The sequence below is a fragment of the Podarcis cretensis genome (assembly GCF_951804945.1).
Source record: "Podarcis cretensis genome assembly, chromosome: 1".
NCBI classification, from domain to species: Eukaryota; Metazoa; Chordata; class Lepidosauria; order Squamata; family Lacertidae; genus Podarcis; species Podarcis cretensis.
Window position 1 is genome coordinate 83,826,638 of NC_137170.1, and position 128,976 is coordinate 83,955,613.

The following is a 128,976-nucleotide window of genomic DNA, read 5'->3' on the forward strand; positions in this document are numbered from 1 at the left end:
GGTACCATAAACAACAAGGTAGGGATCAGCATTTGTTCACAGTTCTGAGCCATTATATGGACACCTAAGATCCTTGCCAAATCCTTGTTTAACTTGACCTGTCAACAAAGTGCTACTGAATGGAGCTGAGCTACTGTCCAGTGGCAACATCTCTTTTGACTGCCTACTGCTGTCTTCTGTCTTCAACACATTCACAAATACCTGCACCGAGTTCCCAGTGTGTCTGTTTATTCAAGGTCTATTCATAAACAAGTCTGGCAGCAGCTGTTAGCAGAACTGGCTAGGCAATTCGTTCCCCGACCACTAACGATGAAATGCAATTGCACCAGGAGCAGGAGGACAAGCCAATTTCTGTGTGCCGAACAAGAGTGGACAGACTTGCATTTTGAAAATACTCCGGTGACTTAGGAAAGGGATTAGAACCACCTGCATCCAAGTCCCTTCGCAAACATAGAAAAGGGGAGCAGAGTCCCTTCGCAAACATAGAAAAGGGGAGCCAAGGTCAGCGTCTGCCCACCACATGAGTCCGCCTGCGGTATGCCCCTGGCACCAGCAATTCCAGAGTTAATTCGGTGAAGATGGCTGTGAGACCCCATACACGGTGAGGACCGTGCAGGAAGACAGGAAGTGTGTGGCTGTAGGTACCCTTGTGGCAGAAGTTAGTGTAGCCCTGGTTCTCTTCTTGCAGCAAGTGGCGAAAAGACAGTGTGAAAATGGCCTCAACCTGCAAATCAGAGGGAAAATAGGTGAGGTGGGGCAGCACAGATTTCTCAGATTAGCTGCAGAGCCAGTGGTTCCTTTTCCAACTCCCAGCTGCCCAGGAAATCACCACAATCCACTCCCTCATTCCCAGCAAGCCTTCCATCCAGATGCTTTGGGCCTAGCAAGACGTAACAGCAGGGGTAGCTCATAGGCCATATGCAGCCCGTTTTCTGTGCCCCTCAAAGCCACCCCCCCCTCTCAAAATGGCAGCTCCTTTTTTCTAATTTATTATTTTTGTAATTATTATTTTTGTAATATTGCCAATTTATTATTTTTATGAGGTTTACCCATACCTGTGTTGTCCAGCTATCCTGTTACCAGTTTCACATTATCCAGTGTTGTTTCTAGGAAGAAGTCCCCACAAATCAGCTTGCTTATAAGTAAAATGGCTATGCTAATAAAAAATGCTGTGTGTTTATTTCTGGATTCACAGAGCTCCTGGAGCAGCACCAGTCACTACTCTGCTGCTTCAGGAGCAGTCAGGTTTCCCCACTACTGCCACTACCACATGCTACCGTTATGCTTCGGTTGATGAGAAAAGCTACGATCTTTCACGGTTTATTTCAGGAGAAGCCAAAGGCATTGAAACTGTTGGAGCAGCAGAGGAGCGAGTCGGGAAGTGATGGTGGCTGTGGGGACAGCAGTTTTCATGGCTGAGGGCAAGTGGCAGTAAGGAGAAGGAATTAACAAGAAATAACATACTTGTGAGCATCCCAAGCTGTTTCAGTTGCTGCAACTTGGATAGTAAAGTACCAGAGGGACTCATGAGTAGAGGGAGAAAGTGGGGTGGTAGTTGATATGAGAAAGAAATGGAAGAATAGACAGACAGACAGACAGACATATATATATATATATATATATATGCAGTGTGTGTGTGTGTGTGGAATTTAAACGAGGACAGGGATGAAAGGCACTTATCCGCCAAAGGCAATGGAATTAATTTTGGGGGAAAGAGGATGAAATTGTATTACAATACCATAAATTAGTTATTGACCATGGAAGACAATGGAAGTAATGCGGGGTAGATGTAAGTGTGTGTTTTTACTGTTTCTTAATGAATTAGGGGGAAAATGAAATCGCAGATTCTTAATTACAGGGTAAGGATTCTGGGATTTTGTCAATGCCCATTTTCCTGCTTACGTCACGCCCACTTTGCTATGTGGCCCCTGAGGACATTTTCAACCCCTAAAAGGGCGAGCCACGCCTTCTGCGCTTTCTCCAAGCATCTCCCTGGCAACACAGCCAGTAAAAAGAACATGCAAGGAGGGGTCCTTGTGCTGCTTTTGCTCTTCCATTCACCTCTTGGGGATTAGGCTTCAGAGTCAGGCGCTCCAGAGGACCCAAGTTGCCTAGCACAGGCATAACCATCATTTTTGTCTGAAAGGAAACCAGAGTTTAAAACCAGTGAATTCCAGACATCCCCGTTGCTTTTTTTGCTGCAAGGCATGCTCCAAAGTGATAAATACTCATGCAAGCCAGATGTCTTCCCTTGCCAAACACCTTTCTGCCCCTCGGGTGAACATCCTGGCCCACAGCAATACTCAAGAAAGTCCTTCATCGCTCTCATCTGACACATCACTCCATGATCATCGCTTCTCCAGGTAACACGCCCCCCCCCCGAATTCTGAATATTAGTCCCAGCTCCTTAACAAAAAAACCTTCCAAGTGTAAGTTTATCCTTGGAGATTCTAGAACCCCCAAATAGAGACATTACCTTATCAGGTATAGGCATCATGATTCCCCAGACGCAGTCCTCTTCTACCCGCAGGCCCAACTCTTCCTGAGTCTCCCTGAGTGCTGTGGCAATGGGATCCCGGTCAGAGCTGTCGCGCTTACCACCTGGGAAACTGCAAGAACAAAACAGAATCCTTTTATAAAGGGAAATTCAGGACCAGAACAAAGGTTGTGCCAGCAGCCTTGAGGGGAAATAGCTACGCTGTGGCAACTGCCAGGACCTCAGGAGGGTTCTGAGGTCCAGGAAAGAGCAAACGGAAAGGATGATGGGAATTTTACTTTAAAAAGAGAGAGTATGGGGCTACCAAATACCTGACAGATCCTTTGTGCACACCAGTCAAGGTGCTGGACCTCAGCGTGTACAGGATGGCTGGGTCCCCTGCCACAGAGCACAGGGGCACCAAAACAGCTGCTGGCGCAGCTTCTTGTCTGTATCGGTTGGTAGACTTCTCAAGCTGCCCTCGGCAACGCTCCTCGTTTTCCCAGGATAAGTATCTACGAACTGGGCCCATGCTGGCTATGGGCGCAGGAGGCCTGCTGTGGCAGAAGTGGCGAAGCGTTGGAAGCATAATGCCCTGCAGGGAGGAAAGAGGAGGAGCTGACTTGGAAACAAGCAGCCAGCACTGAAGAAGGAAGGGGACCTTTCTGCCTCAATCCTGAACTTCACAGCGCCCAGGGAGGTTGGTTATTTAATATTCACATGGGTCCTCCCACACTATCAACTCGTCCCATCCTACTTTGTCCAGTAATGATTTTACTGTTAGGCTGTGATCCACAAGGGTCTGCTAAAGTACAAGGGGAAAGGGCAGGAGGGTGGAGGGAAATTAGTAAAATGTATTACTCAGAAAACAAGCACTGTCCTTAGACGTGGAAGCCATGTGTCTTCCTGTCAAATCTGTGCCAAGGCCAACTGCAATCATTTCAAAATCCAAGGTTGCAAAACAATAACAAAAAAACAATCTCTCCCACTTCAGCACAGATTTTTTATAGGTTTTTCAAGCAGCTACCCACAAATATAAGTAATACTGCAGCACCACCCTGGACGGCCACATATATTCACCTAATGATTAGGCTAGCCTTGCCTTAGGCAGTATTGACTGTGCCCAAAATCATTCAGATCTAGCAAAAATGATTACTGCAGATGATCTGTTATGACAAAAGATCTGTAGTCAAGGAGTCAAGAACAGGACAGAAATTTCTCTGAAGTGAAATGTCTCTGAATGAGGCATTCAATAGGGATCATTCTTGCAAAAAATGAAATAAAAATATATTTCCTGAGGTAGAACTAGATATTAGCACTGAATCTTTTTCACTCTGGAAAAAAAACTTCTCCCATATGCTAGAATTGAAATCAAGTGGCAAAGTCATTAGGTTTGCCTAGGTCTCCTATACTTTTAACAAGTGAATGGCATGCAGAAATTTAGCAGGGTAAACTGCAGCTTTCAATAAGTCCTGCTCATCATATCCAGGACAAGGTGGCAACTATGCCAAGCTGCTGTTTGAAATAATTTAGCACCAGGCACTCTTTCTTTTTAGAAACTCCTGATCCACTTGGAATTTGAAGACAACCCTGAAATGCCAGCTGCTCAGATGCTGGGTGCAGGACTGGAACCAGAAGTCAGCACAACTGGGCAGCTGTCAAGGCCCAGCATACACCAGGACAGCTTTTGCCAACCTTGTGCCCTTAGAATATTGTTGGACTACAACTCCCATCAGCCTCAGCCAGCACATTTTTGGATCACAACCCTCATAGTGGGAACTGTAGTCCAACATTTGGAGGGCATCAGAATGGCCAAGGCTGACTCTGGAGGTCCTACTCATGCTAACCAGCTGTTGCTCAGGTTTAGCACACTCTGCACGTTGCACAGAAACATCTCCTCCTACCCAGGTGCTGCTCACTTGCCTGTGAACGTGGAAAGGTGAGTGGCAGCTGAAAGGAAGTCACTGCTGTTTCCCATTAGTCACCTGGCTTCTCCCTCTGGGAAGTATGGCAATAGGGAATGGGTCTGCAGTGCTGCATGGGCAAACAAAACGAGGAGGCTCCTTTCTCTGCACTGTCACCTTTGCTATCTAGGTGGTCCCACTGGGGCTTGCCAACACTGCCATGCAAGGGGGTGAAAGGCAAGAGCTCTTACTCTCCCTCTCTCCCCAAGAGGCAATATGGGCAAGACTGGGCACTACAGCACAGCCTAGAGAAGCACGAACATCTCTCTGCCAACTCACTCACCCTCTTTATCAGGCAATGCAGCAGGACCCCACAGCATATGGTAGGAGCAACACCCAGCGAGCAAGTAGAAGTGGGCAGGGCAGCTGCAGGCAAGCAGGTAGGGCCTCCCAGAGGGGAAACACAAATACAGTAGGTGGTGACAGCAGCCTTGCACTGGAGGGGGGCAACTGAATGGAAGCAGCCTTACTAAGTGAGAGTGGCCTCCAGCTGCTGATCTGAGGTGTCAAATGGCAGCAAGATAGTAGTTACTTGATTTCGTATTGCATTTTTACTGCAAGGGCAAGAGGTACTTGTGAGATTTTCTGCCTCAGGTGCCAACCTGACTTGCCTGGCTTTAGGTTGAGGGGGAGGTGTTGTCACGCAATCTTTTAGGAAGCAAAAATGTCTTGGGAGATCCCCTTGGAAGGTGCTTTTTGCCTGCTTGTGACATCTCTCTGGGAGTCGAAGCAGGAAGGGTTGGGGTCACTGGGCCCAATCCCCAGGGCCATACTGCCTAGATGAGGACCCTCACCAAAGGCATGCTGCCAACACCAACATCCCCCCTGCCCACCGCTCCTCTGAAGGCAAAGCCTATGGGGAAGAGAGATGAAGAATCCTATTACTGTACTGCAGAGTCGGAAGGGACCCCAAGGGTCACGTAGTCCAATGAAGGAATCCCAACTACATCATACATGACTGATGGCCATCCAAGCTCTGCTTAGAGGCTGAGCACTTCTGCTCCACCGCCGCCTCAAGCGATGCGTTTACAGTGGTACCTCGGGTTAAGTACTTAATTCGTTCTGGAGGTCTGTTCTTAACCTGAAACTGTTCTTAACCTGAAGCAGCACTTTAGCTAATGGGGCCTCCTGCTGCTGCCACGCCGCTGAAGCACGATTTCTGTTCTCATCCTGAAGCAAAGTTCTTAACCTGAAGCACTATTTCTGGGTTAGCGGAATCTGTAACCTGACGCGTATGTAACCCGAGGTAGCGCTGTATTTTGGAAATACTAAAACCGCAGGGAAATGCACTGGGAGAGGCGCGTTGCAGCAGGTCGGGATTTGTTCGCGCCTGGTCTGGGAGGAAAAGGTCGGCTTTTAAGCCCTCGGCGGACCGCCTGCTTTGCTTTCAGCAGGGGAAGGCTGCAGCCCCGCTTCTCCCCCTGCCCCCAAACGACCCCGCGCCTGGAAGAGCCGCTCCCCATCTGCCCGTCCCCTCAACCAACATGGCGGCGCTCGGAAACGCTCCTCTCCGCGAAGGAGGAAGGGGGCGCACTTCCGCCAGGCAACAGCATGGAGGTCACCTTTCCCCGCGCCGACGAGCGTTCTTCGGTGAAAAGACGCGCTTCTTCCCTGCCGAAAATTCCGGCCGACGAGGGTGGACGGAGCCGCCCGCATCAGCCAATGGAAGTGGAGGGCCAAGGAAGCCACGCCCACGGCTGAGAGGCCGGCGGCCGCGACGACTGCCCGCCCTCACTCGTCCTCGGGAGGGAGGGAGGGAGGGAGGGAGGCGGGGGAAGCGCGCTCTTATATAACGGCGGATAAAAGGAATTATTACATGGGCGGCGGCACGCACGCCTCGCCTCTCTGCCTTCGTTTTTCGGTCCGGAGGAAGAAGCAACCGTTGCCTCCGAAGGATTCCCGACCCTCTTCCTTCAGCGATTTAGGATGCAAGCTCGAAAACTTGGCAAAAATCCAGACCTGGAACATTAGTCTGTGCTTGGAGACTTGTGAGGTCCGGACGGCTGACAAACACAGCCTAGCCAGACTACTCATCCTTGCTTCTGCTCCCATTTTCAGTGAAGCATAAATTTATTTTTTGAATTTATCTCTCACGCTGCCTTCTGTAGGCAGAGAGGAAAGCACCAAATCTTGAAAAGATTGTATCAAGATCAAAACTTTTTTTGTTTTTTGTTTTACTATACTTGAAAATATGTCTATATCCTTAAAAGCAGGATTATGATAAAAATGTGAAGATCAATGAACTGTTGAGCACAGATTGATTTATTACACTGTAACTCACAATAGATTCTATTTTTACCTTTTCAATTTTTTTGCTGTTAAAAATGAAAACTGACAGCATCCCACACATTAAAAACTTTGAAACCTGCTTAATTTGAGCAGCTGAAACTACAGCCAGCGCAGTGGAGTGAATCATGCTAGGTGAGCCAGGGAGAAATGGATCTAAATTCTCATTTTGCAATAAGCTTACCTGGGGAAAATTGGACAACTCTCCCTCTAACCTACCTTACAGGGCTGCTGTAAGGATGAGAAAAGGATGGCCACATACACTGCTAAACTCACTTTGGCATAATATAAAAAATGAAGTTATGACTTAGAACTGTGTTAGGCCATACTGAAAATTGCAAGCAGTGCCACCCCAAGGATTATATTTACACATTTTCTTTGCATAGCCCGTGCTTTCTCATCTCAGGATTGTGGGTCCTGACTTTTTGCTGCTACCCCCCTCCTTCTACGGAAATGAAACCAAATGAAGTCACCTATACTCTTCCCACTTCAATAGCTCAATGGAATATCTGCATGGAACAACAGGTGACCTGATCAAAAGCTAAGGCATACATAACAACTGAGAATATATGTTGTTTGAGTACATAGCCCTGGTGGTTATTTATTAGTCCAACATACTGGATAACTGGAGTTTTATTTCAGGAACATGCAGCTCTTAAGTGCTGCTGTCTAGAAATACAGCAGAATGAGGTATGCAGATGGGAGGTAAAACTTTTGAATTTTCTCTTCTATTTTTTTTTTAAGCCCTCTTACATCAAGGTGTGAGCTTGGCTGGAACATTTCTCACTTGTAGCAAACACTCTCAGGGCCATGGGTTTGAGTCCCACATTGGGTGAAAGATTCCTACATTGCAGGGCATTGGACTAGATGACCCTTATGGTCCCTCCCAATGGTGCAATTCAAAAATAGCACCCCACCTCTACAATCTGAGTGGTGCAATCCACTTTATGATCTCAGGATTCCACCACCTCTTTCTACTGCTTGATGCAAAGAGGAATTTAAGATGGTGTGGATGTGTTCAGCAGGAAGATGTGTGCACATAAATCCAAGTGCCTTGATTAAAGGATGCTTTTTTGACAAAGAAATACAGAAGCTCCCCCCCCCCTTTTTAACCCTTGAACAACTTTAAGAAATATAAAACAATTCAAAAAACATGCAACTATCCACTTTATTTTCCCTATGCTTGAAAAGTACCCAACAGACAAGAAATAAGTCACAACCATTTAATAGATAATGTGCGTTTTAAGAAAGCAAAGCAGAACAGTAACTGAAGTAGGTTGTCACCCATCTGACACAAATCAAGGAAGCACACTGCTTCCAATGCCAAAGTCAAAGCAGAGCTTGGCCTGTCTTCATGTGAATGTTTTTTATACAGTCAAATGTATAAAGGGGTGACTTCAGTTAGGTGTTTACCCAGATGCCTGCTGCACCTTAGATTCACTGTACTGTCTCATCCGTTCCTCCAGCTCTGGACGGAAGTGACGAATCAATCCCTGTAAGAAGAAAGTAGGAATTAGCAGAACACACACCTCCAAATATACATACATCCCTTTGCCAACTACACATCCAGATTCTAGCATGTACTCTCTCAAGCAAAACCACAAGATTCTTCAGAACATTCTTCACAAGCTAAAGAGAAGAAGGTTGAGAGAATTACCTGTACAGGCCAAGCAGCCCCATCTCCCAGGGCACAGATTGTATGTCCCTCAATTTGCTTGCTAATCTCCCAAAGCGCATCAATCTCTGCCACTTGTGCATTGCCTTTCACAAAACGCCACATCACCTTGTTCATCCAGTCAACACCTGTACAGAGGGAATCAGTTTCAAAAGACTCAGAGGCAACTCCCAATGTTTATGAAAAGATAGTCACAGAGAGGAGAAACAGACCATACATCAAGTCACAGTACAATGCTGGACCAAAAAAAAAGAAAGAGTAAATGAAGTTTGCATACTGAGCTACAGGCCTGTTGTCAATATCCTAGGAAAGCTTTTTGCTCTCCAGAGATCTTTAAGCATCAGTTTTCCTCCCCACACTTTAATCAGGGCTTGCATATGCCAAGAGGTCTGGATTTATAGACTAAATCCGTTCCTTGCCCTCTGTCCCAAATTCCTGATCTGGGGAGGAACTCCAGGGTGACCTTCTGCTTCAACACTCACCTTCTCGGCATGGTGTGCACTGCCCACAGCTCTCATGTTTGTAGAATTCAATGAGTCGGGCGATGGCTCGAACTATATCTGTCTAAGGTAAGAGAAGAAGGTGAAGACTCATGAAGCAGGATTACAGAACAGTAGGGGCCAAGGGACTAGCCTTACCGATTTGTCCATGACAATGACAGCTGCTGTCCCAAGCCCAGTCTGTGCCTGCACCAACCCATCAAAGTCCATCGGCACCGTCTCACACACTGACTTGGGGATGAGGGGGGTGGATGACCCTCCAGGAATTACAGCAAGCAGGTTATCCCAGCCACCTCTAACACCACCTGGTTAGAAGGCAAGAGACAATCAGGTGTGGCTCCATGGATGCCCACCTTAGCAACAGGGGACACAAGGCTTCCCCAATAATACAAGTTATTTGAAAGAAGCTGATAGCTTCTTCCTTAAGGCAAGTTAAGAAGTGTTGTTTTTCACCTGCGTGTCGTTCAATCAGATCACGTAGAGGTATTGACATCTCCTCTTCTACAGTACAGGGTGTGTTGACATGGCCTGAGATATTGAAGAGTTTGGTTCCAGAGTTGCGCTCACGTCCAAAGCCAGCAAACCAGGTACCTCCTCGACGGCAGATGGTGGGTGCCACAGCGACAGTTTCCACATTTGCCACTGTAGTAGGGCAACCAAACACTCCTAAAAACAGAATGGGGAAAACGGACTTTAAAAATCTTTTCAAACTAGCTACTGGGGAGAGAAAATGGGGAAGGTAAGTGATTGGTACTAGAGATTCAGATGAAAAGCCAGGTGGCAGGGGTGGCATTCATAAAATGTGGGAGGGGATGCTTATTTTGTTGTTTTTGTTTTAACTATTTTTGTGCTTTTACCTTGTATTTTTATCTTGTGAACCGCCCTGAGATCTTGTGATAAAGGGTGGTAGATAAATCTAATATATAAATAATGGTACTTAAAGGTGGGGGGGGGATCCAGTAAGATAAAGGTAACTTACTTATTTCAGCTGGAGCAGGGGTTCTTAACATGAGGTCCAAAGACCTCGAGGGGGTTCCATAAACCAGGCACAAAAGAACCACCCCCACTGCAATAAAATTAACTATATGAAAATTTTTATGTGCATGCGGGAGGGGGGCATAGCTTTCATCAGATTCTCAAAGGAGCCTCTAAGCCACAGAAGGTTAATAACCAGTGAGCTAAAGCACATAGTTTATGTCACACTTGGAATTGTTATGTGCAAAGGAGAGACACAGCAAAGGCCCCCAAAGGAGCTGGGGTGGCAGATATATGTTGACAGAGATAAGAATTTGACAGCAAGGTTGGGCACCAAATCTACACCATCCACCACAGAAAGAGCATTTAAGTTGTCATACCCACGTCAGCTGGGAAGGGAGGCTTGAGGCGTGGCTTGCCCTGCTTGCCCTCAATGGATTCGATAAGTGCTGTCTCCTCGCCACAGATGTAGGCACCTGCTCCTCTTACCACAAAGACATCGAAGTCATAGCCAGAGCCACAAGCATCCTTGCCCACCAATCCGGCTTCATAGGCCTCCCTGATTGCCACCTAATGAGACAGCAAGAGTAAGCTAAGACCCACCCCTAAAAAGTTGCCGCCTTGGTTTTCAACACAAAAAATACAAGCAGGCACACAAGATGCTAAAGGCTAATGGGGAAATCAACTCACTCACTTCTCATAGTAGTTCTCATAATGGAAAAAAAGAACCCTGCTCACAACTGCACAGTGGTAAGAGTAGCAGCTCACCTGCAAGTTTGAGGCCTCGTTATAGAATTCTCCGCGAATATAAATGTAGGCAGCTCGGGCTCCCATAGCTCTCCCTGCAACTAGGCAGCCCTCCACTAGTTTATGGGGGTCATGACGCATGATCTCTCTGTCCTTACAGGTTCCTGGCTCCCCCTCATCTGCATTCACCACCAAGTACTTGGGTCTGAAACACAGGGAGAATTTGCCTGTCGGCAAAAATTAAGAATCCCAGGAAAACACATTCATCAGGAAGTATCTTTTCTATTGCAATCAATACACCAGCCAATGGTTGATATTCAACTAAGTCTTACTCAGAAGCAGGCCGACTGAAAGTCATGATCATGACTTGAGTTTAGGTCCATTATTTTCAATGAGTACACTCTGCGTAAACCTTTGTTCAAGACTAAAAAATCTCTTTTGCTTCAAACTAAATACTACACAGACAGATAATTAATCAGACAAACTCTATATCCAGTTCCCAGTACTGACACAGACAGCGGGCAGAAGTTTAAGGTCTTAACCTCAAGTAATTCACCTGAGGAAAACAGGGAATATTCAGGTGCGTGCACTGAATATATTTTATTTATTGAGACATTTGTACCCTGCCCATCTGTCAGAAACCAAGAAAAATGTTTTAGCCTCACAACCATCCAGTGAGGAAGGTTAAGAAGGCAAATAGTGACTTTCTGAACAGGACCAGCTACTGAAGTGATGCTTAAAACTGAAATTCCTGTGTCCGTGTGCAGAATTCCACCCAATGTGCTAAACTGGGTCTGTACAAAATACAGTAGCTGTTCTTTAGTGGTCAAGAATTGGAAGTCCAGAGTTGATCTTTGTCATCTGCTGCTTTGCAGAGTCAGGCTCTCTAGATAAAGTAACTTTTGAAATCAAAGGCTCAAATGACTCTAAAGTGGGCATTCCCAGCAACTAAGACACACTATTTGGAAGGTGTGAGACAGAAGTGGAAACTAGGAGTCCCAACTTCTGATTCCCAACACCAGCATGGATTATAACCCTTGAAAGCCCAAAGCTGCTTTTGAGATAACCGTAGAAACAATTGCCACTGTTCCAGAGCAAGTTCCTCCAGCAGAAATGCATGGTACTGAGTACAAAATCAGCCTTTAGTTTGTAACACACCTGCCATCTGGGGGTTTATTCATGAAGCTCCACTTAAGACCAGTGGGGAAACCAGCCCCCCCACGGCCTCGCAGACCTGAAGTCTTTATCTCATTCAAGATCCAATCAACACCCTTCAGCAGGATTTCCTTGGTTTTATACCAGTCACCTCGGCTCAAAGCCCCTTTCAACCTAGAAACGACAAAAGCACTGGGTAACAACAGCTATCCAAAATAATTCCATTTTGCATACACATTAACATCAGAGGACTATATCATCAGCCTTGACCCTGTATACAGAACACATAAGTAGAGAAACCTGGAATTATAATATTAATTTGTACAGTACTTCAGCAAAGCATATCCTCTATAGCAGGCATGTCCAACTCCCAAGAGACTGCGATCTAAGATCGACCAGGAACATCCCGCAATAAACCAGTAGATCGTGATTGCCATGCCTGCTCTAGAGAAACACCTAGTCACAATGTGGCAGCTCTGTTGGAAAATCCTTTTGGTATCCAATCAAAAGTTAATTTACCTGCAAACTTTCCAACTTAATCACCACCCCTTTGTGCTGGCTTTCCTCCGCTATGTTAAAAACTGACGGCCCCACCTTAATTCTCTTTCATCATTATGCAACACACACCACCCAATTTCTCAGTTCTCACCTCCACTCATGGCGCCCATAAAGATTCGTGAAGATGCGATCCTCATCCTTGAGGGGCCCAAACTGTGTTTTTTTGGGAGGTGCCTGTGCAAGAAAGAGAGAAATGACTGGATACTGATAAATTTACCGTCCCGGAGCCCATCCTAAACCTTGGGGGGGGGGGGAATGGGAGTGGAGGGGAGAGACTAGCAGGAAAAAAGGAGAAACCGAAGCCCCGCTCCGAATCGAGGCACGGCAACTCTCAGCCTTTACAGCGAACAAGAAGCGGCAGCTGACCTGTCAAGACCTGTTCTTCGCGGCTCCTCCCCGCCCCTTCACCTGCAGTGTCTGCGCTTCTCTTTCTCCCCCGCAGCTCGTCGGAGGGAAGGGGAAAGAACTCACCGACTCCGGAGCTGCAGCGGCGGAAAGGAGACGCGCCTGAGCGCAGGCTCCGCGGAGCACCAGAGGCCGAGCCGCCAACATAGCGCCGACGGGAAGCCGGGGTCCCCCCTGAAGCGACACTAGCCGACCCCGTCACCTTCGTCTGCTTTGCGCGGGGATTCTACGTCACGGCCTCGGGCGGCGCGTGTTGACGTCAGCCGGCCCGAGACCGAAGAACTCGGTCTCCCATCAGAGCGCAGGGGATGATGGGAGTGGTAGTTCATCAGCGCCCCGCGACTGTCCGAGCAAGTGAAGTGCCCCGCGCCTCGGTTATAGGAACTTCTCAGTGACAGCCGGGAGACCCGATACCATGGAGGTTGCATGAAATAAAATAAAAAGATCCAGGCCGCGTTCAAGGTGCGACGGGCGCCGAATAAGCGACAACAGGGGGTCTCGGGAAGATGCGGTTTCCTTTGGCGTCGTTTGAGGCGACTCGGTCAGCCTTTTCAGCAGAAATGTAGAACTAAAAAAATGCTTCAAAAATAAATAAATAAAGGTATACAAAGATTCTGCCATAAGGAAAATTGCCAGCACTACATTTCTTTCTAAATTTAGTTCTGGTTTAGTATTATATTGCGCTTCCTGCATCTTTTGAAAAAGCCTGTTTACTAAGAAAAGTAGAATCACGAATTACAATGTTACAGCGGTTTTAGTGCTCTGAGTAGAGACATCGCACCACTTTTATTAAACTTGTTAGCAATCCTGTAGCATCCGGTACTAGACGAGGAACGTCTCTAACCACTGGCTGCTATGTCCCCTCTGCGGAAGTCGCGCGTTGGCCTCCAGAGTCACTTGCGGACTCACTGTTAAAACCGTGTTCATGGAAGACAATCTTCTAAGGTGCTACTGGACAAAAAAAAAAATTTACTCGGCTACGATGATCGCCAACGCAGCAGCAGCTACTTCCCTCGTCTTTCTAGTGGCGAATTCTGCCTCTCCAAGAGCTCCCCATAGTGTAATTTCTGGAATTTCAGGAATAGACTAAATATCTTTCTCTTCATTCCAGGATTTCCATCTGTGAAAGGTGCATTACACATTACATTTTAAAACACATTGGTTAAATGTTTTCAGCACACTGGTAAAAATAAATTTCTAAACATGACAAGCACAGGTATGGTTGTAGGGAGCTGGGATTGGACACACTTACTTGATATGTGGAAGAAAACCACACAATGTCTATGAAGCAGCTCTGGCTATGACCAACCACTGTTGCTATGCGTGTAAGCAACCATGGGGGAGGACATTGTCTTGTAAGGTGGCCTAGAAAACTCTTGAATAAATAAAACCAGACACCTCAAGAAGATTCACAAGCAACTGCACGCTAGAAGGTAAAAAAACTACAGAAAGACTACAGATGATTTTCAGATTATTTAGAATGATTTTGTTATATAATGATGGAAGAGCATGGCTATTGCCTTCAACATATTCAAGTCTATGGAGCAGTATTCTGGAGTGAACATCTTTTGGCAACTCTTTGCCTTTACATAATCAATGTTGTTCCAGGGAAGGGGGAGGGACTGCATTGGAAATATTATTTTCGGTATGTTTCCGTTCTTTTTCTTTTTGTACTTTTCCATTTTTTTATTTTTTTTAAAATATACAGTATACACACACACGGGACGCAGGTGGCGCTGTGGGTTAAAGCCTCAGCGCCTAGGACTTGCCGATCGAAAGGTCAGCGGTTCGAATCCCTGCGGCGGGGTGCGCTCCCGCTGCTCGGTCCCAGCGCCTGCCAACCTAGCAGTTCGAAATCACCTCCGGGTGCAAGTAGATAAATAGGGACCGCTTACCAGCGGGAAGGTAAACGGCGTTTCCGTGTGCGGCTCTGGCTCGCCAGAGCAGCGATGTCACGCTGGCCACGTGACCCGGAAGTGTCTCCGGACAGCGCTGGCCCTTGGCCTCTTAAGTGAGATGGGCGCACAACCCCAGAGTCTGTCAAGACTGGCCCGTACGGGCAGGGGTACCTTTACCTTTACCTTTTATACACACACACACACACACACACACACACACACACACACACCGTATTTATCGACCCATAGGACGCACCTAGTTTTTTTGGGGGGAAATAAAGGAAAAATTTTTTCCTTTATTTCCCCCCCAAAACCAGGTCAGGGAAACCAAACCAGGTCGGGGAACAGCGGTATGGCGGCGCTGCGCCTCCCTGCTGTCCCCCGAGCTTGTGGGGTTGGCCGATGTCTGCCCGGCGCACGGGGCGCTCTGCTTCAGGGTGCCCCGCGCACCAGGCGGCAGGCTGCTATCCGCAGCCTAGGGAGCCCTGCAGGAACTCCCGCAGGGCTCCCCAGGCTGCGGATGTCTGCCCAGCACGCGGGGCACTCTGCTTCAGGGCGCCCCGCGCGCTGGGCGGCAGGCTGCTATCCGCAGCCTAGGGAGCCTTGCGGGAACTCCCACGGGCTCCCCAGGCTTGCTGATAGCTTCCTGAAGCCTGGAGAGCGAGAGGGGTCAGTGTGCACCGACCCCTCTCGGTCTCCAAGCTTCAGCGAAAGCCTGTATTGCCCCATAGGACGCACACAGATTTCCCCTTCATTTTTTTGGGGGGGGGGGAATGTGCGTCATATAGGGTGAAAAATAAGGTATATATTAAAAGAAAAGGGGGGAGAAGGAAGTTCACAAGCAGGACACAAAAAGAGATAGGTAAATGATTAAGTATAGCCATCTCTTGATTTTTGCCATCAGTATCTGGTAATCAAAGGGGGACATCCTTTAAAACCTATAATAGCCTCCTGAACAAATTTAGTCTGTAATTTTTTGAGGCATCAAAACCCACTATAGCAATAAATCTGTTAAGAGCTCTTTATATGTCATTTGAAGAAGTATTTGCACATGTATTCCCAATGCAAATTTCATTGGATATCCCCAAGTTCATGTTTTGAGTGTTACAAATATTTTTTCTCAGTACTGTTCATAGTTTTGTATATATATTTATTTCATAAAATGTATACACCACTTGATTGTAAAAATAAAACCTCAAAGTTATTTACAAAGAGAAAAAATAGTAAAATTACTGGTAAAACAGTTAAAAACAACTACTTGAAACATTCAAAAAAATTGAAATCAGCAATAAACTAAAAACACACTAACATTCTGCATATCTGTGTGAATTTGTTCCCATTTCCCATCTCTAAGTTAGAAACTTTATAAAAAATCCTTCCAGTAGCACCTTAGAGACCAACTAAGTTTGTTATTGGTATGAGCTTTCGTGTGCATGCACACTTCTTCAGATACTTTAGAAACTTTAAAAAAAAAATTTCTCCATGGGAAAAATGTTCCACCAGCATCATTTTATTCACTCTTTTCTGTATCTTCTCATTCTTCATTAACTTCTACTTTCATAGGATGCACACAGAGCACGATTGCATGTACCAAATTTGGGGTACAACAAGCCAGTAATGCAGTACAGCGAGAAGCTTCTCCTTAGTGACAAGGGAATATCACAGAGCAACCTGGTTACCTCCAGATGTTTTGAGGCTACAGCACGCTGGCTGGGGCTGATAGGACACCAAATGGACACAGGCTAACAGGGAGAGAAGGAAGGGCTCCCAAGCTTTCTATTTCCTTCTATTCCCAAATGTCCTGGCTTTTGCCAGTTTACCTCATTTTCAAACAGCTGTTGCAGTTGTGCTGCCAGGAGGAAGATTACGCAGCTGATCTCTCTGATCCTGTTGATTCTTGGTCTGAGAAGAATGATCTCATTACACTGGAATGGGCTGCAGGGGGTCCCCTTGGTTAGCACAGAAGCAGGGAAAAGCTGCAAGATGCATTCCCAGCACTCATTTTAAAAAAGCAATGTAGACGTGCTCAATTAGGCAGTGTAAAGTGGTCATCTCAAGCAGCAGTTGTTAGGGGGAGACAACTGCAGCCCCCCCAGTTGATTCTCCAGAGTCCCCAACCACTCTCACCCTCTTTAGTCTAATCCTCCCCCCCCCCACCGTAACATTTGTTTATTACTGGGCAGGTGGTCCGCCTGTCTTATCTGCTTGCCCTCTTATGTTATAGACATGCTGTAGGCAAAGGCACCTGACCAAGACTACAGGCAGAGGGAGGCAGTTCACAACACCCTCCAGCAGACACTACATGTGCCCCTGCATTGCTCTGCTCACACAAGACATTGGTGCTACCGTTGCTGCACTGCAGTTATTCACTTGAGGATACAGTGGGCACAGCAGTTGCCAGGCAGCCCTGCAAGAAAATAGTGAAAAAGGGGTTGGAGGACTGAGCTGTGTGTATCATGGGGCCTGTCTTCACAAGTCAGCCTGTGGACTTCAGGTGGATAAAGCTGTCCCATTGCCAGAAACGAATTGAGATTCAACTGCCAAGTTCTATATGTGGAAGGTTGGGGGGAGGGGACACCATCTTGCCTTTCACCTCCAGCAGCAAAATGCATCGGGAAGAACAAGAGCATGTGACTCTGGATGACAGGTGTCACAGCAGCCTCTATGCAGCTTCAGAAGTTGAAAGGGAACTTTTCTGAGTTACAAATCTCTGCCTGGATGTCTCTACAGAAGGTTGAGAAACACACACAGCCATTGGGTGGATAACCATTTCAGAAGACTGGGAGAAAGCCTTCACATACCACGATAGCAATCATGACCCTGTGACTGTAATCCTGTACCTAACTCAACCTCTATCATTTATGGAAACAGAAAGTATTCCATGATCCAGAGATAAGAGTAGAAGAGCACCCTGAGCATTGGCAGACGTCTGGATCAAAGCAACCATCTTAACCCTCAATAAGTTAATGAGCTCACTTATCTTGCTTCAAGCCTCCTGGCTCAGCTTAGAGCAAATGGCAGCCTAGATGAGAAGATTACCCTAAGCACCCACCCCCTCCCTAAGCACAAGCCAGGGGGAAGTTTCCAGCAAAAGAGCACCATTTTGTATAACAGAATCTAATTTAATGCCATTTGTTTTATTCTTAAACTTCAGTGTACAAAATCATTACAATTCTCATTATAACTTATGCCATAGGCTAAGAAAGTGATGTGCTTAAGGCACTCCAGGGAGCTTCGTAATGGAACAGGGATTTGAATCACATTGGCCCAATGGGATCTTGCACCTGCTGTTTCCCCAGTATGATTCAGAGAACATCTAAACTGGTTGAGCAGTGAGCCATTTTACCAACTTGCTGTCACAAAATGCAGCGCAGGCTAAAATCTCTCAGCCTCAGGCATGGCAATATATGCACACACCTACAACTGAGGATCACATCCCATGCATCTGATGAAGTGAGATCTAGTTCACTAAAGCTTATGAGTCACTAAACTTTTTGCTGTAGAGGCCTATTATCGCTACCTGTCTGGAAACGACCAAGATCAAAAGGTGGGAAGTGGAGAGCTAGAGTGCATCAAAATGAGGTGGCAAATAATATATTATTATAACTTTTAAAGGGGTGAACAGAGCTATGGGACTCTGATTCTGATTCGGGGGAAAGCATGGGGGGGGGGAATAATCACACACAGCCTCCTTGATCTAAAAGCAGGAGCTCTTGCATTTACTTCTTTTTAACCACCTTGGCTATATTCACCCTTAGTTGTCTTGTGCTGCACTTCTGAAGCTTATGGCTTCACTATATATGCTACCCTGGGTTCATTCGGGAGGGGAAATGGGATATAAATTTAACAAATAACAATAGTAACTACAACAATTATAATAAGCCACTTGGCTCTAGCAAATTAATCACATCTCCTCTTGATTGCAGTGGGCTTCTGCTGAATTTAGTTACCATACTTTCCCTACCAAGCAAAGATGTGCAGAACTCTTTATTGAAACTCGCTTCATTAACATTAGTGTATACAAAACTACAAAGCACCCAGAGGTCACCAGAAAAGCTGCAACTTGGTGAAGGAATCCATTTCATTGCTTGCCATTCCCATTGATGGGGCGCTGCTTGTGGGCATCAGACTCCAAGAAAGCTTTGAGGAGCGGTCGGGCATTGAGCCGCTGCACATAGCTAGCCAGCAAGGGGAGAGAAGCCAGGCAGTCAGGGGCCAGGACCAAATGCACATTTAATAGATCAAGCAGATTGTAGTCAGCAAAGGAGATCTGGAGGAAGAAGAAAACAAAAGAGGCAGGTGTCCGTGGGTGAAAGAGAAAGGGCCAGTCAAATATAAAACACCATCATTCCTCAATACATTAGATGTAACTTAAGCAGGGGGAAGTTCACATGGTGTGGGTGTGTCACAGCATACTACAGTGGTATCTCGGGTTAAGTACTTAATTCATTCCGGAGGTCCGTTCTTAACCTGAAACTGTTCTTAACCTGAAGCACCACTTTAGCTAATGGGGCCTCCTGCTGCTGCCACGCTGCCGGAGCACGATTTCTGTTCTCATCCTGAAGCAAAGTTCTTAACCTGAAGCACTATTTCTGGGTTAGTGGAGTCTGTAACCTGAAGCATATGTAACCTGAAGCGTATGTAACCCAAGGTACCACTGTACAGTGGTTCCCCGCAAGACGAATGCCTCGCAAGACGGAAAACGAGCTAGACGAAAGGGTTTTCCATTTTGGAGGTGCTTCGCAAAACGAATTTCTTATGGGCTTGCTTCGCAAGACGAAAATGTCTTGCGAGTTCCTGCGGGTTTTTTCCCTTCCCCCCCCCTTTTCTAAGCCGCTAAGCCGCTTATCAGCTGATCTGCTAAGCTGCATAACAGCTGATCCGCTAAGCCGCTTATCAGCTGATCCGCTAAGCCGCTTATCAGCTGATCCGCTAAGCCGCTTATCAGCTGATCCGCTAAGCCGCTTATCAGCTGATCCGCTAAGCCGCTTATCAGCTGATCCGCTAAGCCGCTAATAGCGCTAATCTGCTAAGCCGCTAATGGGCTTGCTTCGCAAGACGAAAAAACCGCACGACGAAGAGGCTCACGGAACGGATTCTTTTCGTCTTGCGAGGCACCACTGTATAGTAAAACACACCAGAGCATGCATGTAAACTGAATACAAGACAAGCCACTGCAGGGATAATCTCTACCACATTTTTGGCTGCACACCTCCTAAAGCAGAGGCAGGATTTTGTGTGTGCAATAATTCTGTGGAATTGCAGGAAAGCACAGAAGTCAGAACTGGGTACAGAATCTCAGTTTTCTTTTAAACTGTTTTTAAAAGCAGTTCTGTCAAGTTTTGAACAGTGCGAATAGAGGTCCCAAACAACTGTTTTTCACTCCTATAATTTTGAAAATGTCCCATTTTTAATAGAAACATGAATTTTTTTTTTAAAAAAAGCCAATGTTCTAGTTCTTATGGCTATGGTGAGAGGCTTGGAAGCATAGAGGCAACAAGTAGCAAAATCTCAGTAGCCTGAGTGAGTGGTTACATAAGGTTCTGGTAACTAGGGATGTGGTTTCAGCGGCCTGAATTGATTTTTGCCCCTCCCTTGACACAACATGCATAATTTACATAGATCCCGGAATACATCATTTATTGGTCATAGAATGTGGATTTATGGGCTGAATCAGCATCAGCCCCTGGCACCTTTGGGCAACTACTAGGGCCCCAGTGCTCTTGCAGGGACCACTACAGAATATTGTTTTTCTCTGACCTGGCAAGAAAGCCCACTGGTCAAGGAGGTGGCCTAGTAGGGGGCACTTTACCCAGGGCTCTGGCAAACCTGCAGCCAGGCCTGCTGTTGAGTGACAAGACTTAATTTACAGCGCGGGGGGGGGGGTGAACTAGCCCATCCTTCACATGCCACATTGGACAGGTTGGGCAGGCTGGCCCATCTGTCAATCGCCTGATGTCACCTGAGTACACTCAAAATGTGCTCCCAATTCTTCCGTTGCACCCTTAGTTTTTATTTTTAAAAAATATATACCATGGACTAGGAACAGCTCTGGATGGAGGATTGAAAACAAAGTACAAGCTGATGAAGTAAAGAACTATAGCAAGCATAGGGATGCTTATCAGGATCATCCTCCTGACCAAATTGGCCATCTTGTCACTCACCTGTCATCACAATGATATCAGGTGCAATATGCTTTGAAGACCCGAAGACAGAACTACAAAGCACCTTGCAAGGTGCTAGTAAAACGAAGCCTCCCGCCCCTTCTTTCAGCAGGGGTTTCCATGAAAAATCTTTCCTGAGATGTGAAACACCCTATTGGACAAGACCAACCCACGACTGGATCTCCAGCAGGCAGATTGCCTTACCTGTTTGCCTACAATGAAGGTCTTCCCACCATCATTCTGAGCCAGAAGGTTCTCAAAAGGACGCAGCTCTCCCGGCAAGGCCTTAATATAGTCCGCTTTGCCCGCCTCCTGTCAAGGTACAATAATCAGATAGAGAAAAGCTTCGTTGCTTCTTCCATTCTGCTAGAAGAGAGCTCCGAGCCTGGCTGACACAACTCATTGCAGTGGAAGCAAGGAATCTGCATTTTCTTGGCTCCCAGCAGTGCTTTTTCCTTACAGCGGGAGTGGGGAATCTGTGGTCCTCCAGGGGTGTTTGACTCCAACTCCCCTCTGTCTCAGCTAGCACAGCCAATGATCAAGATGATGGGAGCTGAAACCCAACAACATGCATAGGGCTATGGGTTCCCCATCCTCCTCTTACAGGAAGCACATACAGCCATGCCCTCAGGCAAACCAGACACTACTCTCTCCCAACTTGTCCCTTTTATCAAGGACCATTTGCAACTTGGGAGTGATCTCATTTGAACTGAACACATTTGGATTATAGGCTTGGATGTTGGGGCTGCAAGCATCTAAGCCAAGGTGGGGAACCCCAGAAGTTGTCTGACTCCAATTCCCATCAACTAAACTGTTATGGCCAAAGGTCAGGGATTATGGGAGTTCTAGTCCAACAGGTTTTCCTCCCCTGATCAAGGACGTTCCGTCAATAAAACCCACATGTTTTAAGACATCTCTCAAAAAAAAATTTCCAAAAATGAAATTTTGAGGAGGAAAAAAAATAAAAGGAATTAAGTTAGGCAAAAAACATGTAAGGTAAGAGCATATGCGGATGACCTGATAATAACAACTGAAAACCCCAAAGAGAGTATCCCCACAGCAATAAAAATAATAAATGTATTTGGTAAGCAAGAAGGATTTAGATTAAATTACAAAAAACCTAATTTGTTGGCTAAGAACATGAGCCTAGAAGAGAAGAAAGATCTACAAGAAAGCACGGGTCTAGAGATTAAGAACAACATAAAATACTTAGGAGTTTGGTTATCTGCTAAATGCATAGACTTGTATCAAGAAAACTATATAAAAACATGGAATGAGATTAAGAAAAGCTTGGAAATCTGCAGCAAACTCCACCTCTCCCTTTGAGGTAGGAGATCGGCAGTTAAGATGAATGGTTTACCGAAAATCATTTTCTTATTTCAAACCATTCCCATTTAGAATATCTGCAAATGGCAAAAATGACAGGGAGAGTAAGAGGGTATTTGACGCAAAAAGTAAATCAAGAATGGATTATATTCAAGGAATATCTGAAAAATTAGTGACAGCAAAAACCTCCTGGCAGATCTTGAATGAGTCTTGCAATGTATAGATAATATATGTAAATTTAATGTTTCCATTTTATTTCTTTTTTCTTTTTCCAAAAGACTTAAGAAAATAATATAATAATATGATACTGTGTAAAATATTACAAGTGTAATTTAGTTTTTTTGAGAACAATTGTAAGTCTATTTTAGGTCTTTTTAAAATTTCTTGTATTTTTAATTTTTTTGCTGTATGGGATGGGATACAAATTGTAATATAGTTAGTATATTGTTGTATAATTTTGTGAAATATATTTAATAAAGACTGGGGTTTGCTTTTTTTAAAAAAAGACATCTCTCCATCACCCTACCTAGTTGACAGATATTTCAAGAGTCTATTAAGGGGACAGAGCTCTCAATTTCAGTGTATGGAAGCAAACTCAAACCCTCCCACACCCAACTCACATAGTTTTGATAGATGAGGCGGCCATATTTAAGACGCAGGTCCTCCACTCCATCATTCACCATGTCCAGCAGCGTCGCTTCACGGGCATCTTGACCATAGAGTCCTGAGCAGCAAAGAAAACGGGTCGGTGAGGGAATGTTCAAATTACTATCCAGACTCTCTCACAGGATAGTTGCACAGAGAGCAAGAGCTCTCATCTATCTGCTGCTTTCTTGAGGGGGGTATTTTAAAAAACAAAACTTAGTAACTACCAATTGTGCCCCATTCCCCCCCCCCCCAAATGCTGCCTTCAAGTAGTGAAGGATCTGGGCCCCAATGCAATTTTGACTTCCTGTTTTATATATTACCCATTGTCGATTGTCACTTAATATAGTTTTATGTTTTTGATTCTTGTTTCTTCCCTATTACTTTATGCTTTTATTTTTGTCAGAACTTATGGCTGGTATTACTCAGAAAAATACTTGTATCATTCAAATATTAAAGTGGTGTACAATTAATATACATCTAAATAAACACCCAAATCACAGGTGAACACAAATTAGTGCTATCTTCTGTTACCACCACTATCGCCATCTATTCACCTGCTGACCCACCCAAGAGGCAAATTTACAGACACGCATCTCCTCCATATGCATGCAGCTCTCCCTTGGAAAGGCAACCAGCACAGATTTGCCATAAACCCAGGTCCACACACTCCACTTCTACTTGCACCCCTGCCTATCACCAACCGCACCGTGATTCCTTGCCAAGTGGCGCAGGATCGCGTTGGACTGGTACAGAAGAAAGTCTCCATCCTGAAATCTAGGCAGCTGGCCAAAGACCTAGTGAGGAAGGGGAGGAAAGACAGAAAGGTTGGTGAGTGGATATCCCAAACCTATCTCTCGGTGAGAGAGGGGCCCGGTTGGCCTGTAGCTTCCAGTGTGTAGACAGAGGAGCAAAGGACCAGTGTGAAGGGCCTAGGAAAACCCATTTCTCACAAGAACAGGACTCACTGCCCACCCCCCAAAAAACCCCAAATCTTAGCTCCAGAGTTTACCACATATACTCACACAAGATTTCTTGAGGTCACCCTTGGTCCAAATCTCCATGGTTACCACATCCTCTTTCCACTCCTGCCCCTGATCTGCCAGCAACATCCTCATGGCCTCGCAGCGCCCTAGGAGAGGCAGAAACCCAAATCATCCGGTGTGAACACACAGGACACTGGTTCGTTAATTCTCACAAGGTGCCTGAGGTCTGCCCACTGTGCTTTAAGAAGCACCCGCCATCTTCTCTCTCATCCTGCCCCCTTCCAGAAAACCATTCCAAAGCGAAAAACCATGAGCTCCTCCATTGATTTCCTCGGGTCTGCAATCTTTCTCACCCCGTCTCAATCTAACAGAGAAAGCCCTCGCCTGCAAAACGTTTCTCTCCAGGTCAGAAGTGCAATCCCTTTCATTCCTGTGCAGTAAACCTCACGGAGGTCAAACAGGGCTGCTTTCGAGCAATCATAATAGGCGAAGATCCGGCTGTACTGTAAATGCATTATTCTGAGGTTGCCCCAACACTTTCTCTACTAAAGAGGGGTCCAAACCCATCATGATCATGGGTTGGGGGGGGGGCATGAATTCATCCAAGACTTTAGCTACGCGATTTTGCACTCACCGCGTACGGGGAAATAGGTGATCGTATATTTTCCAGGCACTAGAAAAAAGGATGAAGAAAAGACAAAGCAGATCAATTGGAGTGACACGCGCCCTTCCTTCTCTTCCCTCCGCCACCCACGCTAAACACGGCACTTTTATTCATTTTTTGCATGCTGGGGAGGGGGCTAACCGCGCGACCCTGACTACTGAAGCCCCACTTAAATCACTGGACTTACTCTCGGGTAAGTGGGAAGTAGGATCACGAAGCCTTAGCAGGTGTCGCCTTCTCGTGCCCCCAGCAGAAGCCCAGAGGAGGAGGAGGAGGATCCCGTCCCGCGTTGTACTCGCTGCCGGAAATTTCCGTGAGCCAAATACTGTACAGTAAAGCAGCTCGGCCTCCTCGGAAGAATGCTGAGTCATGCCGTAGCAGCAGCCCTTTCTTAAAGGGGCAGGAGCCACCCTCCAACGTGGCCAAGTCATCAAGCCAAGGCGGATCAAAACTTAGCCCCAGGGAATAAAGATTCTGGTGGTTTCAGTGCTACCAGGACTTCACCTGCCAAGTTCAAACAAACAAACAAACAAACAAACAGACCGCTTCTGTACATCTGCGGATGCTGAGCTCCATTGTCCTTATTGATGCTGGACCACAACCAGCTCTTATCAGGAGGATCCGGATTAGGAAGCAGGGTTTGGGGGCAGGGAGGGATATGTGTGAGGGGTGAATTGCAGGGCCCTGAATTCTTTGAATCTGCTTTGAATGCATGGCAGGGGGTTGGACTAGATGATCCTCAGTGTGCCTTCCAACTCTACAATTCTCTGATTCTATGTGCTTTCAGGGTATACTGTACACAGTCTAACTGAAAAAGCTGCAACCAGTTTGCTAGGAAGCAGCAAACAAGTTTGCTAGAATCCAGCTGTGCCTTGGGAGCAGAGCTTTGCCATGAAGGAAAGAGCCCAGCTGAGAGTTCTTGTGCAGAGGAGGAGGCAAAAGTTGAGGTCGAGAGCAAAGCCACTGAACCCTGAACACTCCTCTGCCAATCTGCAGAAGCCCTGCCCTGCATATACAGATCTCCTTTCCCTAGTCTACTGTCCTCATCTTTGGACTCAAACAATTAGTGGGGACCCAGTTTTGCATCCCTCATCCCACTAGCACCCTCCACAGGGTCTGACCACCCCCTGCGTGACATCTCTATGGGATTCAGGACATCAGGATCAATACAGATTGTGGCTAGCTGTGTGAATGTGGCTGCAAAACTAGCAGTGGGAGTGCACTGGATGCAGAGTAAGCAGTAACATGAACGCGCCCTCAGTCATGCTTAGATGAAACCCAGTGAAATCAGTGGGGATTCAGTTGATCCGTATCAGTACATTTATACGCCTCCCTTCCTCTAAGGCAGAGGTCGGCAAGGTTTACTCGCCTGGGCAGCGGAGATCCCTCTGTGCTGCACTAAACCTGCGCAACGTGGTGTGGGGACTTGCTTCCGCGGCACTGGAAATCGCGTCTGCACAGATGCTGAAAATCGTGTCTACGAAGATGCAGGAAATCGTGGGCGCATGCGCTCACACATGTTCGCAATCTGGCAGCACACGGGGACTCGCCGAGCAACGGCTCAGTTCAGGACTGGCTCGTGGGCCAGTTAAACGATCCCCATGGGCTGCTTGTGGCCCATGGGCCTTAGGTTGCTGACCGCTGCTCTAAGGGCTCTTCAAAACTTTGCTTGCCCCATGCCTAGAAAGCACAGGTTCAAGAGGTTTTCCGTCTGCCCCAGAGGAGCCCTAAGATGCTCAAGACAGTGCACACAATTCTCACCCCATTTAACCTTCACTCCAAGCCTGTGAGGTAGGTTAGGCTGAAGGGTAGTAACTGTCCCAAGGTTGCCCAGTGAGTTTCGTGACTGAGTGTGGATTTGAACCTGGATTTCCCTGGTCCTTATCTGATCTGAGCTACTATACTGCACTAACAATGTTTATTTAAAGCCTTTTTACCCCATTTTTTTTGTTAGATTAGTTTCCAAAGCAGCTTCAACAAAACACAAGTCAAACCCATCCCTCAGGCTCACAATATCTAAAAGATATAAAGGGAAAAGGACTTTGCACCTCTTTGTTTGCAATGCCTGCAGCCATCATTCATTCCCCTTCAAAGCCCACTACACACACACTCTCACTAAAAAGCTTCTCCTGGATCACTATAGCTTTACTTTACAACTCTGCCTGTGACTACTCAGTCTTCTGTTACAGTACCTGCCCTAACCTTGCCACTTTTTATTATTCACTTATCTATTTTATTTATTTATATCCTGCCTTTTCCCCAGACTCAAGCCTCTCCCTATTCCTTTACCTTTTCCACCCTACTCTGCATGTAAACCTGGGCAAAGACAGGACTTCTTCAGGAGAATGTATGGTGTCTGTACTTCCCAGCATACTCTGTTGGTGTAAAGGAAGCCTTCAACCACGCAAATGAGAGCAATGCTAGCAGCAACAGGAGTGAGGAGGAGGTGGCTGACTGCTGTAATATCAGCTGAGGACACGGATGGGAGACAGTTGCTATACACTGTTGCCTGGTCTGAGCCATGGCCATTGAGATGCGCTACCCCTTGTGAGCTCTCCATGGCTGCTGTCGCTTTCTCCAGGGCATTATGAATGCCTTTCACACCTGCGTCACTTGGCATTGTTTTCCGTGCTCTTCAATGAGGTGCAGATGGTACTTCCACTGGGGGTAAGAACAAGATTCGTTCATCTAATGAACTCTTTTCAGTGTATCTGAAGAAGTGTGCATGCACATGGAAGCTTATACCAAGGACAAACTTAGTTGGTCTCTAAAGGTGCTACTGGACAATTTTTTATTTTTATATATATATCTTTCCCCCCCATTTGACCAATAATAAAGGAGGATGATAGCAATGTTTCCTTGGGTGTTTAACTGGGGGTACTCACCTCCATCAGCTCTACCTCCTGCTTTCTCACCCTCTCTGAGTGCTTTAGCTTGAGTGGAATGTGTCATGGAATTGTGGTAATGCCTCTTGCTTGTCTCAATGGAAAGAGACATGAGCATGTGTGGAAACCTCTGACTGTTGTGTAGTTGAAATGCTGCCTACTGCACAAAGAGTCACATTCAGTGCTCTGCCCACTTTTGTCTCTGGCATCACCTCCCACTGGCACACACGACCCAATGGTCACCCACGAGGGAATGTGGCACTTAGGCTGAAAAGTGTACCCCACTCCTTGGGGACGGATAAAAGAAAGTGCTTCTTTTTGCAGCGCATAGTTAAACTATGGAACTCGCTCCCACAGGAGGCAGTGATGGCCACCAACTTGGACGGTTTAAAAAGAGGATTAGACAAATGCATGGAGGAGAGGGCTATTGATGGCTGGTAGCCATAATGGCTCTGCCCTGCCGTCATGGTTGCAGGCAGAAATGTTTCAGAATACCAGTTGCTGGAAACCGCAAGAGGGGAGAAGGATCTTGTGCTCAGGTCTTACTTGCTTCTTTCCCACAGGCTTCTGAGTGGCCACTGTGAGAACAGGATGCTTGACTAGATGGGCCATTGGCCTGATCCAGTCATCTCTTACTGTGTTCTTTAATTCCATGGGTCCCTTTGGGAGATGGGAGGTGAGACAGAAGCACTGATGGGGCGGTGAGAGAATTCACCCATCAAGTTATAATAATAATATAATAATAATTTATTATTTATACCCCGCCCATCTGGCTGGGCTTCCCCAGCCACTCTGGTGCGGCTTCCAACAAAATATTAAAATACAGTAATGCATCAAACATTAAAAGCTTCCCTAAAGTTCATCTCTGTTGGGTTGGCACTAGAGCCAACAGTAAAGGACCCCTGACCATTAGGTCCAGTCGTGACCGACTCTGGGGTTGCAGCGCTCATTTCATTTTATTGGCCAAGGGAGCCGGCGTACAGCTTCTGGGTCATGTGGCCAGCATGACTAAGCCGCTTCTGGTGAACCAGAGCAGCACACGGAAACACCGTTTTACCTTCCTGCTGGAGCGGTACCTATTTATCTACTTGCACTTTGACGTGCTTTTGAACTGCTAGGTGGGCAGGAGCAGGGACCGAGCAACACCCCGTCGCGGGGATTCGAACTGCTGACCTTCTGATCAGCAAGTCCTAGGCTCTGTGGTTTAACCCACAGCGCCACCCGCGTCCCTGTAGAGCCAACAGAGGCACCCATTAAACATCAGTTAACATATTTCATCCCAGGGCAACAAGGTTCTAATATGTTAAACTGTGTTATTCCTCTTCCCATACTGCCAGACATGCTGTGCAGATTTTGGGGGGATGTTTTGTACATGTGAAGAGGAGAGCTCATGGGACAGAGGTCTTGGTCCTTAGACCAGATAGAGAGATCTTTTTATGGGTCAAGCGTTGGGCGCAGCAACTCTGTGGCTTGTTTCCTCAATGAATAATTCTCCTTGCTTCCACTGATGTGAGCTGGGGAGTGTAAAGACTGAGCCCAGGAGCCTTGGCATTGTCTGCGCTAGCTAGGTGGGGTCTAGTTACCATTGCCACTGGAACCTCGCCAGCTTTGCATTGAATAAACCATGAGTTTGTCTGCGCAACAGCCCCAGTTGCAGCGCTGCCAGGAATCGCATCTCTGCCATCCGGAGGGTCGGCGAGGTGCCAAGGACCACAGGTGGGGTCCGACTTAATTGACTTAGCCACAGAGGCTCCTGCTTAGAAATGGGAGGGCTGTTGAGGATGTGTCAGGGAACAGGCCATCACGGAGTGGGAGGGCGAAAGGAAAACACCACAGGACTTGATGAGGAGAGAGCGGGGCACAGGGAAGGCACTTGTAAATGTCAAAATAAAACGAGATGCTATAGATGTCGGGCCACAGAAGAAGGAAGGCCATTTTTTTCTGAGGTGCGTTGTTTCAAAACAGGCCACTGGACAAAGGAGAGCCGGGAGATGTGGGACAGAAATATTTTTTACTCCTGCCTCATTTCCCCACAGCCCTCCTTTCTAGCCCAGGGGCACACACACAGGTGATGCCATAGAACCTGTGCTCAATCTGTGTTCTGCGGCCTTTGATGCCTCTTGAGTTTCCTGCTCTAGGGGGGTTGTTTTACCTTGTTTGCAACATTAGTGGAAAGCAGAACCGGGCCGGGTCGTGTGTCTGACCTGATAAGCTCAGATTCCCTCTGCATCCTCCTGCTTCAATCTCGCTCTCCCTGCAGTAATGAGAAGATGACTTGATTAGGTTTGGATGGAGAGTGGGGGAAAGAGCTGTGGCAGGAGCAGGTCCCCCCCTCCCTCCCTCCTATGCCAGCCCAGGGACCTGGGGAGCACAAGTGTTGATCCCTTAAGCGGATTTGCCCAGGGAAGATCTCTGAGGCGGAGAGCAAAGAGGAAAGGTGCCTCAAGGAGTGAGGAGATAAGGAAGGAGCAGGGGGTCAAGAGGAAGGAAAGAGGAAGGAGCTTCAGAGGGAGGAAGATGCTGGAGGGAGGAATGTAGAATGGGAGCCAGGCAGGTATTGAAAGTGGGGGGCAGGTGGGGTACTTGTTACTTCAGAGAAAGATCCCTAGAAATATGGCAGGCAGCTAAGAGAGGCAAGCACCCATGTGAAGGAGCACATGGCTAAGTGTGGCAGCAACACAGAATAGTGCGGCAACCAGCAAGAGAAAGCGAAACAGATGCATGGCTCCAGGGAGGAGAGTTTAGGCAGACCCAAGAGTGCAGTAGAGAAGGTATGTGAGGGTAGGAGCCAGAGAGACAGATCAAGGTAGTGTGGAGAGGAGCTAGGCCTTACCAGAGAGACCTCAGAGACTGTCTGCAGGAGGAAGGGATAGAGAAAGGGGCCCAGCTCTTCCCCGGCTCTCAACATGTTCTTTTTTCTCCGGGAGACCCAACGGCAGAGCAGCGAGACACCGGCACTGAGAGCATCCCGGGCTCTTTCGCAAAGCGGTTCCCACCGACGCTCCAAGAGTGCGCGGACCCGCAGGACAGGCAGTCAGGCCCGGGAAGGAGACAAGCGGCTCATGGAGCCGGTCAGATCCAGGAGCACCTCGGAGGCAACCACCACTGCTGCCGCCTCTGTGGCCCTCTATGGCACCCAAGACCACCGACTGGAGGATGGAGCAACCTTGATCAGAACGGTCGATCCCAAAGACCAGCTGTTGCCAGGGGTGACGGGAAGGGCCAGCTCAGCTCACGTGGAAGATGAATGCCCAAGCCTCTGGGCGATGGAGCCCATCCTCACCTCTGTCTTTGGGCAGGTAACTGGGCCAAGGGAGGCAGGGAGGGGACAGAGAGGGCAAATGGTGAGGGGACTGAAAATGGAGGGTTCTGTGAAGCTGAGGTTCCCCAGCAAGTCATGGGCTTTTGTCACATCCCAGGAGGATCTCACCTTCTCTTCCTGCAAAAAAAAACGCCTAATCCTCTGTCCCCCCCCCATCTCAAACATATGATGGGGGAATCAACGCTTTCACCTTAAAACATGGTATGTCCCAGACTGAAGAAAGAGCTAGTGAGAAGGGAGACCTCCAACATCTTGAGTCCCCAAACCGGGACATGCGTCTTTCTGCCCATACTCCCACACAAGTTACTTGACCCATGCAAAATTATGGAGCCCAAAATATATGGGGGGTTTTCAGGGCATTGATCACATGGTGCCCAAAAACTAATTTTTTAGGGTGCCACACAAAATCATGGCCCCGAATAAAGCACTTTTTCGGGACACAAAATTGCACAAGATCACAGCATTCAAAATGGCTGCCATGCTCTTACAGTGAGAAAACAGGATGTGGCTTTTTATCACAGTTATTGATATGCAAGGTTACAGAGATAAGGTGTGTAAATACTCTCCAAGGAGTTCACTTGCAGCTGACGAGAATACAGGAAATGGCACCATCACATCTCCAGGCCCTGCTGCCTTAATGGAGCCTCATGAGCTGGATCGAGCTGTGTTCTTGGACAACACAGTCCCGAAATGGTGGGTTGAGTTGCCCCCATTGACAAGTTGTGTAATTATCTTTTAAAGTGGCCAGCGCCCTAGTGAGGTGGTGCAGGAGGAAGTGGTACTTGGCTTTCAGTGCTGAGCAGAGACCAGGGAGGAGTGTCCAGTGGTGGTGCTGGAGGCAGAGGAAGGCTGGATCAGCACCGTCCATTTGTCCAGCTGGTAAGTGGTTGCCGGGCTGTATGCAGGCTCTTGCACAGCGTACCAATACTGGCAGGTCAGCAACAGTGCCCCAGGTGTTGATTCAGGCTGGTCCTGTCTCTGACACTGCCTCTTGATGTCCTCCTATAAGAATGTGGGGGCCCTTCCCTACTGGTGTTACTCAGGAGTAGTAGCAGCAGTACAGGAAACACCCTATTAGCGCATGTTCAGCACCATTTTCGGCCTCAGAGGGGGGCAGAACATGGATGGAGTGGGGCAGCAGCAGAAGGGAAGGCATGGCATGACGGTGTCGATGTGCATGGTGTGTTGGCACGCAACTCTCACACAAACAGGGAGTTGCCTATACTTGGCCACCCAAACGAGGGAGGCCAGTGTCCTTTTAAAAAGTATGTAAAGGAGTCCTCTCAAGGGCTGTCAGGTCTGAATTTTGGCTTCATGATACAGAATCATAAGAATGAAGAGTGTGCAGGAGCCCTGAAGCTGTCCATCAACAGTTCAGGAAACTTCCCTACTATGGTGAGATGTATTAATTGGTGCCTGGCTGTGTTTCACTCAGAGTAGATACTCAAGGACTCTTGAGGGGCATGGCCTGGGGAGATGGGGTTTGGTGCGCATTAAGTCCTGAGGGCCACATAGGCACTGTGAAATTATCACCTTGTATATTTGATGGGACAAAAGAAGAGTGCTAAGAATGTGAATTCAATACAGTTAAAGTGATAGTTTGCAGAAGTTGAGATTTGTTGTTTAAAACCTTGAAATTTGACCTTCGCCTTGGAAATGTGCGTCAGAATACTTGGCAGTCTCTTCACTTACATATAAAAAGTCATAAGACGATCTTCACTAACCTGGTGCTCTCCGGCTGTTCTGGACTATAACTCCCATCAGTCCCAGCCAGCAGTGTGACTCGTTTCTTTTATCCTATAAATCTGCAAAACCTGTTTGACTAGTAAAAAGGCAAGGCAGGAAAAAGTGATTGTAAATGCTTTGTACAATGACTTGCTTTATCACACCATCATTGCCAACTCTAAAATCTGTAGCCCATGAGCTGTGAAACACTTCAGATGGATCTAGACTTATTTTATATCCTGCAGTTGCTTAAGGAAGTTGCTATCTTTCTTTTAAGGGGGTGGACAGGGGGAGATTTTCAAGAAAAAAAGTAGTTAGGTCAATCTCACTTAATCCAGTTTTAACATGAACTGTTAAGATTCAGATACATTTTCACAAATGATATAAGGGTTGTGTTTTCACTTCCCAAATAAGAGTCCTGAAGATCAGAACTAGCCTCTGAACGAAAATTTCCAATTTCCCTTCTGCATGGGGGGGGTGGGGGAGCAACATCTGCAAGTAATGCATTAGGGACGAAGAGGAGTTCTTAACGTCACTCATGAAAATGCACTGTGAGTCTATAAATAATACAGTGGATTCTGCTAACTGGTTCACATCTTGTGGCCAACCAGTAAGTCTGACTGACAATTGGTAATGCACGCTTCCCCTAGCCCTAGCCCTATATCCCCGCCCCACCCTGCCCCCACCGCACCATCTCGCTCGCCCAATAATGTGGCTGGGTCTCTCAGCATCAGAGCTCAGTGGACGCAGCCACTCCCTGGAACAAAGATTTGAAAATCTCGTTGATTGTCACGGAAGATTATGGCCTCACTGCTCTGAGGGGAGGGGGCATGTTGATGGGCAGCCATCCTTTTCAACCGCTTATAGACAGCATCTGAGTGGGGCTTTTGGATGTGAGTCAGGAAGGACAAGGCAGGACTGGGCCTCTCCTTCCACTGTGGAGTTAAAATGCTTTGAAGAAGAGCTGCTTGCCTGCTCCCTGCTCTCTCTGCTTTAGCACCATCTATGATTGAGTTGCATATAATCCTGAGGATTATGGCTGTGGCCCACGCCCTCCCTCCCTCCCTCCCTCCACCCCCCTCTGTTCACTTTCCCTTAATATTCTGGATATATTCAACAATAAAAACCCTGAAAATCCCCAAAGCGTCTAAACCTCCCAGGAAGAGAATCACTTGTTACTATAAAAATATATATATCTGCCATCGGCGCCAGCTGCCTCCAGCCCCATACTGTGCTCTGTGGGATGGGGGGGACTTAGCAGCCATGGGCAACTGCACCAAAACACCGGGCAGGCGGCTCTCCAAGGTAGGGGGAGAGGACGGAGGGGAGGGTGCCCCTTTTCATCCTTACATCTTCATGCCTTTGTGTTGGAATCCCTGTGTGTGGCTGGTTCTCTGCATGTCTGTCTGTCTACTTTCCTCGCTTCCCAGAGTGTGTGCATGGATTCCTGTCAGTGGTTGAAGCCCCATGGCTGAGGTCAGTTATCCGAGGGAACATGGCGAGAATGCTAGGCCCCTGTGGTACCACTCCAGATGGGGGGCTGTGGCATCATCTCTGATTCCTACAAAGGCCAGGTTCCAATGCTCCAGGTTATTAGAATGAAGGCAGATGTGTTCTTCAGAATAGTGTCTGCAGAAGGCTTCAGTGACCCCCTTTTCTCCATCTACTTGGTCCCCTTTTCTCTCATCTACTTAGTCCTTCTTAGGCCAGTATCTAGATCCTCTTTGCTTTTCTTGCATCTAAGCAAACAATAACAACCTCAAACTCCTAGATTTCATTCAATTCTTCCTTCTTCTCTTGGTGTATCATACAAGGCCTGTTTGTGGATTGTGTCAATGAAGATTCAACCAGGTGAGCCTCAGTATGCTCCTGATATAATAGAAGTTTTATGGGTTTTGGGTGTCACATTGTATGGTATCTCTCATATTCTTGCATGTCATTGTATGGTATGTATTGCCACCAGTGCCTGAGCATAGAAGGCGCATGACCAGTGGCAGATTTATGGTCTGGGGGACCTTTGGGAGGGGCCCCAGTTCATTCACTTAAACAAATGGGATCATGTCGGAAAATATGAAGGAGCTAAATAATGAGTTAATTCATTACATGGATTATCCTCCCCCCCCCTTTTGCTATTGTTACAGATCTGGGGTAACAGAGTTTGAGGGTGCAAGGGCACCCATAACTGCTAGAGTTAGTGAATACTAGAATTCAATAAAGTGTTATAATTTAGATAATATTTAGCATATTGAAGGAAAGATGCCAGGTCAGTAGAAAAATACAGGCTAAGCTCCTTTTCCAGGCTAGGGGCTCACCTGGGATAGAAGCTGTTAAGCATGACAAAATGTGTTGGTGACCCATCACAATAAAATCCTTTGGTCTCTTCCAATGGAGGTTGCCACTGTTACACTGAGCAATGAAGATGATGGAGGTCACAGGAAAAGGGTCACCTTTTAAGACTAGGCTTGGAATAGCAGGTAGAAAGGGGACAAGCAGACAGAAGGGGAGACGTTTCTTGGCAAGGGTTTTTTTTCTGGGAAGGAGAAGCAGGAAGGGGAGAACTCCATGTGGCGCTGGCTGAAAGATGCTGCACTGAAAGGCCAGGGGCGTAGCGTGGTGCATTTTCCTGGGGTGGGGCACGCTGCTCACACCACCCTCCCCAAGTCAGCCCTGTGCCACTTTGCAAGGCTGGGATCATTCCAGCCTCACAAAGCGGCTTGGGGCTGGAGGGCTGCTTTTGCCCTCCATGTCCTGCCCCTCCCCCGGCACTCACATGCATGCTCCGCCACTGCCAGGAGCCATGACTGGGTGCTACTTTAGACCCAAGCTCACTGTAGCTATGAGAAGGGCAATGAGGGACACTCTTGGGGTATAATGTTCTGCCTCCCATCTATTGAAGGCTTCAGGTGTAAATATGTGTAAAATCAACCTGCTACTTCCCTCCTCCTCATGTCCGTCACTGCCAAAAAGGCAGAATTGGTGTGAGGTGTGTGGTGACAGCAGAGCAAGACAGTTGTTGGGGAGCTGCCCTAGTCTGTCCTTGGCATGAGCCCCATGGAGATACAGTGGTACCTCGGGTTACATACACCTTGGGTTACAAACACTTCGGGTTACAGACTTCGCTAACCTGGAAGTAGTACCTCAGGTTAAGAACTTTACCTCAGGATGAGAACAGAAATCGTGCGGCAGCAGCTGGAGGCCCCATTAGCTAAAGTGGTGCTTCAGGTTAAGAACGGTTTCAGGTTAAGAAGGGACCTCCAGAATGAATTAAGTTCGTAACCAGAGGTACCACTGTATCCTGGTGGGATTGGTCAGATGAGGAGGAAGAGTGGGAAGAAATCAGAGAACTGGAGGACAGCAGCCCACAGAAGGGGCCCAGCAAGCTGGGAGGCAGTGGTTAAGATCTGTGAGAGATCTCCAACCCTGCAAATGCTAGGAAGCAGTTTGCCCCCATTTTTGTATATATCAATATTATTGAATTTAACTCTCTCTCTCCCCCCCCCTCTCTCTGTGTGTGTGTGTGTGAGAGAGAGAGAGAGAGAATACCACAGTAATAGCCACATTACCGCAGTATAACCACATGAGGGACCCATCAACTATACTATACCATCCAACCATATGGGTGAGGAGAATGTTACTATACATAAGGTCCTCTTTTCCAGGGGCTGTGTGTGCAGTCCCCCCTAGTGAATTAGCACTGGGTAGAGGTTCATCTGTATTTAATCAGAGTTAAGGGATATTAGCACTGCAAAGCTACATCAGTTTTATTCAGCTGTCATGACTTGTCCCAAATAATGAGTTTAGTGAAATGCTGAGAATTCTGGTAAAGATCTCTGCGTAAAACTGCAGTTCCCTGGGAGTCTTTAGGGAGGGAAAAGGACTATTTAATAAAATGTAAGTCTGTGGCGCAGATGTGTATGGAAAGACAGAGAGGGACTGCCAAGAAACTTAGGAATTGTGCTAGTGCATGTTTCTTGTTGTTAGAGCATATGTGCCATTGCTTTGTGTGTTAGTGTGTGTGAGAGAGAGCAAGAGAGCTAATTGTGGCATCTCTCTCTGTATAGTATGTGGAGGCAGGTATTTGAGTCCTCCTAGGGAAAATACCTGTCTCCACATACTATACAGAGAGAGATTCAGATGACTCACAGGCCATCTCATGGGGGGGGGGAGCCCTGGGCATTCCCTTCTTCACTGTCCTGGCAGTGGTAGATTTAGGGTAGCACAACTGGTTCCCCCGCACAGGGTGCGGGGGGGGGGGCGGCGGGAGGCAAGGGTCCCCTTCCAACCTTCCCAAAGCCTAGTAAGTGCTAGGCTTTGGGAAGGAGGCATGAGAGCTCTGAGAGGGTCCTAGAGTCCTCCAATCTCCTTCTCAAAGCCGAGTTAGCATTTGCACAGCTATGGGAGTCAGGAAGACTCTAGGACCCTGCCAGATCCCTGTGCCTCCTTCGCAGCCTGGCACCTCCCTTACCTGGTTTTGGGAAGGCGACTTGGGGCTTTGAGGTCGTCAAATTTTGGCCCCACACAGGGCGCCATATTACCATAATGCCTGTGAATTTCCTGTAGCTTTCCCTTTAAGACTTGCCAACAGCTGTCCTGGGGGCAGAGCCAATGGAAGGCAAGTTGTTGCCAACTTTCTTAAGCCTTCTGATAATTCTTGTTCTTTGTTGCTAGGCTGGCCTGCAGGACCAAGTTTCAGCTTATTAGCAAGACAAGACACAGATCCTTATGAATTTTTATGGTTTTTACATAGAATTACAACAAAACCACAAAAAAATCCCAGAACACATATTTGAATATAGAGACGTTACCTATGATTTGATGGTTGTTTTTTGGGGAACTCTTGCAACAACAACTATTATTATTATTATTATTATTATTATTATTATTATTATTATTATTATTATTATTACCCCGTCCATCTGGCATGGTTTCCCCAGCCACTTTGGGCGGCTTCCAACAGAATATTAAAATACAATAGTCTGTCAAACATTAAAAGCTTCCCTAAACAGGACTGTCTTCAGATGTCTTCTAAAAGTCTGGTAGTTGTTTTTCTCTTTGACATCTGGTGGGAGGGCATTCCACAGGGCGGGTGCCACTACCGAGAAGGTTGTGCCTTGTATCCATAAGGATTGCCCTGGAAGGCACTGTATCTGTGATTTTTATGGGGTGATCAATGAGGATAGAGGGGTTCAATGATTTGGGGATGGTTTTGCAGAAGAGGGGGAACTCACATTGAAATCGCACAGTTTTAAGAGGCTCCATTTTGTCAGATCTAATGTGTATTCATTTGAACATACATTCTTCCACCCCATAGTTGCTCTCTTTCCCTCTTCCAAATTCCTTCCCTTTCTCTGCTATGTTATTGGTTGCTTTACTTTCTGTCCATCTGCTCAGGTGCCAACCCGAACTTTGAAAAGCTCTTTGAACTGAGAGAGGAAGCAAGAGGGAGTGTCGCTCTTTCAACTTCCTCCTTCAGCTTCATGAACTTTTCAGTGAGAAAAATGGTAATTATCCTCACCATCTCAGGACAAACGGGGCAGTGGGGGCGGGGAGCTCAAAGGCTTTGTGGCCACCACAGGTAGACCTTGAGGGCCCCAGGTTGGGGACCCCAGCATTGTGGAGATGGAGGTCTCTCTAATTGTGGCAATTGCCCAATAAGCAGAGATGCTGAGGCATTGAGATAAATTTAAGGATGAGAAAAGTGGGTTTCTTTTAGGGGGAAATTGTGTTATTTCTCTAGCATATGTCTTGTTTCCCCCTTTGTTGCTCCCCTTCCCATACTCTCCATTACCAGATACCCTGCTTCCCTAAAGCCTGGGCCTTAAACACCCAGGTGCTGACAGAGGGGGAAATCGGGGTCTCTAACTGTACTTAGCTAATTGCAAGCTATGCTACAGGAGAATAAGCAGCCCTCCTCCGAGGTTCCTGGCTCCCCTGCCTCTACCAGCAACGACATGGACGAAGGGGCTGACGGCACGCAGTATCCGCCATTGCAGAATTACTCGGTCCTGCATGGCTTGGTGGGGCCAGCCTGCATCTTCTTGCGCCAGAGCATCGCCATCACGCAAATCGTATGTATTGCACATCTACTGCTGCACCATTTATACTGAACGTGAGAGTGTAGCTGCCCCTTCTCTGTTTGCATGGACTGCCCTGCTCCTCAAACCTTCAGTATGCCCCTGTGCTGGAACATAGCTTGGGCCTGTTGTTGTTGCTATTTATTAAATTTGTGTACCACCCTATACTTGTAGATCTCAGGGCGGCTCACAACATAAAATCACAATATAAAAAACAGAAAACACATAATAAAAGCAAAAACAAAGACAAACCAATAATGAAATCTTACTCTTTCCTCCCTGCGAAGTAATCTTCACTAAGGAATAAACACGGATAAGGTGGCATAAGAAATCAAACATAAGTGTTATATTTTGCTACAGGTATATAAATTGGGAGGTTGATGTGTGCCGCCACTGTTCAATCCATGGACTTATGGAAGGGAAATCGTTCATGCCATGATCTAAAACCATGCAGATTGTGTTTTGCAGTATATAAACTAATTCCTACATGGAAATAGGCTAGTGAAAGGGTGCCTTCACTGAGTCCATGTTGCACAGGTTAACAGCCAGGCAATGAGGCAATGTTGGTGATGATCAGCACCTTTGTTTACGGCTTTAAATGGTGCGAAGCTCTTCACATACATCTTATTGCAATCCTTACCCTGTAAGGTGGGATAGTATTAAATACCTATATATTACAGATATGTGGGAAGGGGGGCAGGCTGTGGTTGACAGCACGAGCGATTTCCTTAAGGTCTTCTAGTGAGTTCATGGAAAAGCCATGGCAAAGGCCTTCCTAAAACAGGGGCCATTCAGATGCCCTTTCTTTGGTGCATCCATGATTATTTGTGCTCATTATGCTATTGGGGCCGTCAAGTACATTCCTGCTTTCAATACTGTTTGCGCCTGGGAAGGTTTCACTTCCATTCAGTGTATGTCCCATAACATCCTTCTGCAACCACACAACTTTTTTATACCACAAATATTCTGACTTATTTCTGCCTTGTTTTTGTTGTGCTGTAGCCTTTCTTGACAGTAACAATGTGAGAGCATTGGAGCAACATTGCAGAACAAACTAAAGCAGAACTATATAATTAATGCACTTTTATTGTGGCAAGAATATGTTGCAAAATACACCCATATAGAACACTCGCCTGAGGGGGCTGTTAATAATCTCTTAGCCACTGAAACGCACCAGCCTTTGGGCTGCATTACACAAACACCAAGCCTAGGGAACTATCACTGGAAGAACAACACTTGCCCCTATTGCCTTTCTGCAGGGAGCCAGAAGGACTTTCCTCCAGGGAATTTGTAGCCACAGTATTCTGACACAATATTTGCATGGAATCCAACAGTGATGCAGTATGACTTGGTGGGAAGCACCTTTAAGCATAGTGGGACTTATTTTGAAGTAAGCACGCACAGAATTAGGCCGCACGGAGTAACAGCTTTTTTCTGTTCATGGAGTGGGCAAGGAAGACTTCCTTAACCTGGGACAGCTTCTGACTAGAAGCTGATCAGTAGATTGGATTAGATCAGTAGATTGGATGTGGGCAGGCAAAGTAGATAGATGATAGATAGATAGATAGATAGATAGATAGATAGATATCTGTTTTATCAACCTCTACTCTCTTTCTTTCCCCAGGACAGAGAGCTGCGACCAGAGGAGATCGAAGGTAAAAAGAAAATTGATGCTCAACATTACCTCTTAAGGTAGGGTTAGCCAACATGGTGTCCTCCAGATGTTCCTGGCCTACAACGCCCATCATCCCTGATAATTGGCCATGCTGGCTGGTGCTGATGGGATGTGTAGTCCAAGAACATCCGGAGGTCACTGCGTTGCATAACCCTGTCCTTGGGGAACCTTATGGATCCTGCCTTGCCCATTAGTCATTAGTCCAACCAACCAGAAGTCTACTGCATCTGCTATGCTTCACTCAGCTTCTTTGGTTTCACTTAATGCTCTGCCTTGTTGCTTTGTCAACTTGCCTCTGGCTTCCTTATGCTTTGCTCCCATGTCTAGATGTATGAATCCCTTGCTTTGCTTTCCCCCTTCGCCTCTCCTGGGCCCACCATCCTATCTAGAGGGCAGCTATCAGATATCCAGTTCAGTTATGGACTCATCCCTCATACGAAAGTTCTGATTGGACTAGCATTGAAAATCCCTCTAGTGGCATTCCTGTTATTGTTGTTGTTGTTGTTGTTGTTGTTGTTGTTGTTGTTGTTAATATGCCACTATCTGACTGGGTTGTCCCAGCCACTCTGGGCAGCTTCCAACAAATTAAAACATCAAACACAGTAGAACATCAAACTTTAAAAACTTCCCTATACTGGGCTATGTTCAGATGTCTTCTAAAAGTCAGATAGTTGTTTATTTCCTTGACATCTGATGGGAGGGCCTTCCACAGGGTGGGCACGACTGCCAAGAAGGCCCTCTGCCTGGTTCCCTGTAACCTCACTCCTCGCAGTGAGGAAACCGCCAGAAGGCCCCCAATGCTGGAGCTCAGTATCCAGGCTGGACAATGGGGGTGGAGACGCTCCTTCAGGTATACCAGGCCAAGGCCATATGTTTCTGGAGCTGAACTCCAAAAGTGAGGAAGGGCTGTTGGTGAAACATAGCAGCTCCTTCATTGTGTAGCAAATCAGATGCTAGAACTCCACCACTTCCTTCTCGTTTACTTGGTGTTTGCAAGACACAGATGCATTACCTGCTTTCCAGGGGGATTCTTATTGCTTCCCTTCTCTTTCTAGAGCTAAAGGAGGCCTTCCGAGAGTTTGACAAGGACCATGATGGCTACATCAGCTACAAAGACCTGGGGGAATGTATGCGAACCATGGGCTACATGCCCACTGAGATGGAGCTCATTGAATTGTCTCAGCAGATCAGTATGTGCCTAGCATTACTGAGTTAAATACTACAGTATAATGTTTCAGGGGGAAGAAATGGATTTTAACAGTTGCTGGATCAAGTTGGGCATTCAAGCAAAATGACCACACACAAAAAGGGGGAGGGGAGGATGCAAACACTTCTTGGATATCTCTCCTAAGAGTAGAAGTAGGGAACCTGCGGCCCTCCAGATGTTGTTGGAGTCCAGATCCCATTAGCTGCAGCCAGCATGGCCATTGATCCGTGATGCTAGAAGTTATAATCCAGCAATAGTTGGATGGTCATGAGTTCCCCACAGAAATGTCAGAGGGGATGATGGGGCAGCACTAGATTGTGGCCTAATAATAAATAGTGTTTAAGCATCTGTATAGGGTGTTCAAAGCATTTTGCATGTTCTCGTCTCAGTAATCCTTACGACCACCCTGTAAGGTAAGAGATGTTTATTGCTGGAGATGCCTGGTTTGATCGATCAGTTACTTTGCATGTACAGTAGTACCTTGAGTTAATTAACTCATTCTGGAGGTCTGTTCTTAACCTGAAACTGTTCTTAACCTGAAGCACCACTTTAGCTAATGGGGCCTCCTGCTGCCGCTGCGTCGCCGGAGCACAATTTCCGTTCTCATCCTGAAGCAAAGTTCTTAACCCGAGGTACTGTTTCTGGGTTAGCAGAGTCTGTAACCTGAAGCATATGTAACCTGAAGCATATGTAACCCAAGGTACCACTGTATAATAAACTCAGTTTGGCAGGAGCAGCACCTAATTACCAAGTGCAAAATGGTGGTGTGAATCAGCTGATGCAAGGACATGTCATCAGCTGTGTGGCTTTTCTGAAAGGACTCAAGAGTTTGCATTCATGGGAGCCTATTCACTCTCCTGGTTTGCTGCATAAACAGATAAATTTTACACAAGAAGTGGCAACAGAGAGGGTAGGGATGGGAACGGCAGCACAAATGGGAAAATTATTCCATTATGTTGGTTGTGAATTGTCCCAGAGTATAATTATATATACTATAATATCTAACCCAGCACTGTCTGGCTCTGGCTGAAACTGTTTTTCTGTATCTATAGCTGGAGGGAAGGTGGATTTTGATGACTTTGTGGAACTGATGGGCCCCAAGATGCTGGCAGAAACGGCAGACATGATTGGGGTGAAAGAACTGCGGGATGCCTTCCGAGAGGTGAGAGTCACATGACTCAACTTGAGGGACCAGAGGAGAGTAGCATCAGACAGTGGCTGGGTGGTATCTTGAGGAATCTTATTTCTCATTCTGCTGTCTTCTCATATAGTGGTTCTCCCAGGCAACACAAAACACAAACGTAGGGTTACTATATTCCCCAAAGTGAAAATCCAAAGTTGGCTTTTTTTTGGTCAAAGTTTTTGAGCTTTTTGGGGGTGCTTTTTTGGGATTTTTACAGCATTTTTCCTTAAAAATTGCCATAGTTGCCGTATGTCTGGGTTTCCCTGGACATGTTGCCAGTTGGGCACAAGCCCAGAATGATGCCATTTTGACAGTCTGATTCTGGGAAAACCTGGATGTATTGCAGCCTTACATACAAGATCTCAAAGTAGCTGTTTTACTACAAAGGAATTTCAGAAATAGACTGGAAAGAGAAGCTGCTGAATTGCAACTTATCACCAAACTTAAAACCATGGAGAGTCCTGGTCTGAACAAAGACCTTGGATTCTTATCTCATTATACATGACAAAGCCATTTTTCACCTTCTCACCCCTTGCTTTTTCCTGTAAGACCTATTGCAGTCGTTAAGAGTCGTCAACAGGCTCATCACAGCTATCTGCCAATCACCCATTCCCACCACCCTTCTGAGTAATACCCCTCCCCACCTTCTCACTATATAGAAGGGTCTGGTGACTTCAGTTTCAGTGTATCTGAAGAAGTGTGCATGCACACGAAAGCTCATACCAAGAACTAACTTAGTTGGTCTTTAAGGTGCTACTGGAAGGAATTTTTTTTTGTTTAGTTCTCGGCTGCTTCATTTGATTTCATCAGTGCCACTTAAAGCACTTCACTCTTGCTGTTGATGTACATGTGTGGATGTCAGTGGCAATCATGAAGGAAAGTGGATTGACACTGTCACTTTAGCCTTCCTGAAGTTTTTCTGCCACCTGAGAACAGTGCACCCACCCACCCATCATTTTGTGATTTGAACTCTTCCAGATGGGGTTGTTCAGCATTCATCCTGATTTGCTTGCACAAAGTTTAAGCTGTGGTTGGACTAGTCTTTATGGAGCATTTGTTTTGATTTCATGGAATCTGTAGAGTAGACAGGGACCCCGACGGTCATCTAGTACAACCTCCTGCAATGCAGGAATCTCAACCAGATCATACATGACATATGGCCATCCAAGCTCTTCTTAAAAACCTCCAAGGAAGGAGAGTCCACCACCTCTCATGGGAGTCTGCTCCACTGTCCAACAGCTATTACCGCCAGAAAGTTCTTCCTGATGTTTAGTTGGAATCTCCTTTCTTGTAGTTTGTTAACTGGGCGATTATATAAGAATCAGCCTTTGTCCTGATTTTCTTACAGGGTGTTTACATTCATCCCACACTTTTTAATGTGTTTTTCTACTACTTTCCAAACTGCAAAAAGTCTTCTTCTTTTTATTAAAAAAAGTGGTTTTGTCGTTCCAAGAGAACAGTACGCTTCCATCTACTTCAGTTGTTCTCAGGGAGGTGAGAACAAGAGACTGGAGAATTGTGTGGATATTGTAGATGGTTAAACAAGGTGCTGGAATCAGGGTTGTTTATTTGTTTCCTTCCAGTTTGACACAAATGGCGATGGACAGATCAGCATAGCTGAGCTAAGGGAAGCCATGCGCAAACTCTTGGGACAGCAGCTGAACTACCGTGAGGTGGATGAGATACTCAAAGATGTTGATCTGAATGGGGATGGCCTTGTGGACTTTGAAGGTATCAGGAAAGTCCTTCCTTTGAGGGATGATGATGATAATGATGATTTGCTTTTTCTAACTGGGAAAGAAGTGAGGATTTAGGCTGGGAGGAGGATCTCATCCTGCTTTTGAAAACGAATGCAGGATGTAGAGTAGGGGTGGGTAACAATTTTGGCTCTTTGGGCCAAATCCTTATCTGACCCCATGGGCCAACTTTGACTGACCACCTGTTGAATCACAGGATGCCATTATGACATCAAATGATTTGACAGGTGGGTTTTCCTCCCGACCTGCTAAAATCCTGTGTGCAGTTGTCCCCAAATGCCCAACAGGTTGCTGAATGTTGGAAACACTATTCTTGCCACTTTGAGAAGCCCCAGGCATAGGGCTTTGTGAGTCTTGCCAAACCAATTTGAAGTCTGGCTTTTAGAGGTATTGATGGTGTGAGGAGTCACTTCTAATTTTCAGGGGATCGTTAGGAATTGGATCATAAAGATAACATTTGGAAGCCAGGGTTCCTAGCTTTTATTTTAAACCAGAGGCTTATTAATATGCTAATATATTCCATGCTCTGTATGCAGTTCCCTTCAGTTGAAGTTGCACAACTGAATGACAGAATCAGGTTTTGCCTGTACTGTGATGGTGTCTTCAGTGACAGCACTCTTCCTTTTCCCATGCCCTTATGGGAGAAAGTTAATATGTTTATGATTCAGGGACATCACTACAGCAGAGTCCAAATCAATTTGCACTCTGTGAAGCAAGGAAAGTGTTGAGCAGCTTTTGCCCTTCCTCAACAGTGTTGCTTCTCACAGCTGATTTACATTTTTTAATGTTTTATTGAAAGATTTTTCTGTAAGTAACAAAAGTACATTCAGTGCCTCTGTTTTTAAATTATAGCATCCTTCATACCAATCAATTATAGTAGGTCGGAGACTTTTGTTGTTGTAGACAATGTGGGGTTGGGCGGGGAAAGAGGAGAGGGGAGAAAGCAGAGAAAGAGAAAATAAGGAGGGGGAAGTAGGGGAGATGAGAGACATTAAACTTTCATTCTTTGCAAAATATTGTTCTGTTAAGCTCAATGGGAATTTAGCGAGCCTCAATCTGCATAGCCCTGTCCTGGATTGTATTTCATGGTCATACTAGAGCAGCCTTCCCCAACTACGTACACTTCAGATGTTTTGCACTACATCTCTCATCATCCCTGACCATTGGCCATGCTGGGGCTGATGGGAATTGTAGTTCAAAACATCTGGAAGGCACCAGGTTGGGGAAGGATGCTCTAAAATGTGATGGAATGTTAGAAGAGTGGGATGGGATATATGGAACTGAGCTGGATGGATAGACAGACAGACAGACAGACAGACAGATGGTGGTTCCCATACGTTCTCTAGTTATCTATAAAAGAATTCCCTCTTCCGGGCCAGCAGCTGATGGAAAATGCTTTTCTCTCCCCTCCTGATGACATATTTGGATCCCCTTCCTGCAGAGTTTGTACGGATGATGTCTCGCTGAGAGCAGCCAGCAGCCCCAGGCTGAAGTGCCTTACGGAGAGGAGAGACTTCAAGCTGCCATATATCCTGATCTAACCATCAGGAGCAATGGCAGCATGCGAGAACTTCCTACACATCCTGTGTACCCTGCTTGGAGCCAAACAGCCACTCCCAAAGTCCAGAGATTCAGCTTCAGCACCTTCAATGACATCCTTGACTGGATCTCAAGACTGATACCCCATCTACTGTTTTAGAGACAGCCACGACCCCAAGCTCTCAGGCTCTGGATGTCATTGTACCTTGCCTTTACTCTGTTCTCTGTAACACTGACCTTTCACCCCAAGCATACCTTAAGAAGGAAGAATCAACCAGCAAATCTCCCTTAAATATTCTGCATGCAATGGTGTGACAATATTTGAAACGCTTCACCGTCCTATTCCAAGATGGGCTGCTTTTCTTTCCTTTTTCCCTCTCTAAATGGTGTTTGTTTTTAAAAGTACATTGCTCTCCACTGTGGCATGCTCACCCCCATCTCTGATGTCCTTTCTAAGTGCAGTGGAATAATGGCAAGGAGTTGGCTTGTGGTCCCAAACAGAACAGGGATTGTTCTGGAAACTGGATGCGCTGGCGCTCACTGCCTGCTATTAAGCCAACCTTTGTGACTTAAAGGGATCTATGGTGCATGAATGTTCATTAGGTTTACTGGAAGTGGCAGCTGTGTGATCCAGAGGTGTTCGGCCCTCAAAAGTTCTGGGAATCTGACATGCAAAACCTTTGCCTCCCAAAACCCAGGGACTGCTTCTGTCTCTACAAACAACAAGCTGCTTTATAGATTGCCCTTCAGCTAGCTGACTATGGCATATTCAGCGACCATATTTCCATCCATATTTGAGCCTGGAATCTCCATCTCCTTGTGATTTTCAAACTGTGTTCTGGAGAACCCCTGGGGTTTCTTAGAAGCTTAACAGAGGCTACTCAATGAGAAAGTCAGGACGGATTTTCCAGCTTGCCCATTACTACCAACTGTCTTCTGAACTATGCAGCCTCAGGGGAGAGTTGGGTGAGCTCTAAGTGAACACCTGAGAATCCTTTGCCAAAATAAGAAGATTCAGTAGCAGACAAGTTGATGTGGGCAGAGTTGCCCGAAGTTAGAAAATCCCAGTGCTCCGTTGCTGGAAACATATTTTCACTTTCCTATTGAAAATCAAACTGTTCTGTCAATTCAAATTTTTGTTTCAGCTGAAAAGACCAGTGCATTGGAGGGAAGATGATGGCCTCAAACCTACATTTCCCTCTGTTGTGAATGTGACTCACATTGTTTATTTTTTTCTCACATGTGTAATACCATACATTTAGCTGTATCCAAACACTTACTCAAGCAAGCTTAATAAATCCAGATTTGTGCATTTGGTTCATGCATATTATCCCTTTTTTTTGTAGCTTCCTGGTAGACACAAAGATTAATCTTAGCTATGATCATACAAAGACCTACTGATTTTGTCTATTTTATCTATGTTAGGGCTGTCACCAGAGTAAAGAAATCTTTACCAGTGTGGTGTAGTGGTTAAGAGCGGTAGTCTCGTAATCTGGGGAACTGGGTTCGCGTCTCCGCTCCTCCATATGCAGCTGCTGGGTGACCTTGGGCAGGTCACACTTCTTTGAAGTCTCTCAGCTCCACTCACCTCACAGAGTGTTTGTTGTGGGGGAAGAAGGGAAAGGAGAATGTTAGCCGCTTTGAGACTCCTTCGGGTAGTGATAAAGCGGGATATCAAATCCAAACTCCTCCTCTTCTTCTTCTTCTTCTTCTTCTTCTTCTTCTTCTTCTTCTTGTGATTTGTTTTCTGTGTCACAGTTGGCATTGTCTTAGAGATATTCTGTCCTGTATGAGGAAGAACAAGGAATGCCTGAAAGAAGTGTCTCCTGCTAATTAGCAGAATGGATTCAGCTAAGTTGATGAGCACACAGAATGAGGACCACTCATGCAATGGGAGCTTCCCTCCGCTCCTCCCCAATCTGCTCTGGAGTGTTGGGGGAACCCACAGAACAGGATTAGGGAGTGTGCAGGGCGAGAAGAGGGGTGAAAGACCCATTGCACAAGCAGACCTAGCTCCACACATGTACACCCCACTTAGTGCTATGTTGAATTCCACCCTATATATGTATTTAAAAAGGGGGGGGGGGTGACCTGTTGTTGGACTCCTATTCCATGCAGCCCTAGTGGTCAGAGATTATGAGAGCTATAGTCCAACAACATCTGAAAGACCACAGACTCCCTACCCTTGGTGAAATACTTCTTTAAAATCCGCTGTTTGATTAATTAGGGACACATTTTAAATAATTTTAAAACCTTTTTATTTAGTATCTTATTGACCAATTAACTAAACAGCCTAGAAAGAAAGATATTGTCTCCCAATTGTTAAATTCTACAAATGGGAAATCGTGTTCAAATGTACCTGGGAGGTACATCTCCTGATCTGGAAGATCTGCTTGAAGTCCCATATGTCTGGTGTGAAAAGTGGCTACACTGTGGTGAAGGAAATGCGTGTTGCACTTGCTCAGAGCCACTCTTAATTCATTGACCTAGGGCAGAGCCCTGGTAATCCCTGGCTCCTTCAGTTTTGGGTGTCATTAATGAGATGTACCTTCAAGCATGCAGGTATAGGATTGCAGCTTAATTGATTCTGCTGAATTACTTTTATGTTACTGTTGATTTTTAAAAAAAATGCTTGCAGTGAAATCCAGCAGTTTAGAACCAATATTGAGAAGGAACATTTGTCTATAAAGACTGTGCTTTCAAAAAGTATTGAGACTTCTTTTCCCAAAGGCATTTCTTTACTGTTCTTGAAAGTATGTCACATATTAGTATTGCTAGTATTTTCTTATCCCAAGATCCTGCTACTGCTACCATTTGTGGAGGCAGTGGCACACCTGCAGTTTGGGGGCCCTGAAGCTAGATCTGTTACCAGGGGTTCACAACTAGCAACAAAGTCTGGCTAACCAGTGTTATCTTTTTCAGTGAGGTTGTTTACAATGACCTTTACAACATCTGTGCTACTGACTCTCAAACTTTGGGATTGTTGAAATATACATAACGAAAAACAACCAATTTAAGTCATGCAACTCAAACTGCATCTACTAGATGCAATGTGGACTAGTTAACTCTGGGGCCCTGAAGTTTAAGCTTCAATAGTTTCATAGTAGATCTGCCCCCGGGAGGGGGGGGTAAAAAAGAAAAGTGTTTCACCCCACACCACTTCCTCCGTCCTTGTGTCTGCAGCAACAAGCAAAGGGGTGAAAGACTTATTCTCCACTGTAAGAGTGGCAGCAGGATCTTGGGACTGGCCCAATCGTTGTGGGGAGGGAGCATTTTTGGGTGATCTGTGTGAAGAGAGGAATTGACAACTGGGTAAGTGTCACAGGTAGGTGAGGATGGCTGGAGGTTAGAAGGCGTTGTGGGGGGATGGCTGGAAGGAGCTGAAGGGTTTGGGTGAGCTGTAAAGTGGGGGTTGGCAAGACGGGGGTGTAAGAGGGTTGGCAGGCGACATGAGCAGAGACAGCAGACCTTAGTAAACAAATGAGATTTCAAAAAGGTGCATGGAACATTTACTGAGCCAACAAGGTGTTGAGAATCCAAACTGTGTTTCAGGGCATGCATCCTTTCTTCAGGGGAATGCATTACATAACCAGTGAAGCTGCAGGCAAGAAATGTGCAGTTAGGCATAACCCCTTTGGTCAAAATAGTCCATCGTCCTGACCTCATCCCGACACATGGTTAGTTTTTATTGAATCCTCTCCAAATGTTGCCAGCACCTCACAATTGGCTCAGGGCTAACATCCATTGTTCACAGCGCTCCTCCGATAGTTTTCTCTATAAAAAAACAAAAATCCTGCTCTGGTACAAGCTATCAAGCCCCACCAATTTAAAGCTGTGTAGATTTAGTAGAGGCTGCTTAACCTTTGCCTTCCTCTACGCTAGAGTGAATAGTTTTTCATTATCACTGCGGAACACAAATAAATCATCTTAATCCTTTCTAAATACAGCTCAAATACATTCCTGGAATATTGGCCTTTTTGCTTGCTTGTTGCATCACAACTGTCCCATTTTGGCATTCCTTGTTTAATCCCAACATTTCTTCTCCATTATGCTTAACCAAGTGGAAAGGTCCGCTGAAAGGTTTAATTCTAACTAGTCAGGAGCAGAGTGCACAGGACCGAAGGTTTCATAATAAAATCTCTTTATGACCTCAAACAGCACCACAATTTTACAACATCGCTCTCCTTTGTTACACATAGAGAAGCACTTTGGCACATAAAATAAAATCAAGGTCTGAGGGAAATAATGGCTATTAATTGTTTCCATAAATGAAATGTGTGGTAGTTCTATTGTTAAGCTCTTATTTTCAGCAAATGATTAGTAGCCCTTTACAGGTCTCTTTAAAGTTGATAGTATGCTATGTACATTAAAAGCTTTGAAAATACCGAGATAAGGGAAACAAATTTTAGGTTATTCCTATGCCAGCACTTGGACTCCTTTAAAACTGAATAAAGTTCGTGAGTCTTGAATCTGCTGGTATATTGGGCAGATATGGCTGGAAGGTAAGAGATGGGAGAAAATCCCAAACTGGATTGACAATTCCAAGATAATTCCTCTGTGGGACCACTGGGACTCCAGACATCCTTCCATGTAGTCCTTTGCTATGAAAATCCTGGTGTTAGGATTCTTGCTCCATGTTTGCAGTCATGAGATTGTTGTCTATCACATGACGGTGTATGTTTTCATCCCACAGTGTGGGAAGTGACGGAGACAGGATGTTTGTGTTACTGTGTTCCACGAAGTGGGACTATTGTCCTTTGTTCTTTCTCTCTTTGCTGTCTGATGAGAAAGAGGAAGGAGCTAAGTTAGAATGCTCCGGGTGTATTATATGTAAATAAAATTAGATTAGCCAAAATGCTGAGCTATTGAGTCTGTTACATGAACTGCAAATACTCTGCAGGATCGCAAGTGTGCTGATGCTTCTTGGTCTCAGTCGCTGTGATGTTCGGGCTGAAGAAAGCTTTTGAAGCTCCCGACCGACCAGGAGGGAGAGAACCAGGGCCGGATTTAGATGAAGAGAGGCCCTAGGCTACTCCACTTGTGAAAATGGAAGAGTGTTATAAACAAAATTGAGTGAAGCCAAGGATAATGACAGATATTTTAAATTCTACAATCCACAATTTCTCCTCTAAAGGACATAAGATATTATTGTTAAATGCCATGGTGATTTTTAAAAAATGCATAAAATTAACACTGAAAAACTTTTGCAATAACTGAACTTTGAAAACCTTTTGTGGCCTGGAACTATGGTAGTTCCCATGTCTTGTTCCTCTCTAAGGAATCAAGTTCAGCCTTCATGGCATTTAACCATGGCTCAGCATCCTCTGAGGTTAAACTTAGGACCTCTTGGAAGCTTGAAGGTTCCCAAACCTTCTCTGAGTTACTAACAAGAGCTGTATCTGCTATGACTGTTTTAGTAAACTCTTCAGCATACCTTTTGGGTGGTTTACCCTCTGTGGCCCTTTCAGATCTGAGTACTATACACAAGCCTTCCATGCTAGGCTTCTCCTCTTTAGAAGGGCAGGCCGGGTCGTTCTCTGATATACCTGCTGGGATTGACAAGGCATCTGACCCTCACCTGAATCTCATAGCTCTCCTGTAGCTGCCTCCAATTACTTATCATTTAACTCTTGGGGAAAAAAAATAGCATCACACGTCATGTGCATGGAAGTTGCCCAACCAATTAACCAACTAGAAGGATTACTGTCAATAGCACCAGTTTTCCTATAACTTGATACTGCTGGATAGTTTTGGTGAACTGTAAAAGCATTTTTAGTTTGCTTTCTGTTGCCACCCTGGAACTTTTCATTATTAGTGCCACTTTGTTTTGTACGATTCCTTGCAAATGAAGGAAAACAACTTTTCTGCTTGTATATGTTGATAATATAATTTTGGTTACTGACGACAAACAAGATTGTACAAAAACAAGATTGGGTACAGGCCTGGCCAGGACATAGGCATCCTGACTGTGACAAAGGTGACCTGTGTGCTTGCTTGCTTAACAGCTGTTGGGAACTTCAAGGTCCCTGCTCTCCCTTCTTATGGTCTTTGTACTGGACCTGGAGACTCCAATAGAGAGCATTCCATGTCAAGAAGGAGGACAAGTGGGCACTCTATCAAATGACAGGGCAGTTACACAGAGTGGGGCCTTTTCATTGGTGGTGCCCATTGTATGCCTCACTCTTCCCAGACCTGCTCTCTTTTGGCCTGTATTTTGGAGCTTTATAATTTAGGAAGACTTTGGAAGAACTGGTTGACAAGTCCTATCAGTTGCTAATGTATGAGTGGATTTTATTTGCTGCTACTCTGTTCTTCTAGTGCACCAGGGTTTACACTAGCATAATAGAGTTGGTCAGAATGCCAGAAGGGATACAATTTACAAGCTTTCTCCATTATCTGCACAGCAGGGGTGTTCAGTCAACAGTGCAAAGGCTGAGCTGAAGCATTCCCTGCTGGTTACCTACTTTCAGCAATAGGGGTTGCTGTTTGGTAGTACCCAATTGGTTAGCTGTCAGATTCTAGAGCTCCCTATTGGTGGCTCTTAGGTAATTCACAAAATACAGAGTCCATTCATAAAACACAGTGTTTATTCATAAAGCAGTAACATAAATCTCCATTGCTACATATTAGGTGTATATTTCAGCAGTTGAACGTACAAGTTTATGGCCATGCTGTAGTGTAGTGCTTATGCGACTGTGAATAAAAGGTGGCTGGGCTCATTGTCTTGGGGTTTGGGGGAGAAGAGGTGACAAAATTGATTTCCAATAAGTGCCCCTCCTTTATTTCCATAACAAGTCCTTGAGTCTGTACTCTGAATGGTGACAACCAGGGACCTAGAAGGTGCAGGGCTTGCCAGTCAACCCCTGCACAGTCTCATCAGGGCTGACCTTAAGGCAATTGGGTCAAATTGGGCCCTGCGGGCCACTCCTAAGGTAGCTCCTGCACCAGAACAATCTAGATGGATTTTATTTATATCTATAAGATTTTGCAGACTTTAGCTGTGAACTGGAGCCCTACCAAAAAAATAATAACAAAAATTCAAGTTGCACCCCACTGCTTCATATTGGGCCCCACTGGCTAGCCCTGAGTCTAATAGTTGCTGGGCCTGAGTTGCCCTGCCCTTGCATGAAGTCTTGGGTTTACAATTTTGGGAGGGGGAGACTGCCAGCTGGGGAGTAGGCGGGCTGGTAAGGTCCCCTAGTTTTAGAGGCCCGATTTGTCCTGCCCTCACATGAAGTCTTGGGTTTGCAATTTTGGGAGGGGGAGACTGCCAGCTGGGGAGTGGGAGGGCTGGCAAGGCCCTAGGCTTCAGCCTCAGCCTATACATAAATCTGGCACTGGAGAGAACATGCCAGTTGGGCATGTGTCTCTACCAGGGTCTTACACGAGTAGGACGATCCTAACACCTGAATGGTGTTCAATATTAGAGATCTACTTGAAATTAATATACATGACTAATATAATCTTAATTTCTGTAGGTTTACTCTGAGCATAACTTAACTGAATGCAACTCATTGCACTTAAACTGCATTATTTTGTTTCTGGAAAATGCGACTGCCCTCAGACCAGTGTATTTGTTGCAATATTGTGTTGTATGAAATGTGGTTGTACAAGTGTCACAGGACAGAGGAAACCATTATATCCTCCTCATTTGCTTGAGACAAATGGAAGCGCTGCTGTATCACTTGGGCTTGTTGTGTATCACATGACTCCATCATTCCCTTTATGCTTTTCACACCTATATGCAATTGCTGAGAAAGATTAGCAGTTTGGAGGATTGTGTAGTAACATCCAGTTATATTTATGTTTGCATCAGATCCAGGGGCTGCAGTTCAGTCCTTGAATGACTCCTGGAGTGCAGTTGTGGGCTAGATGAGGATTAATGAGTTGAAGTTTAATCCAGACAAGATAGAGATGAGAGTGGTGGGTCAACCTAGCATGAACAAGGCAAGGGTGAGTAACCTTTCTGGCCTCAGAGCTGCACTGAGGGTTGGCCAACATTTTGAGGCCACATGCCAGTGTGCACACCTTCTGTTTACATGTACCAATACACACACACATCTACTCACACCGTACATGTGCACACACACACACTCACACTCATTAGAGGCTTCTCCATACAGTCCGTTTATTGAGCATCCTGATTTGCTTGCACAAAGTTAGATTATGTCTGGGCTTTCCTGAGCATTTGTTCTTATTTGTTTGCACCATGAAGGAGGGTTCATTCTCATTTGTTTGCAGAGTATTTATATGTTCCCTTTAATCAGTCATTCTGCCCCCCCCCTTTTTTAGTGCCTTTCCCCAATCACTTTCCTAACCTCAAAAAGTCTGTTTTGTTTTTAAAGCTGATTTGTTGCACTATGATGACAGAGCACTTTAATTCACTTAAATCACGCAAAGCTACATTTCCAGTATGTGACTGAATCCCTTCACCAAAACAGCCTCACTCACTCAGAGACTGGGCGGTGGTGGCAGGAAGCAAGCAGATTCACACATCAGTATATTCTGCAACATGCTTTTGACAAAATGCCCCCACCCAGACATCCTTTTTATTATGCATTCATGATGCTATTGGGGTAGTCATATGTGATCCCACTTTGTTGTTCATTTCCAACTACCACATAAGCCTGTAACTTCCTGCTGAAATTCCTTAACTTTTTATTTCACAAATAATCCAGTTTTTGTTGTGCTATACTGTCCCCATAAAGCAAAAATGTGGTTCCATTGGGGAAGCAACACAGAATAAATCCACCACTACTAATGCACTTTAATTGTGCCCAGAACATTTTGCAAAATACACCTATAATACATATAACATCGGTCTAGATGGACCAGCCCAACAGGCATGACAGGTACCAGCAAACCATTTGAATGTATGGACTGAATTACCTGTTAGCCTTGTTTGCCCTCTGATCTCTAATATACTGTAAATACAGTGGTACCTCTAGTTACAAACTTAATTCATTCCAGAGGTCCGTTCTTAACCTGAAACTGTACTTAACTAGAGGTGTGCTTTTGCTAATGGGGCCTCTTGCTGCTGCTGCACCACCGGCACACAATTTCTGTTTTCATCCTGGGGCAAAGTTCTCAATTTGAGGGAACTCTTCCAGGTTAGCGGAGTTTGTAACCTGAAGCGTTTGTAACCTGAGGCAGTTGTGTAATGTTTAAAATAGATTGCTCTCATTTGCATTTTGTCAACCTACATTATATGCAATGCTGCATTTGTCCCACAGGTGGTGCTAGTGCAACATCCCTTGATTTTGTGCATCTGACAGGGTCAGGTTGCTTTTGTCAGTAATCTGAAAGACTGATACTGTATATATACTGTAATTGTTTGAACCGATTTCAAAAGAACGTGGAATCTGAACCTTTGAATCTGCCCCACCCACCATCCAAAGAATAACTAATTTGGAGATGATATATTGCTTAATTAAAACCACTCATGAATAGACATACATGAGAGCTCAAATTACCAGCACATGGCAACTGGTGTTGAAGACAGCCATATTCCCCTCCCACCCATCCAGAGTCATAAGTGTTGTGGATCATAATCACTACATTTTTTTCTAAGATCAGTTTTGGCTGGCTTGTTTACATCCAGCATGATACCACAGCTGAGTATCCTCTAAGACTGCAGGTCTTGCACTGGGGAAAAGGAGAGATAACTCAGCTTCTGGATTATATCCCTTCTACTGTAGTTTGTAACTCCAAACACAATGAGCAGTGGAGGTAGCTTAGGGGTCAGTTTAGAGGTTTCACAGTGGCTTGCAGAAGGACTCCACAGGAAGGGTCCAGGACATGGGGAACAACTGTCTACTCCCTTCTTGGATAGAACAAACCTACAAAAAAAACAGGCCCACTAGGTACCACTGTCATGTCACTAATGCATCATAATCAAATGCCAAAGGTCAGAGGAAAATGCAACTAAGTGGGCCAATGTGTATGCTCTAGTTTTTATATTTCTTTTATCCAAATAAATATTTGTAGGAATCTAATCCCCTCCCAAAATACCGTAACATCATTGCCCACTTATCCCCATGGCCACTCTTTAGTCATGCAGATGGGGGTTCTTACAGGCCCTACTAGTGCCATTATCTTAACCAAGACACTGGATTGCCCCCTTCAGTGATTCCCTTCTACTACAAACTCCCATCTCGCAGATACGACGACGACGCAGGTTTGGTTGCAACCCACTGGCATAAACCAAACCAGCAGAATTTGGCAGCTTGCATGCTAGCACTCAACTATGTATTTCAGCAGTGGTGAAAGAACTAAACTGGCTGCCAGTCGTTATTGTTGACATATATGCCCCCCAACTACTCAGGGCCTGCCTGAGCACCAGCTGATCTGCCTTCCTAATTACACCCATCTGAACCTTAAGATTTTCAGAGGAGGCCCCTTTTAGTGGTTGCTCTCAGAGGCATTGATCCTCTGCAATGCTTACTCTCTGGGAAGCACCAAAGGAAATGAACTTCGAGCGACAGTTGAAAGCTGTTCTGTTTCCACAGGCTTCCCTTAACTCTCAAAGGTGTTTTAAAGAAATCAGCCCTGAGTGCTCACTGGAAGGGCAGATTGTGAAGCTGAGGCTCCAGTACTTTGGCCACCTCATGAGAAGAGAAGACTCCCTGGAGAAGACCCTGATGTTGGGAAAGATGGAGGGCACAAGGAGAAGGGGGCGACAGAGGACGAGATGGTTGGATAGTGTTTTCGAGGTTACCAGCATGAGTCTGACCAAGCTGCGGGGGGCAGTGGAGGACAGGAGTGCCTGGCGTTCTCTGGTCCATGGGGTCACGAAGAGTCGGACACGACTAAACGACTAAACAACAACAACAAAAATGTCTGTTTTCTCGCTATTGTATTGTTTTATACGGCACGGGTGTCTTTTAATTTCACCGTCTCCCCTACACTCAGGAACTAGGGCACCGCAGGGGGTGGAGAGACAGCGGAGACGGCCCCGATCCCACCATCCGCTTAAAGGCCGCACAGAGCGGCGGGGGACTAGGAGCAAAGAGGGTCTCCGACTAGGCCGCAGCCAGGCCCTCTCGTCGCTATGGCGACAGACGAGAAGGGTGTTATGCTGCGCGGTGAGGTCACAGGGGGAGGGAGCGGGACACGTAGGCGCGGGCCGAGGGCGTCATCGGCAGCGGCCGCTCCGCTGGGCTCTGCTTGTTGGCTCGAGAGGAGAGGAAGGGGGGTCGGAGGCGCGCGTGCTCGCTCCTCTCAGGGTCAGCCCTCCCGGAACAGTGGGCGCGAGGACCGCGGCGAAGGCACGCTCCGAGGGGGCGGGGAGGGGGGAGCGGGCGCCTCCGGCTGTGAAACGCGCGTGCGCGCGCTTCCTCGGGCCGCCAGGAAGGAGCCCTCTCTTCGCCGGGGACCAAGCCGGGACAAGGCAGGAGACGAGGGAGGGAGGAGGAGGAGGAGTGGGAGACGGACGCGGCCAATTGGGAGGTGGGAGCGAGGGGGTCTGCCACCAATCGGCTGAGGCGGAGGAAAGAACCCTGCCAGCCGGGGGGAGTGCTTGCGGGAGCCTCCCCGCCAATCCGAGGAGCGGCAGCCGCGGCCGGAGCCGGAGCAGCGCGCCAATCACGGGCCAGCCAGCACCAGAGAGCGCGGAGTCGGGGATGTCCTACAAGCCCATCGCGCCTGCCCCCACCAGCTCCGGAGCCGCCGGCACCAGCAGCAGCAGCAGCAGCGCCAGCCCCGCCCCCGGAGCCCCGCCGGTCGGTAAGAGACCTCTCTCCCCGCCGGCCCCGGCTGCCGGCCCCGCATGGCCCCCGCATGGCAGAGCGAGGGCGCGGAGGCGGCACGGCGGAGTCGCCTGGGCCGTGGCCGGCGCTTCCCAGTCTCCTCCTCCTCCTCCTCGTCTTCTCTCTGTCTCTCTTCCTCTCCCGCCCGCCCTCCCAACCCCGGCAGGGTTTTCCCGGCCTTTTACAGCTGCTTTGCAATACAGGACTCCGTTCTCCTCGCCGCGAAAGGAGAGCTGTGCATCCTGGAATTAGGATTTACTGTGTACTTGATTTATAAAAAGGAAAAAAGGGACACCCTAACTCATTCCAGACCGGGCGAATGTGCTTTACTCGTCCCTGCGTTCCTCCTATGTGTGAAGAGCAGCAGCTGTTCGGGGAATCCTGCCGGGGAAAACAAAATGAAAGTTGAATTCTTAGGAAAGGCGTGTGTTTAGAGTGAATCAGCAAACCCCCTTCTCTACCCAGAAATATGCCCCGCTGTGTTCATGGCTGTTGTCGCCTGAGTGTCGGGTGAATGACTTCTCCTTGGATAAGCACGGAGGGGTGAAACTAGAGAGAGTAGTGGCGTGGCAGGTTCCTCTGTCTCTCTCTAACTTAGGTTTCCTTCTTGGGTGGAGCATCCTCTAGCAAGGGTGGGGAAACGCCTGGTTTCCGGTGTCTCCTTCAGTCTTTACCAAAATTCCCAAGACCCACCAACAAAGGGAGGTGCAAACAGTACTGTTAGAATTAAGGAGCAAGATGCTTCAGAGCTTATGGGCAGACCTAGGATTTGTTTTCAGTATCAGAATTGTCCTACGAAACCCACTCCTTGTTTTCCCTCCCCCTTAGCCTTCTTAACCTCCGCAGCCACATTCAGAAGAATTTTTAAAACCACATTTTTCCTGCTGCTGTTAAACAATCTTTGCTGATCTACTGCAGATCCACAGAGATCTTTCTACCTGTGGATCCTGGTCTATCTTCTACCTACCCCAGCCTTTTAGCATGTGGCAATGCACAGGTACCACTAGGGGGAAAAATTGGATAGTAATTCTTCAAAGTGTTTGGATCCTAGTATCGGGGCTTAGATTTCGTTTCAATTTTTTTACATCATTTTGTGATTTGAAAGGTACTGGCTGAACTTCACTCAGAGCCTGCCTGTCTGCCACAATTGGGTAATGGGAATATTCCCAGGAACATTGGCTTTTACCCCTCTTCTTTTATGTATCTTGGCTTGCTTCCAGGAGATCTCTGAAGCTAGTTGCTATGCCAGCACCTTTCTCCAGTACACATTCCCTCTTTTTGGCACACTTCTATCTGAAATCCGTAGGTTAAGAGACTAGGGTGGGTGGGTGTGATTCCATTTATCAGAAGCCTGGGATCTAGCTCCCTTGACCTGCTGAATGTGTAGCAATTTAAAGCACTTTTGCATACACACACACGTTACATTTGTGGTTGCTTCTTCTTTTGGCTAAAACCTTGAGAGTAAGGTAAGAAAGGCCAGCACCTGCTCTTGGTGTGAAGCCATTGGCTGTACATCATTGAAGAGTTAATAGAATACCACCTTTATTAACAGTTTAAAGAAAACTGGCTATATATTATTTTTGTATTAGCTTTTGAAAACTATTGTGAAGGAGCACTTACCTTAACAGAGTTCTACAGGAAGCATCTGCAATGTTGTGTATGGTTTTGGTGGCTTTGCTTGTGACAGCTGTAAGTGCATCTGTTGCACAAACAAAAGCACACAACTAAATGGGGCAGAAAATGTAGGCGACACTTTACAGTAACAAATAGGGTTAGCTAATAATCTCTATAATGGCCCAGTCTCTGATTCAATGAAGTAATCCTCTTAATAAAGTAGCTGCTGTTCTTCTCTTTCTGAAACTCTCAAATCAAAATAATTAACTTGCTTTCAATCTCCTTTCCCCCTACAAATTGACTCCAGATGCTTCACAAACTACATACTTAAACTCTTATTACTGGCACAACAGCTCCCACTCTGCTTGTAAAGAATCTGAAAACGGGAATTTTCTCAATTAAGGGCTCCATGTTTGCAGACTTTCTATTTTTAGAAACTCTATCAGAGTTTAATAGTTTCAGTGGTTTTTAGTCTGATTAATAGCATGTGCACATGCCCTTCATGAATGCATAATATATTTATTTATTGACAGTATTTATTTGCTGATTTATAACATCAATTGTACAAGTGATGGATTGCTGCTATTGGCTGATGCTCGCATGGGTAGGGTGAGAAATGCACAATGAGGGGGGCAGCAAGGAACGGTGGTGGAATTCAAACTAATGGAGAATAGTGACATATTCTTACCAACCTGTGGAGGTGGCTTCTCTTTTTGCTCCCTTAAGAGAACAACTGTTGCCTTTATATGTTGGGCTGCAGGAAGCTAAGACAAAACCACAAGCTTCTGTGGTCAGCACTGAAAAAGCCTGGGGGAAGTGCTGAGCGTTCATTTGATCAGTACATTTTAATTGTTCATGCTATTCTGTCTTTAAAAAGTCTTGTTGACATTTTCAAGGGAAAATAAATAAAGCAAGATCACACCTAGATGTAATTCTATATTAGAATCTAAAGTGAGATACAAGTTGTTGGGAGGGCAGGGGATTGCTTTTAGTTCAGGCCTAACAAAGGAAGCTTGGTTATTAAAACACAGATATGCATGAGCAACTGTTACATTTCCAGACTGGCAAAAATGGATAGGAGTAAACTAGACATTCTTGAACTGCATTCAGATCTAACACCCCAGATATGGTATACGTAGTTCTCTAATACCATATGTTTGCCAATGAATTGACTGGCTACTTTTTTTTTTCAACTTTCATTGCATTTATTGTTACTAATATGATTTCCCCTCTTTCTGTGTGAAGGGAAAGGCCATACACTTTATTCTGAGGTAGCAGTACAGCATTTTAAAAACAAAAACCCCACCATATATTTCAGGTAATCCCAATTCCCCATCACAGGCCTATACAATCTCTCTTGTTCAGACATAGGCAAACTCAGCCCTCCAGATGTTTTGGGACGACAACTCCCATCATCCCTAGCTAACAGGACTAGTGGTCAGGGATGATGGGAGTTGTAGTCCCAAAACATCTGGAGGGCCGAGTTTGCCTATGCCTGCTCTTGTTAGTGGAAGGAGAATGAATGAATGAAGTGTTTATTGATTGAGTACATGAAAACTTGATGTCCTGTCACCCTTTGTAGGAAAATACTAGCCAGGAATATTTTTATAGTCACCATCATCATGTTATATAATTTCCAGTTGGCCACTCTTGCAAATAAATCCCCCAAAGTTGCTACCTGCGTTTTTGTGCATGCTTGTGTAATCACTTGTGATATATAGCTATCTGGAAAAGAAAGCATGTGTACATTTTTTAAACTTCATGGGAAGATGGTTGTGAATTAGTTTGTCCTGTTTTGCAATTGAAGTGGGTGATGCAAACCCTGCATTTTAATGCTTAAGAGCCTGTGATGTGTGTCTAGGACTGGCAGTGTATTAATCCCTGATGTAGGAACCACACCCAGTCCCCTTTCCCCTACTGTAGACTTCCAGGACAAGTTACAACAAAAATAACTCTTCTTCTTTTTCCAGCTGTGCGATTTGTGCCAACCATATTGCATAAGTGTTCAGGGAGAAGCTAGGATGGTCATTTGAGGATCAGGAGCAACAGCTTTCAGTCCATGGAGTGTTTGAAAGGCATATAAGTCAGGCACTGCCCAGCAAAGCCCCTTGTCTGGCAGTGGCCATGCCCACACTGGAAAGGCAGGGAAGGACAACACAGTATCTTCTTAGAGCATGGGGCTGATAATGCCAAGATGGCAGGTTCGATCCCTGTAGGGGACAGCTGCATGTTCCTGGGCAGGATAATCCTCGGGGTCCCTTATAACTCTGTGATTCTATGATTCTATACCCCTCACAAGAACTTACAGTGGTACCTTGCTTCTCAGACTTAATCCGTTTCAGAAGTCTGTTCCAAAACCAAAGTGTTCCAAAACCGAGGCGCGCTTTCCCATAGAAAGTAATGCAAAATGGATTAATCCATTCCTGACAATTAAAAACAACTCATAAAATAGCAATTTAACATGAATTTTACTATCTAACAAGACCATTGATCCATAAAATGAAAGCAATAGACCAGGCTGCAGTCTACTACCTAGTATAAAAAACTGGCAGTGATCTACCCATTGCCATTGGAGGGACAAGCATGTGAGGAGCGTGAAGGAGTTCGAGTAGGGTGGGAAGGAAAGGGAGGCAAAAGTTCTCTCTCTGAGGAGCCAGTCAGCTTCTCTCCCTGCCCCCTGCCAGCCTTTCTGGATCCCTCCCCCCCCCCAGCACCCCTTCCTCACCTTCTTCATGGCTGGCACAAGCAGCCCCCGCCACTTGGATGCGTTTTCCTCACTGAAGAATTCTTACTGCAGTGGTGGCGCCAGCATCCTGCCCACACCGTCCCGCGCCCTGTGAGGGGATGCAGCAGTAGTCACTTCTGGGGCCGAGCTGCTTGGAGTTGCTCTGGGGCCTGGAGCGGCAGCCATGGGCGACACCCAGTACCGGAGGAAGTGGTGGTTGCGGCAGTGGCACGGCCTTCCCTCGCTCAGCATTGGCCGTGGCAGTGGTGCAGCTGCTTCCGGGTGTTGCCAGTGGCCAGCACGGCCGGCGCTGAGTAAGAGAAGCCCAGGTCGGGTTGCAAGTGAGCAGGCGACAGAAGTGTGGCACTCAAAATGGAAGTGCACCCCCCCCCCCCCGCCAGAACGGAGTACATTCAGATTCCAAGCATTCAGGTTCCAAGTAGTTCGTGAACTAAGCTGTTCAAAAACCAAGGTACCACTGTAATGAGCCTTGTTAAGTCTCGTATAGGAGAGAACCCAGGACACTGTTGACTAAATTCCTCATCTCTTCTCATATTGCTTTCAGCCACAAGTGTCCCATCTCCATCTGGAGCCATCTCTGGAGCTTCTGCCCCCTTCCGACCTCTCTTCAACGATTTTGGGCCCCCTTCGATGGGCTACGTGCAGGTGAGTTTCTATTTTGGAATTGAGGGGGGACCTTGCTGGCTGGTGGGACTAATTGGGAAAACATGGTGCAATGACAAGCATCCAACCTGTGCAAGCATCGCAGCCTGTCAGACAGAACAGCACCCCCGTTACTCCTACTGTGTGCTGTTCTGGGTGTTCCCCCCCACCCCACCAGTCAATTTAGGGAGGCATGGGGAGAGGAGATGGGAGGAAAGGCCTGTTGCGCAAGCGGAAGCCCTTCTTCAGGCCTATCCACTGATGGGGCTCGTTGGGGGGAATCCTTCCCAGAGTGCTTTTCACTTTTTTCCTGTCCTTGATCTTACAGGCTATGAAGCCACCAGGTGCCCAAGGCTCCCAGAGCACATACACAGACTTGCTTTCAGTCATTGAGGAGATGGGCAAGGAGATTCGACCTACCTATGCAGGCAGCAAGAGTGCTATGGAGAGGCTGAAGCGAGGTAGGAAGCTTCCTGAGAGATGAGTGTCTTCTGGTCATGGCATGTGGGAGCACATGAAATAAGTCATTCTAGCCCTGCAAGGTCTACGTAAGCCTGGAACTGAGCAAATTTATGAAGTCCCAAATGTAACCTAACCTTCCAAAAGGTTCTAGAAACAATGACTCACAAATCAGACATGACACTTGTCCTTTTTTTGTGGGCGGGGGGGGGGGGGAAGGGTAGAATTACTTGTTTGTTAAATTTGTAGCCTGGCTTTCCTCCAAATGCTTCTCAAGGCTGCTAACACCCATAAAACATAATACTCCAGTAAGAAGGCAATAAAAACATTAAAAACAAGTAAGCAAAACAATAAAAATAGCCAGTTAAAACCAATTATAGTTTATTTACACATCAGCTTATTGACCAAAGATCTATCTATATAAAAAGAATGTTGCCTGCTGGCAGGTCAATCAGAGGCAGTCCCTCTCAGAGCCTGGGAGCAGCTGCCAAGAAGGCCCTCTTGTGATTTCTTAAATGCTACTTGCTGTTGTTCATAGTTATAGATTTTGTGAATGACTGGTTTAGCAGTATCATCCAATTAACCCTTCATATCAAATTCTTTACCCTTGAAAATTTAGTTTCAAGCTCTCTGCTTGCCCAGGCAGAAATTGAGGGGGAAGTGTCTCCCTTGCCTTAAAGACAACTCCTAAATGTAATTGGTCAACTCCGCAATTTTGAATGCAGGTAGCTGCATTATACTGGGAACAGGTAGAACCTGCTGGATTAGCATTTCTGTACCCTTGCTTACAGTAAGGTGTTGACCTACTTTTGCAAGTGGGTTGTCTAGCTGTCCTTCGTACCTTGCTCTGCCTTCCTTCTTGTACCTTTCCTTTTATACAAGCACATTTGTATAAAAGGCCGCACGATACACTTTTTCTACATGAATTAAACTTCAGCATGCATGTGATGGCATACACAAAAGCCTGGCATGGGCGAGATATGCTGCAGTTGTGAATTTTGGCAAACAAGGGACTGATGAGTTGGTACGATGAAACTGATTGCTCAGTGTGTCTTAAGTCTTTTGCCTTTCCTTCGCAGGAATAATTCATGCCCGGGCGCTGGTTAGAGAGTGTCTGGCAGAGACAGAGCGCAATGCCCGAACGTAACAGTCGCTTCCTCCTGGCGCTGCCCCTGGAGGACCCTGGCACTTTCTGGCCAATCAACATTTTGGAATCTGGAGATTTCCCCCCACCCTCACCCCTTCAAATCTTTCCACCAATCAGTGTCTCAAGTCCTAGAACTGTGATCACCTTCAAAGACCTTTACACCAATTGGCGCCTAATAATCTGAAGCTTCTACTGCATTACAGAACTTCCCACCAATTGGCACTCTGGGAGTAGATGCAGAAAAGAGCTTGTTGCTTACACCTTCTGGTCAACTGATGAGAATAATGGCTGGTAGCAAGTCTATGTCTTTATAAATGCAAGGTTTTTTTAAATAAATAAAAGGAAAAAGTTGGAATTTGGATTACCTATTCTTCGCTGTGGTTTTCTATTTTTCCCCCCCATGTGGTGGTGAAGGAAGTAGTCTCTTCCTCACTAAGACATTACCGAGGGCCCATTGTGGAAGATGTGCTTTTTTAGTAAAGCAGCACAAGGCCTTTACCACTTGTAAAAGAAGCCTCAGCCAGCAGTCACTGAGCCTGTATTGGGAAACTTGTAATAAAATATTTCTACTCCTATCTAATCTGTCTATGTTATTACTGGGTCAAAGCTCCAATCTCTCATGCTGTTCTGTAAAGTTGTCCCAAATTCCTCCTCCTCCATTTTTGTTGGTTTTTGAGGGTATTGTTGTTAAGTTTCCGGTTGCTGCTTTTAACCATGGAAAACCAAGCCAGGTTCTTTAGAAGAGGCCTAACTTGATGCCTGTTTTCGCACTCGGTACCTTCATTGCAGAAGTGATTATCTCCAAACCAGAAATGAAACTAGCCTTAATGTCTCAGTGCAAAATTGGTTTTTATTTCATATGACTCTTACTCAGGATTATACTGGCCTCCTGTTTCATTGCCAAGGTTGTTACTGGGACAAGGCTGGATGCTATGAGCATAGCTAGGTTCTATGAATGGTGCATGGGTCTCCAAAGCAAGGTGTGTCCGAGATTTGCATGTAAGAAGTGGCTAAGAGTGGCTTGCTCATGCCTGCTAGCTGTAGAAAAAGAAGGTTGGCATGAGGATTGAGCAAGAATCTATGAGTAAGTAAGCACTCTCTTTCTATCTGGATTCTCTTTCACAAATGGCCTGCCTTCACATTAAAGCTGGGAGGTAAACTTTGGTTGTGTGTTTGCTGGTGTAAAGTGTCCTTCAGCCCTTAAGGCTACTACGGACTGGTAATTCACGATGTGCCCAAAGGTGAGATGAGAAGGTGCGTTGTTCTTGAGGAATACCTAGTCTGGGCCACCTTAGAAAAAGGCAGAGGGTGGCAAATATTCCAAACCCGTCTGGCCTAAAATGCCCCTTTTTTCTAGAGACTTTTGGCCACTTGAAAAGTGCAGAACAGGGTTGCACATTTGGTCCAAGAATACTTGCTAAGTCTTAAAAGCTTTTATTAGAACTGAAGGGGGATTAAGAGATTTTTATACTGCTTCTTGTAATAGTCTTGAGGTGGTGTAAACAATTTAAAATGCAATACAATGCAGTAAAATAAATGCAGCTGAAAGCAATTAAATCAGATGCTGGAGCTAAGCAACAGCAAAGGTTAGGAAACACGTTTTAAGCAGGTGCAGAAATAACATTTTTCTTTTTAATGCTTTTTTTAAATAAAAAAGTTGAATTATGAACACAGTTTGGTTGGTATAATCCTACTTTGCAAGTAAGCTCTGTTCAGATAACTAAGGCTTACTTGCAAGTAGAGGTGTGTAAAAATGGGTCTAAGGAGTCATCCAAGTAGTTTTGGCTTTTGTGTTTGATAAATTGTCTGACTGTGCAGTAGTATAAACAATATTAAATGCTACCCTTTGAGGCTCGCCTTAAGAATGCCCATTTGTACTTCGATCTTTGCCTGCCTTTAATGAGAAGATGCATCCTAGGCATAGTAGGTGAAACAAAATCTCTATTTTGAAAGCTTTTTAAAGATAGCCCTTTTTGTGTGCAGTAGGTTTGCGTTCTGGGGGGTTCTCCTGACCCTCCGGAGCGGATGTGGGGAAGGAGAGCCCCACTGTGCTGGTGGGATCCCTTGCACTGGCTTCTCTCAGCACACCTGGTTAGTTGATTCCAGGCCTCTGTGTGCAAGTATCTGAGGTAGACCTATCTCCTGTCGCTCATAATATAGTATCATAGAATCAGAATCTACGAGTTGGATGGGACCCAGGGGCAATCTAGTCCAACCCCCTGTCATGCAGGAATATCAGAACTAGATAATTCCATACCTATATCCACATGGAAGTCAGTACAGTGGTACCTCGGGTTAAGTACTTAATTCGTTCCGGAGGTCCGTTCTTAACCTGAAGCACCACTTTAGCTAATGGGGCCTCCCGCTGCCGCCGCGCGATTTCTGTTCTCATCCTGAAGCAAAGTTCTTAACCCAAGGTACTATTTCTGGGTTAGCGGAGTCTGTAACCTGAAGCGTATGTAACCCGAGGTACCACTGTATCAAAAAATTTCACAGAGGTGGGATGAAGTAATAGTTCCTTGGGCTTGTGACATCCTTTGAGAGCTTGGGAAATGTGAGTTTCCTGCAGCAGAAGCATAACCTTGAGAGAAACATGCAAGGGACTGCAAAACAAAGTGATAGGCAATATTGTGTAAAAGCCTGAAGGATACAGCTGCAGTTAAATATTTTTCATTAACCAGGCTACAGTGCTAAGCCAAAAATCTATGTTCTATCAGATCAATGAGAACCACTACTCTCTTCTTTGATCATTGCATATTGCAGGAAGAAACTCTTCAATATACAAGCAGCCTCTGAATGTGAAGTAAAATGTACATGTAGGATTTAATTTCTAGAATGTTAATATTGGATGGAGTAAAATGGTGCTGTTTTAAGTCTTAATGATGTTACATTAACTGCACTTAATCATTTTGTTAGCTGTTTAGTTTTGGGAAAGAATGTTAGGAAAGGAATGAGGTCACTTGGCTCTTAAGTGAACTGTTTATACTGAGTCGTGATTTGTAGGAATTTGAGATTGGAGGAGGGAGAGAGATGCAAAACGTTTGTACCTTAACCTAAGGAGTAATATTTCCGACTCTGTACACTTATCAGAGACTGAGTCCTGTTTAAATCTGTGAGGTTTATTGATCAAGGTGCAAAGGATCACTCCTCTCAGCCAGTGTTTCTTCCAGGAGTAGGAAGCCTGTGGCCCAGCAGATGTTTTTGGGACTCCCAACTCTCATCAGCCCCACCATGGCCAATAGGTGGAGAAAATAAGAGTTGCAGTATAGCCAGAAGTTACCTGCTGCTGGTGTGTGTGTGCACGCACATTCAGTGAAACAAGTTGTGGACCTTGAAGAATGAATGCTTTGTTAGCAGCAGTTCGAAACAAAGAAATGGGAAGCTGAAATTAGTAGCAAACTGGAATATACCACAGTACAGAACAAAATGACCTGCCAAACTATGCCACCACAAAGAACACTATAATGTGGATAAAAACAAGATTGTGCTGGAATGTGAATATCCCAGCTTGCAACATTCTAAATCCAGATATACCATAGATTTTGATAAAGGAGTTGTATTGGCAGTTTTCCTTTTACCCCCTTCCTAGTGTTAAAGGTACTCTTGTTCACTTCTGTGTAAATGTGAAGGTCAGGCTGCTTGCTTAGATCCCTTTCCTAAGTACCGTAGCTACAAAAAAACTGGAGCTCAGCTGGGTGTGGTGTTTTGAGCAAGAATACTATGGATACAAGGGCTAAATGTGAAAACAAATTCCTTGGGAAGTGGCAATGTACTAAATATGCAAAAGTTTGGATCTAAATTGAACCTTGCCTAGTAATGTAAGTGTATATTCTGAAAAGGGACTTGCTGTTAAAAGAGTTGCCCATTACCAAATTGGAATGCTGTAGTTCTGAAATCAGCTGAACCGGCATTCAGCGGAGGTTAAAATAATGTGCTTTTGTTCTCTATTGCCCTCAACAATAATAGGAAGGTGAATGAGAAGAATATAGGCTTGTTATTTTTCTTTTATAAATATTTGCAAAAAAGAAAAAAAAAAGCTGTACTATATGGTGGGAAATATGACAGTAAGTTATATGGCAGCCTGTTCCTTCATCAAGCATAAACACTGGGGCTGTTATTGGACATGGGATATATGTCTGAATGCTGGATTAATTTTGTCCTATGGAAAAAGTGATATTTCTGTTACTTACACAATAGTATGAGTGTAATGCTTGTTTTGCTAATCTTCTACAACCTCTCATACACATAAACGCTGCACGGCTTATTGGAGACCTTCAGTGCACTCAGTGGGATGGAGGGGCGCTGTGATCCTAAGCAGGCAGGGGGTGTGCGGGGCTGTCAGAGCGATGAAAGCTGCATCTAAAAGTCAGCGAGAGAGATAATCTGCTGGCGATCAATTCCGTTTTGACAGTTCGAATGTGGGTCTAACGCAAAAGTCTTCCAGAGCTGAGTACGGCTTAAAAAAAATAAACCATGGGTGTTTTTTAATATATAATGTCGATCATTGGGGGACTTGCGCACAAATATGTTCTGGAGCCTTCTTTAGCCGCGACGCCGCTCCACAGCTGCCCGTTCCTTTGGGTTATTGACGTCACCAGCATCTTGACGTCACTGGCGTTTCCCGGGTAATGAGCTGTGATGTCACAGGAGGAGGAGTGGGAGAGAAGAACGCGCGCGCCGAGTCCCCCCCGCCCCGCCTTCCGAGCTACGGGGCGCAGTTTCTATGGAAACCTCCGCCTGTGCTAAAAAAGGACTGGGTTGGCAAGCGGCCTCGCTCGCTCCTACGAGTCTCGAATCCAAAGCCTGGAGGGAACCCCGGGGCTTAGGCATCCTCCCGCGGCCCCCGCTTGCGCGCTGCTGGATTGCACTGCTGCTTCGCGACACCTCCTCGGCTGCGCGGTGTGTGCTTGCATCCCAAGCTCTGCGCATAATAAACGTGACTCTACCGCCGCCGGCCCCGTCCCCTCTACCTGGAAAGATCCCCGCCCTCGAGGCGCCACACTGCAACTGTTGCCCCCAGCGCCCCTCCCTCCTCCCCCTGCTGCTCCGCCGCCTTGCACGGAGCCTGCCTCCTTCCCGCTGCCCCACCACCTCTGCACTCCTTCACACGAGCCGCGTTTCCTTCCCCTGCCCGATCCCCTCCCAGTCACGCTCTCTCCTCCCCCCTCCTCCCCAAGCAAGGACGGCGAGACTGCGGCTGAGCGGGCGCGCTTCTCTGCTGCGGCGACGCGGACGGCCCGGCTAGCTTCGCCTGTCCCTGCCCGGGCGAGACCCCCGCCTGCCTCCCGGGCCGCCCCCATCGCCCGCCCAGCCCCACACCATGATCCCGCCGCGGGAGCCGATGCCCGGCCGCGCGCGAGCAGCGCGGGGCAGCGCGAGGATGGGAGCGGGGGGGCAGACTCTGTGAGGCCGGCGCTCCCGGCTCCTTCGCCCCCCGAGCCCCGTCGCAGGCAGCATACCGCTGCTCACCCCGCCGCCGCCGGCAGCCCTCCAGCGAGCCACAGGTCTGGGCCCGGGAGCGGGGGGCGGCCGTGTGGGTCCACGCAGGGCAGGGGCGCCGCGTGGAGCAGGGAGGCGAGGGAGCGGGGCTGGGAGCCCGCGGAGAGGCGTGTGCATGCTTGGGGGGCAGAAGGCGCCACGGGGGGCCCCGCAGGGAGAAGTGGGCGCGTTGCCTCCTGGGCCCCTGAAAGTGAAACCATGTGGCCCAGCGCGTCTTCCCCACTTCTGGAAACCGCTGTGGGGTAGGATTGGAACTCAGTGCCGACCGCTCTGTGGGGCTTAGGTGGCTCCGTTCTCCCGCGTCTGGGAGGATCTCTGCCCTGCGTGAAGGGATGTGGCGCTAAACGACGTACATTCTCTGGCTCTCCCTGTGAGTTTGTGGGCTTTGCTGAGGCTTGCCTCGAGCCTTGGTTCAAATGTTTGCTGGAGTTTCGTCCCTCGAAGCCTGGGCTTAACGGAATCTTGGCTGCTGGGCGGGGATGCGCTTGAACTGCTGCCTCTTGAGTTGCTCTGTCAGGTTGCCATCATGTGCCCCCCCCCCCAAGCAGGGCTCCTGTGCCTTGTATGTCGTAAAATGAACGCAGGAGCTGAAGGCTTCGCAAGCGGTTGGGTAAACAGCACCTTCTAACTTCGACTGTGCTAGGATTACTGAAGGTGTCGTGGGAAAGGGATAGCAGCACTTTATTTTTTTGGTCAGGGCAAGCATATTGAAACCCCGGCTGTTAGGTGGGAGTGAGCTCAGTGTTTCTTGAGGCGAGTGTGCTTTGTGGCAGCTTTGCTTCCGTTCTCCTTCGTGAGGAGAAGAAATATCAATTTGGAGCTCAATACGCCAAGAGGCAAACAAAAATTCATAGCGTCCTGAGTTTAGGGCTAAACTACTAAAGACCCTGCAATAAAATCCTGCATATGTCAGATGGATGCTAGTGTAGACTTTCCCCCAGCAAGTGTGCTTAGTAAAACTCTGCAGTTCTGCAGCCTAATCCCAATGCATAAATACTGTAATGTTGCAGTCCTAACCCCTAACTCCACTTACCTGAGTGTATACTGCTTGGGATTGAGCAGACAGGGTGAAGATGGCACTCCAAGTGTACCTAGGATTGAACCTTAAACATATTCCATCCTGTTATCTATCATCTTTCTACTCACCATTTAAATGCTGACAGTTATTTGGTCTGGATAAAAAGAGAGCATGTTCCCAACAAGTGTGTGTGTGCATATGTGCATGTGTAGGCTGGAATTCGAAGTGCTGAGGCTGGGAGATTTGCAGAAGAAAACAAGATGCATATTAAATACGTAGCTGGCCAAGGGGATTGCTTGCATCTGAGACATGAGAGTGCTTGGGCATGAAGTTATTGCTGGACATGACTTTATAAGGGAATATGAAATTCTGTTAAGAGGCTTGCTGGTGCAATTCGTGGGAACAAACCAACTTCATGTGAAACATGAATAGGGCACTGTGTTCTCACTTAAATCTTTTGACTCAGGCATGGTTCCACCCCACTCTCCCCCAAAACAATAATTTCTCTCCAGGGTCTCAGGTGATCACAACTGGAGATGAGAATATTGTGTGAGATGCACATGAAGAAGTTTCTCTGGTGGTGCTTCAGTGGAAGGGTTTTGTTTTCAAGCTCAGAATCTTACATACTGAGCCCTGGAAGAAGTACGCTTGCAAATGATTATTGGGTAGTGAAGGAGCCTGGGGTAGGATGTCACCTCCCCTTGGAGCTAGCGACACAGCAGGGATGCCTTTGAGCTGCCTCCGTGTGTTATGCTCAGCCCACCTTTTCCCATACAGACATCTCTGGCAATGGTACAAGTTGCTGACTAGTGCTTATTGCCCATGCTGCGTTATTTTGAATATGATGGTGGGAAGTCTTCTGACAACTCACAGCACTGTTTTCAGGATCTGGAGTGCAAGGATTTGTGAGGACTGATGTGTGTAGCAGTTAAACTGTGAGATGTGAGTCAAACACCTCTTCCTGCAACCTCAACTCTTTGTATACATAGGGATTATAACACTGGACAGCCTTGCAGGGCTGTTGCTTAGATTACTGAGATAATTTATGTTATATTTTGCAATGCTTTAAATGTGCTACATAAATGCTTAAGTATTCTTAAGGAAAGCTGAGTGTTGGTGCAAAGTGCAAGGGCCAAGAGGCAGAGCGGGAGGATGTGTGGGCATGGCAGGGAACGTACAGGAGACCTGTCCACTAAGTCGCAGACTTTTTTTCCTGGCAGGACTCCTGTGCCTTTAAAGGTTTCATGCTAGGCAGAGATTCAGGCTGCACACACACCCCTGCCAAGAATCCTGGGAACTGTAGTTTGTTAAGGGTGCTGAGAATTGTAGCTCTGTGAGGGGTAAACTATAGTGCCCAGGATTCTTTGGAGGGGGAGGGATGTGATTAGAACAGGGGTCAGCAAACGTTTTTTAGGAGGGGGCCGGTTCACCTCCCTTGTGGGGCGGACTGTGCGCACACACGTGTGCATGCGGCAGAGGGAGGCATCTATCTCCCCCTCCCCTCCCCTCCCCCTGCTTTCCTACCTCCTCTGCCACTCTGCCTGTGGTTGGGAGCCAGTGGTGGTGGCGGCACCCCTCCTTTCCAGGCCAGATTTCCTGGGGGCCAGCTACACCTGTTTTATTTCTGCCTGCCATACAGTTGTAAAAGGCATAGGAAGAGACAAAAAGATGGTGATTCTAAGTCTTTGCCAAGGTGGTTTACAACGTGCCACAAAGCAAGAACTTGGAAGTGCAAGGTTTGGATTTGTAGGGCAGTCCTATACGTGTTTTAACACCACTGGGATAGTTCAGTTAGTAGAGCAGGAGACACTTAATCTCAGGTCATGGTTTTGAGCCCCACTTTGGGTAACTCTACAATTCTATGATTCTAAGAGTTGCTCCATAATGAACATGTTTAGGATTGATGGCAAGGTACATTCATGACTTGAGCAGCTCCATACTGTGTGGGAAGGCAGAAGACCCCAGCCTTAGAGAAACAAGCAGTTTGAAGTTTGCTGATGTAGTAACAGAGGTAAACGTAAGTGTAAGGGCAGTGTGGGGATGCATAGGTGGGAGGAGTGGAGAGTGTGTTGGATCTGCCTGTTGCATAGGCAGGTTAGAGCAAGCTAGGTGGACTTCAAACCTATGGGATCTGCTGTGTTTTTTTACTAGAACCCCAAGATCCACCAACCAGTGCCAGGCAAAACTAGTGGTTCAGCCAGGTGGACATATGCTAAGGATGGAGGAATAGGGTGCTTTGTCTGAACGCATGCTCAGCACAGGAATTAGCAATCAGTACCAAAACATTAGCACAGAAGTCCTTTCACACAAAATTCCACCCCTCGGTCCCCACATAAACAACTACCAGACTTTTAGAAGACATCTGTAGGCAGCCCTGTATAGGGAGGTTTTTAATGTTTGATGCTTTACTGTGCTTTTGTCATTTGTTGGAAGCTGCCCAGAGTGGCTGGGGCAACCCAGTCAAGTGGGCAGCACATAAATTAATTAATATTAATATTAGTATCCAAGAACCTAATGTAAGGGTGAGATGAGGGACTTTTTACTTCTTGCTATTATTAGACAACTGTGAGTCAGAAACCTTTGCCAGTCAGCCAGAGAACTGGCAAGTGCTGCTGATATGCTCTCCGCTCACCCTGGGGTTAAAGGACTCCAGAGTCCAGCAAGGAGTGGAGCGTCAAAATGGTGGCACTTCTCTCTGGCTCCCCACCGCATTTCCTTTCCAGTGTGTTGAAACTCCCTAGCCTCTCATTGGCCTACAGTTACTATGGAAACCTACCCAGTGGGTTGTAGTTTGGAATAAGGTCAAATGGGGATTTCTTTCAGGCTTCTCTCCTTCTGTGGAAGCGAGAACATAGTTAAGCGTTGCCACCTTTTGTCAGAGAATCCTTGTCACCCTCATATGTAGGTAGTAATTCATCTCAACACATTCCTGTTTCCTCACAGGCAGAACTGAAGCAAAACAAAGCGCCTGTGTGGGGTTCATGAAATTATTCAGATAGGTGAAAAAGCAAAAACATTGACACAGTGCATGGGACAAAATGTCCCTCTCAAAGGAAATGAGATCCCCGTGGTAGATGTTCTGGGAGGCACTATTGTTCACATCTCAGCTGCCTTCAGCTTCCTTAACCTCACCTTCCCAGTTGAACCACACCTCCTCTCTATAGGAAGGTGCCATACCTTGAGTCAGATCATCAGACCATTGCTCCATCTAGTTCAGTATTGTCAACACTGACTGGCAGCAGCTCTCCAGGATTTCAGGGAGGCCTCTCTCCGAGCCCTGCCTGGAGCTGCTGGGAATTGAACCGGGGACCGTAAATAGATCCCTCAGTGTACAGTGGCCACTCACATAGCTCTCCCATCTCTGTCCTGGCTGCGTGTACTTATTCCCTGCTCTGATTCGACTCACAGGGCCTGACTGCCAAAATGTTGATCAAGGAATATCACATTCTGCTGCCCATGAGCCTGACAGAGTACCAAGTGGCTCAGCTCTACATGATTCAGGTAACCTCAGTGTTGAATGAGCCGGTGGATGCCTGCGCCAGATGGGTGTGGCTCAAGCCCTGGGATTGACAGGGCTGGGTGGGTGGGGGTCAGAAGCTGAGCGGGACTGAGGGATGTGAGAGTGGGGTTTTAGGGTGAGTGATGTTGTGGGGCACAGGCTGAGCAGAGCTGGCTCTCGTGCTCCCTAGAAGAAGAGCCGTGAGGAGTCGAGCGGCGAGGGCAGTGGGGTGGAGATCCTGTCCAACCGGCCCTACAGCGATGGCCCAGGCGGCAGCGGTCAGTATACACACAAGATCTACCATGTGGGCTCTCACATCCCTAGCTGGTTCCGTGCCCTCCTACCCAAGGCAGCTCTGCAGGTGGAGGAAGAGTCCTGGAATGCCTATCCCTACACTCGCACCAGGTAAAATGGGGGCGAACCTTGGCAGGGGAGGGGGAAAGCTGAGGGGGCTGTATCCTGACCAGAGGCTGGGGCCTGAGAGCTCAAGGCAGGTGGGGGCAAGGCTGCCAGTTTCACCGCCTTCCCCCTGCAGATACACCTGCCCCTTTGTGGAGAAGTTTTCTATTGAGATTGAGACCTATTACCGACCAGACGCTGGGAAACAGAACAATGTCTTCAACCTGAGTGCTGTGGAGCGCAGGCAAAGGATTCTGGGTGAGTGTTCAAAGACGGGGCATCCCCTCCCCTTTTTGTGTTACGGAGGATGTTGCGGGACATGTTGGTGCTGCCATGCGGAGTACCTGGGGCATGTTAGGTGGGTGAGGCTTGTGAGGGATCTCTGGTGATGTTTTGTGGTGAGGCGATTCTGGTTCAGGTTTAGTTCATCACATGTAGTGTGTCTTTCCTGTAGGGCAAGGTTCCCTTGGGGGAAGGTGGTCAGCACGTACAAGCAGAAGAAGACAGGGCTAAAGGCATACGCAAGTGCACACCCCGTTCTCACTGGCTCTCGCACTCACACTCCCCATTCATGTGCACACATGTTAAGAATTTAGGACCGGAGGGGGGAAAACGGGACTCCTAACAGAAGGTGTTCAGGAGGAAGAGGCAAAGGAATGTGTTTTCTAAGGGCCTGAGCAGACTCTGGGACTTGGGAGGGAAGGGCAGGCTCCTCACTGGAAGGAAAGCTGTCTTACTTTCTGACGGAGGCCAGGGGCTTGCTTCCAGCTCACCCCCCCCCCCGCTTACCCACAGACACAATTGACATTGTGCGGGACCCCATCTCACCCGGCGAATACAAGGCGGAGGAAGACCCACGGCTTTACCACTCAGCCAAAACAGGACGTGGGCCTCTGGGAGATGACTGGCTGGAGAATGCAGCTGCGGGATCCCTCATGTGCGCCTACAAGCTTTGCAAGGTGGAGTTTCGCTACTGGGGCATGCAGTCCAAGATTGAGCAGTTCATCCACGATGTAGGTAAGCTTATGAGGATGCTCCCCACGTTTCCGTCTGCTGCAGACTTTTTCAAACGAGTGGGTTGGGCTAGGGCAGCAGTGGGGAACCTGTGGACCTCTTGAGGTTGCTGAACTCCCATCATCCCTGACCACTGGTACCATTTCCTCACACTGGCAGTATTTAGTCAGTACTTCTCAGCTGAACTGTCCTTTCTCTTCACACTTTACCAAAGCTGTTTTAGTGTGAAATTAGGCTTAATAACTGCCCAAAGATCCAGCAGCAATTCCAAGCGTCCCTTGGAAAACTTGCATTTAAGGAGCAATTTGGGATGTTTCAATATTCAGCGTAATTTTGTTTATCTGATGTGAAAAGGAATGATTGGATTGCCTGTTCTTTTCAAAGGCAGCATCCTCTCCATATTCCTCTACTAGTTGCAAGGGATAATGCAAGTGTTCATTTGTGGCCCACACCTTTTAAACCAGGCTTCCTCAACCACGGCCCCCCAGATGTTTTTTTGGCCTACAACTCCCATGATCCCTAGCTAGCAGGACCAGTGGTCAGGGATGCTGGGAATTGTAGTCTCAAAGCATCTGGAGGGCCGAGATTGAGGAAGCCTGTTTTAAACAAGTGGGAACCATAACTGCAATTCCTGTGGTCTCCGTTGAGATGATGAGCTGCCTTTCTTCACATCACTGCCACAAGTACCAGCCAGTTTGCCTCTACCAAAGCTCTGGAGTTAGCCTCAAGATCTGGCTGAACCAAGTGCCAAGCGAGGGCTCTGATTTGTTCGCTCTTTGGTGTGTGGGATGCACTTCCTGATGCTGCTGTTCTCCAAGTGTTGTGCAGCCCCACCCCTCAACAAATTGGAGGTGGTATCCCAGTGAGCTGCTCATGTCCTGGGAGAAAGCAGGCAGGTAGTTGAAGAAGGACATTGTGAGAGAGGCAGCAAGAGTACCGGTAAGAGAGAGAGAGAGAGAGAGAGAGAGAGAGAGAGAGAGAGAGAGAAAGCCATGCTGACAAAAGAGGGACTGGTGCCAAGAGCACAATTAAAGTAGGGCTCAAAGTGCAAAAGTCTCCAGGAAAGGTGGCAGGACAGAGGTGCCATAAAATAGTAATTGGCTATTAAGCTCAGACACAGTTTGTGGGACCCTTGCTTAGGTCATGCTATGGGATATGCTATAGGAAATCTCATCAAAACTGTGTGGTAGGCTCATAAAGGAAAACTGTGCGTAACAAATTAAGCAGAGTTAGAATCTGTCCTTTTTCAGAAACACTATGCAAATTAGTTCCTGGCGTGTCCTGAATTTGAATTTGTGTTTAATCTTGCACTAGCAACTTCCAGCTTTGAAGTGGTGCCTAACCTTGCACCAGCAAACACCCCACTGCTTACTCGCTTAGCTTGGTCCCTGCATGCTACAATGATGTTAGTGGTGTGAAGAATTATGAGGGAATTATGTCTCCGTGGACTGTGTATACTGGTAGATTTTTCACTTCTTGGTTTGGAGCGCAGAGCTCTGAATTTCCGAGACAGAGACTTCAGATTGAAATAATTATCTGTGAGAAATTTTGTTCACTCTAAATGTGAAGCTAGATTGCCAGAAGTTTTATCTCACTTGAACTTAAATGAAACTTTTTTTATTACGTTTATTATACTCAAACGAAAACTAAAAGGGGAAAATTAAAATAGGGAAAGGGGACACAAGGAAGATAGATGGGTTAAAGTGCTTGACCATACAAATGGGAAAGATAAATAGTAAAGAACCGCTGGCTACAATGCATAAGTCTCAGGAAAAGCTGACTAAATGTTCTTGTATTTATCTTCTTTGCATTCAGTGTTGATGAATTGCTGGTTCATAGGAGGGCAAGGGAGTGTTAATCTATTGTTAAGTGAAAAGCAGCAACTTCTTCCCGTGTTAAAGCATCATGTACTTGGCTGACCCTAATGTACGCATGATCCATAGTCCATGGCATTATAATAAATTCTAAGATGTGATTTTTATTTTCTCAGCAAAGGGTTATCAGATCTTTTAGCAGCTTTGTGTTGTCTGTGCCTTGGCATTACGGATTGCCTGCTTCTTTAGGGGGAACTGAAAGTAGAAGCAGCCTGATACTTACCTGGCAGGGGAGACACCTTGATCATGAAAGTAGAAGCAGCCTGCTGCAGGCGTTTAGCTAAGACGTCAAGGTTTTATTTATTAAAGAAATAGACTGATCATTCGCATATGACAATAGATACTTCATGACTTGATGAAGCACCAAAATATAAGCGTCTCTGAGTGATGGTTCCTTTATGAACCATCCGACCAGATGGTTCCTCGCCAGAAGCAGTATGCTTAATTTGCTTTTGCATTGTTTATTAATTGCCTCCAGGGAAATGTTGGTTGAGGTGATAGGGTGGTGAAAAGGAAGGCATGGCATTGTCAGATAAGAGTTTCTTCCAGTATGACAGACAGGATTCTTGCCTGCTTTTACCCATAGATATTTCCTGCAAAAACAGTGTGGGTATTGGATTTTGGCTTAGGCTTATTCCTTTTTCAGACTCACTACTGAACTCAAAATTGGGATTGGGCTGTGAGGGTTATGCATGCCTTCTCCCTTCCCTCTGCTGCATTTTACTAGCTAAGGCTGAGGCAAGTTGAGATGTCATTCACACAGTTAACAATTGCATAAATGGTTTTTAAAACGTGAGTTGCAAGTGCAGGAAGCCCAATCCAGAATGGAGCCCTCGTTCTCGGTGGGGTGGTGACAGCAGCAGGAGTATACCTTTGACCCTTGTTACAGTCCAGAGTGGGGCACCCATGCCTGCTATTTACATTGGTAAGGGAATTCCCCCTCCCCAATGCAAACTGCTGGCCTAGAACCCCCCCCCCACCCCCAATTCATATTTCGGCTTTAGCCAGGGACAAAGGGTTATAGCCCCACCTAGGCTCCATGCCAGAGTCTTGATCTGGAGGGACCCCCCCCCCCCCCAATTTACTTAAAAAATAAATTCACAGTTGCAGATTGCATGGATGGTTCAACATCTAACTTGGCACTTAACTTTGTGTGTTTTGGGGTTTGGTTTTAAAACCAGCCTTTCAAAGGGAGTGCAGATTCATTCCTAGTCACAGTTTTAACCAGGGTTGATGATGGCTGAAATATAACGGCAAGATGAGATAGAGAAGGTTAGGTGCATGCAGAGCTGGTCTGCCCATGAGGTTGAGTGAAGCAGCCATCTTGGGCACCAGAAACCCCTGGTGGAGTGGTTCCCATGCACCCCTGGAAAAGTGGTGCCAGCATTGGTGCTGATTTCTGGCAAGATCTCATCAATCTCGCCGGCAACATGCAACCTAGGAAAGGGATGCTTTGGCATGAGCAGAGCAGCAGTGGCAGCAGCAGGTCAGACCGGCACTTCCTGTTTGGTTTCAAGCAGCGAAGCTGGATGTGTGAGTGGGATCCACACACAAGCAGGGATGGGGCATTTAATCCAATGGCCTCCTGGTTCTCTAAATTTGGTTTATATTGTTAATCTGAACTGGACCTTAATGCTTTCCTTAGCTTTGAGGGAAATGGGCGATGGAAACATTTAAAGGTATAATATGTAATGCCAGAATTGTCCCATAATGCACTGGGAGCTGGAACTAGGCCTGATGATAAAGAAAGCTAATGGTTCCTGGGGGGAGAAGAGCAAGTGGCCCCATGGTTTGTGGCATCCCCTGTAGGTCTGCGGAAGGTGATGCTCCGGGCCCACCGCCAGGCCTGGTGCTGGCAGGATGAATGGATAGATCTCACCATGGACGACATCCGGAGGCTGGAGGAAGAGACGGCACTCATGCTGGCTCAGAAAATGGCCAAGTGCATCGAGCCCGACACAGGGCCTGCAGTGCCCAGCCCTGAGAGCCCGGCTGAGCTGGGTGGCTGCGAGAAGCAGGACCGTGTCGACAACCTAAGGGCTCCGGATTCCTCTCCAGATGATCCATTTGCCAAGCAGTGGTCGTCGTCTTCTCGGTCATCGTATTCTTCTCAGCATGCTGGTGAGCAGTCATTTCCAGCAAATGGAGGCAGCAAACGGCAGTGTAGCGGGAAGGTGTGAGGGGGATATAGAGGGTTTCCCCTCCTGCCCCTTCTTTTGGGTGTAAAAGAGTTATACCGCTGCTGGAGGTAGGCTTTTGGATGGGCATATTGGAGAGTGTCCATTTTAGTGACACACTTTTTCCTCTCTCCTTTCCTTTCCTCTCCTCTCCTCTCCCTCATCCCTCAAACACCCCAATAATGCATGTGTGTGTTCACACCCTGAAAGTATGGGGAGACATATCTCCATATGCACACTTGTACATTTTAAAAGGAAAAAAGTGTAACGGTTCCCTTCTGAAATAAATTTTACCTGCCATTGTTTGTAATTAAGCTTAATCAATTTCATGGCTCGTTCTCTTGTACTAGATGAACAGTAGCTGCTGCTGCTTTTTTAAATTAGGAAAACCGAGAGGGCAGACTTCCCATTGTGAAACTTCCTCTTCTTAGTCATACAGTAGTAAGCAACCGATGTTGAGTGTTGGAGCTGCAGTAAGGGTGAAGTTGCCCCCATTGTTACACATACATAATCTCCTGTATATACCCTAGGATAAGAAGCTAACTGTTGCTTTCATGGGGAAAACTTTGGGGTTATTTTATAATGTCAGCATTGGGAGCAAGTTAAGCTTGCTTTAGATATGAGGATAGTTTTTGTTTTTTTTACCTCTTGATCATGAACTCTATGCTTGATGCCCCTACAGCTGGAGTATCTCCTCACAGTTTATCAGAGTGGCGGATGCAAAATATTGCACGGGATTCTGAAAACAGCTCTGAAGAGGAATTCTTTGATGCTCATGGTATGCAGTGCTGGGTGCAGGAGGGTTCTGTGCATGCATCTGTTTTTGAGAGGGCTGAGAGCTATGGGTGCCTGTTGCTGTTGGTTCTGACAGTTGCCACTGCAAGCATGTGGAGGCTGGTTTACAGGGACCTGTGTGAACCAGCCCTCTGTGGGCTTGGAGTTGTGTTTGTTTAGTTTTATCTTTCAACCATCTCCCCAGATTCATCCGATTTGTGTGGATTGGGGAAGATAAAAATCTCTGTTTTTTTTACTCTCTGTACAGAGGAAGGCGCACACATGCAAAGGCAGACCTTTTTGTTCATAGGAAAAGTGCATGTTTTGCATGTGTAATGCTCCAAGTTTATATGAAACATAGGAAGCTCCCTTACACTGAGACACACCATTGGCCCATCTTGCTCAGTATTTACACCAGAGATTTTCAACCTTTTTGAGTCCATGGCTCCCTTGACCAACTACCTTCTTTCTGCAGCACCCCTGTAGGGCTCAAGAGCCCAGTTATGTCACCCCTTGCCTGCAGAGCTGGCAGCCTCTCACCCTCTTTCAAACACCCTCCCTTGTGGAGTCTTCCCTCAGCCTCCTCTCCTCTCCCCTCTCATTGGGATTCCTCTGCCACTAGTCTCTGAGCTGCCTCCCCCCCCCCGCCCCAAAGAGAGGTGCCTCCTCACACTGCCCAACAGGGGCCTGGGAAGCACCCCCTGGCCAGAAGCACCATTTGCCTGGGGAGCTTGTAGCCAGGGCTGCTGTAACAAACAGCCATGCAAACCTTTGGGAGGCAGAGACGTGAGAGGGCATCAGCAGAGAGAGGGAAGGAAAGAGGAACAGAGGGCAGTGTTGCCCGCTGCATCCCTGGGTAACACCCTGCGTGACACCCCATGGTGTCACAGCACACTGATTGAAAATCACTGGTCTACCCTAATGGGCAGCAGATCTCCTGTTTGTGAACTTTTGCGCAGTCCTGTTAAACATGGCAGTTTGTTCAGTGTCTGCAGTGCACTTGCCTCTCAATGAGTTTTCCTTTCCTAGAAGACTTCTCCGACAGTGATGATGTTTTTGCCAAGGAAATCACCAAGTGGAACTCAAATGACTTTCTCGACACCCTAGAGCGACCCATTGAGCCAGATGATGTTCTTGGTAAGAGAGCTGTTCAGGTGTTCCATGCAGAATTGAGTCTGCTCGTGGTGTGAGTGAATTTGTGCATGGAGGAATATCCAGCTGGTCTTTGGTTGTGCTTCTGGAGATGCTAAGAAATCTCAGACTCCATAACTGCACATCTCAGATTCTGAAAATGGTCTATGTTCTACACCAAGAGTCTCCAACTTCTATGGGCCTGGGGGCATATGTGAAAATCTAAGACACTGCCATAGTTACCCCAGAATATTCATTTCACAGAGCAAAATCTGGAGCTTTTCAGAACCCCCTGCCCCAAAAAACAACAGGCAGAACACACACAAACACTTGAAAACAAATAAAGAACAAGCAAAAAAAGCACATCCTCCACACACACAAAAACATCCAACCCACGCCCCCTCAAACCAACCAAATCAATAAAACCTAATTTGAACAAATAATACCAGGGTGGTATTGCAGCATAATCGTTTTCATGCAGAGCTCTAGACTTCTCTGCTTATTGCTACAAGATCATGGGGCACTGGCAGTATAATTCTGTCCCTTGAAGTACAGATAACTCAGAGCTTATGCAAGTTTTCAGTTCTAGGGGGTCCACTTGTAAAAATGAAACTGTGTAAAGTCAGGACCCCAGGAACTGGCCTCCCTGCAAGGTGGAGTACTGTTTACCAGGCTTTGGGAATGAGGCACAAGGGCTCTGGGATGCTGCTAGAGCCCTCACACCACTTTCCCAAAATTTGATAAGTGAAGTGCTTTCCTTACTGGCCTTTGGGAGCTTCGCAGGGCCCTTCTGTGACTTTCCCAGAGCCCAGTAAGCAAGGAAAACCCACTGGATGTGTGGGCAATGAATAAATGGAAAATGGGGAACAGTGGGTTTCCCCCTCCATTTATTTATGTATTCCCCCTCATGAGTGCATAGCTGCAATCTTGTAAGTGAAAGCAGCACAAGTTGTCAATTACCTGTGAAGGTTATTCCTGTTCCATTTGTGATTTCTATCCTTTGTGCCTCCCATTGCTTTCTCTCTTCCTTCTCTGCCTGGTGCCATTAACTAAAACACCGTTGTCTTTGCAGTTGATGCTGTGGCTGCCAAGCCAGACAGTGATGGTGTCTTGGCACCTGGCCCACCAGAGGTGAGTGAACCCCTCCTCATCATACTGCCTTCCCACATGGGTACCTTCAGAACCATGGCGCCAAGACATGGGAGAGGGCTTGTGTTACAGGACCATTGTTGTTGCCTCCCAAGTCATTTTTCCAGAACCTCAACTTGACCCCAGACCCAGTTCTACATGTCTCTTTCCATAGGCTGGCTCGGAAGGCAACTCGGGGACATGCCGTATCCATGCGCTTTTCCTGATCCTCCACAGCGGCAACATCCTGGACCAGGGCGTGGGAGAGCCAGGCTCCAAACAGGCTGATGTGCACACGCTCAGCGCCACCTTGGACACAGTCACCCGCCTACACTTCCCCGAGGCACTGGGGCACATTGCGCTGCGCCTGGTGCCTTGCCCTCCTATCTGTGCTGCTGCCTACGCCCTCGTCTCCAAGTAGGAAGCGTGTTCTGTCAGGCTCAAGAGTGCTTGGTGGGAGCAGGACTGTTCCCTTCTGACTCAGGGCAGTTGATTGTGCAGGAGCTCAAGGAGAGCGCTGGTGCCTTCTCCAGGCAGCTTGGATGAGGACCAATCCCAAGCACTAGTCCTTTATTCGGGGTGGGTGGGTGTTTTGGAGAAGTGGGTGAGGCGTGTGGTAGTGTATGGTGCCTAGCGAGATGCAAAGGGTTCAGTGTGAATAATGTGCTACTGTGGATAAGTGCCGACCTAGGGATTGTGGTTTGGGTGAAGTATTGAGACTTTGACGAGAGATCTTAGAGCAGGATTTTCATGAGGTAATTCTGTTCCTTTTTTTCATAGGCCACCATTGTATATATATTAGGGTGGAAAACAATAATTAAAAAGTGCATGCATATATTTATATCTCTATATCTCTATATCTCTATATCTATATCTATATCTATATCTATATCTATATCTATATCTATATCTATATCTATATCTATATCTATATCTATATCTATATCTATATCTATATCTATATCTATGCACTTTCCCCCAAAGTTCCCCACTTGCCGGCAGGACATCAAGGAGAAACAGTTGGCCCAAGATCTCTTTTTAAACTGTGGTCAGAAAAGGGGCCTCCCTTTCTGAATGGGCTGTCTGCAACTTCCTTAAGTTCTAGCCCTTAAATCCAGAAGGTAATCTGGAGTCACCTCCTGAGCTCAGTACCAAGATCTGGGTGTTGTGAGAATGATCAGGTCCTTGGTCTGAGAGCGTGTCTTAATCGTTTCTCTCATGGTCTCCTTTTCCAGACTCAGCCCCTACAGTCATGACGGCGACAGTCTGTCCAGTAGCCAGGACCACATTCCATTGGCCGCTTTGCCTCTCCTGGCCACCTCCTCAGGCAGCTACCAGAATGCCGTCGCAGCCGTCATTTCCCGTACCAACCAGGCTTATGCTAATTTCATCCACTCTCCTGATGGCGCAGGCTTCTGTGGCCAGGTCAGAGGGTCGGGAATCTGAAATAACTGAAGGGGGGAAGCCCTCTGTGCTCCAGTTGGAACAAGCATTTTACCCTCTGTGCTATGGTTTTGTTTTGCTTTATCATCTTTTAAAAATAGAATTAGGGTCTTTGGGGGGGACGGGGGAAGGAATACTAGATTTTTAAAAAAATCTTTTGTTTTGTGAAGGTTCTGAGACATCTCCATCACATAACTCCATTCTTTTATAAAACTGCTGCCCCCAATATTCCTTGGCTTTCAACCACATTGGTTAAAGCAGTTCAGTCTCCACTGGATGCACTTCTCAGCTGTAGGAAAGGGGTGTGGATGCAAGGCCTTGTTTAAGCGGCTGGCTTAAGCTTCATACTTCCTCTGATTAAGCAATGACTGCGGGGATGTTCCTTTCATCAGTGGGGAACTAACTCTGTTCACGTCCCCCTTTATAGGTGCTGCTGATTGGGGACTGTGTTGGTGGAATCCTGGCCTTTGATGCCCTCTGCCACAGCCGTGCTGGTGGGTCAGGGAGTCGTGGGAGCAGTCGCCGTGGCAGCATGGTCAGTTACTGAGCCGTGGTAACACCCCTTCCTTTATGCATTATAATCAGCTTTTTTTCCTTACTTGAGCTCTGAGGGTTCTCAGATATGGGGAGGAACAGGGATTTGACATGGGAGGGATGAGGGTTTCTTCTGATTTGGCTAGCAAGTATTTCTTGCCCAAAAATTCCTGTCCTAGTATATAGCAGGTCAAGCCCAGCATCCACCCCATTTCGTCTTCAAGGCCTAGTAGGTTCTGTTACCAGAAGAAGGCCCTCCCTGTTTTAACATTCGCTTACAAATAGCAAAGGCTTTTGAATCTCCTCAGTTGAACAGAGATGCACACTTGCTGATCTGTTCCCTTTTCTTCAGAGTACTGAGCTGCTTTCTCCAGAGACTTCTGTTGTGCGAGACCCCCTGCTTGAGAGGGCAGAAGTGTGTGGGGTAGGCCGTGCCAGTCCTGAGCCCGGGGCACTTCCCTCCATCCAGAGACCCAGTGACAACGTGACGCAGGAGGGCGATTCCTCACAACAACAACAGCAGTTCTTGACCAGGTGAGGCAATGTGGGAATTTGGTCTGCGAAGCAGACTGTCCTATTAGGTTAAAATAATTGCTTAGAATTCGAGTAGTGCCCATCGGGGTTGAAAGTGCGGTCAAATGTGCACCCATTCATAGCATAGGGCTACTGACATCCAGGACATGATAAGGAGCTTCCTGTACCCCACCAGAACAGCATCAGGGCATCTCCTTTTATCCAAAATCCTGCACCCCTCAGGGAAACTCACATTGCCGCCAAGTGTACAAATAAAAGCTAAATCCTTCCCAACACTTACAGCAAATCGTTAAATAATTATAAACAGCCAAAACAATAATAGCAAAGATACAATGCATAAAATGCTACTAACCACACAAAAATGGTTTTTGGAGCGTAGATCCTCGTGCCTTATAAAATTAGAAAAGGCACAAATATAGCTGACAATATTACTAACAAGGATTACTCTTTCCTTCCTATCTTGGGGTTAATCTTCACATGTAACCCTATCATATGCACCTTTCCTGCCCCACAATTGCCCTCTTGGGTCTCCTTAATATTATTTTATACTAAAATAATGTTAAAGTTGTGTGACTGCACTTACGTTCATAAACCTTTCCTGATAAATTAGAGGCAGTGTGCCCCCCGTCTGAAAAGAGAGGGAGGTGAAATATTGATCTAAATTAATGAAATAGGAGGGCTCTCAGATATAGAAATAGCTGGCTTTGTGTCTGCTAAAAGAAATTCACAAGCTGTCTAAAGCTGAATGGGTGCACACACAAAAATGCCGCGTATTCACAACTTTTTTTTCTTTTTTAAAAAGAGGGAAAATAAAGGTGGCTCTGATTTTGGGTGGTGGTGTGGGTGACATCTGAGAAGGGGGGATGGCACAAGTCCATTTATGCTTCTTCACATGGGGAGAGGAAACAAAGAGATCATGTGATCTTTCAGGCAACAGAGAAAAATGCTGGCCTGGTGGAAACCTACATATAGGTCCTTCACAGGGAAGGTGGTTCTGGTGGGGGAGAGTGTAGGAGCTGTGGGTTGTTTCCTGGCAGTGATGGAAGTCTTCTCCTGCCATCTCCAGCCTGCAGGCTAGCATGCCTGCCTCGGAGGCAGAAGGAGACCCTCGACGTAGCAGCAACTCGTCATCCTCGATGATAGAGACCTTTGAGGGGCCAAGCACGGTTGGGAAGCTGGAGTTCAAGGTGTCTGGTTTCTTCTTGTTTGGCTCACCCCTGGGGCTGGTTCTTGCACTCCGCAAGACGGTGATGCCGGCACTGGACGGTAAGGGTCCTTTCCCCCTCCCCTGTCTTCCTTTGGCCTTTCCCCTTCTGCCGAAGCAGGATTCCTTACCCTTACCCTCTTTCCCCTCTTCAGTGGCCCAGATGCACCCAGCCTGCGAGCAGGTCTACAACTTGTTTCATGCGGCTGACCCCTGCGCCTCGCGCCTGGAGCCTCTGCTGGCCCGCCAGTTCCACGCCGTGCCTCCCTTTGGCATACCCCGTTACCAGAAATATCCTCTGGGAGACGGATCGTCCACGTCACTGGGTAAGAAGAAACGCCAAGACTAGCCTTGGACATGCTTGGGAAATGTGGTGTCCCTTTGGGGGGTATGGGGCAGTGTGGAAGGAAATGCTACAGTATCTGGATCTTCAAATGGTGGGTTGTGGGATCCCCTCCTGGGGTGCAGCCTGATCTGAGATGAGTTGTTGCAGCAGCAGCCCTACCTTAATACAAAGGTGTATATAATTAAGAAGTCGGTCCCAGAATGCATGTTTGGACTAAATATGGGTTCTGGATTGGAAGAGTCCTGCTATAGCAGGAGTGAGATACGGGAGCACAGTGATGCTGGGACGTTTGGAGATGTGACTTTGGATGGTCTCCCATGTTCATTTGTGTTGAAGAACGCCAGGCTGGCTTTGCACGGGGGCACTACTGGGGTGGTGGAAAAGTTATTCTTATTTTGAAATACTGGGTGCCCTGGGTGGGTATCTGTTCTAGGGAGCACTAGCATTCTGTGAAGAAGTAAAGAAGTCATGCATTCAGCCACGCACAGAATTTCAGCAGGGGCAACTGTTCGAAAGGCTGGGCAGCAATGGGACAAGTTGCGCCTGCCTTGGCCTAAAACTGTTTCAGAGCAGGATGGCTGGATGGTTTGAGTCACGGTAGGGGAGGGTAACATTTATTTCAAGCATTTTACTCTGCTGCTCAGCCAAAAAGGCTCCCGGAACTGATCAGCAGTAAACAAGACAGTCTCCGCCTGCAGGAAGGGCTGGCTTGCCACAAAGCAGGCTGAGGTGAGAGCAAGAGGCAGCAGCTGTTGTGGGAGCAGCCGCCGCAGCCCCTGGCTGTTCCTTTTGAGTCCTGCTTTCCACCTGTCCGTCTGCTACATGCAGTTTGAATGGCTGCTCCTATAGGACAGTTGAGGGATGGAAGGGCCCGATAGAGCTGGTTTCTCAGCAGAGCCAGTGATGCAGTCCCTGCTTCCCACTCCTTCCTTTGCAGCAGCCAGATGGAATGGCTCCATGTTCCCCTACACCAAATTCTCCCTACAAATAGAAAACTAGCCTAAAAGCCCAGAAAAGATGGGTTAGATCCTTTCTGTGCTGCATTGGTATTTGCATAGATTTTTGTATGTTTCATTTTTAAATGCATTTTTATATGGTCTGCGGTCTGAAGTGACACGACCCATTCTACGGCTTGTTCCCACCTCATTTGACTGCATGCATAGACCCAGCCTTAGTCCTCTTCCTCAGCATAAAAACATATTCTTCTGCGAGTGGTGTGGTATACATGCCCATATATGGGTGGCCACCCATGGCACAGCTAGTGTCTCGAAAGCTTCAACCGTTAGGCTCAAGGAGGAAGTGCCCCTCCCGCCTTGTAGGAGGGGAAGTTCCTTTGTTCTTTTTCAGACGCAAACCACACAAATTATGAACCTCTGTTCTCCTCCTGCTCTGAGAGCAGTAATATAATGAAGCATATAGGTTTTGTTCAGTCATTCCCCCACCCCTTTAAGCTTTGAATAATTTTGTTGTTCATCTGTGTTTGTATTATATGCTGGGAGCTATGCCTGTGATCATTCCACTTGTCAACCCCGCTTTGATTTAGCTGCCTACGAGATGGAGCTGAATCCTTCATGATTTATTTTTTTTAAATATTCATGGAACAGGGCAAACAGGAATGTGAGAATTGGCAGGATTGAGCACTCAAATGACTGTAAATACACACACACACACACACACACACACACATGCTGTGCTGCTGCTCCCTCTGCTTGCCAATCCCCTGCCATGCCCATGCCTTCTCCTTGCTTATATTCCGCAGCCCCCTTTGTGCACACCCCCATGATGATATCTTTAAGACAAATAGAATCTGAATACCAAGCCTGTCAGCTTGTTCAGTCGCAGAAGGCGATAAGTTCTGTTGGTGGGTGTTGTGTATGTATGGGTGTTTGCTAGTTAATAAAATACCTGTTCTGAATTAATACAATGAATCCGGAACTTCCATGTTAAAGACAACACATGGTACCAGGAGTGGCATACAATGTGTGGAGGTACTAAGGGATAGTTGAGGGCTCTGCATCCTTTATTTCTGTCACACGAGGCAGCTGAAGAATGGAAGAGGGAGAAGTTTGAATATAGCAGGAAGGGAGAGACACCAAAAGGAGAAAAAAAGGGGTTCTTTTAAACAAGGGGAGAAGTTTAAGTAAAGGTGGGGATAGAGAGAGACACTGAGAGGAAAATGGTGGGTTTAAACAACAGCAGAGGTTTTAGTAAAGCAGGGATGAAGCGACTTTGAGAGGGGGGAAATAGTGATTTTAAACAGTGGCAAGTCGGCATTGCTTCAGAGGCACAGTGCTTGGAGGGCAGCGCACATAAGACCAGTGGAAGGCTGGGAGGGATTGGGGGATATGTTATAATTGCCATACTCACCTCTGTTTACCTTTCCATTTGGCCTAGCTGAGGCCTTGCAGAGTCACTCCTCCCTCTTCATGGATGAATTAGACCTTGTGACACCGCCCACTCCAACTGGTGCTTTTGGGGGTTTCTGGAAAGGGAATGAGGCAACCACATGTGAGACTACTATAACCAGCACCAATGAAGTTGTGAAGAGTAAGTTACATGTTGCTTGTCCTCCCCCCCCCCAATTTCTATGCAAACACAGTTAAATTTGGCTTCCTGTCTGCTTTTCATCCAAGTGCATTTATGAGGCCATTTGAGGAGGGAAAGTTAGGGCTTTTCTCTCCTTAATGTTTAAAAATCCGTGTTTGTTTGCTTGTTTTTAAAAATGATGCTCTACTTTTTGCACCAGAAATTAATCAGCTCTTTCTGTTTTAAACACTTTCTGTTTTAAACAGTTGATTCTAACAAAATGTTACACATATCCTTTTGGTTGAAGTACTTATGACATATTGCCTGTATGGTCACTAACAATCTGTGGGGGTGTCTTTCCTGTGCTCCCCTCATAACTTAAAATGTTGGTGCATAAAGCTCTTCCTTGATGCTCAAAAAGTGTATTAGGCAGGCTTTTCTGAATTCATGAACTGAATCCTAACTGGATTCAGACTGGAACCCTGAACAATGTTTCTTGTGTCTGTGAGTCAAACGAGTTCATTTTGCAAGGATTGAATATTTGCTGTGCTGCCAAGAAAAGGCTTGTTCTTTGACTGGCCCACCCAAATTTGACATTGCTACCATAGCTTGGCCATATTGTGCCCTTTTGTGTCACTTGCAATTCCGCATTCTGAACTGAAGTGCTTTCACACTCTTCTGGCTCTGCCAAGCCACTGAGTTAGTGCCTGACATACTAATAAACCCAAAATCTGAATTATAATGAACAAAGAGTAAAAGGCTGTATTCCTGTGTGCAGCCAGGCTGCTTAAATTCTAGTGAAGTAGAATTGAAAGAGCCCACTGAAATGAATGGAATTTAAAGATTACAGGCCAAGATAGTATTTGCATTTAATGTTCAGGGCCTCTTCTTTTTTAAAATGCAAATAGAATCAGCTCTCAAGGGAGTGGTTGATGATTGGCATTTGCTTTGTAGGGGAAATCCCAATTTCAGAGGAGGGTTTATTTTTAGGACTGCAGCAGTTGAGGAACAAGTTAAATTCACCTGCTGTGATCCCAATAATTATTTGTGCCCCAAAGTGATCCTATTTCTGTTTTTAAACAAACAAACAAACAAGTAAACAAACCTGCATGTTAAATGCAAAGACGAAACATGTGCATAATAAAATATTTTGGCCCTTTGGAAACCTGTTTTCTCCGGTTTCCCCCCTGCATCCATTGCCTTCCCTTCCTTTGGGGGATGGGGGTGTTATCTAGGGGCAGAGGAATCCACCACCATACCCCAAGCCCTGTTGCTTTGCACTATCCAGGGCAGAAGGTCTCTACAGGACAGTTCTTTTTTTTTAAATTGCTACACGAGCCCCAGGCTGGTGTCCTGAGGATTGGGATTCTCAGGTTTTTGGACCTCATGTCTGTCCTTGAAAACACCCTGTATCAAGGCTTTTCTCTTGCTACCCCTGGCAGGAGAACTGCCAGCAGCAGTTCTTTGCCTGCCTGGGCATAGCTGGGACCTCTGCTGTGGCACAGGCCCCCCTACCCCAAGAGTATTACTCTCCACTAGCAGAAACCAGCAGAGAGGCCATCAACGTAGGCAGGCAGGGCTGTGCTCTTAGACTGTGAAGGACTGGTTAATGAGGCAGATGTTGCCATATCCCTAGCAGTGCCAGTGTTATTATTGTCTGACTGACTTGAGGCCTCAGAGAATGTGACGAGTAGGACTTGTTTATTTGTTGGGGAGGAAGTAAAGGTAACAGGAAATGGGCAGACAAAGTACAAGCAGCCGCATGAGTGTAGTTCACAGCTGAAGTGAGGAGACAAATGGGGCCACCCTAACAACAGTTTCTCTTCCCTCCATGTCTAGTTCTGGATCGTTGGTGGGGTGCTAAGCGCATTGACTACTCTCTCTATTGCCCCGAGGCATTGACGGCCTTCCCCACCATCACCCTCCCTCACCTTTTCCATGCCAGCTATTGGGAAAGTGCCGATGTGGCGGCTTTCATCCTGCGCCAGGTACCAGGGCTGTGGGCAGGTGGAAATGTCGCTGTGCTGGGGAACAGGGTGTGGTGGACTCTAATTGTTCCCCTAATGGGAAACTGGCATCTAAAAATAGGTTTGCGCAGTAGAGGGGAGGGACATATAGGAGGAAAGCTAACCCAGACAGGGGACATGGGAGTAGAAATGGAGAGAGACTCGGGTGGATAAAATTTGCACAGGCACCTTTGGTGGTAGGTGAGTGCTACCTTGCATAGTTAAGTGCAACTGCAATGTAAATTTTGGAGCGGATGTGGATTTTGAGGAGGATTCTTTTCTTTTGGTACCTGGGTGGATTATGGAACAAGATATTGGATCAGCTGAACACTTTGCAAGGAGATCCTAACAGTGCTGGGCAAAAGCTTGTTTTGTTATGCAGAGCAAAACAGAGCACAGCTCGCATGTGCTAGGGGCAGGCATGGACTCCTGGTTTGAAGAAACAAAACCAGAAACAACACAGGAGTTTGTAGGAGTGCCTTACCAGTAGAGCACAAGCTTCGCATGCAGAAGGCCTTGGGTTCGATTCCTGTCATCTCCTAGGCAGAAGGGATCAAATAATGGGAAAGGCCTGTGACAGACCCTGAAGAGCTGCTGCCAGCCAGAGTGGACAACACTGGGCTAGATGGACAATTAGGCTAATGATATTTTCGTGTCACATGCCAGCAAATTCAGGTTAATAATAATAATAATAATAATAATAATACTTTATTATTTATACCCCGCCCATCTGGCTGGGTTTCGCCAGCCACTCTGGGCGGCTTCCAACAAAATGTTAAAATACAATAGTCCTTCAGATATTAAAAGCTTCCCTAAACAGGGCTACTTTCAGATGTGCAATTAAAGGTTGTGCAATTAAAGCTGATTTGGAGCTCTTGTGCAACAAGCCAACTTCCCCAAAGATCTGACTTTTTGCAGTAAGGAAGGTGACAGGAAAATGTGCTGGAAAATGTATCACAATGTAGCCTACCCTTCCGGGAAGCAAATTGGAGGGGAAGGCTCATTAAAAGCCAACACTGTGTATAACCTTCCTTCAAACTAATCAGGATGACTTCTCAGTCAGGATGCCATTTGGAAGTGCCCTTAGTATGCTCTGTTGCGAAGCAGCTAGAGGTTCACATTTTGAATCTATTTAAGAAGGAAATAACAGACAAAGGGAGCAATGAAACTGTCCACTTTAATCTCCCCAGTGTCTGTATATTATGATTGTGACTGAAACTCTCGGAGTTGGTGCCTGTGAATGGCACTCCTGAAGCCTGGCCCTGATGTTCCTATGTGTTTGCAGGTGATTGAGACAGAGCAGCCCCAAGTGACAGAGAATGAGGAGAGTTCCATCTACAGCCCAGCATTTCCTCGTGAAAAGTGGCAGCGGAAACGAACACAAGTGAAGATCCGGGTATGGAGCTCTGTCCCCCACGGTGGCCACCTTGCCTCTAACTCACACGTGCAAGTGGGAAATGGCACTCTGGCTTGGGCTGGGGCACTGTGTCTTCAGGGAAAGGAATATGAGCTGATCCTATTCCTTCCACAGCTAATAGCCTTCAGGATAACTTCACGGATGCTACCATATCATCACATCTGTTGTCTTCCTGCCTCGCCCTTTATCCTCCTCTGCCACTTGCCAAAAACATAGTTGCCGTTTTCATTCACAAATGAAATCACACAATTTTATGTAGAAACACATCTTCTTGCAAGATCCATTTGGAGCGTAAGATTTAGGTTTTCTTGCTTTAAAATTGAGGGTGGGGAGGACAACTTTATTAGCTTGTGCTGGTGGTGCTGTGGTCTAAACTACTGAGCTTCTTGGGCTTGCTGATTGGAAGGTTGGTGGTTCGAATCCCTGTGGCGGGGTGAGCTCCCGTTGCTCTGTCCCAGCTCCTGCCAACCTAGCAGTTCAAAAGTATACCAGTGCAAATAGATAAATAGGAACCACTGCATCGGGAAGGTAAACAGCGTTTCTGTGTGCTATGGCTTCTGTCACTGTGTTCCATGCTGGCCACATGACCTGGAAAGTGGTGGACAAAAGCTGGCTCCCTCGGCCTGGAAGCGAGATGAGTGCCGCACCCCATAGTCACCTTTGACTGGACTTAACTGCTTTCACAAACATCTGCCTGGCTTGTCATGCTAGGTGATGCTACTGAAGCCTTTGAACAACAAAAAGACGTCTTGTCGTTTTTTGCTCTAGGTCTAGGAGACAGATGCTGCTGTTCAGGTGCTGCTCCGTGACTGTGTAGTGAGATAGGGGTAGGCACCTGTCTGGGTGGTGCTGAAATGGGTTTGGGTACTAGGACTTGGAGGAAGTACAGCAGTTCAGGGCTGTGTAGGTTGCAGAGCTAAATGCAAAACTCTAATAGCAGGTTGTGATGCATAATTCAGAACATGAATGTAGGTGGTATTTGAATGAAGTTTCCCTCAAGCAATTGTGATGATTTTGAAGGTTTGACAATTGTTCCAGGGAACAAGATCATTCAATAAGAAGCAAATACTCTTTTATGTTTGTTACTGCTTAAAACGTTTTTGTTTAGGCAAGCCTATCCAGACTTGTAGATGTTGACGTGCTTTAATTTATTTTACTGTTGATTTTAATTACCTTACTGGTTGTAATTCAACATGGTGCTCTTCCAATTGTTCCATCTGGACCAGCATTTCAGCTTACCAGATGGAACGATCCCCATTTCCTCCCTCCATGTGTTGTTCTGGGCATTCTCTGAACTCCCTCCCAGAGCCAATTTGTGGGGGACGACACAGGGGTGAGGGGGGAAGCCATATTGTAGAAGTCAAAATCCTCGTGCAGGGTTTCTACTGATGGCACTGGTTAGGTGAATCGTGCCTTCGACGTTTTTAATTGTTTTAACCATTTTTTATTGATAATTTTAATATTTCTTGTAAACCACTTAGATGTTTTACTGCAATCAAGTGGTATATAAATTGTGTTAAATAATTATAATAAAAAACACCTCACAGGAAGGGTGATTGCTGCCTTCTCCTGTCAAGTACAGTGTAAGGTGGTTTTGCTTTTAATATGGCAACCTCAACCCAAGAAAAAATTGTGGTTTTTGTTATTGGTTCCTACAAATGCACTCCCACGTTGCCTAGAAGACACCCCAACCAGGGAAAAGGGCACTGTTCCCACAGCTGTATTTCTGATTCACTATGTAGGAATGCATGCAGAGCAGCGTGGGGAACCTGTATCCCTCCAGATGTTGTTGAACTCCAGGCAGCTCCCATCAGGCCCTGCTAGAACAACCAATGGCTAAGGATGATGGGAGTTGTAGTCCCAACATTTGGAGGGCTGCAAGTTCTCCATCCTTGTTTTATAGGAACAGATAGCCACCATATGGTGAGATTTCACTGCCCCCTCAAAAGCAATGTAAATTTCTGACAATAAGGACTGACAAAACCCGGAACCAGGAGGAAGGGACGTTGGATGGATTGGACTTGTTTGTATTTCCTTTTCTTACCATTAGAACTGTTTTATAAAATTGATGAACATTAGAAAAATGTTGGAATGAAATCATTTGGCTTTAGTAAAAATGTTTAAAGAATTATGAAGAATGTTATGGTTATGAGAAGTTGGTATGGACAAGATTTAAGTTTTAAGTTTTAAGTTTTATCTTATTATAGAAAGACAAGATTAAAATAGTCTAGGGTAATGTAATGACAGAATTTTATGAATATGGAAAGGATTTGCTGGGATAATTAATAACTAGGATACAAAGAAAGGGAGGAGGAGGAGGAGGTCTAAGAAAGAAGGTGATGACAGTTGAGGATTTGGAAATAATGAATTTCTTTTTTCTTTTTTTGTAAATGTTTTTAATTGTTTTAAATTGTCTACGTTGTATTGTTGAATTTTTTCTTCCTTTTTTTCTTTTTTTTATGGTGGGAGGGGTATGTCTTTTTTTTCTTTTTTAACTTGTTAATTATTTTTATTTTTGCATTTTTCTTTGTCTCTATTTTATTTTGTAATATTTTGAAAATTTCAATAAATATCATTTAAAACAAACAAACAAAAGCAATGTAAATTTCCTCTCATGAGTGCATGTTAGAACTGCTGCGTTCTCTAGCCAGCCCTGTTCTCTAGCCAGATCCAATTCCTGTGTTTTAATGTCCCCTTTTGCTGAGGTGAAATTAGTAAAAACTGCTTTACCCCTTTGGTTTACAGAATGTGACAGCAAACCACCGCGCCAGTGATGTCATCGTGTGTGAGGGGCGACCCCAGGTCTTCAGCGGGCGCTTCATGTATGGCCCACTGGATGTGGTGACACTGACTGGGGAGAAGGTAACAAAAAGCGTAGCTACAAGGGGGTTCGGGGGCATTCTGAAGACATCAGCAGTAAAAGCAGTAGGGGGCAGCAGACCAGAATGTAGCAGGCCATATGGGTGAAAATTATGGAGGAGGAACAAGTACAGGCCACATGAGGGCCATGGGCCATGTCACAATGAGTCCTGAGGAGGCAGGGCATGGATATTTCCCACACGGGCTGAGGAGCTGTAAGGAAAAGGGGATAAAATTAGTGTTAAATCAAAATGAAGCAGGGAACTTTCAGATGGGGTGTGTGGGATGAAGGATATGAACAGCACCTGCTGTCAGGAATTAAGGGGGAAATCATGCCTCTCCCCCTTCAGACTCGGAAAAGGTAATGACTCACCAACCCTTAGAGATTAGCTGAGCTTGGGGACAGGTAACGCAGTATAAGAGGATTGTGCAGTGAAGTGAACATTGCTGCTCCCCTTGATCTCTTCTCGAAGGTGGATATCTACATCATGGCACAGCCACTGTCAGGAAAATGGGTGCACTATGGCACAGAGGTGACAAGTGGCAGTGGCAGACTCTCCTACACCCTCCCTGAGGAGAAGATGCTGGGCATTGGCATGTACCCTGTCCGAATGGTAGTGAGGTGAGTGTGCGGTGAACCCTGTCCTATGGTTGACCTTTTGGAGCAGAAATCCTATCCTCAGTCCAGCCTGGCTTATGACCACAAGACCTCAAAGATGGCCTCTCTCAGTATGAACCAACCTGGAACCTGTGGTCATCATCGGAGGCCCTTCTTCATGTGCCTCCTCAGTGAAAGATCCAGAGGGTGGCAACACAAGAACAGGCCCTTTCTACAGTGGCTTCCCAATTGTGCAATGCTCTCCCCAGGGAGGGTTGTCTAGTGCCTTCATTACATATATTTAGGCAACAAGCAAAAACATTCCTCTTGTCCCAGGCCGTTGGCTAATTAAACCATCTATGGCCTTTTAAACTGGGGTGTGTGTGTGTGTGTTGTTTATCACTATGTTATGTATTTTTGTGTCTTTATATTGTCAGCCACCCAGTGATCCTTGGATGAAGGGCAGTATAGCAATTTAATAATAATAATAGAGATTCTGGCTCTGGGACCAAGTGGATCACCATTTGTTCCTGGCAGAGGCCTTATACATGGTTCACATTGGTAGGATGTCTCATTTGCCATAGTTGAACTGCTTGACCTGCCCCTTCCTTGGTTTTCTGAAGCTATAGGAAGAAGCCCCACCAGCCTTCTGGTGTCAGTCATCTCTTTCCCTGTGTAGGGTCTTTGAGTGTGCTGGCCATGCACTGGCTATTCTGAGAGGAGGGGCACTTGCTGGTGGGTTTCCTTCATTGTGCTTCTCTCCACAGGGGTGACCACACCTATGCCGAGTGCTTCCTAACTGTGGTAGCAAAGTCCACACCTTGTGTTGTTTTTAGTATTGATGGCTCCTTCACTGCCAGTGTCTCTATTATGGGAAGCGACCCCAAGGTGCGCGCTGGTGCTGTTGATGTAGTAAGGTAGGTAATAGTCCTTCTTGGGAACTCCATACCTTTCCCTGACCTGGTTGTCACTTCCTCCTTTCCTATTGACTCTGAAGTGTGTGGGGGGTGGGTGTTGATGATATTCTCTCCACAACTCTGTCTCCTGTTGGACTTATTTATAAATTTCTTCAAAATTCACTTTATCACAATTCATCAAGAATTTTGAGCTGCAGAGACTGGTATGTGAATGCTCAGCAGAGTAAAAAATCAAACTTGCCAACATTCATGTCCCCCACCACCCTCCTTGAGTCTGCTTAACTGTGGAAGTTCAGTTTTCTCAGCAGAGTGAAAATGTGTAAAATAAATTTAAAATCTTAACTATTCAAGACGTAATAAAAGCTTGAAGCACCAATTATGGAAACAACTCTGCTCTCTCTCTCCCCCCCCCATTGTCATCTATATATCTCAATGCCAAAATGCAGTCAAGGTGGATTTATTGAAAGAAGGTTTTGTCGGATGACTGGATTTTATTTTGATACTCACATTTTGCTAAACTACAGTTGATGTCTGATAGGTGAAGAAGTTTATAAGGAGATATTTCTGCAGATCACATTGGCTGCATCCCCTCAAAATGCATCTGGTACAGAGAGCCACTTTACTCTTAACAACCACCTTGTTGTACAAAAGGAAATCACTTTTTCATGCAGCAAACAACATGGGAAGTGGACAGGGCTACTATTAACTTGACATTAAAAAAATGGAGAGAGATTAGTCTTGCACCCCAGAAGGCACCATGAATGAATGAATGAGCCACCCAACTGCCACAAATACGGTAATCCTTCTTTGCCCCTTTAGGCATTGGCAGGACTCCGGTTACATGATCATCTACGTGACGGGGCGTCCAGACATGCAGAAGCACCGTGTGGTGGCCTGGCTTACCCAGCATAACTTCCCCCATGGGGCTGTCTCTTTCTGTGACGGCCTCACGCATGACCCTCTTCGACAGAAGGCTGCCTTTCTACAGGGCCTTCAGCAGGAGGTACGTAAGCGTTCACCAAGGGTTCAGATATAATTAGATGTAATTGTGCGAAGGGCTGCAGCACAGCTGAGAGAGGCCCATGTGTGTGGCTCTGACACACCTTGCAGTGCCTCTGAGTGCAGTGGAAAGAGCACCACAGGAGAAAAAGTGTGGGAGAGAAGTCACCGATGTCTTCATTTATTGCAGGCAGAGGTGACCATAGTGGCTGGCTATGGATCCACCAAGGATATCTCAGTCTACAGTTCTCTAGGGCTTCCTCCAGCTCAAATCTACATTGTGGGCCGGGCTGTGAAAAAACTACAAAGCCAGTGCCAGGTATGGAGTTTTGTTTCACAAAAAGCATTGCCTCAGCTGCAGGCTGGGGGCTCCTCAGGCTCTGAGGCCTACAGAGCTTGTTGCTCCCTCAGGGAGGGGAGGTGAAGAACAGAGCAAGCGTCAGCTGCATTCTCCTTTCTCCTTGCAGTTCCTGTCAGACGGCTACGTCGCACACCTGGCACAGCTGGAAGCATCATCTCTTGCCCACTCGCCGAAGGGAACGACAAGGCCCACGCTGGGCAAAGGCAGCTACGGCTGCCCTGCTCCCGTCGACTTCCTGCGCAAGCAGAGCCAGCTGCTGCGTTCGAGGGGGCAGAGTCAGGCCGAGCGAGAGGGGCAAGGGAACGCCCAGCCCCGAGCCAAGACGCGCAGCGTTAGCCTGAAGTTGGAGAGTGAGGAGTGAGCCCACTGTGGGGTAGTCTCTGCATTTTCTGACTCGCAGTGGCTGGTGCCAGGGCTGGGCCTGTGAGAGGCCACAGTTGTGAGAGAAAGGGGCCAAGAATACTAGGTATGGTTGGTCAGGGGGAAGAGTGAGAGAGGGGGCTCTGCCCAGCAAAGGCCGCAAGCTGGCATACAGTGCCACAAGGATACGGAGGAGAGAACTTCTATATAATCCCAGAGATTGCTTCCATTCCCATTAGTTCCAACTCCTGCCTGTTCTGTTTTGTGGTCTCTTCTGACCTGCAGTTCAGCCAGTGACCCTCAAGTCATACCCTCTGGGGATTATGGGGTGGGAGGGGGGGAAAGGGACAAATGGGGGTGGGGATGTTCATGTTACCCTGACTTAAAAGTGTGCTACGTTGCTTGTGAATTGACTGTTCACATTCCTCCCCCTTTTCAAATTATTGAGGTCTGGGATATATAGTATTCCACTCTCCCCATTTGATGCCACGTGAGGCAGTAGTGGGTCCAGCCCCAACCATCTCCCAGGTCTTCCTATATCCCTCTGTGGCTAAGGTTAGGGTGGGTGGTATGGGAAATATATACATCAGGGATCCCAGCTGCCCCTTTCCTGCAGAGGTTGAGCGCCTTGCTCCAGTCCCTAGTGCCGTTTCTCAGTCCAATCCTGCCTGTGCCCCGGTCTTTGGGTGTCTGCATGATACTGCCCTCCTGTGCATGTATTGTGTCCAGTGTGAGAGCACAGGATAGCCATGAATAAGGATGAATCCATACTTCCTTCCTGACAAAGGAGGGCTTGGTATTTATTTCATTGTGTCAGAATTGCCGGGAAGTCGAATCCTGTTTTGGAGGATTTGTGGGGGTTTTACATTTATCTTTAAATGTGTTATAAAACTGAAAAAATAATAAAATAAAAAGAAAAATTGAAGAGTGAATGTGTGTTTTGAGGTAGCAGTTGAGGGATGGGCTAGTTTATGTGCCACCCACATATCCGAGCGGTGTGGGATTCCAGGGGTACCAGGCTCAATTACCAGGGTCTGTGTTACCGCTGAGGCACACCAGAGCTTGTGGTGTCTTTAGGTTGTATGTTCCAGATAGGTAGCCGTGTTGGTCTGCCATAGTCAAAACAAAAATAATAATAATAATAATAAAAAAAATTTCCCTTCCAGTAGCACCTTAAAGACCAACTAAGTCAGTTCTTGGTATGAGCTTTCGTGTGCATGAAGAAGTGTGCATGCACACGAAAGCTCATACCAAGAACTGACTTAGTTGGTCTTTAAGGTGCTACTGGAAGGAATTTTTTTTGTTTAGGTTGTATGGTTTATTTACACATAAGTACAACCTGTGCCTAGATGAGAGAATGCAGAGCATTTACATCTCAAGAGGGTCCTTTTCCTCCCATTGCTGCAGCCTCTGATTCCAGGAGACCCCAAACATCATGTCTGACCCTCTCTGCAGCATAAAACAGACTGCCCACCTCATGCTCCGCCCCCATCCTCTCTGGCTTGCAAAAGTGACACTTTTTCCTGTTCACTTATCTCACCACCCACTGCAGTTTTGCCCCTCCCTCCTGAAGCTCCGACTTTTTGTCTCTGCTATCTCTCACCTCAAGGAAGGGCTTTCCCCATTTTCTATATGGCCCAGAGAGTCTCTGTTAATGGCCTTCTTAATGGGCCATCATCAGCCTTTATTCTCCCAATGACTCTCATCCAGCCATCTCTGCTGAGCTGGCCTGGGTTGTTAGCAGAAACTAAATGGGGGAGATGGCATGTTTGGCATAGTTTAATCAAAACTTGATTAATTCTAACTTTCACTAAATCCAAGAATTTTGGGTCACTCTGGCACCCAGCATTTATAACAGTACCCTCTTAGATTTGAGGGGTGGGGGCAGGCCTGACAGCTGAAGCGTACACAAGGCCAGTTGCAAAGTCATGGTCACACCATGAGTGAAGGACCTGCTTTGACAACTGCTCTGTGGGTCTTGATCTTAAGGATACAGATCAAGCTAAATCCTACAAGAAAGTGTTGTGGAAAAGAAGACCTGTGATTAGCATTTCAGTCAATGTAGGGCATTTTATTTTATCTGGTGCTGGAGTGACTTCAAAGCAATCCAGTAAAATCTATTGCAGCCTTGGATAATTATAAAAAATAATACATAATGTCATCACTGAAAAAAAAAATCTATTGCAGTCTAACAGGATGGCCCCTCTGGAATTTGTCACACACACACAAATTTGTAAATCTGTCTGTGCTTGGCTACCCAGAGCTTAAATAAATGACGTTTCACACACCTTTTCAAACACATGCATTTGGAGAGATTCTCTAATTTGGCAGAGAGAGAGAGAGGACCCGAAATACAGATCAAACTGTATCAATACAGGACATAGCATTTTACATTAAATCCTGTATTATACAAGACAGGTGGCAACTCTAAAGGTAAAAAAAAAGGTAAAGGACCCCTGGACCAGTCAAAGGCAACTATGGGGTTGTGGCTCTCATCTCGCTTTCAGGCCGAGGTGTTTGTCCACAAATAGCTTTCTGGGTCATGTCGCCAGCATGACTAAACCGCTTCTGGTGCAACGAAACACCGTGACAGAAACCAGAGCGCATGGAAACACCGTTTATCTTCCTGCCACAGCAGTACCTATTTATCTATACTTGCCTCAGTATGTTTTCAAACTGCTAAGTTGGCAGGAGCTGGAACAGAGCAACGGGAGCTCACCCCATTGTGGGGATTCGAACCTCCGACCTGATTGGCAAGCCCAAGAGGCTCAGTGGCTTAGACCACAGTACCACCCGTGACCTACTTACGACTGAACCCCAGGCACTATTACATGGTGCTGAAGAGATGCTACGGTGATTTACTGTCTTTCACAACCATTTTCTAACAATTTGCTTTATTAGCAGGGTAAGGCACTAGAAAGCCATACAGCTCTAATTTTTCCATAACAGCACAATACAGTGGAAATAAGGTAAGTCCAGGTTTCTAAAGAACACAAGAAAGAAAACCCATGTCCCCTCTGCCTCCACAATGTTCTTAGAGCAAAAGGCAGCCATCTTTCAAGGTGGTTTGCACTGCTTTATTGGTGCATCAGTGATAAATAATAATGGGATATGGTAGATCAAGATGGTAGATAATGATAAATACTGTGAATTCTTAATGTAGCCACGCATTACAAAAACAAAAACAAAATGCTTGAAACCTTACAATCAAACATCAACAAAGCAAAAAAGAGTGGCTGGCGCCGATTAAAAATCCAACTTTATCCAGTGTATGGCTCATAACTAGCAGCATAGCGGGGCCTACGGACAGAGAAAGAAGAAAGGAATGTGTAAGAGGGTGTCAAATGGATGTGGGGGTGGGGATAAGAGCCCTGGGTTTTGGTGGAAAAAACAACACGGAAGCAATGAAATAATATATACAGTATAGGGGAAGGCAATAACTCAGTGGTAGAACACATGCTTTCCAATCCAAAGGTTCCAAGATGAATCCCCAGCATATGCAGGTAGGACTGGGAAGGATCTGAGTGTGAAACCCCAGACAGCTACAGCACGTCAGTGTAGGGTGGGCAGACTTCAGGCTTGTTAGAATGGTTTTGTTTTTCTCCTCGATCTACCAGTTGGATCGAGATATGAAACACTCAACTGTTAGAATTAAAGAGCATGAGGGCCTGACATTCTGAGCCTAGTTATTTGTTTCCAGTACCAAAACTGAACTGAGCTCACAGTCATTCACATAAGAGTCCATTACTGGTTCTCTTTTATCACTGCAGCAGCCTAACGTACTTAGATGGGGAGAAATAGTTTTGTTGCTGCTATTATACAACTGGGAATCAGAAACCTTGCCAATCGCCCAGAGATCTACCAGTAGATTCTGATCTGCCTTGGTGGGCATCCCTGCTATGGACATTCCTGGACCAACAGAGGCATCAATGGTCTGACTCTACCATTGTAACTTCTTACATGCTGGTTCCAGGTTTTGAGGGGCTCTTGGGCAAGTTGCCCACAGTAGGCCCTTGACTTGGCCACCCCAGCCCATTCTCCTGCCTCCTTCCTCTGGGGTTAAGCTCCTGCTCCTGCCTCATGTCTCAGCTCTTTTATTTAGAGTGTGGGAAATTGCAGTCAAACAACCAGCAGTCTTGGAGCTACTTAATGCATGAAGGGGTTAAGAGCACAGAATTGTATTCCTAGACCCAATTAGGTCTCCGGTGAAGAAGGAAATGAAGCTTCTTTCTTCACTCTCTTCCACCATATGAAGCCAACTCCCATGGATGAATAACCAAGGTTAACTCTTAACTTGATGCCATTGGTGACTTGAGAGAGGAATGTATGGAGAGAAGAACAACCTCTCTAGCCAGGAATGGAAAACCCTGTGACACAAACTATGTGTTTCAGAGGAGAGCCAAAAGGGTTGTTTGTTTCAGATGTAACAAAGTGGGACATATATTCAAATTTTGTAAGATCTCAAACCAGCAAAATCCCTTTCATTTAAGTGACCAAGTCAAAATAAAGGGAACAAGGGAAAACTTTTTCCCCCCTGCATGAGGAGAATGTAACAGTAAACAGTTGTGATTCAAAATTAAACAGATGGATAATTGATTCTGGATGTTCTTCACATATGAATTATGATTAAGACTTCTTTGGAAACATTGACAATATTAATCAATTGGTGGATAGCAATATTCAAATTGCAAATGGTGTAAGCATGAAGATATGTGGTACAGGTTTAGGAACCTTAAACTGCAAGCTAAGCGGACTTCCGGAGGTGGCGCGTCCGGCAATGGCTGCCCTTCTCTAACTGTGAGGAGGGAGCTCCGCAGAAACGGGTCGTCCGCTACGGCGCAGCGGAGACCCACACCGGAAAACCGCAGGCAGCGTAAGCCTGTGGCCGTGGGACTCGGCGAGCACCTGGAGCGCTCCCCGAAACGTAGAAGGGACCTCGTAAGAGGTCTCGGAACGTGGAAGGGGGTGCGGTGCTGTGAGTCAATCGCTCTTTCTGTGGAGTGAAGCCGCAAAGCTGCTGTCGGAGAGCGCTGTCCTCTTTTCCTGGAACTATTCGGCTGGAAATCAACAACTCGTGAGTAAGAAGAAAAGAGAGATTTGGATGCTAAATTTTTGCTAATTCGGCTAAAAAACGAGAGACGAAACCAGGAAGTCCGTCTCTTGCTATTGCTTAAAGATATAAAGCAAAGACTTTGAAGCTTGGAGCCTCTGAAGAGGCGCTAAAAGGCAAGCAATTCTCACATCTTACATCTATTTAAGCTGCTTTAGGATTCAATTTGCTAAAAGTTTAGTTTGGAATACAAATCGTTTGATACCTGTTCCGTTGGATTTACAAATTGATTAAGAATCCCTGGTAGTGGGACTGCCTGGACAACAGAGCTGTCAGATTGCAAGACTTTGATATTTTGTTGCTGAAGGTATTATTAACTGAGCTTTAGTGGAACTGTTATACTGAACTGTTACATTTTGCACTTATTGAGACACTGTTACTTTTGAGACCAACTCTGCTAAACACAACTAAACTGAAGATCTTTTGGGAAACTAAAGGCTGTTTGGACTAGGCAAAAATCGGGGAAAACTCTAAAGATTTAAACAAGGAGATTTATAAATTTGATATATCCCTGATCTTAAAGGTGGGCTCCCTCTAGAGGACTTTGAATTTACAACTACATTTGACTGTCCTTTTGGTTTCTTTTCCTCCTAAAACTTTGTTATATGGGCTTGTGGATTCCCATGGGAACATACTCAATTTGACATTGACTTGCAGATAAACTTGGAATGAGTGGCACTGCGAGACAAACAAGAGTGGCTAGAGGAAAAAAGCAAGCAACTTTGACTTTAGTTTCGCAGCCACGAAGATCATCTGCCCCCAATGTTTTGGAACTAGAGGGAGCTGAACAGCTGCCAGTAGAAGAAATGGCATCAGGGGGATCTGCTTCAGTATTAGACAAAATATTAGAAAAAATGGAAGGCCTAGATAAAAAAGTGGATGAACAAACGGCTAAGATCGATCAGACTAGAGATTCTGTCAACAAATTAACTGAGCAAGTTGCATCAAATGCACAAGCAATTGGCAAGTTAACTGAATCCACTGTAGAAAACCGGAAATTGGCAGAGGAAGCCTTCCAGAAAACTGAGGCACTGGAGCAGGAGGTAAGACCACTCCACAAGCAGGTAGGGGAACAGCAGGCCTACTTTTCTATGATCGAACTTCGGGCCCGGGAAAATAAGATTGAGGTGTGTGCCAGAACTTGAACCTGAACAAGGAAATTTAATTGATTTTCTGACAAAGGAATTTTCTAAGTGGTGGCCCTTGAAGGAAGAAGAGGACTTTAAAATTGTGACGGCTTTTAGACTTGGGAAATTGACAAGGAAGGACAAGCCCAGAGACTGTTTGATCACTTTGAGATCCAAGGAGGAAAGAGACAAGATATTAGGACTACACTACGGAAAGTCACTGGAAATTTTGGACAAAAGAGCAGAGATTTACAAGGATATTCCTAGACAACTTCTGGACCTTAGATCCACCTATCTTGAACTAACAAGGTTGCTGAGGAGTAATTCAATTATTTTTAGGTGGGAATTTCCACAAGGACTATCGTTCACGTTCAGAGGGAAGAAGGTGAAAATAAAAACAGCTGAAGACAGAGACAAATTCTTGAATATTTACGGAGAGGACCTTCAGAAAGGGATTGGAGAACCTTCAGGGGCTGGACCATCCCCTGCACCTATACCTACACCCTTGGGGCCTGAAGACCAGGACAAAAAGATACCACCACTAGAGAAATAACAGATTGACTCAGGATGTCTCTGCAACTTTTGAGTTGGAACATAAATGGCGCCAACATCCCTGAAAAAAGGAGAAGGATATTCCACATTCTGAAAAAAGAACAATTGGACATTATTTGTTTACAAGAAACACATGTGACTAGGCTTCATAGAAAAGTGCTAATAAATAAAAGATTAGGCCAAGAATTTATCTCTTCTGACCGAGTTAAGAAAAGAGGCGTGGTGATTTATGCAAAAGAGAGCCTGTCACCAAAATTTCTATTCAAAGATGAACAAGGAAGAATTCTGGCAATTGAGATTCAGAACCAAGGAGAAAAGTTTTTGATATTAGGAGTTTATGCGCCAAATGACGGAAAATCGGAATTCTACAAGAAGTTGCATGAGATAATGCTGGACTATCTGAACTATGACAACATCATTATGATGGGAGATATGAACGGCGTGGTATCAACTAACATGGATAAGCCACACAGCCAAAACATAACAAAAGAAGGCAGACTACCTAAAACATTCTTTGAATTCACTGACAACATGGACTTGATCGACATCTGGAGAACAAAGAACCCCCTAGGAAGAGAGGGAACTTTCTTTTCTGAAGCCCAATTGACCTGGACAAGAATCGACCAAATTTGGACAACTAGAGGCCTGGCACCTAAGATAAAAAAAGTGGAAATCTGCCCAAAGACTTGCTCCAACCATTGTGCTGTAAAGATGGATATGAGACTAACTCCAACCGGCTCCTTCAGATGGAGGATGAATGACAACTTGTTTAGAGATCAGGAGATTATTAAAAAGGCCCAAAAAGCTTTGAAGGACTATTTTGAGATTAACCTGAACACTACGGTGGAAAAAAGAACCGTCTGGGATGCAAGCAAGGCGGTTATGAGGGGGTTTCTGATACAACAGAACACTATAAGAAAAAAAGCACAGAATGAGAAAAAAGACAAGATTTTGGAGAAAATTAAAGAAGGTGAGAAGAAATTAAGATCTAAACCAAAATCAAAGGAGATTCTAAGAGAAATTAAACTTTATCAAGCGCAATATTCCAAACTGATAAATCAGGAAGTGGAATGGAAAATTAAGCTAATGAAACAGAGATCCTTTGAATCAGCAAATAAATGTGGAAAGCTGCTAGCATGGCAGCTGAAAAAGAGACAAAAATTGAATACGGTAACAAATTTAGAAATTGAAGGAAGAAATATTCAGAACCCAGTAGAAATTAGAAAGTGCTTCCAGAGATATTTTAAGCAATTATTTACAAAAGGGCCGCAAGATGAATTGGAGATAGAACAATTTTTACAGAAGAATGGTCTACCAAGGTTGTCTCTGCGAAATAGAACTATCCTGAATTACAAAATAACACTACAAGAGATTGAAGAAGCCATTCAGAACATGCAATTGGGCAAATCTCCAGGACCAGATGGTCTCACTTCCAAGTATTATAAGACATTGAAAGATTATTTGATGTACCCACTAATGGAGGTTTGTAACGAAATTATGGAAGGGAAGAAGGCACCAGAGTCGTGGAAAGAGGCCTTCATCACATTGATACCTAAACTAGAAACCGAAAAGACACAACTTAAGAATTACCGCCCCATCTCCCTCCTGAATGTGGATTACAAAATATTTGCGGACATTTTAGCAAGCAGATTTTAAAAAGTCCTAAATGAAGTGATCCACAAGGACCAAGCAGGCTTTCTCCCAGGTAGACATTTGTTTGCAAACACAAGAAATATTATTGATATCTTGGAACTCTTGCAGACAAACATTAACACAAAAGCAGTTTTGATATTTATAGACGCGGAGAAAGCCTTTGATAACATTTCTTGGAAGTTTATGAAGAAAAACTTGGAAGGAATGGGAGTGGGACGGGGGTTTGAGAATGGGATAGAGGCAATCTATTCGGAGCAGAAGGCAAAACTGATAGTGAACAATGTGGTGACGGAAGAGTTTAATATTGAAAAAGGAACACGACAAGGTTGTCCTATCTCCCCTTTGTTATTTATATCGGTCCTGGAAGTGCTCTTAAATATGATCAGAGGAGACCGGTTGGTGGAGGGTATTCAGGTCGGAGCGAAACAATATAAACTTAAAGCATTTGCAGATGACCTAGTATTGACTTTACAGGAGCCAGAGCCCAGCACCAAAAGGGTACTGCAATTGATTTATGAGTTTGGTCGGGTGGCGGGATTTAAACTTAACAAGCAAAAAACTAAGGTTTTGGAAAAAAATATGACCCCTTCAGAATCAGAAAGGTTTCAGAAAGAGACAGAATTAAATGTGGTTAAAAAAGTTAAATACCTAGGGGTAAGCATAACAGACAAAAACAGGAACTTATTCAAAGATAATTATGAAAAATGTTGGTCTGAAATTAAAAGGGATCTAGAAATCTGGTCAAGATTGAAACTTTCCTTGTCAGGACGCATTGCTACTATTAAGATGAATGTATTGCCAAGAATGTTGTTTTTGTTTCAAACTCTACAGATTGTGGACAAAATGGGGTGTTTTGAGAAGTGGCAGAGAGATATTTCTAAATTTGTCTGGCAGGGCAAAAAGCCCAGAATTAAGTTTAAGATATTAACTGATGCTAAAGAAAGAGGGGGCTTTGCCCTGCCAGACTTAAGGTTGTACTATGAATCAGCAGCTTTCTGCTGGTTGAAGGACTGGCTACTTCTTGAAAACACGGATGTTTTAGATCTGGAAGGATTCAACAATGCTTTTGGATGGCATGCATATTTGTGGTATGACAAGGTTAAAATACATAAGGCTTTTAAGAACCATGTTGTCAGAAAAGCAGTATTCAATGTCTGGATAAAATATAAGGACTTACTGGAAAACAAAACCCCAAGGTGGCTATCACCAATGGAGGCTAAGGCCCCGAAAAGACTCAATATGGAGGCCAAATGGCCGAAATATTGGGAAATAATAGAAAAAGACAGAGATAATTGGAGGTTGCAGAGTATGGAGAAAATAAAAGATAAAGTGCGAGATTGGCTACATTATGCTCAGATTAAAGAAGTTTTTAAGTTGGATAAAAAGATAGGATTCCAGGTGGAAAAATCAAAGTTAGAAACAGAACTGTTAGAACCCAGCTCTAAGATACTCTCAAGAATGTATAACTTGCTGTTAAAATGGAGTACACAGGATGAAACGGTCAAATCAGCTATGATAAAATGGGCACAGGACATAGGGCACAACATTATGTTTGCTGACTGGGAAAAGTTATGGACTACAGGTCTGAGATTTACCGCATGTAACGCCTTGAAGGAAAATATTTTGAAAATGATATATAGGTGGTACATGACCCCAGTCAAGCTTGCAAAGATATACCATTTGCCTGATAATAAATGTTGGAAGTGTAAAGAAGCTGAAGGAACATTCTTTCACCTCTGGTGGACTTGCCCCAGGGTTAAGGCCTTCTGGGAAATGATATATAATGAGCTGAAAAAGGTATTTAAGTATACCTTTCTTAAGAAACCAGAGGCCTTCCTTTTGGGCATTGTGGACCAGAGTGTGCAAAAGAAGGACCGAACCTTTTTTATGTATGCCACAACAGCAGCAAGGATACTCATCGCTAAAAGCTGGAAAACTCAAGATTTGCCCACATTGGAAGAATGGCAGATGCAACTGATGGACTATATGGAATTGGCAGAGATGACTGGCAGAATCCGAGACCAGGGAGAAGAATTGGTGGAGGAGGATTGGAAGAATTTTAAGGACTATCTACAAAAATATTGTAAACTGTATGAATGTTAAGAAAGATGTAAGATCCGCAATAAGATGGTTCCAACAAATTAGTTACAAAGAATATAAATTTAAATGTGATTGAAAGAAAAGATAAATTTTGGATGAACAATATGTTAGAACTAGAGTGTTTTAAACTATAAGATTTGAGATTTAATATTGGATAATTAAATGATATAAATTGAATTAAGTGAATAATTTGCTAGAAAAATCTATGTGTTTAGAAAGCAGGAGCAAGAGATGTGAGGAAGTCCAAAGATGTGAATGAAACGTGGTTAATGAGAAAGATCTTGTTGTTATCTATGTGGATTTTTGTTTTATAAAATTAATAAATATTATTATAAAAAAATAAATAAACTGCAAGCTAAGCAATCAGTTGAAAGAAAACTGATTGAATTGCAACATGATCTGTGTGTCCACCTCAGACAGAAAAGGTTTCCTTATACAATCTGGGAATGGTAAATGCCAAGTAACCTAAAATGGCAAATTATATGCTGTAGCATGTTTGATTAATGGTGTCTACAAGACTAATCTGTCAGAACTGTGTACTGCAAATGTGGCACACATGCACCAGAAGGATGAAGCAGATCCAGAACTCTGGCACAGAAGGTTTGGTCATAGAGACACTAAGGCCATTGTGGAACTGCAACGCAAGGAACTTGCAACAGGGATGAAGGTAAACCTCAAATCTTCTTTCCCTCCATGTCTTGAACAGAGAAGCACCAGAGTGCTAGATATAGTCTCTACATATGTGTGTGGTCCAATTAATATTCCCTTCCTAGGGGAGAATAAGTACTATTTTTTCTGGATGATTTCTCAAGGTCATTGTGTGGCACACTTTCTAAAGGGGAAAAGTAAAACACTTCAGGTGTTCAGAAAGTACATCCTCATGGTGAGCAATAAGAAACAGGAAGGAAGAGGAACAGTGTGGTCAGGAGGCCCTGGAGGATGAATAGGCAATGTAAATGTTGTTGAACTATAACTCCCATCATCCCTGACCAGTGGCCACGTTGGCTAGGGCTGATGGGAGCTGGAGTGCAACCACACTGGAGAGCTGCAAGTTCCTCATCCTTGGTGTAGAGACTGATAGAGCCACCCCCCCCACACACACACCCAGTGCACATAGGGCTTGGCAGGTGCCCAACAATTTGAGCCCTGCCTAAACTCTTATTCACAACGGAGAATGAGCTCCACTTCCTTCGCTCTTGCAAAGGACTCACCAGTCTGTATGTGTGTTCAAACGTTAATGCGACGCAAGGGTGACCCAAGTTTTGTTCATCATGAGGTTGCTAATTTCCCCTTTTTAAACTGGCCCTGCTCCTGTCTCCTTAACAACATCCTGATAACACAGAAAAGAAGCAGGTGGAACTTTGCCATCTACAGAGAGATACACATACCGGGGTGGGGTTGGGGACACAAAGTGGGGACAAGAACTCAGAAACCCCAGGGCTTGCAAAACAAAAGAGCTCCCTGTGTTGCTTAGGACTGGAAGTTGAAGGCTGGATTTATCTTCTAGTTCAGGCTTCCTCAGTCTTGGCCCTCCAGATGTTTTTGGCCTACAACTCCCATGATCCCTAGCTAGCAGGACCCAGATGATGGGAATTGTAGTCTCAAAACTTCTGGAGGGCCAAGGTTGAGGAAGCCTGTTCTAGGATTCTCACCTGTTTGCTTCTGTTGCAGTGTACTGTCATGGGTCAGGAACTCCATCTGCATAGTGTGGCTGTGGGAGTGATGTCAACACAACATTTTGTTCTTCATTGTCTGATCTGTGCTTCTTTTTGTCCTGAAAGAAAATGTGCCACCCATCAGTTTCCATGCCTGTTCGTTCTCCCTTCACCACTGCTCCCTGGGTGTTTGAATTGCTATTTACCAGCCACACACGCTCCCAGTTAGCAAACCCAAGTATTTTTCCTTTCACCCTAACTATTGTGGTTCTCTGCAGAGCCACAGGATTGAGACAAGTGAACCAACCTAAAAAATGGAGGGCAGTGATCTCAATGTGTCCTTGCTTCCTTCTTTTGCTGCATTGATCTTGTAAAATTTGTGCAACTAGGGTCAGAGCTTGGTTTGCCCCTTTCCCTAGCACTAAATAAGTTGGAGTTCTTGTTATTAAATCCCTAGCACAGCATTTCCCTACTCCAGCTGTGTACGTCCTCTTAAGTCCTGTGGGATCCACGTAAGTGAAAACTTCAACTCTGGGCCAAGGCTTGGATAGGACTCCAGATTTGCAACTGCACTGCCCAACCATTTCCCTCTTCTAGTTGGAGGCTGGCTGCTGTTACTTGGTGCCTGCGCTCTGGGGAAGCTACCTCATTTGGTCCATCTAAATCCGTGGCTCCCAACGTGGGACACATGCCCCACAGGGGGGCAAATAGATTTTTAAGGGGGGCAATTTGAGAATGAGTTATTAACAGTTAATGGCCCTTTAAGCTTCCTCCATGTGAATAGGACTTCACTTTTTGAATAATAAGAATTATATGTCACCAGGGGGAGGGATCAAAATATTAGAGATGCTTAGGTGGGGCATGGCCAAAAAAAAAAAAAAAAAGATTGGGAACCACTGATCTAGATTAGTGTCTGCACTGGCTGGCAGTGGCTCTCCAAAGGTCTCCGTCAGGTCTCCGTCTTTTCCAGTCCTACCTGAAGATGTTGAGATGTTGAATCTGGGGCCTTCTGAAGGCAAGGTAGATGCTCTGTCACTGAACTATAGCCCTTCCCAAGGGGGTTTCCAAGGGGTGCCCCTAGAAAGGATTATTTCTTCTGGGATAAGACATGCAGAACTATAACTGGTTTCTCTCATTGGCATAGCCCTCCTTGCTCACTCACTTCTGCTGAGAGGGTGATTTTAAGAAGATGGGCAAATATTTCCAGCTGTCAAATCACTGGAGAACAGCAACAACAAAGCGACATTCCTCCCCAATTGTTGAAATGAAGGTGGTGGGGAATATGTGGCTATCCAGAATTTTTATGGGGAAGGACTGTGAGAGCAGCTTCTGGTACTCAAAACAAACTCTTGGGTTCAGAATGATGGCTTTAATTCTCAGTCTTTTGCACCTGACTCTGTTTGCTGGTTCTTGGAATTACATTAAAACAACAACACAGATCCTGCAAGTCTGAAGTCCTCCCCTGTTAAGCCCCATGTATGAAAACACCCTCATGTCAGCTTTGCATTGTGTTGGAGGGCTCTAACAACAACTATTATTATTATTATTATTATTATTATTATTATTATTATTAATGCCTTGCCCATCTGGCTGGGTTTCCCACATGTTCCATGTTCTGTGATGATAACCATTTCATACCTACATGCCATCATGGGAGACCAAAGTCATCAGGTGATAAACATGAATGTGTGAATTCAGCCTAGTGAGCCTAGTAAGCCAGTCTTATTTTGCAGGCCACTTAAAAGGTAAAGGTAAAGGTACCCCTGCCCGTACGGGCCAGTCTTGACAGACTCTGGGGTTGTGCGCCCATCTCACTTAAGAGGCCAGGGGCCAGCGCTGTCTGGAGACACTTCCGGGTCACGTGGCCAGCGTGACATCGCTGCTCTGGCCAGAGCCAGAGCCGCACACGGAAACGCCGTTTACCTTCCCGCTGGTAAGCGGTCCCTATTTATCTACTTGCACCCGGAGGTGCTTTCGAACTGCTAGGTTGGCAGGCGCTGGGACCGAGCAGCGGGAGCGCACCCCGCCGCAGGGATTCGAACCGCCGACCTTTCGATCGGCAAGCCCTAGGCGCTGAGGCTTTAACCCACAGCGCCACCTGCGTCCCTTGCAGGCCACTTAGCATACCACTAAATAAATATACAACAAAAGGACAGGAGGCAGAATATCTTTTGCACCTGACTCTGTTTGCTGGTTCTTGGAATTACATTAAAACAACAACACAGATCCTGCAAGTCTGAAGTCCTCCCCTGTTAAGCCCCATGTATATTTTTGCTTATATTATGAGCTACTGGATCCTCACCCTGCTATTGCAGAGAACTGAAAAAGTACTTGTAGCCTCGAGGAAAGAGAAGAAAAGCATCACACAGAGAATTCCCTGCAAAAAACAACAACCAGCCAGTTAAAAATATCAAACATTAATGCAAGGAGAATGATCTCATTCTCAGCTTTAGGGTGACACTCACACAAGAAGCTTTGTGCAGGAGAATACAACACAAGGAATTTAAGATCAAGTCACTTTCAGAGCTCAGAATAACAGTCCTATAACAATATATTCTATATTTTGTCCAATCAAGGGCTTATCCACACTTCTGTGTATTATCCCATGCCTATAAAGCATGGGTCCAAGAGGTTTTCCACTTGTCCTGTGCTTTCTAGGCATGGGTCTGAGCGCTTTCTTGTTTGCCCCACTGTTTTCCCTGGGAAAACTTTCTCTTTACTGCTTAATTGGAGCAAACAGCACTTGGCTGAAAATCTGATTGCCGCTTATTCCTATTCAGCAGTAAAGAGTGTATTCTCCCAGGGGAAAGCTGAGGGGCAAACAGAAGTGTGGATGAGCCCTAATATTAGGTTTTTTACTTGCTTGACATCCAGCAAGTCATAAATGACATCACCCATTTATGATTGACACCAGTCATAAATCTCCCACTGCAAAAGTCTCAACACTAGAGGAAGTGAGGAGATCTATGCCACAAGAGTGGGGTTGCCTTTCTCTCCATCCTGCCTTTTCAACTCTGTGTATGCTTGGTGGTCTGTTTAAGTTCAACTACCTTGCCTGGTGCTGGTGGATCTGTATCAAAGGGAAAGGAATAATGGGGAGAGGAGAAGGTGTGAGGAGGAGGAGGGCAAGAGGATCAGTGGGACCGGATGCAGGAGGGTCAAAGAGAGGTCAGGATGGGTCACCAGTGGCCCTTAGGATGTGTGTAGCGCTGTGTAAAGCTGTAGAGGCCAGCCTCTCTCTCCAGGCACTTAAAGGATTGAGACACAGGGCCAAACTGGATGTGATGGGTAGCCACATTTGTTGCCACACAGTCTATCCCATTCATATATAATGCAGAGAGCGAGAAGGGAATTGCTATTTTCATTGCAGCAGCAGCAGCAGCAGCAAGGAGATGAATTCTATCCCTCTCCCCTCCTTACCTCCCCATGAACATTTTCTCAGGCACTTCTCTCCAGCCCACCTTCACCACTGCGTGAACAGAACTTGGTACTCTGCTGCTACCTGTCTCATCCCTTTAAAATATTCTGGCCTACCACTCCTAGTAGCTCTAGGTGGCTGGATTTAGCCCCCCATTTGGTTTCCTGCCTTGGCATTGTTGTGAGGCACTCTGGGAATTTAAAGGCATGGCATTGGTTGGCATGCTGTTGCCACAGTGACGCAAGCCTGGGAGGGCCAACTAACAGAGGAAGGGAACCACCAAAGAACACCTTGGCCAGGGCCTCCTTAAACCTGGAACTAACCTTGTATGGAATCCAGGAACTTACCATTTCATATGCCCCAGTGGTCTTGCAATAGTTTGAAATATTAGGAATTTGTGAAGGAAGATATTTGGATAAAAAGTGAGATGTCTCCGTAACTGCATAAGAGTTTCTCTCTCTATTTTTTATTACATCAGTCAACAAAAGACACATTCCAGCAATTGCACCGAGGCCACTAAGAGTGTTAAAGAGGTAACTGAATGCTCCCTGGAAGAGAAAGAGAAAGTTTTGCTTAATTAATTTATGAGTTGGGTGGGGATATGGGTGAGACGGGGAGAATGATCTCAGGAACCAAACCTGACCCTCGCCTTTGCCAGCTCTGACTATGGGAGCATGAGGGAGGGGATTGATTCTGGTAAGAATGAGGCACCCTACATACTGTCCCTTGTCTAAGCGGCTTTCAGAACATCAAAGACCCAGCAGAAATGCAAAATGTGGGAGATTCAGGCTTACAGAGTTATAGGAGGTTCCAGTAACATAAGCACGTCATGCAGGAAAAAAACAGGGCAAGTATAGGGGACAACTAGTATAAATTATTTGACCAAACTGCAGGAGGCAGTAGAAGACAGAAGTGCCTGGCATGCTCTGCTCCATGGGGTCACGAAGAGTCAGACACGACTAAACGACTAAACAACAAAAACAACAACAGTATAAATTAACCTAGCCAAAGCAGCCACCGAGCCACCAGAGGAATGTGTGGAAAAGCAACCTGATGCATTGGCTCTGTCCTTCAGTTGCCTTCTTCACATGGAGTGCCATGGGATGTCAGTGATTTAGTCCACAAAAATTTATGCCACACAATAAATCCGCGAATCTTCAAGGTGCCACCAAAAATATTTGGGTCATATCCAGCAACAGTCATACTCAAAGTAGACTCATTGAAATTAATGGACACAAGTAACTTAGGTACAGTGGTACCTCGGTTCAAGAACACTCCTATCTACGTACAATTTGGTTTATAATTTGCTATTTTACGTGGCAAATCCCCCTGGAAAGTCTGAATACCGATTGATCACACATGCAAGTGAGATTGGACTGTATTGTAATATTGATATAATTTTGATTTAATTGTTAACTGTGTGGGAAAAGATTTAAGAAGCTTTACAACTAATTTGGATGGACTGTTAAGAGTGGAAGATGGGAATGGAGGCTTCTGACCAAAGTACAGGCTAATTTGTTCTGGCATGAGTTGAAACGGAGAGGTTTGGACATTTGCCTGGAATAATTGGCAGAAAGCCAGATTTCCTCCATTTTGGGATGCATGTGTCGCATGGGATACAGGTATGATAAACAATCGAAAGTGAAAGACAAGGATGAAATAAACAACCACACAGAAACATTGTTTTGATATAATTTGCTTGCTGGATGAACTCAGAGGCTATGAAAACAAATTAGGATTAACAAGAATTAACATTGGATTGATTTATGGGAAACACCTGGACTAAATAAGAAAGCAGTGCAAATGTGAGATGATCGCAATCCTCCGACCTAACAGCATGGGAAGTCAAAAAAAGATTTATGATTATGATTTGGCTTAATATTTGGTCTGACTGATTATTTTATAATTCGAATATCTTTAATGTGGCCTTTATTGAATTGTTAATTTGGAAAACGTAATTGTCAGAGCTGCCCAAGGTCCCAGCTCACAAAGGACCAACGCCAGTTCTTGCTATATACAAAAGTCTTTATTAAGGTTCAGTTTCCATTTCAAAGCCGCGGCGTGCAGCTCTACGTCTCAACCCTAGACCGCTGAAGCTCCATCTGAATCTCCTCCCCCTCGACACCAGTTCAAGACCCTAGCCTTGCTCCACCTCCTCCTCTGCTCCTTTCTCCTCTGGGTCCTTCTGCCCGCTGGGGTGTTGCCCTTTCTGGACTCTTCTGATGCTGATTCCCCGGATTCTTCTCCCTGCTTCCGGCGCGCTTTAGGACCTGGCTCCCAATCCGACCTCCCTGCTGTCCCGCGCTCCTGTACATTTGAACTAGGCGCGTGCGCCCAGCCGGCAACCTTCCTCCTGACCGTTGCACTGCTCCTGTCACTGGGCTAGCTGGATCTGACTTCCCCCCCGTTCTCTCACTTAGCGATAGGGGCGTGGTCAGCCCTGCCTCATCTTCTCTCCCCACTGGAGGGGAAGCCGGCCCTGACACATGGGACTCTTCCCCCCCGCTACGCCCTGGTGGGAAAGCTGGTCCCGATCTCCAGCTGCTGCTTTGGGAGTCGCCGCTGGCCCCTTGCTTCTGGTGCGTCCTTCCCGGGACCCCCCTTGCCCTGGCCATCGGTGCCCCCTTCTGGGAATCTTCCGAATCGCTGGAGAAGCTCATGGAATCTCTCGGCCCACTGTCATACTCTCCTACGCTGCCCTCGGATTGTTCCCCTTCGCTCTCCGCCTCCTCTCTCCCCTGTGCCTCTGCTCCTGAACCCCTGGAACCTCTGAACCTCTGGATGAACTCAGAGGCTATGAAAACAAATTAGGATTAACAAGAATTAACATTGGATTGATTTATGGGAAACACCTGGACTAATTAAGAAAGCAGTGCAAATGTGAGATGATCGCAATCCTCCGACCTAACAGCATGGGAAGTCAAAAAAAGATTTATGATTATGATTTGGCTTAATAATTGGTCTGATTGATTATTTTATAATTGGAATATCTTTAATGTGGCCTTTATTGAATTGTTAATTTGGAAAACGTAATAAATATTATTAAAATAAATAAATAAACCAGCGGTGGGAGTGCACCGGATACAGAGTAAACAGGAGTGTGTAAATGGCCTTCTTTTATCTTTCCCGAAACAACTTTGTGAATGCTTCTAATGAAATCTCTCTTTCAATAAGTGTACAGAGTGGGTTATTTCGAGAGTACCACTCTTTTAGTTTGAACAGCTGCCTTATTTCTCCAACGTCCCTTATCATAATCCTTAACAAAACCTTTTTTGTTTTCCTAAAAAAAATGGAACTTGGGGTCATTTGCCTGTTTGACCTCCTGAGGAGAATTCACCACAACCACATGCTGGGTTGCACTCTGCATGTTACATATGTGTAAAGTGGCAACAGAGTCAACTCTTTCTAGCAGGTGGCTGAGGGTGTTAGCTAAGAGTTACTCTGAGGTACACACCTGTAGGTTCTGGTGTTCCCTTGGCTCCAAAATAAAAGGGTGTTGATAATGAACCTTAACTCAAGGAGCCGTACTCTAGCTCAGTTCCACACCCCAGGGCAGGTGGACAGCCACAATATATTTGTTTGTCTTTTCTAAGGGGTTACAATGGTCTTCGTTGTTTGTGTGAAGTGGGCTAGGCGGCCAAATGCTACACAGTGAGCTTAATGGTTCTTAATGGTTAACCGGTTCCGAGAGATCTGCATTGGCTCCCAGTACATTTCCAAGCACAATTCAAAGTGTTGGTGCTGACCTTTAAAGCCCTAAACGGCTTCGGTCCTGTATACCTGAAGGAGTGTCTCCACCTCCATCGTTCAGCCCGGACACTGAGATCCAGCGCCGAGGGCCTTCTGGCGGTTCCCTCATTGCGAGAAATGAGGCTACAGGGAACCAGACAGAGGGCCTTCTCGGTAGTGGCGCCCTCCCTGTGGAACGCCCTCCCATCAGATGTCAAAGAGATAAACAACTACCTGACATTCAGAAGACATCTTAAGGCAGCCCTGTTCAGGGAAGTTTTTAATATGTAACGCTGTACTGTTTTTAACACTTGATTGGGAGCCACCCAGAGTGGCTGGGGAAACTCAGCCAGATGGGCGGGATATAAATAATAAGTTATTATTATTATTATTATTATTATTATTATTATTATTATTAGGTGGAGCCGCGTTTGAACCAGTGGCAGCAAGCGAGAGGTAATCTGTTACCCCCTTCAAAGTTGAAAGCAACTTGAAAGAGAGACTGCTGCTGGTGTGATGGATACATCTATCAATTTTGCATCTGGCAAACAGATTTTGCAAATATTTTTATCTTTTAGCTACCTGAAAAATCTATATGACCTGAGAGGGGGGGAAAGTGTGTATACACATCCTTCAAAGCCAACTTTCCATTCTCTTAGGGACTGTTGTGTGCCTTGGGCTATGGCAGGGGTAGGGAACCTCAAGCCTGTGGGCCAATCTTGCTCTGCCAGAGGTTCCAGTTTGGCTCATGGGGCCATTTCCTGTAAACCACAGCAATCTGTCAATCAGTTGGTGTCACTTGGAATAGCGTTTGGCATCATCTAAAGGGTGGGTTCCCCTCTCCATCCTGCTTGGTTTGGCCGCACACATTAATTATGTCTGAGGGACTAGTATGTGCAATCGATCCCTGAGAAAAAGGAGCTCGATTTGGTTGTGTGGGGGAATCCCCTGCAGGGAGTTCCCTTGCATACCCACAGCCTGCAGAAAGCAGGATTGAACCCATCCCAGTGCTGCGGGCAGAGTTCAATCCTGCTTGCTATCTTCCCCCACATCTGTAGCCCAATTTTGACAGATGGGTGTGACCAGCCACCTGTCAATCAACTGGCATTTTTTGGGCATCAGATGATTGATGGGTGGGTGTCATGGTTGGCTGGATACAGGTGACAAAGATCTGGCTTCCCAGGTCAAAAAAGTTTACCTAATTCTGGGCTATGGAAACAAACGGTACCTTTTCATCTGATAGTCCTGGATTGTTGGTTGTTTTAACAATTAAAAACACACCAGGGTTAAGTCACATCAACCTACCAGACCTGCAACTGATTTTCTTGTCACTGCTGATGAAAAGTATCCTGAAATTAAGAACGGGAGAGAGAAAAACCGAAAACAGTAGACAGTAAGAAGTATGTTACTTACATTATCAGGCTCTTTAAAACAGAAACAAACAAAAACCACCCTCCATTTAGACCAGTGGTGTCCAAACTTTTTTCAAAGAGGGCCAGATTTGATAAAGTGAATGGCTATGAGGGCCCACCAAAGGGCCAACCAAAGTTGTTGATTAAACCGACCAGTGGGCCGGATTAGGCCCCCCAAAAGGACTTTGGAAATGCCTGACTTAGACATTTCTACATATTTAATACCATTCAACACTGCCTTTCCACCCAGTTTTGGGTAAAGTGCAACACAATCCTATGCATGCCTACTCAGAAGTAACTTGCAGTATGCTTCAAAATACCCTGTTAAATATTCACTTTGCATGAAGGGTTTCAGAAGAAAAGGAATGTGTTTGGAATGGTGGCAAGTGTGACCTGGTTTTATACCATTCTGGGACAAAACCATTTAAAAAATATATACACTCATAACATCTCATTTTTCTTTTTCTTTTAGCAATATGAAAATTTGCTTCATTATTAATCAAGCTATACTTTTCAAAGGGCTTTACCTCAGTTTTCTCATTGAGTCTTATGACAGTTCTGTGAGGCAAAGGCATTAGTATTCCTAATTAACTGATGGAGGACAGAGGATGCCTCCAGGCTGTCAGTATTTTGTGAGAGTGATTCCATCGCATACCAGAACTTTTAAGTTTGTGCATTGAAAGTGGAAAGCTGTGCTGCCTAGTGCGATACCCACTTTTGCTGTTTGAAAACTGATGAAGAAATTCACTGAAATGTTTGGGATGAACAAACGACTAGCGAGGAAGACATGTAAACACTCTGCAAGCATGTCAGCGTGAACCTGGGATTGTCATTGTTATCCAACAACTGGTGTATGCCAGTGTTTCTCAAACATTGGTTTGGGACCCACCAGCGGGTCTTGGGCCACTTTCATGGGGGCCTCTCTTTTCTATGGAGAAACAGCCAGTTGAATGAAAAAAAAGAGTGAAATAAATTGTTGTTCTTGAGAATAACTGAGAATAGAAAGGAAGAGCATAAAAAGGGGAAACTGTTATAGGTGGAAGAACTGGGTGTTAAAGGGTCGGGGATCAAAAAAATAGGAGAAATCAGGTACAAATGGAGTGTGAAAGGAGAACAGGAGAATATATTACAGGAGATGGATAAAATGCTTTGAGGGTCACACAGGGGTGTGTGAAGGGAGAAGTATATCAGAAAGAGGAGTATATCAGTAAAAGAGCTCCAGAGCCAATGTATGTACTTATTTTGAGGAAAGCTGATCTATGGAACTGCTTGCCACAATGCTGTGACAAAGAATGCAGCAATTTCCAAAGATGGATCTGATATCAGTAGAAAATGTTAGTAACTGTCATGGGTGTAGCCAGGATTTTTGTTAAGGAGATTGACAGGCCTTTTGTTGCGGGGGGGGGGGAGCTCAGCTATGCATTTTTATTGATTTTTATCAATGGGGGGGGGAGCTGTCCCTCCTTGCCCACCTTTGGCTATGTCCATGGTAACTGCTGATTATGCCAAGCTCTCCCTGTATCGGCCGCCATCTTGTGAATGGTTTTCTGAATGGTGGACCTCAATAGCTTTTAGCCATCTCAAGTAGGCCCTGGAAGCAGAAAGTTTAAAAACCCCTGCTGGCATAAGCAAATCAGGATGAATGCTCAATAAATAATTGCTTGAAGGGGTGATGAATGATTTGTCCCCCAAAAGGAATTTGACACAGACAACACTATTCTATAGTCACACTCTCTTCAAGAAAACATGATATTGCGATGAATCAACAACAATACTATTCATTCTACTTACAAGGGCACCCCCCCAGAAGGGATACCAGACAGTCATGATCCATGTGTCACAATCCTTTGATGAAAAAAGCAAAATGCCTCCAAGACCAAGATGTATCAGAGCAATAACCACCTGCATAGCCTTTAGGAAGATGACAAAATTAGAAAAAGATTAAATAAAACAGCTGGCTTAGAGACCACGACATATGCACACTATTAATTGAACTTCACAAGCCCCATATAATCCATATTTTCCTCCTCAAAACTACAGCACTATCATAAAATCACAAATGACTATACAGTATAGAACAGTGGGGGGAACCTTTCCACATTGATGGAACTGTGAGAATACGTAGAATTTAATAAATGAAAGCTACCATCAATGTTTCAAAGGGAAGGGCATATTCAGTGTTCTTTTCCCTCCCATTCTCTATTACAACACACACCAGAATCTAAATAGCCTAAATGAAATGAAATTGTCTTTAAATCTCAGCACAACACACATGAGAGTTCAAGTTGATTAATCATACAGTTAAATCTATGAAAGAGACACCTCACTACAAAGCTTTCTCAGCAGAAAGAGAACCCACTGTTTCTTAAAAATTGATTTATACTCTTCTTCTGCCACCTTCAGAAGGAAAAAGGAAAGTCTCCTGGCAGAGCGCTCTGGATTGAGATTGAGTTTGAGACTTGGGAGTGTGGCCCTTATCTGCAGCCAGAAGGAGGAAAATTGCAATCCATCTAAGGCTGGACCTACACCCACATTTTAAACATTATTAAACATCCAGTTCACTTTAATTTAAACATGAAGGCGTTGGTTTCCTTTTCCACAAGGTCTACCTGGTTTTTGGAAGGGGGTAGCTCTGCAATGCGCTCTGGTGTCACATTTTAATAACACATTATTAATGTTTAGAAAGAACGTCATATGGCTATACACAGTGCTTTTTTTCCTTAAAAATGTTTAGGGGTACTCTCATTTTGACTCAAGAAAACCACCATTTTATAGTTCAAATCGGGGGAAATAAGTACAGTAAATGGACACAAGTACAAAGATTCACAAAATGTTTAGGGGTATGCGTAACCCAGCGTCCCATCAGAAAAAAGCACTGGTTATACACGGTTATCAGAAACTCATTTTTAGTGTTAGTGTTTAGAGTATAGATCTGCCCTAAGAGAAGAAGGATGGTGCTAAACAGGCCCAGGGATCCCACACAGATACAAAATTTAAACAAGTACTTGTCATAGCACCCTCTGCAAAAAATTGGGGAAACCAAAATTGAGAAAAAATGCTGGGAATCCTTCTGCCCTTGATGGAACTACTAGTTCCTTGGTTAGCATACCGTTTTATAGACCATATCTTACATTGGCCCAAGAGGGTGAATCCTGAAAGGAAGGGTGATAGCTCAGTGGTAGAGCTCAAACACTGCCTGCTGGAAGTCCCAGGCTCAATCCCCCAGCAGCTCCAGTCAGGGCTGGAAAAGACTGGAGAGCTATTGCCCCTCCGTGTAGACAATACTGAGCCTGATGGATCAACAGACACAGTGCAAGACAGCTTCTTATGTTCCTGAGATGATGTTTGTATATATTTTTATATATTTTTCTATGGTGTTTTGTGTTTCTATGGTGTTTTGTGTTTTGTATATATTTTTCTATGGTGTTTTGCATCCCATGGACTGCAAGAAGATCAAACGCATCCATTCTTAAGGAAATTAGCCCTGAGTGGTCACTGGAAGGACAGATCCTGAAGCTGAGGCTCCAATACTTTGGCCACCTCATGAGAAGAGAAGACTCCCTGGAAAAGACCCTGATGTTGGGAAAGATGGAGGGCACAAGGAGAAGGGGACGACAGAGGACGAGATGGTTGGACAGTGTTCTCGAAGCCACAAACATGAGTCTGACCAAACTGCGGGAGGCAGTGGAAGACAGGAGTGCCTGGCGTGCTCTGGTCCATAGGGTCATGAAGAGTCGGACACGAATAAACGACTAAACACATCGTGTTTTGTACCCATACACCACATTCACAGCCTTTCCCTTTGCTTAGCCCAAGCATACAGGTATTTAGGGGAAATGCAATCTTACCCCCAGAGCATCATTTTCCTCTATGAGTTTCTTCTGTCCTGCACCAACGTGGCTTGAAGGGACAACCACCACAACATTGCCAGGGTAAGGTGCTTGTGGAGCCAGCCTGTATTGATCCATTCTGCAGATAAATCAATATTGAGAAATTATGGCTGCAGTGTTGCATGTACTTTGATCCTTTCTGCAGCAGGGCTCTTCGTTGCTGCTTAGGCATTGCCCCCGCTCAGAATAAGTTATTAAAATGTAAAATTAAATGAGATAACCTAGCAAAAGCACTTATGCCAACAGGTGGCCAGGTTGAGGCCACATGAAAGCAGTTTTAAAAGCTTCTTGATATCATATATTCCCGTGCAATTGTATTACAGCATGCTGCTGAGGAGTGAAAAATATGCCACCCTTTCACCTGCCTTCTGGCGTCAAGGGGATGGCTTATTCTAGCCAAAGCTAAGCACATTTTTAAGTTAATCACATGCTCTGTTAAGGCTGCACCACAACTTTGTGGGTGGTTCTCTAGGTACACACCGCTAAGTTTCCTCTAGCAGATACACCGTCTGTTCCCACCCAACTTCCTGTGAAATAAATTCACTGTAAATGGTCTGTCTTGGGACCAGAGCCACTGTAAGACATTGCTGTCCCCAATTCCTATTTCTGTCCAAGGAAGAAACCATGGCCAATTGCATCCAAAGTTGCAGAGAGACTGAGAAGCAGGAGCAAAGTCCCACTTCCTTTGTCTTCCACACTCCCAAGGCTCCTGAAGCTGTACTATTCTTCCATCTCATCAAAATCGCTTCCTGCTCATTTCCTCCTTATACTTCCTAGCATTTAAAAAGTGATACCCTATAGCTTTTGATATAGGTTAAGAATGGAATGGATGCGACAGCATTTTATGAGATAAAAATAAGTCAGGCTTTTTCTCCTGGTTGCAGAAAAGAAGCCGTCTGAGAACACACTGATCCATTTCAAACTGTATGTGTTTTATAGCACTAAAGAGTCAGAAAAAGCATTATGTTGCTTTCCAGAACAGTAGCTCAACAGTATTGTTCTGTTGTAATAATACAAAATAACTGTATAGTTCTTTGAGAGCAACACTCTCAAACCCACTTACTTACTTCCAAGAAAACATGCATAGGATTCAGCCTTTTAATCCAATACAGCACTGGTTAATCCAGAACACTTGTGATCCACTTGGAAGCCTATATTGGCATTAAATTAATATATTATCATTATCACCATCTCTGACACTGCCTATGTAGCTGCATTTGATGTATCAATGTGGAGTCACCCTCACTTGCCCAAACATTCTTACCGTGGATAGAAAAGAGAGCCAGGTGTAGTCTCCATAGATGGCATTTCTGCTTCGAGCTGACTGAGGAGGGCTTAAAGAAAACAGGTGGCTGTGGTGAAAGGGATACTATGTTTGGGAACAGCAGAAGAATGAAGAGCAGGCCTGAAGAACGGAGCTACGCAGCTACATCCTTTTCAGACTTAGCTTCCTCCCCTTAGCTAGCGCATAGCCAATTATGTTGTGGTTATATGTGGTCACCTGATTTCTGAGAAATGTCAGCAAGCAAATAAGAGAATTTCGGTTTCTAGAAACCGAAAGAAAAGGCATTTGACGAGGTGAAACACAACGTGCTTTCAGCAGCGCCCTAAATACCCCATCTAACTTGCCAGTGCCAAGATCTCCCCAGGACAACCCAACCTCTGAGGGGTGTTGCACAACACCCCAATCTCCCAGTGGTGCAAGATTCCAGAGGGTTCCAGGCAGTCTCAGCCATGGTCCATGTTTTCTTTTGGAAATGAGGCACAATGGAGACTGTGGTGTCTTTCTGAGGCTCACAACATTAACACTCCAAGAGGGTCTTGCTTCTCCCATAGCAGCTGTCTTTTATGAGGCTTATAGGTTAGAGCTATGGCTTACCGATGAGAAAGGATGCTTGTATAATTCCTTTTATTAGACTCTGCCCAGAAGAGAGTTTTCTCTTTGTAGTCCCTGGAAGATGAATCTGTATAAGTTCACATCAGCCCCAGGAACATAGACAGAAGTGGCTCAGAGGAAGCAAAAATTGTTTTACTATAATTGAGGCCTCAGAATGTTGACAAGGCAGAGCAGGGCAGAGACATGTACCATGGACTCCAAATGTGGTATTTTAAGAATTAGAAGAAAGATAGCACCACTCAGTTATTTTTATCTGAAAAGGTAATTCTGAATGGCAAGGAAATTAATGGCTTGCAGGCAATTGCATTTTTGTTGCAGAATAATGAGTTTGTTCTTCAACTTCATTTCCATTTCCATGCTCTCATCTGTATAACTTTAAATCACCATTATTACCATTAGAGTAGTGTGAGCTATTACCGTGTGGTGCCAGAGGTGTCTGTCCCTCTCTCTGGGCTGCATTGAGATAGAAATGTGTGGACATCACAAGATCACATTGTTATAACAACAACAACAACATTTATTTATTATTTATACCCCGTCCATCTGGCTGGGTTTCCCCAGCCACTCTGGGCAGCTCCAACAGAATTAATGATAATAATAAAATAAAAAGCGATAAAACATCAGACATCAAAAACTTCCCTAGGATAGGTACTTGGTTTACAAGACATTTAGAAAAACAACACAGGACCAGGGGAAAACATCTTTTTTATTAGGACCAACCAAAGTTCACAGTGAGGTATGCAAAGTTTCAGATTTCATAGAACTCTTCCTTAGGCTGGTGTTTGAAACTAAACTTAATAAAGATATTTTTTTTTAAAGGATGATATTTCTTGGTGAGAACATAGTGCATGCTGTTTGTTTCAAGATTAAGAGAGTAATGACATAAGTTATTACAACAAAAAAGTTTAGAATGGTATTCTGAGCAAAAGAGCAAGGACTACACAGAGCTATGCTGGGATTTGTCATTGGAAATGCTAAAGAAGCAATTAGATAATGGAAATTATATATGACATTTAAAGGTAAAGGTAAAGGACCCCTGACAGTTAAGTCCAGTCGCGAACAACTCTGGGGTTGTGGCGCTCATCTCGTTTTACTGGCCGAGGGAGCCGACCTTTGTCCGCGGACAGTTTTTCCGGGTCATATGGCCAGCATGATTAAGCCGTTTCTGGCGAAACCAGAGCAGTGCACAGAAACGCCGTTTACCTTCCTGCTGCAGTGGTACCTATTTATCTACTTGAATTTTGATGTGCTTTCGAACTGCTAGGTGGGCAGGAGCTGGGACCGAGCAACGGGAGCTCACCCTGTCACGGGGATTCAAACCGCCGAGCTTCTGATCGGCAAGCCCAAGAGACTCAGTGGTTTAGACCACAGTGCCACCCGTATCCCTAAATATGACATTTAGACCTATCTAAATCTCTGGCCACTGTGGCATAATCTTTGTAGTACATTGGTTTCAATGCAACATAGTGCATTTTTATCCTAGGATAAGATGGGGAACTTGTCCAGATGTTGTGGGACTCCACTTCCCACCAACTCTACCAACATGGCCAGTGGTCAGGGATGATGGGAGCTCTAGTCCAACAACTTATGGAGAATATAAAAAAATAGTCCTGCTGGATCACAAAAAGTCCCATATAATCCAGCATCCTTTTCTGACAGTGGCCAACCACTGGTGGAGTCTCCTTCTTTGGAGGTCTTTAAGCAGAGGCTTGACAACCATATGTCAGGAGTGCTCTGATGGTGTTTCCTGCTTGGCAGGGGGTTGGACTCGATGGCCCTTGTGGTCTCTTCCAACTCTATGATTCTATGATTCTATGAACCAGAGTACAACAGCACTTTCCCTCTCTGCAGTTCCCAGCAGCTGGTCTCACAGGCATACAACCTCTGACACAGAAAGTAGAATATAACTATCATGACTGGTAGTCATTGATAGCTTTCTCTTCCATGAATTTGTCTCATTCTCTTTTAAAGCCATCCAAGCTGGTTGTCACCGCTACATCTTGTGGCAGCAAATTTCGTCCTACATTCAACTTCATTGGATTGGCCCCGGGTTTTAGTATTCTGAGGGAGAACCCTTGTCCTTGAAAGGCAAGTGAGAGTGATGAAATAGTACACAGTCTAAAGTTAATATCCAAGAATTTGGTGAGCATAATAAACAATGGAGGGGGGAAGGGCAATATCACAGTGGGTGCTCTTAAGTGGCTGGGTGGGAAGTCACTAGTCTCCACAAAGGGAGTTTGTGGAGTTAGTACCTGAAGGAACTTCCTTCCTTCCTGCCTTGTAAGTCAATTGGACTCTTATAAAGAAAGTTATAAATGAAAATGTGCAGGCAAGCCTTAACCTTCTAAGTCAGATAGGCCAGCCTGGAGTGTTTTTCTTATTCAATCTCTGTAGGGTCCCCCCCCTACAGAAATGCAGCAGTACAGTGCAGTCCCCTACCTGTGTTCACAGTTAATCATATTTTATTATATTCCATCACTTGTATGAGTCTGGGATGTGATGGTGTTTGGTGCAGGGCATTAGTGACCAAAATAGCATGTGCCTCTATCACTGTCTCCAGCCTCCTCTACTCCAACTCATGAATCTCTGACCTTGCTATTTCCTACATCACTTGGCACCCGCTTCCTCCCATAATAGAAGACTAGCAAACTTACCGCATCCTAATCAGCGGTGGTCTATCTACACACAGCTTTGCATCCAAAGGCTGCCATGGAAATGCAAATAAAGAATCCCAGGGAAGTTAAAACCAGGAGATTGTTACGCATGACTGTACAACACTCCTTCAAAATAGAGCATGAGACAGTGAATGAGATGGTCGTTCTGTTACCCTCTGCTCAAAGGAGAGCCTTATTGACAGCTGACTCTGAGGTACAGTACATTTACTTAGATGTGAGTCCCATTGATTTTAAGGTACTGGAAACACAGGTCTGCAAGCCTTGCAATTCTAGATCATAGGAACAACATAGGAAACCATGGTTCATCTAGTTTAATATTGTTTACATTGACTGGCAGAGTCACTCCAGGGTTTCAATGTAGGGGGAAAATCACACAGAAGCATATTGCCAGAAAAGGCAAAAGAAACAAAAAAACATATGGCACAGTAGCTGAGGCACATGCTGCTTATGTGGCTGAAGATATTTGTACAGTACAGACTTAAACAGTACAATTCCAGGGAAGCTGAAAAGTGCAATTCTGGAGGGGAGCTAGGCATCTCTATAGAAGAATTCCTAGGACTTTCATCAGAGTATGGCTGCTTCCTGGTGGGTGGTTCCTACTGCTACCCTATTGCTTTTCCATTGTAAGCTACCAGCAGATGACAGCATCAGGAGCACTGAGTTTTTTCTAGATGTGCATCCTTCTTTTTTATGTTCACACCAGTAGGCGCAGCATGACATATCTGCTATGGGTGGGACATTTGCAGCTCAGCACATGTTCATTGGTGTTGTTTTTTAAATAAATTTTTTTATTAGGAATTCCAACATGACAATTTTAACAAAAGTGCATAATCCCCATTATCCCCCCCATTTCCCAATTTTACTTTCATGTTAACTTGTCGTTTTAGGGGTTGTTTTTAAAAGTCTGGAATGGATGAATCCATGTTGCATTCATTTCTATGGGAAAGTGCACTTTGGTTTTGGAACGGACTTCTGGAATGGATTAAGTTCAAGGA

At 45.7% G+C, this 128,976-nt stretch overlaps 7 protein-coding genes and 1 long non-coding RNA gene across 24 annotated transcripts; 3 read left to right on the forward strand and 5 right to left on the reverse strand.

Moving 5' to 3' along the window:
* Positions 1-208: 208 nt before the first annotated feature.
* Positions 209-6,158, reverse strand: NUDT8 (nudix hydrolase 8). 6 transcript variants are annotated; one of them, XM_079956940.1, is made up of 5 exons: positions 6,003-6,158; positions 2,809-3,071; positions 2,477-2,609; positions 2,062-2,139; positions 209-724 (listed from the first exon to the last, which is right to left on the reverse strand). In XM_079956940.1, the coding sequence occupies exons 2-5, from the start codon at positions 3,063-3,065 to the stop codon at positions 503-505; spliced, it is 690 nt and encodes a 229-aa protein (XP_079813066.1). In that variant the 5' UTR covers positions 3,066-3,071; positions 6,003-6,158; the 3' UTR covers positions 209-502. The 6 variants fall into 6 exon arrangements, with proteins under 6 accessions (XP_079813066.1, XP_079813065.1, XP_079813070.1 ...); XM_079956939.1 differs by having other exon boundaries at positions 5,925-6,128; XM_079956944.1 differs by lacking the exon at positions 6,003-6,158 and adding an exon at positions 4,973-5,184.
* Positions 6,159-7,875: 1,717 nt separating this feature from the next.
* NDUFV1 (NADH:ubiquinone oxidoreductase core subunit V1) lies at positions 7,876-12,969 on the reverse strand. Its single transcript, XM_079956536.1, has 10 exons — positions 12,808-12,969; positions 12,428-12,510; positions 11,782-11,952; positions 10,645-10,828; positions 10,257-10,446; positions 9,355-9,567; positions 9,040-9,206; positions 8,884-8,965; positions 8,384-8,529; positions 7,876-8,219 (listed from the first exon to the last, which is right to left on the reverse strand). Exons 1-10 carry the CDS (start codon positions 12,886-12,888, stop codon positions 8,136-8,138), a joined length of 1,401 nt encoding a protein of 466 aa, XP_079812662.1. The 5' UTR covers positions 12,889-12,969; the 3' UTR covers positions 7,876-8,135.
* Positions 12,970-17,755: 4,786 nt separating this feature from the next.
* GSTP1 (glutathione S-transferase pi 1) lies at positions 17,756-24,830 on the reverse strand. Its single transcript, XM_079956870.1, has 7 exons — positions 24,612-24,830; positions 24,395-24,433; positions 23,800-23,906; positions 23,484-23,571; positions 22,750-22,853; positions 21,008-21,115; positions 17,756-18,909 (listed from the first exon to the last, which is right to left on the reverse strand). The coding sequence occupies exons 1-7, from the start codon at positions 24,793-24,795 to the stop codon at positions 18,721-18,723; spliced, it is 819 nt and encodes a 272-aa protein (XP_079812996.1). The 5' UTR covers positions 24,796-24,830; the 3' UTR covers positions 17,756-18,720.
* Positions 24,831-24,834: 4 nt separating this feature from the next.
* On the reverse strand, positions 24,835-30,262 carry LOC307205028. Of its 2 annotated transcripts, XR_013833807.1 has the most exons (4): positions 30,143-30,262; positions 29,462-29,563; positions 27,310-27,469; positions 24,835-24,928 (listed from the first exon to the last, which is right to left on the reverse strand). It is a non-coding gene; the product is annotated as an uncharacterized lncRNA (long non-coding RNA). The 2 variants fall into 2 exon arrangements; XR_013833806.1 differs by lacking the exon at positions 27,310-27,469.
* CABP2 (calcium binding protein 2) lies at positions 29,704-47,116 on the forward strand. 7 transcript variants are annotated; one of them, XM_079956788.1, is made up of 7 exons: positions 31,230-31,510; positions 38,251-38,424; positions 40,055-40,085; positions 41,161-41,295; positions 42,365-42,474; positions 44,079-44,226; positions 45,694-47,116. In XM_079956788.1, the coding sequence occupies exons 2-7, from the start codon at positions 38,308-38,310 to the stop codon at positions 45,717-45,719; spliced, it is 567 nt and encodes a 188-aa protein (XP_079812914.1). In that variant the 5' UTR covers positions 31,230-31,510; positions 38,251-38,307; the 3' UTR covers positions 45,720-47,116. The 7 variants fall into 7 exon arrangements, with proteins under 7 accessions (XP_079812910.1, XP_079812914.1, XP_079812916.1 ...); XM_079956790.1 differs by lacking the exon at positions 31,230-31,510 and adding an exon at positions 32,889-32,907; XM_079956787.1 differs by lacking the exon at positions 31,230-31,510 and adding an exon at positions 35,167-35,261.
* Positions 47,117-56,986: 9,870 nt separating this feature from the next.
* Positions 56,987-64,721, forward strand: CDK2AP2 (cyclin dependent kinase 2 associated protein 2). Of its 2 annotated transcripts, none has more exons than XM_079967744.1 (4): positions 56,987-57,016; positions 62,443-62,543; positions 62,869-63,001; positions 64,079-64,721. In XM_079967744.1, exons 2-4 carry the CDS (start codon positions 62,529-62,531, stop codon positions 64,144-64,146), a joined length of 216 nt encoding a protein of 71 aa, XP_079823870.1. In that variant the 5' UTR covers positions 56,987-57,016; positions 62,443-62,528; the 3' UTR covers positions 64,147-64,721. The 2 variants fall into 2 exon arrangements, with proteins under 2 accessions (XP_079823870.1, XP_079823871.1); XM_079967745.1 differs by lacking the exon at positions 56,987-57,016 and adding an exon at positions 57,036-57,515.
* A 4,180-nt stretch (positions 64,722-68,901) lies between these two features.
* On the forward strand, positions 68,902-99,683 carry PITPNM1 (phosphatidylinositol transfer protein membrane associated 1). Of its 4 annotated transcripts, none has more exons than XM_079967392.1 (24): positions 68,902-69,045; positions 74,072-74,164; positions 74,353-74,567; positions 74,698-74,819; positions 75,357-75,578; positions 79,259-79,570; positions 80,309-80,404; positions 81,430-81,537; positions 82,604-82,662; positions 82,835-83,076; positions 83,895-84,084; positions 84,530-84,637; positions 84,989-85,170; positions 86,237-86,436; positions 86,530-86,700; positions 89,115-89,267; positions 91,086-91,234; positions 92,538-92,648; positions 95,415-95,531; positions 96,002-96,150; positions 96,894-97,043; positions 97,863-98,046; positions 98,233-98,361; positions 98,510-99,683. In XM_079967392.1, exons 2-24 carry the CDS (start codon positions 74,087-74,089, stop codon positions 98,762-98,764), a joined length of 3,702 nt encoding a protein of 1,233 aa, XP_079823518.1. In that variant the 5' UTR covers positions 68,902-69,045; positions 74,072-74,086; the 3' UTR covers positions 98,765-99,683. The 4 variants fall into 4 exon arrangements, with proteins under 4 accessions (XP_079823518.1, XP_079823517.1, XP_079823515.1 ...); XM_079967391.1 differs by lacking the exon at positions 68,902-69,045 and adding an exon at positions 69,215-69,650; XM_079967389.1 differs by lacking the exon at positions 68,902-69,045 and adding an exon at positions 70,125-70,255.
* Positions 99,684-101,640: 1,957 nt separating this feature from the next.
* On the reverse strand, positions 101,641-125,017 carry LOC307214463 (B-lymphocyte antigen CD20-like). The gene is made up of 8 exons (XM_079973153.1): positions 124,674-125,017; positions 123,368-123,488; positions 121,311-121,430; positions 119,413-119,469; positions 114,726-114,926; positions 113,263-113,337; positions 110,958-111,079; positions 101,641-102,063 (listed from the first exon to the last, which is right to left on the reverse strand). Exons 1-7 carry the CDS (start codon positions 124,715-124,717, stop codon positions 110,984-110,986), a joined length of 714 nt encoding a protein of 237 aa, XP_079829279.1. The 5' UTR covers positions 124,718-125,017; the 3' UTR covers positions 101,641-102,063; positions 110,958-110,983.
* Positions 125,018-128,976: the final 3,959 nt, after the last annotated feature.

Coding starts and splice junctions, on each gene's coding strand:
- NDUFV1 (XM_079956536.1), bottom strand. CDS start 12,888: ATGTTGGCGGCTCGGCCTCTGGTGCTCCGCGGAGCCTGCGCTCAGGCG. Junction 10,447..10,644: donor ACGAGGCCTCAAACTTGCAG/GTGAGCTGCTAC, acceptor CTGTCTCATTAG/GTGGCAATCAGGGAGGCCTA. Junction 9,568..10,256: donor TCCCTTCCCAGCTGACGTGG/GTATGACAACTT, acceptor TTCTGTTTTTAG/GAGTGTTTGGTTGCCCTACT.
- LOC307214463 (XM_079973153.1), bottom strand. CDS start 124,717: ATGCCATCTATGGAGACTACACCTGGCTCTCTTTTCTATCCACG. Junction 123,489..124,673: donor GGCTCTCTTTTCTATCCACG/GTAAGAATGTTT, acceptor ATTTATCTGCAG/AATGGATCAATACAGGCTGG. Junction 111,080..113,262: donor CAGTTCTCTGCAATAGCAGG/GTGAGGATCCAG, acceptor ATTTTCTTTCAG/GACAAAAAGAAGCACAGATC.
- GSTP1 (XM_079956870.1), bottom strand. CDS start 24,795: ATGACTCAGCATTCTTCCGAGGAGGCCGAGCTGCTTTACTGTACAGTA. Junction 23,572..23,799: donor GTGACCTCAAGAAATCTTGT/GTGAGTATATGT, acceptor CTTCCTCACTAG/GTCTTTGGCCAGCTGCCTAG. Junction 21,116..22,749: donor GCCTCATCTATCAAAACTAT/GTGAGTTGGGTG, acceptor GTACCTTGACAG/GAGGCGGGCAAAGCGGACTA.
- NUDT8 (XM_079956939.1), bottom strand. CDS start 5,993: ATGCTGTTGCCTGGCGGAAGTGCGCCCCCTTCCTCCTTCGCGGAGAGG. Junction 2,610..2,808: donor GTGCACAAAGGATCTGTCAG/GTATTTGGTAGC, acceptor TTGTTCTTGCAG/TTTCCCAGGTGGTAAGCGCG. Junction 2,140..2,476: donor TGATGCCTATACCTGATAAG/GTAATGTCTCTA, acceptor GTTTCCTTTCAG/ACAAAAATGATGGTTATGCC.
- PITPNM1 (XM_079967389.1), top strand. CDS start 70,172: ATGTGCCCCCCCCCCCAAGCAGGGCTCCTGTGCCTTGTATGTCGTAAA. Junction 84,638..84,988: donor GCAGTCGCCGTGGCAGCATG/GTCAGTTACTGA, acceptor CCTTTTCTTCAG/AGTACTGAGCTGCTTTCTCC. Junction 98,047..98,232: donor TACAGGGCCTTCAGCAGGAG/GTACGTAAGCGT, acceptor CATTTATTGCAG/GCAGAGGTGACCATAGTGGC.
- CABP2 (XM_079956784.1), top strand. CDS start 30,216: ATGTTCTTTTTTCTCCGGGAGACCCAACGGCAGAGCAGCGAGACACCG. Junction 30,609..40,054: donor TCACCTCTGTCTTTGGGCAG/GTAACTGGGCCA, acceptor TTCTTTCCCCAG/GACAGAGAGCTGCGACCAGA. Junction 44,227..45,693: donor TGGCCTTGTGGACTTTGAAG/GTATCAGGAAAG, acceptor CCCTTCCTGCAG/AGTTTGTACGGATGATGTCT.
- CDK2AP2 (XM_079967745.1), top strand. CDS start 57,413: ATGTCCTACAAGCCCATCGCGCCTGCCCCCACCAGCTCCGGAGCCGCC. Junction 62,544..62,868: donor CTTCGATGGGCTACGTGCAG/GTGAGTTTCTAT, acceptor TTGATCTTACAG/GCTATGAAGCCACCAGGTGC. Junction 63,002..64,078: donor TATGGAGAGGCTGAAGCGAG/GTAGGAAGCTTC, acceptor TTTCCTTCGCAG/GAATAATTCATGCCCGGGCG.